Source organism: Xenopus laevis, chromosome 9_10S (genome assembly GCF_017654675.1).
Source record: "Xenopus laevis strain J_2021 chromosome 9_10S, Xenopus_laevis_v10.1, whole genome shotgun sequence".
Classification (NCBI taxonomy): domain Eukaryota; kingdom Metazoa; phylum Chordata; class Amphibia; order Anura; family Pipidae; genus Xenopus; species Xenopus laevis.
Genome location: NC_054388.1, coordinates 107,428,359 through 107,551,863, shown reverse-complemented (window position 1 = coordinate 107,551,863; position 123,505 = coordinate 107,428,359). Strand labels below are relative to the sequence as shown.

The following is a 123,505-nucleotide window of genomic DNA, read 5'->3' as shown; positions in this document are numbered from 1 at the left end:
CCGAATATCGTTCCTATCAATTGGTCAGCAGTTGACTAATAATTGGGCTGGATCTAAACTATTGGGTCTAGCGGGTCCACCTTGAAGGATATGGACTCTCCCATGAGGTTTGCATCTACCCCGAAAGCCACAGCGGCCATTTCTTCTAAACAATTGTGGTTTCCATATGAATAATTTCCCAGTGTCCCTTGATGAAAAGGCAAAGACTAGGGGCCTAACCATGTATAATGCACTTAAAGGATAAGTAAACCTTTAAAATAAGTGAATGTAAAATGGATGAGGGGCCTATTCTAAGCACTTTTGTAATTTACATTCTTTATTTTGTTTTTATTCCAAGATATTAAGGGATACATGTACTGTTAATATGAATGAATTTTGTTACAACAGCGCCACCTGCTGGTCAGTTTCCCACCAGTCTGACCACCAAGTAGTCAAGGAAGTTGTCAGGAGAAAGAAAGAGGCTGCTCTCATGTTCTTCTGCTTAGGAAAGATGTGAGAAAGGTTTCTACTTGTTTTCCTAAGCAGAAGAACATCAGAGCAGCTTCTCTCTTGAGGTGGCCATACAGATTAAAACTGCCAATATCGGTCCTTTATATCAATTCGACAGTTTATCTGCACGTGTGTCTAGGCTCCTGACGGGTCCTCCCAATCGATATCAGGGCAAAAATTGTCCAGATATCAATCTGGCAAGTTTGATTTTTTTTCTGCGACCCAGGACCGAATCGTCTAGTTGTTACGGTACTGCGACCCGCTGGCACCCATTCGCAGCATTGTACTCCGATCATTCGGCCCCGGGCCGACCGTTTGAATTCACCCGATATCGCCCAGCCGCTAGTTGGCATATCGGGTTAAGATACTTATAGAGTATGGACCACCTTAACTTTCTCCTGACAACTTCCTTGACTACTTGGTGGTCAGACTGGTGGGAAACTGACCAGCAGGTGGCGCTGTTGTAACAAAATTCATTCATATTAACAGTACATGTATCCTTTAATATCTTGGAATTAAAACAAATAAATAATAAAATGACAAAAGTGCTTAGAATAGCCCCTCATCAACTTTACATTCACTTATTTTAAAGGTTACTTATCCTTTAAGTTGCATTTTCAGGTGCCCTATTCTAGGCTATTCCAAAATTCATACAGACTCATAACAGGTGCAACAGATCTGAACAAATATATACATTTTGGATGAGCGCCATAGGAAACAAAAATATCGGTCTTGTGCATCAACAACAACCTTGTCATTCCTCTGGATCCTATGAACTCAGTAGAAAAGTGAATGGAAACTGCTGTGCCCTATTTTAGCTTATCTGCATGCACGCCCCTTGTGGGGTAGTAAAAAAAAAAACAAAAAAAAAAAAACCTTTGCATGCACAGGATAGAAGGGATTCCTTTCATTAAAAACAAAATTAAAACAAAGTAAAAAGTACAATAAAATCCAATTAAAAAATTAAATAAATACAGACATTATAAAAGATACAGAATGGTAAATAGAAAAAAAAACAGCTTAGCTGCCAAAAATAATGGGACGACAAAGGCACTGGGTTAGGGCAACTGGTGTGGGAGTCTGAAACCATAATGAGATGGGGGGGGTTAGTCTGGACTTCATGAAGTCTAAAACCCAACAATTTAGCGGCACACTAGCGATTCAAACAAAGGTGAAACATTTATTTAGCCCTCCAAAATGTCAGACTGGCAACGTTTCGGGCCCTTTCCGAGTCTATACACCAATTGGTCAATACAACATTTAAAAGATTACGTGGTGGGTGGGGTAAAGGAAGTCCAACCCCCCCACTCAGTGAAATCACAGTATCTTCCCCTTTAGTCCCAAAATAAAGTCCACAAGAGTCCTTAGTGATAATCCTACATGTGTAGTCCGATGCAAACTTGTGCAGTTCAATCCTTGGTTATGGTATCATTTTGGGAAGATACTGTGAGAGGGTTGGACTTCTTTTACCCCACCCACCACTTGATCTTTTAAAGGGATACTGTCATGGGAAAACATGTTTTTTTTCAAAATGAATCAGTTAATAGTGCTGATCCAGCAGAATTCTGCACTGAAATCCATTTCTCAAAAGAGCAAACAGATTTTTTTTATACAGTATTCAATTTTGAAATCTGACATGGGGCTAGACATATTGTCAATTTTCCAGCTACCCCAGTCATGTGACTTGTGCTTGCACTTTAGGATGGAACTGCTTTCTGGCAGGCTGTTGTTTGTCCTACTCGGTGTAACTGAATGTGTCACAGTGGGACCTGGATTTTACTATTGAGTGCTGTTCTTAGATCTACCAGGCAGCTGTTATCTTGTGTTAGGGAGCTGCTATCTGGTTACCTTCCCATTGTTCTGTTGTTTGGCTGCTGGGGGGGTGATATCACTCCAACTTGCAGTACAGCAGTAAAGAGTGACTGAAGTTTATCAGAGCACAAGTCACATGACTGGGGGCAACCGGGAAACTGATTTTGCTCTTTTGAAAAACGGATTTCAGAGTGGAATTCTGCTGGAGCAGCACAATTAACTGATGTGTTTTGAAGAAAAAAAAACATGTATCCCTGTATTGACCACTTGGTGTATAGACTCGGGAAAGGGCCCAGTGGGGTCCGAAACATTGCCTGCCTGACATTTTGGAGGGCTAAATACATTTTTCGCCTTTGTTTGAATCACTAGTGTGCCACTTAATTCTTTGGTTTGACTACAATCACGTCTCCAGCTGCAGGATAGAGACCTACAAGCGAGAACCTACCATCACAACAGGTGACTGTTATACCTGTATGGGCAAGAACACTAACTCCTTATTGAATTCAAGACATTTAGAAGGTCAACGTTATTACTGATATTTAACTGGTGACTGCTCTAGTGCAAAGGAGGGATATATTGTTTGTCTTGTGAGCAGTATGGGAGGAGGCTTAATCACTACTCTGAAATATAAAGCAGTCCTCTGATAAGCTTGGACATATCCTGGCTGCAATACCTGATGGCAAGGGAGAGCTGATCCAGATGAATGACCGACAGCATTGATGTGGCACAACCCAAAATGTAAAAGTGTCGATTAAAAGATTAGTAAACCTTTAAAATAAGTGAATGTAAAATTGATGAGGGGGCTATTCTTAGCACTTTTGTAATGTACATTCATTATTTATTTTGGTTTTAATACCAAGATATTAAGGGATACATGTGCTGTTAATATGAATGAATTTTGTTACAACAGCGCCACCTGCTGGTCAGTTTCCCACCAGTCTGACCACCAAGTAGTCAAGGAAGTTGTCAGAAGAAAGAAAAAGGCTGCTCTGATGTTCTTCTGCTTAGGAAAACAATTATAAACCTTTCTCACATCTTTCCTAAGCAGAAGAACATCAGAGCAGCCTCTTTCTTTCTCCTGACAACTTCCTTGACTACTTGGTGGTCAGACTGGTGGGAAGCTGACCAGCAGGTGTCGCTGTTGTAACAAAATTCATTCATATTAACAGTACATGTATCCTTTAATATGTTGGAAATTAAAATAAATAAACAATGAATGTACATTGCAATAGTGCTTAGAATAGCCCCCTCATCAATTTTCCATTCACTTATTTTAAAGCTTTACTTACCCTTTTTAACAAACCTGGAGTAAAGGTAGGTGAGAATCCCCAATAATCCTCAGAATATATTCTGTCATTCCACTGGGTCTATCAAGAAGGAAACCCAGAGCTTCACCAAAGGACAAAAGCTCTACATTACAATTAGGCAGGTGATCAGAAGCAGCGGCAGCATTGTGATTGGTGGGGAGGAGGATAAGGGGAAAAAAAAATAATTGATTTTGTGCTGTACCACTAAGAAAGGAATCTTGTAAGAAAGTAGTCATCCGAAGGACACACGTTCTTGTTAAAACCAGGGTTGCTGGTGTGCACAAGCCAATGTTCATATGTCCTTGAATCATGAAGAAGTTTAGAAGCCTCAAGATGAACATGCGCTGGGGACAACTTCAACTAGAAGTTCTACAGATGGTCCAAAGTTGCGGATGGCGGGTGAAAACAGAAGCTCTCTATAAAACAGTTGCATTTAATACAAAGCTGGATGGAACCCAGCACCCACGTCCTCTCTGAAAAGAAGCCGACGAGCTGAGAATTCACAAGGACTTGAGCATTGGAACACAAGGTAGGAGAACACACACACACAAAATGAAACCGGTGCAGTAGAATGAGCCAAGAGATGGGGGTCTGACTGGTGAGGTGTTTTAAAAAGCAAAGAATGAATCCATATGTGATGATAACGGGGCTTAGTGTATGTAGGCCCTGTACACGGCAGACATGTCATTATCAGATTGGTCCAACGCTTTTGCTCTCTTGTAGACCTGGAAATAAACAGAGAAGAGGAAACAACATTAATAAGGTCAATTAAACCGGCAATGGCTCCAGTGAGCAGCAGACTGACCCCTCAGCAGAGACAAAACAAAGTATATTAAATTATTTAAAGGAGAACTAAAGCCTAACTAAAGTAGTAGCTAGAAATGTTGTACATGATGTTTTGTGCTTCTGTACCAGCCCAAGGCAACCACAGCCCTTTAGCAGTAAAGATCTGTGTCTCTAAAGATGCCCCAGTAGCTCCCCATCTTCTTTTCTGCTGATTCACTGCACATGTCTGTGCTGCTGTCACTTACTGAGCTTAGGAACCCACTCACAATATACAGTACACATGGAATAGAAATGTCACAATATAAGGCTGATTAGTAATTAATACAGATAATTACTACATGCCAGCACAGAAACCAGTGCAATTAGCATCAGAATTGAATAATCAGCAAACCTGTAGCATCAGCTTATATTACAGCCAGGGAAGCTCATTTTCTGCTGGATAATTAGTGACGAGCCCTAAGCTTAGCTTCTCAACAGCCAATCAGAGCCCACTGAGCATGTGAGTGTCACAGACACTTTCCAAGATGGTGACCCCCTGTGACAAGTTTGAAGTCCTGGATCATTGCTGCTATTGACAAGCTCAAACTTTAGCCTCGTGCAATAAGTTCACTATATAAAATATGCCATTTTTAGCCTTATTTTTAGGGGTTAGTTCTCGTTTAAATGTTGCATTACAAATCTGTTGCAATTGGATAAGGGTTCTGAAAGATAGGGCTTGTCTTACTTCCTGGTATAGAAGAATATTGAAGAAAGGATAAGGCCTCTTTCTTTCAGTCTCTTTCAATCTAGATACTAAGGGGCAGAGCTGTGGAGGGGATGTCAAATAGGTGGAGCCAGGGCTGCTATTAAAAGTTATAAGGCCCCATACTTGTTACATAATTAAAGGGATACTGTCATGGGAAAAACAATTTTTTTTCAAAACACATCAATTAATAGTGCACTGCACTGAAATCCATTTCTCAAAAGAGCAAACAGATTTTTTTTTTTTATTTAATTTTCAAATCTGACATGGGGCTAGACATATTGTCAGTTTCCCGGCTGCCCCCAGTCATGTGACTTGTGCTCTGATAAACTTCAGTCACTCTTTACTGCTGTACAGCAAGTTGGAGTGATATCACCCCCTCCTTTCCCCCCCAGCAGCCTAACAAAAGAACAATGGGAAGGTAACCAGATAACAGCTCCCTAACACAAGATAACAGCTGCCTGGTAGATCTAAGAACAACACTCAATAATTCAGGTCCCACTGCGACACATTCAGTTACATTGAGAAGTAGAAACAACAGCCTGTCAGAAAGCAGTTCCATCCTAAAGTGCTGGCTCTTTCTGAAAGCACATGACCAGGCAAAATGACCTGAGATGCACCTACACACCAATATTACAACTAAATACACTTGTTGGTTCAGGAATGACATTTTATAATGTAGAGAGAATTATTTGCAGTGTAAACAGTGTCATTTAGAAATAAAAACTACACCTTAAAAACCATGACAGAATCCCTTTAAGGAAACCCTATCTGAGGGGAAAGATGCAGAAATTCACAGTCTGGCATTGAGAGCAGTAGCTTGTCCTCAAAAAGAATGAGAGGAGTAGGTCAATCATTTACCTCATTTGCTGCAGCAGCCATGGGAGTCGGGTGGTTAACAGAATCTCCAAGAGCAATGGCTAAACTCAGATCCTTCTGGATGTACTTTAGATAAAAGTCAGGCTTGAAATTCCCCTGCAGGATGTCTACAAACAAATGTCTGTGGTTAGAGATACCATTCAGCACTTAGCAGAAAGAAAAAGCAAGTATTTGTCAAGCGATTTTTTGTACCCCGAGCATTTAACGCTGGATGTCCACTGTGGGTTCCCATGACCCAAACCTCTATCCAGATTTACAATTAAAGGGGAACTATTGTCAAAATGTATATAAGCTTCAGCATGCGGAAATATGAAACTTTCTACATATATTATATACAATGATTATAATCACTATCCCTCTCTCAGTATCGGTTTCTCTTCATGCAGCAGTTGGGTGTCCGATATTCATTGACAGTTATATCCAATATATCTTATAGGGACATGATGTCTCTCTACATGCAGGATTTGTGCAAAAGGCAGTTATTTTGTTTGTACTGGAATCAGTTATTTGAGTGAGCTCTAATACATCTGCTAGGAAAGGAGCCCCCCTATAAGATATATTGGATCTAACTGTCAATGATTATCTGACACCCAACTGCTGCATGAAGACAGAATGAAGAGAAACAGATGCTGAGAGAGGGATAGTGAAGATAAACTTGATTATTTCAAAAACAATACAGAATATTTAATTGATTGTATTTAGAAAGTTTCTTATTTCAGTGTGATGATGCTTATATTACATTTTCTCGGTAGATAGATAGTTTCCCTTTAAGCAAACAGCTTTACAACCTTTGCCCGCTGATGGGGCTGGGAGTTGTACTTCAACAAGAACTGAAGAAACACTGGTTACAGTAACAGATCAGATCATTTACCCCTGTTGTCCTACTATATAATCAATCCCCCACTCTTCCAGCCTAATGCTGCTGCTTTACAAGACCCCACACTATACGCTCGACTTCTGGCAGCGATTTATATTTTCAGGTCCTCCTCTGGATGTTTTTTTTATTCCTGCTTTCTGCAATTACAAGAAATGCCAAACCTGCTCAGATCTAACCCCATGCCAATTCGGCAATGCTCCCATGCCTTGTCATTTGAAGTATTATTGCACAAGACTACAACATATACAGATTTGGCTGCAGGTATACAAGGGAATTCTGGGATAGGAATTCTAAATAGCTTCTAAAGACAAGGCAGAAACTGCAAGAAAAGGTGCAATAAGAATATACAACACTAAGGGGCAGATTTTTTTCATGGCCAAAACTTTCAAATTCGACTAGGGAATTGTTAAAATTCAATTCGAGTTTTTTTAAATTTGAATTCGATTATTGAGACTTATCATACACTGGCCCTTTAAGAACTCAAAATTGACTATTCGCCACCTAAAACCTGTCGAATTGCTGTTTTAGCCTATGGAAGACATCCTGGGATTTGGGGTTGTTTGCAGCCTTCCTGATATACACGGCAGACTCTTTTATCAACTATATGTAACCCCAGTCAAGCTTAAACACATGGGAGAAAATCCCCCACGACTGTTGGCCACGATGTAACATCCAACATGCCAACTTCTACCACATTCTATGGGAATGCCCGACCATAGCCTCCTACTGGACACAAATAATCCAAAACTTTGGCCACAGAGCTGGGATCCCCACGTATCAAGTCTCCCTCTTTCTGTTTACTAGGAATCCTAGACAACTACTATTCTACTCTTAAAAAAATGTGATACTACACTGGATGGGCCCTAATCCACCTACCAGAAACGACTGAATCCGCCTAGTTAACTCCACTATCCCCCCCGCTATTACTTGTGAGGCCAGAGGTAGTTATAAAAATTTCGATAAAATCTGGAGCCCCTGGTGGGAACTGGACTGGGAGCATCAGTCAAGTTACACTTGCTGAAGTCAGGACTGCCAATGCCCTTTGAGACCTACATAGGAATTAGTAGACCTCTATACCTAGACTCAAACCAAACTCACAATTTGCTTCCTAGACTCAATTCAATGACCAAAACCGTATGTACAATTTAACACACTGTATCTACTGCATACCTGAACTCTATATATGATTGTTTTTTTGTTTTTTTTTCCTTTTCTTTCGGATTCCTTGTATAATTTTGAATAAAAACAAATAAAAAGTTTTCCTTTAAAAAAAACCAGACAGCTGTAAGGTAAAAGTTATAATGACAGTCAGTACGATTAACAGGCAGTCGTATTGTTTCTTACTTTGGCACTTTTGGTCCAGGAAAATGTTGGCAAGCTGGCCCTGATTCAGGATGTCGAGCAGGGTCTGTTGGGACTGTCCTGTGACTTGAGCCAGAGTCATTCCTTCTGCTATCGTAGCCATAAAACTGCCCTGCACCATGTTAAGGATCAGCATCATCCTGGCAGCATTCCCCACTTCCCCTACAGAAGAGATGGGAGAAATATCATTAGTTCCCCCGAGTGCAATACTGAGGAGCGAGATGACAATTGCCTGCAGCAGACATACCAAGAAAGAAGGAGGTTTTGCCCATGGCTAGGAAACAGCTCATGCAATCTTCATAGACCCCTTGATCTCCAGCTGCAAGGATCACCAACCTTCCATCGTTGGACAGCTGCTGGTTACCAGACACGGGGGCCTCCAGGAAGCGCCCACCTCGAGAGACAATCACCTGGAGAAGGATTCGAATAACAATTAAGCAGCTAGAATGGACATTAAAGGGATTCTGTCATGATTTTTATGGTGTCGTTTTTATTTCTAAATAACACTGTTTACACTGCAAATAATTCACTCTACCATATACAATTTCATTCCTGAACCAGCAAGTGTATTTAGTTGTAATATTGGTGTGTAGGTGCATCTCAGGTCATTTTGCCTGGTCATGTGCTTTCAGAAAGAGCCAGCACTTTAGGATGGAACAGCTTTCTGGCAAGGGTGATATCACTTCAACGTGCAGTACAGCAGTAAAGAGTGCCTGAAGTTCATCAGAGCACAAGTCACATGACTGGGGGCAGCTAAGAAACTGACAATATGTCTAGCTACATGTCAGATTTCAAAATTAAATATAAAAAAACCACCCGTTTGCTCGTTTAAGAAACGGATTTCAGTGCAGAATTCAGCTTGAGCAGCACCATTAACTGATGTGTTTTGAAAAAAAAAATTTTCCCATGACAGTATCCCTTTAAACAGAAGAAGTCGGTCGGCAGCATCCAGCATTCCAGGCACTACCATTGTTTTGTGATGGCTAAATGAAGGGCACAGCAAATACTAGTGTTTTCACAAATGCCTTTTCGAACACTAAAACCGTATAACCTAAAAGGGGCCACTTGCTGCAACATCAAGGGCATATTTATAAAGGCGGGTAAAATATCTGATTTCTTACAAATACAGGACAAAGAAATACTGGAGAAAAATGTCAGTATAAAGATGGTCCCATTTGACGGCTTACCTGAGCAAGTTCAGCAACCGTTTCTGGATCCACAGTAGACATGTCCACGTAGCATTTCCCTGGACGGATTCCCTGCAGCACCCCACTAGGCCCCAACACCAGCTAAGTAAAGAAAAAAAGAGAATAAAGGAGAAACCTGTAACTATAAATATTAAAAGGTTATATAAATAGAATATTTTATCCATGTGGGGAGGGAAATCAAGTAACTTTTCGTCACAAAAAAAGGAAGTAAAATGCAAATTAGGATATGGTTAGGTATTCGGCTGAAAGGATTCAGCCGAATCCCAAATAGTGGATTTGGTGCATCCCTAATATTTAATGATTAGTATGATAACGTATGTTTATATTATTAGGCTACATGAATTCTGGCACTTTAGACTTGCATTAACTTTATACAAATAGCATTATTCTTCTTCATTTATATATTCTACAGTGCTTATGCATCATTCCCACCAGTCCCTGCCCCACAAGAGTTTACAATCTAAGGTTCTGATCATATTCACACACACCAGAATCGATTTATCAGGAGCCAATCTATTATTTCTTGTCACACCTTTTTAACCTTGTTTATCTTTACAACACACGCAGATAATGCTCTAATGTTTTAGGGTTAGCTTGCTAGTTATGTAATATTCCAGCTTTAAAGGTATAGTTCAGCATAAAAACTGGGTAAATAGATGCGGTGCTGTGCAAGATAAAAAATGTTTTCAATACAGTTAGGCAAAAATGTAATGTATAAAGGCTGGAGTGACTGGATGTGTAACATAATAGCCAGAACACTACTTCCTGCTTTTCAGCTCTCTTGGTTTCCACCGATTGGTTACCAGGCAGAGACTTGAGGGGAAGTCACATGGGTCATAACTGTTGCTTTTGAATCTGAGCTGAATGCTGAGGATCAATTACAAACTCACTGAACAGTTATGTCCCATGTGGCCCCCCTTACAGTCACTGACTAACTCAGAGTTAGAGAGCTGAAAAGCAGGAAGTAGTGTTCTGACTATTATGTTACACATCCAGTCACTCCAGCCTTTATACATTACATTTTTGCCTAACTAACTATATTTGATACATTATTTATTTTGCACATACTATTTATTTACCCGGTTTTTAGTTTTACACTGAACTCTTCCTTTGAGGTTAAGCGGACTATACACTGGCCAATAAAATCTGCCTCTCTGGCGACCTCCTTGACCGATATCGGACTGAAAATTGGGCACATATGAATCAAGGATGAGAACTGGCATTGAGAAAGTTGATGCCGTCCTTACTCTACGGCCCTCTGTAGGCCCCAATTTATGATCCCCAGGGCAGCAATCAGATCAGGCCAATGTATTTTTAAAATGGCAGTTGGCATAAATGAACCAAGAGGCTGAAGGACTTACATCTTTTGCAGCCTTAGGATCTGCCACGCAGGCAAATGTGATGTCACAGGAAGAGACCACTTCAGCAGGGGTTCTTCCCATATGAGCTCCCTCCTGGATGAATAATTCGCACTGCAAGAGAGAGAAAAAAAAAAGGATTTAGTAGCGGCTTTTAGTGGGAGCTCTAACACCATGCACATCAGTAAAGGTAAAGTCCAACTTAAGACAAATTGTCTTTACCTTTGTGCTTTCATCCTCATCCCACAATTCACTGTGAAATCCTCCAGTAGTTTTCTATTTCAAAGAAATAACGTAAACTGATATTTCTGCAGCTTTTTTTTTATTTAAATAAAAATAGTTTAAAAAAAATAAAAAATAAAAAAGACCAACTAAAAAAAAAAAATACTTGGCCATGTAATTTAGACAAGGATGCTGCAGCAATTCCAATGAGATCACATGTAAAATGTGTGGTGCATGTCCCAAGGCAAAGGTTTCTAAAGGCTGTCCTTGGGAAGTCCTAACAGTTAAAGGGTAACTAACACAAAAATGAAAATGTACTAGAAGCATCCTATCATGGAAATAAAAATCTTTTTAAGTATATTCATTTGGCAAATGTCCCATTTTTTGTTATTCAAGTTAATCTTCAGTACTTCCCTCTCAACAATCTGTCTATGTAGAAGTCAGTGTCAGGCTTTTAGGGGGTTTCTTTCCTAGCAGAAGTGTCAGAGCTTTATTATATTATAATATATATATATCGTGCTTTTATTCACATATCACCGTGCGTCCAACGTTTCGGCCCGCATTGGGGCCTTTATCAAGGATGTATATATATATATTTATTTGAAAGAGTAAACTCTAATACATCTTCTTGGTAAAGAGACCCCCCCACCCCCAATGGATGTAGAAGACCTGACCCTCATGCTCAAAATCTAACTAAACCATGAAGAGACAATGAAAAGAGATAGGCTGCCGTGAAGGGGATAGTGAAGAGAAACTTGATTTCAGAAACTGCACATCATTTTAAATCAATTACATTTAGAAAGTTTCTTCAGTTCTCAGTGATATGAATCTTGTATTAAATTTTCAAGTTCGTAATAGTTCCCCTGAATTTGCACATCAGCCAAAATAGGTGGACCGATCAGTTACATGGGAACTTCTATCTATACACATACACCTGAAAATTTGTGTTCTGCAAAAAAAAAAAAAAAAAAACTCAAACTACCTGACCCTTCGGAAAGACTTTCCCAAAGTATCTAGGACAGGGGTGCCCAGGACGTTGATCGCGGTCTACAAGTAGATCCAGGCAATGTTCCTGTAGACCGTGATCTGGGGCCCGGCGTCAGGAGTGAGGCACAGTGGATGGGCAGGGCTGAAGATGAGGGATGGCGGGGAGAAGAGCAGCACAAAGGGATCCGGGCCTGGGGGAGGAGACAAGCAGCATGGAGGGAGGGGGAAGAGGAGGAGAAGAGCAGCACAAATGGAGGGACAGAGAAGAGACGAGCAGGAGAAAGGGAGAAGAGAGAGGCACGGCCCGGTGTCAGGAGTGAGTGAGGCACGGCTGGCGGGCCGAAGAGGAGGGATGGCACGGGAGGAGACAAGCAGCACGTTGGAGGAGAAGAGCACGGAGGGAGAAGAGACAAGCAGGAGGGAGGGAGAAGAGCAGCACAAAGGGAGAGAGAGTGGAAGAACAGCATTAAGGAACAGAGGGAGGAAGAGCGGGGCTGTTGGGCTGAGCACAGAGGGCTACTCTGCAGATCTCCCCCCACCATTCCATCCTATCAAGGTAGATCTCCTGATGAGGGCCAGGTGTCGAGAGTAGATCCTAGGTAACAAAGTCTGGGCACCCCTAATCTAGAAGGACAAATAGGCATTATTCCTAAATGCCAATTTAAATGTCTAGCAGACACCCCCAGAAACCAGAGGCAGCTATTGAACAACCCTAATTAAAAAGTCAATGGCTGAATATCTTTAGTTATAGTCTTCCTTCAGACAACCGAAAGCAAGATTTTAATATCTATAGATCTTAAAGGGTCACTTCCAAAGTCAGGTTTGGAAAAATGACATTGATATCTATCAGCTCTGGGGAAGAAGCAGGAACCATCACAAGAATTAAGTCATTATGTACTGCTCCTTTAATAGTGTACAAACCTTCTCTGCAGTCCTGTTCCACACGGTCACCGAGTGTCCCATCTTGAGCAGGTTTGAGACAATGCCACTGCCCATTAACCCTAAGCCGAGAAAGCCAATTCTAATTGGAGAAATGAAGAGAACAGGTTAGAATACACCCGACTAAACAAGAGCTCCCTGATAATAGCATGCATTACTTGTGAGCACTGTGCAGGGGAAAGCTTTTTTTTGTAAAATGAAAGAAAATGAAATTTAAAATAACCTTCCCCCACGCATTCATTAAAAATAATTTAAAATAATTGCAGAGAAAGCAGTAACTGTCTGTCATAGTGTATTCTCTGCACTGATTCATTGACCTTCCTTGCATTTTTTTTTTTTTTAACAGGTCTGTTAACCCCAAAACATAGAAGGCATTGTGCCTATAAGAGTTTCAAGAGTCTGGAGAAACAGGGCAAATAGTTTAAAAAAAAAAAATAAAAAAATAAAAAAGGGATGCACAGGCACGGCTTTAAACAGCTATATTTAATGTTCCAGTGTCAGTAATTACAACTGGTGAAAGTGAAACTTTTCTCCCTTTCGTTGCACTGGCTGGGAGTGCATGCTTCAGACTCAAGGCCAGTATTATATGGTTAAAGTGATGCTACCCCTCGTCAGCATTGTCTGCATGGCTATTTCACAATTGGCTCCCCACTCTTTTAAAGGAACAGAAACACCAAAAAATTAAAGTGTATCAAAGAAATTAAGGGGCGCTATTGCGGAAATGAAAATCTAATATATACTTTTTCATCATATTGAAATAAGAAACTTTCTAAATACAATCAATTAAATATTCTGCATTGTTTCGAAATAATCAAGTTTATCTTCACTATCCCTCTCTCAGCATCTGTTTCTCTTCATTCTGTCTTCATGCAGCAGTTGGGTGTCGGATAAATGATCCAATATATCTCATAGGGGGGCTTCCTTTCCTAGCAGATGTTTTAGACCTCACTCAAATAACTGATTCCAATACAAACAAAATAACTGCCTTTTGCACAAATCCTGCATGTAGAGAGACATGATGTCTGGTGAGTTTAATAGAATGAGCTCTAATACATCTTCTAGGCAAAAGGAGCCCCCCTATAAGATATATTGGATCTAACTGTCAATGAATATCTGACACCCAACTGCTGCATGAAGACAGAATGAAGAGAAACAGATGCTGAGAGAGGAATAGTGAATTTAAACGTGATTATTTCAGAAACGATACAGAATATTTATTTGTTTGTATTTAGAAAGTTTCTTATTTCAGCATGATGAAGCTTATATTCAATTGTCATAATAGTAACTGTAATTTCTTTGATACAATTAAATGTTTTGATGTCACTGTTCCTTTAAAGTGGTAGTGATGTGGTAGTGACGTTCTAGGTTTTAAGGCTAAGGCCACACTAGGCGATAGCGCGGCGATTTGACTCGCGGCGACTTTTCGCCGCGACTTTTAAGCCGCAATCGCTGTGGAAACTTTTGCGCTGGCGTCTATGGGGAATCGCCAGCGTAAAAACACACGCGGCGATCTTTTTACGCTGGCGATTTTACGCGATTCCCCATAGACGCCAGCTCAAAAGTTTCCCCAGCGATTGCGGCGAAAAGTCGCCGCGAGTCAAATCGCCGCGCTATCGCCTAGTGTGGCCTTAGCCTAAAGAAGGAAAGCTTAAAACTAAGTAAGCTTTATCAGAAAGGTCTATATAAACACACCAGTAAACCCTCAAAGTAATGCTGCTCTGAGTCCTCTGTCAAAAGAAACACCAGATTTCTTTCCTTCTATTGTGTACTCATGGGCTTCTGTATCAGACTAACTGTTTTCATCTTAAACCTCCTTGCCCTGGGCGTGAGCATGCTCAGTTTTCTCCTCTCCCCCCCCCTTCTCTGCTGTAATCTGAGCCCAGAGCTGTAAGTGAGCAGGGAGAGACTCATGCAGAAAGTGATGTCACACCAAGCTAATACTACAGCTGCTATCCGAAACAAACAGAGAGCTTCTAGAGCTTTTTACTCAGGTATGGTAAAGCATTCTACAGAATAAATATTGCATTCTAGCTTGCACTATTGCAGCTAATCTTTTGGCAATAAAATGCCTCCGTAGCTTTCCTTCTCCTTTAACTGTAACATGTCACTACACCTCTATAGACCCAGATATCAATCTTTCCTACAGCAAGTGACCCCCTTGACTCCACCCAGTCCACCGCTTAATAAGTGTGCCAGGGAGGGGCATTTAGCAACACTAGGCAAAACTGAACCTGGGCAGTAACTCATGGCAACCAATGACATCTTTGCTTTCATTGTTCTACCTGAAGCTGGTTAGGAAATACTTATCAATGATTAGCAGATAAGTGTTACTGCTCAAGGGCAACTTTGCCAGTGATGATAAATAAGCAACGCTGCTCTGGAATTTGGTGCATTTGAATAAGGAGACAGGCTTACTTTTTGTCGGTAGGTACGATGTTGCCATTAATGGCCGTGCTGTCTGCTGCTTGAATCGACGTTGAGCCACTATCCTAAAATAAAAGGGCAAGACATACTGTATAAGTGGACAGAGCAGCACAATCCCACCTCCATACAGAAAGAGAGGCTAAGGGACAGATGCTCTTACCTCTTCAGAGATTTTTAGCCGCTTGGTTATTGCTTGGTATGTTACACTAGGCTGGCAGAGAGATAACAAAATTAAAAGGATGTTATTATATTGATCAAATACATGAATCTAAACCAAACTGATAAAGCAGAATTTGCTCTTGGTCAAGCAAAGGATAACGAGAGAACAATTTTGCCTACTAAGTGCTAATCGGTTGGCGTGGGTTATCAAGCCTGTGCAGTCTGTACCTGTTATTAACACAATTCCCAATCATTTCTATAGATATATGCAGATAAACTAAAATGTAATAACAAGGAACTGTTGGGAATCTGATAACGTACAGATGTTGAGAGGTATAGTGAAGATAAACTTGATTTTTTTCAGAAACGATACAGCATTTTTAATTGATTGTATTTAGGAAGTTTTTTTATTTCAGTAAATATTACATTTTCATAATAGTTCCCCTTTAAAAGGAGAAAGAGAGATTAAAATTAAGTAAGCTTTATCAAAAAGGTCTATATAAATACACCAGTAAACCCTCAAAGTAATGTTGCTCTGAGTCCTCTGTCCTTCTATTGTGTACTCATGGGCTTCTGTATCAGACTTCCTGTTTTCAGCTTAAACCTCCAGGGCTAGGGCTAGGGCTAGAGCATGCTCAGTTTGCTCCTCCCCCCCTCCCTCCTCCCCTCCCTGCTGTAACCTGAGCCCAGAGCTATGAGTGAGCAGAGAGAGACTCAGGCAGAAGTGACGTCACACCAAGCTAATACGGCAGCTGCTATCCTAAACAGACAGTGTCTAGAGCTGTTTACTCAGGTATGGAAAAGCACTCTAAAGAAAAAAAATGGTGGTCTAGTTTACACTATTGTGGCTAATCTATTGGCAATACACTGCCTTGGTAGCTTTCCTTCTCCTTTAATCTGAACTCATGGCAAAAAGGGGTTACATTTTCCCCAACTGGGGTAGGATATGGAAGAGCGTAACTATCCTTGTTTTTCTTTGGGAGGGGTCCTACCTTTTTTAGGATCATCTCAGTGCCAAGTGTTCTGTGACCATGAATCAGCCAGCTGTCACTTCCGAGGTTATCCTGTAAAGCAAAAAGAAATTGGTGAAAAAAATAATTAGCTCTAGCAATTCTTAAAGCAAACAAAATTGGTCATTTGCCACCATCTTCCTACCAAGAGAAACAAATACAGGGTGTATGTTCCAAACACAAGAACAGATATGCTTTATAACAAAAGAATGTGTGCCACTGCCAGATACACTACATTCCATTAACATAGATGAGAAGCAGGCACGCAGGTGCACAAGAGAAGTATGGCCCTACCATATAACATTATTAGAATGACATGAAACTGCAGACAAATTCTAAGCCATAATTTGCACGCAAAAAGTGTTATTTGTGGTCATCAAGGAATTCCTTGACCATATAAAGGCACAAGGCTGCAGGCCGAGTTATACAGGGAGCTCTGAGTATCACTCATGTATTATAAGGGATAATGTACCCCCTACTGTAAATGATAAGGATATTAGAAGTCACTGAGGGGTTGTTCTGTGACCATATAAAGACACAAGGCTGCAGGCTGAGTTATACAGGGAACTCTGAGTATCACTCATGTATTATAAGGAATAATCTACCCCCTACTGTAAATGATAAGGATATTAGAAGTCACTGAGGGGTTGTTCTGTGCCCATATAAAGGCACAAGGCTGCAGGCTGAGTTATACAGGGAACTCTGAGTATCACTCATGTATTATAAGGGATAATGTACCCCCTACTGTAAATAAGGATATTAGAAGTCACTGAGGGGTTGTTCTGTGCCCATATAAAGGCACAAGGCTGCAGGCTGAGTTATACAGGGAACTCTGAGTATCACTCATGTATTATAAGGGATAATGTACCCCCTACTGTAAATGATAAGGATATTAGAAGTCACTGAGGGGTCCTGTGACTATAATAAGACTTGAGATCACAGATCATTTATCCTAGCAATCACTTCTAATTTCCTAATCCAGGGTATTGTATCATAAACATCTTAACACCATTTAGATAGACAAAATTTACAAGTTACTAGAGTAGAAGATTTTTGTGCTTTTTAAATACCAAAAAATTAAAAGGTTATAATTTCATGGCAGCTAGAAACAAAGTGCTCCAGACACACAGGTACTACTCAAACAAAGGAGAAATAAACAACCTATATTAAGAGACCACTCGGCTGATACAGAAGGTTCAGTGGAGATCTGCACAGATTTCATACACATCACCACGTTGAGCCATTTTCATCTCCACGGCTCATCGGCTGTGCTCTACAAGGAAAACATTTCCCAGGCTTTTGAGCCTAGTTTAAATATGTTTATTTGCTTTAATTGCATGGGAAGAACCTGGTCACAACCTGAAACAAAAAGATATTGGCAAGCACTGCACTTGTTTTATCAGAGTTGACAAGTCAGAGAACCACAAGTTGGTGTCCAGAGAGAAGGTAACATTTAATCAGAGCAGAAGATTTTGTATCAGAATTTAAAGGAATTATTCAGTGTAAAAATAAAAACTGGGTAAACAGATAGGCTTTGCAAAATAAAAAATGTTTCTAATATAGTTAGTTAGCCAAAAATGTAATGTATAAAGGCTGGAGTGACTGGATGTGTAACATAATAGCCAGAACACTACTTCCTGCTTTTCAGCTCTTTCCACTGATCGGTTACCAGGCAGTAACCAATCAGTGACTTGAGAGGGGGGGCACATGGGTCATAACTGTTGCTTTTGAATTTGATCTGAATGCTGAGGATCAATTACAAACTCACTGAACAGTTATGTCCCATGTGGCCCCCCTTATAGTCACTGACTAACTCAGAGTTAGAGAGCTGAAAAGCAGGCAGTAGTGTTCTGGCTATTATGTTACACATCCAGTCACTCCAGCCTTTATACATTACATTTTTGCCTAACTTACTATATTAGAAAAAACATTTATTTTTATCTAATTACCCAGTTATTTTTTTACACTGAATGTTCCTTTAACTTTCTGTCCAAGAGCTATTTAGAGGATTCATATGATATGAGTTTATTTTATACTCAGATGGAAACGGACGGGGACGGACACACACACAAAGCCTGCAGTATCATAAGGTCGCTTCAGTCTGCATGTGTCCAAAGTCACAATTTAGCTCGCCGGGCAAGAGAAGCTTCTAAAACCAGCGACACACACAAACAAATTGTTTACACTTTGGTGGTTATGTAATAAAAGGCCAGAGTTTGCCCAGGAGCAGTAACCCATAGCAACCAATCAGCAGGAAGCATTTACTGGTCACCTGTTTAAAAGCAAGTACCCTATTGGTTGCTATGTGTTACTGCTCCTAGGCAATCTTAGTGCCTTTTATTATATATGGGGGTTTGTTTCTTCTGAAACTTTTCACCCTATTTACACTTAACAGTCCAAACCATACCAGCCAGAGAAGCTACATGGCTTGGAGAGAACTCCTATTTCAGCTACAGCAATATAATTTCACTGGCACTAAATAAAGCATTCCACACAACAGATCCCACGTCTGTAATAGGGTTGTGAGGGTCGGGTAAAACCAGCTCACACTCGATTTCAGGGTTCCTTTTATAGACCTGCGGCGCCCCACCATTGACGTCACAAAATGGGCGGAGCGAGCAGGCGTGCAGCTATAAACCCAGAAGTCGGCAGTGCAAATAGGGTGCGAGGTCGGCCCAAACGTGACTGACCCACGAGTCCCGGGTCGGCCCACACATCACTATTGAAGAGGTTCCCATAATGTGGGGCTGGCTACTAGTTTATTGGGCTCAGAGCCTTTGGTTTTGGGTCTGAAAGTCAGTTAGAGATAAGGTTGGTCAGAACACCGGTTTGCTCTCATACATACACCAGGATGCCTATAATGGATCTCAATTAGAGGGAGTTTTGGGCTGTCCTAAATATAACTGAAAGTATGACTTATACAGCAATGTTCTCTTTATCTTTGTGACCGTTTTATGAGTTTAAAGGAGAACTAAAGCTTAACTAAAGAAGTAGACTAGAAATGTTGTACATTATGTTTTGTGCTTCTGTACCAGCTCAAGGCAACCACAGCCCTTTAGCAGTAAAGATCTGTGTCTCCAAAGATGCCCCAGTAGCTCCCCATCTTCTTTTCTGCTGATTCACTGCACATGCTCTGTGCTGCTGTCACTTACTGAGCTTAGGGACCCACTCACAATATACAGTACACATAGAATAGAAATGTCACAATATAAGGCTGATTAGTAATTAATACAGATAATTACTACATGGCAGCACAGAAACCAGTGCAATTAGCATCAGAATTTAATAATCCGCAAACCTGTAGCATCAGCTTATATTACAGCCAGGGAAGCTCATTTTCTGCTGGATAATTAGTGACGAGCCCTAAGCTTAGCTTATCAACAGCCAATCAGAGCCCACTGAGCATGTGAGTGTCACAGACACTTTCCAAGATGGTGACCCCCTGTGACAAGTTTGAAGTCCTGGATCATTGCTGCTATTGACAAGCTCAAACTTTAGCCTCGTGCAATAAGTTCACTATATAAAATATGCCATTTTTAGCCCTATTCTTTTTGAGGTTTAGTTCTCCTTTAAGGGGACCTCAGCCAAATGCTAGACCCCAAACTATTGCATTATGGTAAGCAGACCATCTCATATTGAAAAGAAATACACCCAACAGAACAACAATGAACTAAATGTAACCAGGCATCTCTTAGGCCTGAGCCAATATGATCAGTAAACATTCCTCTCTAGGTTAAAAACCAGAAAAGGGCAATTTGCTAAATTTCCAGGGTCTGACACATGACCCATGAGAATTAATAGTGCTTAATGTAACATGTTGGCAGATAGGGCAGTAAAAAAAATAAAAAATAAATAATACCATCTGTTGTAACAACTTTTAGAAATGACGACATTGGCTGTATTGCTTTTGGTTGTTTGCTATACTGAGAATAGGGACAGGTACAATGTTACTCATATGTTCCCATAACAATACTGGTTTTAGTTTTCTCCACTTTTAAAGGGGTGGCTTGATCAGTATACAAAGGCCGCATGATAGCAAACCTGTATTCTACTGAAACCAGTTTTAACTTAAATAAAAAAAAAAAAAAACTAGGAGGACTCAGCACTTGTATAGAAGATGATCAATACTGAAGCACCAGTCTGCACATCAGGATAGAGTAAAGCATGCATGAGGACAAATTCCCCTTCTAACAATGACTTTAAATGGCATTCTGATTGACTATGCACTTGATGCTCATATTCCAGGGGTCTCACATCTCTGCTTACGTGCATTACAAGCATACCTTCTCTGTCTGGCTGAGCAGAAAGTGGTGGAAATGAGGATCATCCTTGGTACGCTGCAAACGAACAAAGAGAAACAGAGATGCTTCTCTCTAACACACGTTAGCTCCAGCCTCGGGCAAGTGCTCAGATAATACCATCACACTGGCATGAAACTGAGATTCTTCCCTCTAATACACGTTAGCTCCAACCTCGTGCAAGTGCTCGGATAATACCATCACACTGGCATGAAACTGAGATTCTTCCCTCTAATACACGTTAGCTCCAACCTCGTGCAAGTGCTCGGATAATACCATCACACTGGCATGAAACGGAGATTCTTCCCTCTAATACACGTTAGCTCCAACCTCGTGCAAGTGCTCGGATAATACCATCACACTGGCATGAAACGGAGATTCTTCCCTCTAATACACGTTAGCTCCAACCTCGTGCAAGTGCTCGGATAATACCATCACACTGGCATGAAACTGAGATTCTTCCCTCTAATACACGTTAGCTCCAACCTCGTGCAAGTGCTCGGATAATACCATAACACCGGCGTGAAACTGAGATTCTTCCCTCTAATACACGTTAGCTCCAACCTCGTGCAAGTGCTCGGATAATACCATAACACTGGCATGAGTGCTAACAGACAGTTACCACCAACCTCAGAGCACCATTGTGTGCAACCTTCCAAACACACACACCACAACTCAACTTCCGTAGCAGAAAGCTTTAGCACTTGACAAGGACACTTCCATCTTGCAGATGTGTTTATGAAATAGCAGCACGCAAACAACTTGATCCACTTGCATTTGCCTACTCTATGGGGTAAATGAGCATGGATTTATAAAATGAATGCATGCTAAATCTGATGCTTCCCAGGGACTCACATAAAAATGACCTTGAACTGCCATCAAAGCCCTAAGCTCCTTTGCCTATCCAGCGAACCTCTCTTCTACTCTGGAGGCAGTTGCTATGCTCATGTGATCAATGGGTGCAATGCCTTTGCTTACCTCACTGGAAGGTGGGGGCCAGCTGAACCGGGATACTGTTTTCATTGCAAGCTTCTTTAGCGAGCTTGGCTGGGGACTGAGAGAGTCCTAAGTATAGAACACAGAATACTTTAGCAACTATTATTCCTATATATATGCATACGATCGTGCCAGGGTTATTTCCTAAGGACTCAAACATGTTATCTACAATGGTTTCTTGTTTATCTGTTTTTGGCAATTCTGCTTTAGATTAACGGGGTTGTTCACCTTTGAGTAACGGTTAGTATGATGTAGAGAGTGATATTCAGAGAGAATTTTTATTATTTGTGGTTTTTAGTTATTTCGCTTTATATTCGTTAGTCCTCCGGTTTGCAATGTATAGTAGTCTGGTTGCTATAGTCCAAATTTCCCTAGTAACCATGCACTGATTTGAATAAGAGACTGGAATATGAATAGGAGAGGCCTGAATAGAAAGATGAGTAATAAAAAGGTAGAAATTACAATAAATTTGTAGCTTTGCAGAACATTTGTATTTAGATGGGGGTCAGTGACCCCCCTTTTGAAAACTGCAAAGATTCAGAAGAAGAAAAAAAACACTCTAAAAATAAATAATGAAGACCAATTGAAAAGTTGCTTCGATTGGTTCATTCTATAACATACTAAACATTATCCTAAAGGTGAACCACCCCAGGACTTTTATTTTAAATGAATAACCTATTTGGTATTACTGCTTCAACTGTGGCTGTGCTACTAAGCGCTGACTCAACTCAAATGGGAGCTCGAAGGCATGTTGGGGTAAATAAAGACTGCCACAGCAGATTAGGAATGAAACTTATTTACACAGGGCAGATCCATTTACACAGGACTTCAAATGGATTTGCACAGCTCTTGGTGGCTACTCTTAATCAGGAAACTAGAGCTAGAAAGCTAAATGCAGTTAACAGAGGCCACAGCTCCTCTCCATTTCTTGCTCTGCCCCTCTCTCTAAATATAAAGTACAGGTAAAGGCAACTCAAGGCCATCAGGAATAGGATAATGTTGGACTATAAATCTCAGCAGACCTTCAGGCTACCCTAAGACTTAAAGGGTTGTTCACCTTTGTAACAAATTGACAAATCTAACAGTTCACATGAATAGAACAAACTTTTCCATAGAAATAGTTAACAGAAAAAGTACAGTTCAAGAGATATTCACCTCAGAAGTGTCCCTGTACTAATCCTTCAGTTCCACACAGACCCTGTGCTGGGAGGGGGTCACTGACCCCCAAAAACACTACAGTGTTCACTTCCTCTTCCTTATATGACATCACACATTGTACTGGCAGCTAACTTAACTCCTATTGGCTATGTCTGCTGTCAATCTGCCACTGCTTCCTGTGCTGGGCTGTGCTGGGGAATTTGAGCAGCATTCAGGTACTGAAGAGAAACTGTTACAAGTTTGTGAGAGGGAGGGGGAGTGTGGGCTGTGTACTGCAGAGACTTCAACTGTGCAGATGGGGGGATCAAGGTGCTTGGGACCTGGAGTTTTCTGGATAACGGATCTTTCCATAATTTGGATCTTCATCCCTAAAGTCTACTAGAAAATCATGTAAACATTAAATAAACCCAATAGGCTGGTTTTGCTTCCAGTAAGGATTAATTATATCTTAGTTGGGATCAAGTACAACCGACTGTTTTATTATTACACAGAAAAAGGAAATCATTTTTAAAAATTTGAATTATTGGATTATAATGGCTACTATGGGAGATGACACTTGTACTTTCCAGAAATATATTATTTTTTTTTTGGGGGGGTCCATGTATTATTTTGTGTATTTACCTCATAAAAAAGGTAAAATATTTTTCTGGTATAGATCCCTATATCATGAAAAATATAACTTTTTCATTTTTTGGTATTTAGAGCTCTAAATCTTGTTCCAGAAGTGGAACACTTAAAAAAGGTATCGTTTTCCTAGGTAAATTACCCCCCCCCCCCCGGGAGAGCGCACAAAATGTTCAAAAAACGTACCTGCCCTCATCACTGCTCTGCCTGTCACTTAGGGCTGCCACCTCACCCTTTTAAAACCAAACACATATGAAATCCACAGCCTGCATGGCTAATTAGCAATTCATTTAGATGCATGTTACATGGCTGCACAGAAATCAGTTCAGTCTGCAGCATCTAAATGAGTTGATAATTAGCCATGCAGCCTGTGGATTTCATATGTGTTTGGTTTTAAAAGGGTGAGGTGGCAGCCCTACTGTCCCTGCTAGATGTGTAAGTTACATACGTTTCTAAGCAAGTCAGTGCTGGTTTTGTTGCAATTTTGTAAATAACTGACATTATGCTTAATGCCAAAGGTTGCCAAACAATGTTGCTCCTTTCTTTTCTGCAGTATTTGTCTGCATGACTGTGTGATTGTTTGTTGCAAGGCAGGTTTGTTTATATGCTGCGTCTGTTAACCTCTGCCATTACAATTGAGTAATCAACCAATGACCATTCAAATTATGTGACTGGTTACAGTTCACAAGCACCCAATAAATTACTAGGAGGAGGGCAGTATCAACATCCAATAGGAAACAAGTAAGGGCAAAGCCTGGGCATGATGATGTCATCATATAGGAAGTTCTTGGTGTGTCAGGTTCAAAATAGGCCACTCCCATCACTTCAGAAAACTGGTCAGAGAGACAGGAGAAGGGCTGAGTTAATAGGTATAAAAATTAGCTTTTACAATGGCATTTTTACTTTTTGTTGTGGAAAATGGTTTTGCTAACACATTGAGAGCATTGTTAGTGGTTTCATAAGATTTGTACATTGAAGGTGAACAACCCCTTTAACCAAATTAACATAGCCAGCTCTCACACAATCATATACAGTGGTGAAATAAGTATTGAACAAGTCAATGTTTTTCTCAGTAAATACATTTCTAAGGGCTCTCACACACGTGGTTTTTCCTGCACTCCCCTGCGTTGCACTTTCTTCTGTTCAGCTACAGGGGAGCGCAGAAGTAGACGCACTCCATTATTGTGAAGGGGGCTGTACTCACACAGACAAATGTAAGCGCCAAACGCAGGTGAAATGCAACATGCTGCTTCCCACCTGCGTTTGGCGCTTACATGCGTCTGTGCGAGTACAGCCCCCTTCACAATAATTGAGTGCGTCTACTCCTGCGTCTGAACGGATAAAAACGCAACACAGGGGAGCGCAGGAAAAACCGCCCGTGTGTAAGAGCCCTAATGGGGCTATAAGGTCTTGAGAGAGCTCTTTGCTTTCACCCATCATGAGACGCTTCTTGTGTGATATCTTGGTAACGAGAGACCTTTTTATAGGCCATCAATTAGGTCTGAACCAGCTGATATTAATTTGCACTGATTTCTTTCTAAATACTGACAGATTTCAGCAGATTTCGTAGCTTTCCATGCCTTTTTGCACCTCCTTTTCTCCATGTGTTCAATACTTATTCCACGTTTCATTCCACTTTACTACACATAATTTATGGACTTATTTGTTTTGACATCTTTGTAGGTGTGGATTACTTGGGTTGTTCCCGACATCTGGTGTAAATTTCCTGTCAATATCCCCATTAGAAATATATTTACGGAAAAAAATGGTGGCATGTTCAATACTAATTTTCCCTGCTGTAACACTTATGAAGTTTAAATTGTCCCTTGACAGCCGTAGTGGTAGTCTAAAGGGATGTCCAGACCAGGATAACGAGTTGCAAATACACATGGTATTACATGTACAACATATAACAATAACCTAGTAAATGAACTCTTACTGCCATACAGTACAGCCACAGAACATGTTCCTGATAAACGTTTAATGTGTCCCTATCCCTTTAATAAAGCTCTTGTGTGAAACACATACTGCTGCACCTCTGCTTCCCTGCAGACCCCTGGTAACAAAAATCCCCATAGGCTGATGACAAATATAAACAAAGCCCTAGCAGATCAGGTCAGCCCACCCTCAAAGTAAAGTATTGCCTGCTGGGATATGGAAAAATTCACAAAGCTGAATTTTGCTAAAAGCACAATCCAGTTCTGTAGGGAAAATTAGCATTAAATAAGCCTGGTATAGACGCACCTTATCGTCCTTGGGTGGTCTTCCTCGTTTGCGTGGGCTCTGGTCACGGGACCTTTTCTGAGGGGAGTGGGAAGAAGTGTCTGAGGATTTCCTCCTCTTTTCACCAGTCTGTTTCTTGGCTTTTCCCTCTGATTTTTTGCCTTTCTCATCACTGGAGTTCTGCGGGTACAAAAGATGTGCTGAAGCAAAAGTGATCAGAGAAAACAATCCGGTTTATCAATTTTAATTTGAAAGAAACAAAAAATGACCACGTGAACTGTGTGACTAACAGTTAACCCCATACTGTTCTAAATGTAAAATTCCTTCTCTCATCGTAAAGCCCTTTCAGAGTTTATATCCTGAAGCGACTGGCACATGCCACTCACATGTTCTTTTGCAAGTTCTTTTGCAAGTTCTTTTGCTTTGGCCTTCTTCAGAAACTCCTCCACCGCATCCACTGCCTGCTGGAACCTCTTGCCCTTGTTAGCCTTGATCATCTCCTCCTTGTGGGCATGGTATGGCTTCAGCTGCTCCACTTTGATCCAGGCACTGGGAGGAAAATAAACAGACGACAAGTTGGTTCCCGGAGTGCACCCAGAGGTTCTTTTATCCAGGCAGTACATACATTGCTAAGTGGGAGAGTAAATGTAATAATGCTGCCGCTAATAATGAGCTGTGTATGGAGCCTATAAACATGCATTTGTGTGTAACCAAAAACAGTCAGCAATGCAGGGGTAAAACAAATCTTAAGTGTACAGCAATGAGGGGGTTAACACAGGGTATATAAATATACCATATACAACCAACCCTTTAAAGGGATTCTGTCATGATTTTTATGATGTAGTTTTTATTTCTAAATTACACTGCAAATAATTCACTATACAATATACATTTTCATTCCTAAACCAGCAAGTGTATTATTTTAGTAATATTGGTGTGTAGGTGCATCTCAGGTCATTTTGCCTGGTCATGTGCTTTCAGAAAGAGCCAGCACTTTAGGATGGAACTGCTTTCTGGCAGGCTGTTGTTTCTCCTACTCCTACCAGGCAGTAACCAATTGGTGACTTGAGGGGGGGGGGCACATGGGTTATAACTGTTGCTTTTGAATCTGAGCTGAATGCGGAGGATCAATTACAAACTCACTGAACAGATATGTCCCATGTGGCCCCCCTTATAGTCACTGACTAACTCAGAGTTAGAGAGCTGTAAAGCAGGAAGTAGTGTTCTGGCTATTATGTTACACATCCAGTCACTCCAGCCTTTATACATTACATTTTTGGCTCACTTACTATATTTTTATTTTGCACAGCCTATTTACCCAGTTTTTACTTTTACACTGAACTCTTCCTTTAAGAATCAAGAAACTAAAATCACTGGGGGAGTGCCTAACAACTTGGTGCCTGTAATTTTAGGTTTCCTCAACCTTTAAATGTGAAACCAAATATTACAGGGCCTTTACAGAAGATACCGAAAAGAAATTAGCAGCAACAGTCTCCTAATCAGTAAATCTCCTTTCTGGTTGTTGGGATCGCACCATTTCGATATTATAAAGGCCTTGTTTTTATCACTGGTGCCTCAAGCTAACGGCCTCTATGTAGTATTCTTAATGTAATAACTTACTGATCTTCCGTGCCAAAGAATTTAACAAAGAAACTCTTTTTCCCAATCGGCTTCTTTAAATCTTTAGGAGGGTTAACAATCTACAAGAAATAAGAAGAGAAACGTATGTCATTAAAGGGATCAATGGTGGTTGAGTTGCTAATATTGCACGATCCATTGCGACTTACCTTCCCAGGCCATGGAGGGTAGCGACCAAGTTTCCCCCTGAAATGATGAAGAAAAAGTAAATGCTAAAACCAGGGGCTACAGCAAGAATGCCCAACCTGCAATTCTTTAGCTGCTGATAAACTACAACTCACTTCCGCTGACTGCAGCATATTGGGGATTATTATTGAGCAGTATGATGGCTGCAGGTTGGACATATCTGCACTATAAAATCCTGGAGGTAGATATGTGTGGCAGTTAAAATATTATGCTGAAAATTAAAATGAATGTACTGCCAGACACCGTTGTTTCATTGAGCACAAACTGCCTTTTAAATTCTCATCCACACCATCATATACATTTATTCTAGCCACCATCATTTCTCTGCTGGACCCAATAAACCAAATACATTTCCAGAGTAAGTGTCGCAATGTTTTATTTATTGCATATAAACTCAAATCCTCTTCTACCATAATACACTGGCCTTTAAAGGAGAACTAAAGAAGTAGCTAGAAATGTTGTTTTGTGCTTCTGTATCAGCCCAAGGCAACCACAGCCCTTTAGCAGTAAAGATCTGTGTCTCCAAAGATGCCCCAGTAGCTCCCCATCTTCTTTTCTGCTGATTCACTGCACATGCTCTGTGCTGCTGTCACTTACTGAGCTTAGGGACCCACTCACAATATACAGTACACATATTACAGGGGAAGCTCATTTTCTGCTGGATAATTACTGGCGAGCCCACAGAGCATGTTAGCCCCGTGCAATAAGTTCAGTATATAAAATATCGCATTTTTAGCCACATTCATTTTTAGGGTTTAGTTCTCCTTTAAGTATAAGCTTACAGGTACCAAACAGGTGTTAATGTGTAGTTCTGCCCCAAAGCTGTTTATCCCAAATTAACCACTTTTTATGTCCCTACCCAATGCAATAGAGCAGCAACTTATAACAACCAACCTGTAATTAGCAGATGATTAATCTGCCAGCAGAATAAAGAGAAAATTATATTTCTGATCGGCTGGAACTAGTGGAAATTTCCCCAGTGCTGGTAAATAAGGCCTAGCGTGTTTTCAGGGGAGCGGATCATTCGAATACCCCCCCCCAGGAATGTCTAAATATAATCATGGCCGAGCTGCGACAGTCTGTTCCAACATTCATTCTCTGCGTTACCATGGCTGCGAGGATGCAGTTAACCACCTTGGAAATGCAGCAAAAGAGACAAAAACATGCCAGATGTGACCTTGTCGCCTATATTTAAAGGGGAACCGTCGCGGAAAAGAAAAATTTATATAAACTTCATCATGCTGAAATAAGAAACTTTCTAAATACAATCAATTAAAAATTCTGCATTGTTTCTGAAATAATCAAGTTTATGTTCACTATTCCTCTCTCAGCATCTGTTTCTCTTCATTCTCTCTTCATGCAGCAGTTGGGTGTCAGATATATCTTATAGGGAGGCTCCTTTTGCCTAGAAGATGCATTAGAGCGTGCACTTGTGTGTTATAGATCCTTGACTTAAAGGAGAACTAAACCCTTGACCTGCTCCACCCCCTCCATTGCTCACTTCACTGCCAACCCCACCCTATTTATTATTTTTAGAAGTCTCCCTTCTGCTGACCTGCGGAGTTCAAAGGCACCATCTTCGGATCCTCTTTTGTCGCGGATCTTGCGGTAGTATGCACAGTTAAAATCTATGCCCTAAATCTGCTTCTACTATGCATGCTTCTGCAAGATCCCTATCTGCAACTGTCAGAAGAGGATTATAATACAGCCAGAAGATGGCCCTTTTGAACTCCACTGCAATTTTATAGCAGGTCAGTGGAAGGGAGACTCCTAAAAAGCATAAACACAGGAGATGGGGAGCTTGGAGTTGGGGCAGTGGAAAGAGGTCAAGGGTTTAGTTCTCCTTTAAAATGTGTAAGCACCCCAGACTTGAGTCAAGACAGGTATGTATAAGTGCCACCAGGAAGTCATGCATAATTTGCATCAGTTGCGTATGAAGGCAGACAACCAAGTGCCAGCCGAGACACCCAAGTGCCAGCCGAGACACCCACATAAGCTGTGAAATTTGCACACGAGCAAACAGTGTAGTGCCAATCCTTGCTACAACCATCTCATCATATAAGCTTTAACATGATGGAAACCAATAAGGCACCCATGTGACAACTGCCGTATGCAGATGTGAGCAATGACTTTATGGCAGACGTAAGGAATCCTGCTGCTCATGTATTTATCACCTCTGTAAAACAGGCTGCCATGCAAACCCAGAACAAGCAGGAGAGAGTCCTTGCCACTTATTGTTGTTACATGGAGAGGTTTTAAAAATCTTGCTAACAAAATTATAATGGATGCAAAAACAATCATTTACCAGCCTGATTTTTTTTTTGATGGATGCGACGCACAATACAGTAACACTGTATTAATGCCCTGCCTGATAAATACTAGTATATAGCCATCTAACTAGGTTTTTTCTAAATGCCCCAAACTCTTAACTTACCCCTCGGTGCAGATTCTGTCCAGTGGAGTTCAAGTGCGCCATCTTCAGCCGATTCGTAATCTCCGGGTCTTCTTCCATCGCTTCGGCAATTTCTGTGACTTTCGGCGCATGCGCAGTTGTCGTTTAGACAGAAAATTGCTTCAACTGCGCATGCGCCGATAAGCCGCTCTATTCCCGAAGAGATGAAGATGGCTGCCATGAACTCCGATGCCCTGAATCTGCACCGAGGGGTAAGTAAAGAGTTAAGGGCATTTAGCAAAGGTAACAAATAGGCTGGGTGGGAGCAGGGAGGGGGTCTATGTAGGGTAGGGGATTTTAGTAGCAAGGGTTTGGTTCTCCTTTAAAAGGGGATACCCCCACTAAAGCTGGCAATAGTACGGAACGATTGTACGGCCCTAACTCCTGACCTGCAACTAACCATTCAGATTAAATACAGTAGTAATACAGTAGTAATAGAACAAATCAGATGATGGTCTGACCCTCACAGCAATAGTATGGCCAACAAATACTAGTGACAGTCACCCATTGATATGTCACTCACCCATTGGTAGGCATGGTACAGGTATGGGATCAGTTATCCAGAAACCCATTATCCAGAAAGCTCAGAATTACTGAATGCCCGTCTCCGTTAAACTCCATTTCATCCAAATAATCCAAATTTTTAAAAAGGATTTCCTTTTTCTCTGTAGTAATAAAACAGTAGCTTGTACTTGATCCCAACTAAGATATAATTAATCCTTATTGGAAGCAAAACCAGCCTATTTGGGTTCATTTACGGTTTAAATGATTTTCTAGTATTGACTTAGAGGCACATTTATCAAAGGTCGAATTCATGCGAGTTTTTAAAAACTCCCCTCAACTCCCATAAATTCGACCAATCGAAATGTAAAATAATAAATTAAAAGAAAAAAATCGAATTTTTTAAACTCGGATGAATGGAACCGACCTGAATACTCAAATTGAATTTGATTGAATTTTAAAAACTTGATTCGAATTTTGTCTCCTAAAAAAAAAAAACCCCAAATGTCAGGAAGGCTGCAAACAACTCAAAATTGATCCCTGGATCTCTTCCATTGACTTAAACAGCAATTTGGCAGGTAATAGGTGGAGAATAGTCGAATTTGAGTTTGAAATCTCAAAAATCTGATTTTTTTTAAAAACTCAAATCTAATTTGAATACCTCCTAAGTTGAATTTGACCGTTTTGCTAATAAAATAAACCCCTTGATAAGGTATGAAGATGCAAATTACAATAAGAATCAGTTATCCAGAAAACTCCAGGTCCCGTGCATTCTAGATAACAGGTCCCATACCTGAAAAATGTCGGGACAATCCACACACGGTCCGAAAAATGTATGAAACGATTTTACGTGCGACTATCTCTGCGTCTATGGCCAGCTTAAAAAGAGTTGCCTAGTGAAACAAACTGTAATTCTAAGAAAGTTTTTAACATCTAGTAAGTCACAGAGTTCAATAGTTTCAAGTTACTTGTTAATGTAATTGTTTGTGAAAACAGTTTGTTTATCCCTTTCTGTTTTCTGATCTGTAATCATGAAACAATGTACCAGAAATCTGCTACATTGTTTCAAGAGGCAGAACAACCAATGCAGACAATAGGACTCAGAGACTGCTTTTGTTTACAAATAACTTTCCAGTTGTTGGAAATGTGCAATGAATGTATATTGGAAAGCTGCTTAGAATTACACTCGCTTTAATTAATTAGTCACCGTTTTACTTTTGCGTTCCGAAAATTAAATTAAGTTTCAGTATAATGACAGCTATATAGAGAAATTAAAGGGATACTGTCATGGGAAAACATTTTTTTTTTCAAAATGAATCAGTTAATAGTGCTGCTCCAGCAGAATTCTGCACTGAAATCCATTTCTCAAAAGAGCAAACAGATTTTTTTATATTCAATTTTGAAATCTGACATGGGGCTAGACATATTGTCAATTTCCCAGCTGCCCCATGTCATGTGACTTGTGCTCTGATAAACTTCAATCACTCTTTACTGCTGTACTGCAAGTTGGAGTGATATCACCCCCTCCGTTTTCCCCCCAGCAGCCAAACAAAAGAACAATGGGAAGGTAACCAGATAGCAGCTCCCTAACACAAGATAACAGCTGCCTGGTAGATCTAAGAACAACACTCAATAGTAAAAACCCATGTCCCACTGAGACACATTCAGTTACATTGAGAAGGAAAAACAGCAGCCTGCCAGAAAGCATTTCTCTCCTGAAGTGCAGGCACAAGTCACATGACATGGGGCAGCTGGGAAATTGACAAAATGTCTAGCCCCATGTCAGATTTCAAAATTGAATATAAAAAATTCTGTTTGCTCTTTTGAGAAATGGATTTCAGTGCAGAATTCTGCTGGAGCAGCACTATTAACTGATTCATTTTGAAAAAAAAAATTTTCCCCCATGACAGTATCCCTTTAAGTAACCGGTTTTCATTCTTTTATGGTTTTTGAAATATTTAGTTTTTAGTTCAGCAGCTCTCAAGTTTGCAACTACAGTCATATGAAAAAGTTTGGGAACCCCTCTTAATTCTTTGGAGTTTTGTTTATTAATGGCTGAGCTTTCAAAGTAGCAACTTCCTTTTAATATATAACATGCCTTATGGAAATAGTAGTATTTCAGCAGTGACATAACACATTGGAATCACAGAAAATATACAATATATATATATATAAATTTGGGCACCCAACAGGGATATACCATCAATACTTAGTTGAGCTCCTTTTGCAAATGTAACAGCCTCTAGACGCCTCCTATAGCCTTTGATGAGTGTTATGTGGCTATTTTTGACCATTGGTCCATATAAAATCTCTCCAGTTCAGTTAAATTTGATGGCTGCCGAGCATGGACAGTCTGCTTCAGATCATCCCATAGATTTTCCATGATATTCAAGTCGGGGGACTGTGACGGCCATTCCAGAATATTGTACTTGTCCCTCTGCATAAAAGTCTTTGTAGATTTCCAAGTGTGTTTAGGGTCATTGTCTTGTTGGAATATCCAACCCCTGCAGCGTAACTTCAACTTTGTGACTGATGCTTCAACATTATCCTGAAGTATTTGTTGTTATTGGATTGAATTCATGAGACCCTCGACTTTAACAAGTGCCCCAGTAGTCCCTGAACTAGTCACACAGCCCCACAGCATGATGGGACCTCCACCAAATGTGACAGTAGGAAGCAGCTGTTTTTCTTGGAATGTGGAGTTCTTCTTCCACCGTGCAAAGCGCTTTTTGTTATGTCCAAATAACTTAATTTTTGTCTCATCAGTCCAAAGCACTATATTCCAAAATGACTGTGGCTTGTCTAAATTAGCTTTTGCAGACAACAAGCGACTTTTTGCATGAGTGCAGAAAGGGCTTCTTTCTCATCACCCTGCCATACAAAATTGTGCTGAATTGTAGAACGATGTACAGATACACCTGCATCTGCAGCAAGATGTTCTTGCAGGTCTTTGGAGATGATCTTTGGGTTGTCTGTAACTATTCTCATAATCCTCCACATATGCCGCTCCTGTATTTTTCTTGGCCTGCCAGACCTGGGTTTTACAGCAACTGTGCCTGTGGCCTTCCATTTCCTGATTACATTCCTTACAGTTGAAACTGACAGTTTAAACCTCCGAGATGCTTTTTGTAGCCTTCCCCTAAACCAGGATACTGAACAATCTTTGTTTTCAGACCTTTTGAGAGTTGCTTTGAGGATCCCATGCTGTCACTCTTCAGAGGAAAGTCAAACAGAAGCACAACTTGCAATTGGTCGCCTTACATATCTTTTCTCATGATTGGACACACTTGCCTATGAAGTTCAAGGCTTAACAAGCTAATCCAACCAATTAGGTGTTGGCAGTTATCAGTATTGAGCAGTTACATGCATTCAAATTAGCAAAATTACAAGGGTACAACATACAACTGAATACTGCTTCACTAAAAATCTTTGTTCAGAAAACACCCCAGTACTCCAATGGTAGAGTTCCTGGTAGAGTCCTGCGCGGGTCCATTTTTTGGAACCGGTACACGCAACCTGCAACCCAGACAGCAACCCGCATTCTTACCCTCTTGGACCCGCTACCCGACCCACAAGTACCTTATCAGCAACCCGGACATGCTGACCATTAAGAATCAGGAAGTGCTGTCATTGTAAACCAGAACTGACATCATCAGAAGTAAGCGTGATCAGAAAAAGGGAGTAAAAATCACTATTGAGAAGACCCGCGGCCATACCCGCACCTGGAACTTCTACCCGCAACCCGCAGGGTACCACAGGTTTTTGCGGGTAACCCATCGGGTACCCAACCCGCTGCAGAACTCTTAGTTCCTGGGAAATGAAAGACATACCAATGTTATCTTTTTTGTTGCAAGTGGAGTAAATGATTATGCAGGCTGAGAGGGGTTCCCAAACTTTTTCATATGACTGTATCTATGTAGGGTCCATTATACCCTAGCAACCAGGCAGTGGTTTGAACCAGACTAGAATATTAATCAGATATGGTATTGTACAGAAATGCAAGTACAGAGTAAAGGATCAGTTATCTGGAAACCCTTTATTCAGAAACCTCTGAATTACGGAAAGGCCGTCTCCAATAGACTCAATTTTATCCAAATAATCCAAATTTATAAAAATGATTTCCTTTTTCTCTGTAATAATTAATTAGTAGCATATATCTTAGTTGGGATCAAGTACAAGCTACTGTTTTATTATTAGAGAAAAAGAAAATAATTTTTAAAAAATTTGGATAATATGCATATGGGGGAAAAGCCTTCCGTAATTCTGAACTTTCTGGATAATGGGTTTCCGGATAACAGATACCTGTACTATAAAAAAATGCGAAGAGCAATGGAAAAGTTGCCAAGACTCTATAATATACTAATGGAGAACTGATGTAAATAACTCCTTTAATGTTGCCCAGGAACATTGTGCAAAATATAGGGAAACGGTGAAATTCAATTGTTTAAACGTTTGTGCAAATAGTCCCTGTCCAGCAGGACAAATGGCCCCAATCATAAGCACTGGTGTGACTCAAGAACAAAAAATGTGAATGTCCTGCAATGGCCCAGATCTTAGTTCACAATCCGTGGCATCATCCAACTAACCTGAGCATCATGGATAGAATCTATGTGGAAGAATGGACCAAATTCTTAAACAGGGTGCAAAGCTGGTGCTCACCCTAAAGGCATAAAAAGCTGTTAGTATATGGGCACACAGGCTGAGAGAAGCAGATCTGCTCAGTGCCCCTGCTCCATTCATTTGAATCGGATCAGTGTGTGGTTATATACTGACAAGTTAAGGATTTGCTATTCAGTAAAGGGAGAGAACGGATTAAAGGAAAAGTAGAATCATCGTGGGGGGCAAGTTGCCAGGCAGCCCCTAGTCATTCCAGTCACTCAGGTTTGACACCAGATAGGGGAATTTTTCCTCTCAGTGCCATGACACCGTATTTTCCGGTTCGTAGGCAGTAGAGAAATCAACAAAGAATTATTTTCTTGCCCAATGTGGAGCAGGGGATGCTGGGACACCGGGCTGTGTCGAAAAGTAGCCCAGGGTTGAATGTAAGCTGAATTAATGAGAGAGGTGACCTCATCTGTGATTCTGTCTCTCCTTCTCCATTAAAGGAGAAACAAACCCTTAATAAAAAATAAACCCTACCCCCCTCCCTGCCAGCCTAGCTGCTCCGACCCCCAGGAAATGCCCGAACTCTTTACTTACCCCTCTGTGCAGATTCTGCCTTGCTGAGTTCACGGGTGCCATGGTCTTCTCTTCGGTAATCTTCGGAATGAGACCGGTGTATCGGCGCATGCGCAGTTGGACAAATTTCTTGTTTCACAACAACTGCGCATGTGCCGAAGCGGCGGTCTCATTCCGAAGAGGCTGAAGATGGCGCCCCTGAACTCTGCTGCACAGAATCTGCACAGAGAGGTAAGTAAAGAGTTAGGGGCATGGGGGAGGGGGGGTCTATGTAGGGTAGGGTTTTTTTTTATTAAGGGGTCTTTCTCCTTTAAGGGGTATGAAAAATTTAGAAATGCCCTGTAAACAAAAGATAAAGATAATAAATGTATAAAAGGAATATTATACAGTGGTGTGAAAAACTATTTGCCCCCTTCCTGATTTCTTATTCTTTTGCATGTTTGTCACACAAAATGTTTCTGATCATCAAACACATTTAACTATTAGTCAAAGATAACACAAGTAAACACAAAATCCAGTTTTTAAAAAAATGAGGGTTTTTATTATTTATTATTTAGGGAGAAAAGAAATCCAAACCTGTGTGAAAAAGTAATTGCCCCCTGAACCCAATAACTGGTTGGGCCACCCTTAGCAGCAATAACTGCAATCAAGCGTTTGCGATAACTTGCAACGAGTCTTTTACAGCGCTCTGGAGGAATTTTGGCCCACTCATCTTTGCAGAATTGTTGTAATTCAGCTTTATTTGAGGGTTTTCTAGCATGAACCGCCTTTTTAAGGTCATGCCACAACAACTCAATAGGATTCAGGTCAGGACTTTGACTAGGCCACTCCAAAGTCTTCATTTTGTTTTTCTTCAGCCATTCAGAGGTGGATTTGCTGGTGTGTTTTGGGTCATTGTCCTGCTGCAGCACCCAAGATCGCTTCAGCTTGAGTTGACGAACAGATGGCCGGACATTCTCCTTCAGGATTTTTTGGTAGACAGTAGAATTCATGGTTCCATCTATCACAGCAAGTCTTCCAGGTCCTGAAGCAGAAAAACAACCCCAGACCATCACACTACCACCACCATATTTTACTGTTGGTATGATGTTCTTTTTCTGAAATGCTGTGTTACTTTTACGCCAGATGTAACGGGACGCGCACCTTCCAAAAAGTTCAACTTTTGTCTCGTCGGTCCACAAGGTATTTTCCCAAAAGTCTTGGCAATCATTGAGATGTTTTTTAGCAAAATTGAGACGAGCCTTAATGTTCTTTTTGCTTAAAAGTGGTTTGCGCCTTGGAAATGTGCCATGCAGGCCGTTTTTGCCCAGTCTCTTTCTTATGGTGGAGTCGTGAACACTGACCTTAATTGAGGCAAGTGAGGCCTGCAGTTCTTTAGATGTTGTCCTGGGGTCTTTTGTGGCCTCTCGGATGAGTTGTCTCTGTGCTCTTGGGGTCATTTTGGTTGGCCGGCCACTCCTGGGAAGGTTCACCACTGTTTTTGCCATGTTTTTGCCATTTGTGGATAATGGCTCTCACTGTGGTTCGCTGGAGTCCCAAAGCTTTAGAAATGGCTTTATAACCTTTGAAATTGAACTCAGGTGTGATAAACCACAGTTAAGTTATTTTTTAACAAGGGGGGCAATCACTTTTTCACACAGGCCCATGTAGATGTGGAGTTTTTTTTTCTCCCTTAATAACGTAAACCTTCATTTAAAAACTGCATTTTGTGTTCAATTATGTTATCTTTGACTAATAGTTAACGGTTTTTGATGAGCAGAAACATTTAAGTGTGACAAACATGCAAAAGAATAAGAAATCAGGAAGGGGGCAAATAGTTTTTCACACCACTGTATGTAATAATGCAGAAGAACATATAGGGTAGGTGCAGCTTAAGTTACATCTATACCCATATCTATACTAACTATAGAGCTTAATATCACAATAGCCTTTGTATTATGTCTGTCCAAGAAATCATCCAAGTCCCTCTTATAGTCATTAACTGAATCAGCATCACAACATCACCCGGCAGTGCATTCCCCAACCTCACTGTCCTGACTGTGAAGAACCCCCTACGTTGCTTCAAATGAAAGTTCTTTTCTTCTAGTCTAAAGGGGAGGCCTCTGGTACGGTGATTCACTTTATGGGTAAAAAGGTCCCCTGCTATTTGTCTATAATGTCCTCTAATGTACTTGTAAAGTCTAATCATGTCCCCTCACAAGTGTCTTTTTCCCCCTGAGAAAACTACCTTGACAAATGGGTATTTATCATTCTATTCAGGCGCAATTGGGTTCGTCTTCCAGCCTCTCGTCAAACCACAGCACGGTTGCTAGGGTATACGGACCACAGCAACCAAACACCAACTCTAATTTCTAACTGTAATACAAGAAATGTCACACACAGAAAAACACACAGAAAGGGAAAAAAATAAAGAGTTCCAGTGGCTACATTATACTAAAAGTTTATTTTAAGGCTATAACCCCATGAAAAACATTGGTATGTGAGAAACAGGGAACCTTCAGCAGCCACAGAACTACAACTCCCAGCATCCAAACAGGGTCAAGTTGAGGGTTGTAGGTGTCTATGTGCCATAAAGCAGCTATTGTGCGTCTCTCAGCAGCGCCACAGCACAATCGCTTTCCGCTCAATATGTCAGCAACAGGCCGGGTTCTTTGTTGATGAAGCAGCAGAAGTCGCAGCCCCGTGTTGCAACAGGGAGTCGTGCGACACAGGCAGCCCTTTCTACTCTGCTCTGCTCTGTCCTTCCCCATTTTTACACAGAGCTGCGCACTCGGGGCCTCCACACATTGCCCTGCCCTCGCTATAACCATTCCCCCAGCAACACTCACCACACCAAGTCTCCTTGTCGCAGACTCACTGCCGCCATCTTACCGACTCAGCCAGCAGCGGGGATGGGGTAGGAAAGGGAAAGAAAATCGGCCGCGCGGGGGATGCCGGGAACAGGAAACACTCCCTCCCACCCAAACGCCGTGCGCGCTCCTGCACCAACTACGATAACGCACCCCCTACCCACCGTGAGCAGCGTGATTACGTCCAACCAATCGTTGGAAGAAAAGCCGACAGCCGCCACTATTAGCCACGCCTAGTGTGTGAGCAGGAGCGCGCCCGTACACCAATGCCGTCTCCTATTTGTTGTGAAAGTCACGTGAGGCAGTTAGAGCTCTGTCAACGTTTGTTGTTATTGTTGTCGGCGGCGTCGTGGGAGGTCACGTGACTTGGGAAGCCGCTGCTTTCTCCGGAACACGTGACGGCGCCGGTGTCGCTGCTTTCATCGCCTTTCAGCCCTCCCCCGGGCCCCCGGACTGGAAAGCGCCGCGGCGAGTGGGTGGGGTCCCTTAGGTGCTGAAGTTGAATTCCTCTATAGCGACGCTTACAGTGTCGTTTAGAAGCACTTCCGGGTACTTGCACACCCCTTTCTCTTGAACCGAAATGGGATCATCCCGCCCCCTTCTATGTGCAGTGGCGCATCCCAAGGGTATAAAACCAGGGACAAGAAAGGCGCACACTTAAGTGACATGCACAAGGCGCGCTAGTAGTGTGCTGTTTTACAAGCTTGTGGTGTGGTATATTGTTTGTTGCCGAGGAATCTGCATCGTGTCGGTCAAATTCCAGCACATCCCAAGTTGTTTGTACTATTGTTTACACACAATAAAGCACCTTATCAATCATACTAGTGTCAAGTGAAGCGAATTTAACCGCCAGAAGTCTCATTTTTTTTGTACTGAGGAAAAAATAAATACAGGTCTTGTGCCTTTGTTATTGGCCTAGTTCTTTCTGACAGGATTAGGTAGACCTGCGATGCATCGTATAGTTGTCTCTGCGCAATCCCATCCCTGTTTTTCACCCTTTCTGAAATACCAGTTTTTTAAAGGGATTGTTCACCTTCAAACAACTAGTTGTTTACAGATAGTTCCCCACAAATAACGACTTTTTACAATTTCTTTCTAGTTTTTATGCTCTAGCAAGGGGGTCGCTGACCCCCCCCAAAACTGTTCTTATCTTTGTCCCTGCTGAGCAGAATCTCCAGGTTTCATTACAGGCAGCTGTTAGAATTGATACAATAGTTGCTAATACTCCAGAGATACTGCTGAGAAATGGATCAGCTAAAGCAGGCATGTCCAAAGTGCGGCCCATTTTCAAATTTACAACGGCCCTCAGCCTCTGTTATGAAATCAATAATAATGTGGCCCTCCAGCACAGTGTAATCAGGAATCATGTAGCCGTAATATTTGGGCACATTAGTGAAATGATCTGCCACTATACTGCTGCCTGTGAGCTGAAGGTGTTAGTAATAGACGCTTGTATCTGACGATACCCAGATCTATCTCTCATCTCCTGATCTTAACCCAGAACGCCTAACTCGCGTCTCCTCCTGCCTGTCCGCTATCTCTACTTGGATGTCGCAACGCTACCTTAAATTAAACCTCTCTAAAACTGAAATGGTTCTCTTTCCTCCAACTAACACCAGTAACATCCCGGAAGTATCCATCATAGATAACAATTCCACTATCACCCCCTCTCCCCAGGCCCGGTGCCTTGGGATTATCCTAGATTCTGCCCTGTCATTCACTCCTCATATCCAGTCACTTATTAAATCATATCACTTCCACCTAAGGAACATATCCAAAATACGATCATTTATCACCCTCGATGCTGCCAAAATTCTTATTCACTCTCTCGTCATATCACGTCTAGACTGCTGTAACTCTCTTTTAATTGGCCTCCCCCTCCAGAGACTGTCACCTCTCCAGTCCATAATGAACACTGCTGCGAGGCTCATACACCTCAGCAACCGCTCCTCCTCTGCCTCACCATTCTGTCAATCCCTGCACTGGCTTCCGTTACCTTTCAGAATCAAATTCAAATTAAGGACCCTGACATTCAAAGCACTTCACAACTCTGCTCCACCCTACATCTCTGAACTCATCTCTATAAACTCACCCACTCGCTTACGACGCTCCTCTACTGACCTGCTACTCAACTCTTCTCTCATTACCTCCTCACATGCTCGCATTCAAGACTTTGCAAGGGCTGCACCCCTCCTCTGGAACTCTCTCCCACGGTCTGTCCGACTTTCTCCCAACCTTTCTGCTTTCAAGAAATCTCTTAAAACGCACTTCTTTTGAGAAGCCTACCCTCACTCTGCTTAACTACCAAACGCAACACCACATACAGTACCACATTTCTCACCCACTTAATTCGATCTTGCCCACTCCCACACCTTCTGTATTACTCCCTTCCCTTTAGAGTGTAAGCTCTTTCTGCATAGAGCCTTCCTCACCTTTTGTACTGGTATTGATTGTGATGTATGTAACTCCATATGTTCTATGCATATAATTCATGTGATTTAGTTGTAACATCACATTTACTTTACAGTGCTACGCAATATGTTGGCGCTATATAAATACATGTTAATAATAAAAAATAATAATAAAGTAGTAACGCGCCGCTCTCACATACTTCTTTAGGGCTGAAGGTGCAATAGATGTACTGACGTGCCAGTGAGTAAACTAAAAAAGTATGTGAGAGCGGTGCGTCACTACAGTCTTTACGTTCCAGTACGTGTCTATTACTAACACCTTCAGCACACAGGCAGCAGTATAGACCAAATGGCAGATCATTTTACTAATGTGCCCAAATATTACGGCAACACTATTCCTTGTTTAAATGAGGCGCGGAGAGTAAGTCCAATCAGACTCCACTTCCTAAACGCCGTGTACGCGTCCAACTCCAGGAGTGAATGATCTTGATCGCAAGCTAGCTACCTCAGAATGGATGTCGGGCTAAATGGTCGGCCCCCACACATTTTCACCTCACCAAATCTGGCCCTCGTTGCAAAAAGTTTGGACACCCCTGAACTAAATGTTGCAAAATGATAAGTTCAGAGTCTGCACCTGAATTACTGAGCTGCCAGACTCGAACACCAGAGATGCCAATATTCAACTTTACACTTAGATTTTGGAAAAACAGTAAAAAATAAACAAAGTAAAGTAATTGAAGAAAGTCTTTATTTCTCGGGAAACAACTGAACTGAAAAAAAGTGTTTGGAAGGTGAACAATCCCTTCAAAGGAGAATTCAACCTGTGGGGAAAAAAACCTGTAGCCCCTCCCTCCTCCCCCCAGGCTAACTACCCCCCCGGGATAAATGTCCCATACTCCAACTTAGCCCTCGCCGCAGATTCTTCCAGCGAACTTGCACGCATCCATCTTCCGGCTCCTCTGTAAGCTGACTGAGAGATCGGTATTTCTGCGCATGCAAAGTTGGAGCAGTTTGGCGGCTTGCGACAACTGCGCATACACGGAATTACATGGAAATTGCCGATCTCTTAGTCAGCTTACCTAGGAGCCGGAAGATGGATGCATGCAACTTCACTGGAAGAATCTGCGGCGAGGGGTAAGTATGGAGTATGGGGCATTTCCCCAGGGGGGGAGGGGGGGGGGGTCTACCTGGGGTGGGGGGTACGGGTTTTTTTCCCCCACAGGTTGAATTCTCCTTTAAGGTCTGAAAGGCACACATGAACATTCCAGGACAGTTGTCATCTAGGTTGGTGTTGTAGGGTACATTTATTATTATTATTAATAATAATAAAAATACTCAAAAAATTTTTCTCATGATATTAAAGGGGAAAATAACCCCCTAATGAATAGTTAAGCAACAGATAGTTTATATCAAATTAAGTGCCATATTAAAGAATCTTACCATACACATATATATATATGGCTCAACCAGGATTACTTCAGCGCACAGCCCAGTAGTATATGCAGCGGTGCTTCTTTCCTCATAGACATTACCGCAAGTCTACGACATAAATCCAAATAGAATAGTGAGGAGAGCGACCCAAGGCAGAAGATCTGCAACAATGTGATTTATTAGCTGTGTTTGTAGCAGCTAATAAATCACATTGTTGCAGATCTTCTGCCTTGGGTCGCTCTCCTCACTATTCTATTTGGACATATATATATATATATATATATATATATATATATACCTAACATGTATAGTTTGTTTGTGTGCACCGTGCATCTAGGATCCCTTATTTTTAATATATAGATATATATATAATATAAAACCAGGGACAAGAGAGGCGCACAGCGCGCTAGTAGCACAGCCCTAGTTGTTTGTACTATTGTTTACACACAATAAAGCAACTTATCAATCATACTAGTGTCAAGTGAAGCGAATTTAATTGCCACATTACATGTTAGGTCACATGAGCCAATTAACAGATAGAGTTCTGTCTTTTGGGGGATTCAAGGCAAGAGATGTAAAAGGGCAATATCTAAATATATATCAGTTTGGTAAGATTCTTTAATATTCCACTTAACAACCCCTTTAGTGGACAGTGGCATGTTATTGTAGGGTCCATGATGTTTTCATACATGTGAATGACTGCCAGCAGGTTGAGGTATGAAGCATATATATTGTGAGATTTCAGGTAGCAGGAATCTTGACCACGGCACTTTTGTAGCACAGAATCAGCACACAGAGCCTTAGTTCAGTCCAATTCAGCCTGGGCTGCTTTATTTGAAGCCATTCACACAGACAGCATAAACAGAAGGTTTCAGCAGGTTGAAATAAAGCAAATAAAATGTATCACAGTCCAGCACTTACTGATTCAGCTCAGTTTCCTCAGTGTCTGGTGTGCAAAGCAATGGCTCCAGGCTTGTAGTTTTAAACAGGCAAATCTGTAATGATCTCTCTGTGTCACTCTCAGTTTGAGTTCACAGCAGGCTCCTCAGCCCCTCACACACACTGAAATTAGACACCTGATTAATTTATGAGCAGGTAGCTAACACCACACCCAGGTCAGTCTGGAGTGGAATGGAAGGCCCGCCCAGATCCTTCCCTCCATTCCAGCCCTGGATACCCTAAAGAAGAATAACAATGCAGTTTCTTAACTGCCATATCCTTCATCCAGGGCCCTTAACCCCTGAACTAACATGCATTTTCCTTCTACCATATCACATATCCCCCCCCCTAGATCACTAGTAGAGTGATCTACAAGAGGACGAGACACTGGTGAAGTCCCATACTTTAAAGCCACCTTATGCTAATGACCAACATTTTTTCAGACAAAAACCTGGGAGAAACATATATTCCATCAAGCACTTTCCCAGATATCCTGTTTAACTCTTTACTATGTACATTACTTTCTTGTACCATCCCCACTGTTGGGATAGATGAACCAAAGAGGGAATGGATTCTGGAGAGGCCATCAACATTGCTCATCTGAACTCCTGGCCTATGTGTTACCGTAAACTTAAACTCTTGCATAGCCAGGAACCAGCGGGTAACTCTCCTATTAGTCTCCTTCTTATCACACATCCATCTCAGTGGTGCGTGATCTGTCACTAACTCAAATTCCCTTCCTAAGAGGTAATACCGTAGTGCCTCCAGTGCCCACTTTATGGCCAGACACTCTTTTTCAACTACTGCGTACTTCCTCTCGTGGTCATTTAATTTTCGGCTAATGTAGACTACCGGATGTTCCTCTCCATTATGAACCTGAGACAAAATTGCCCCTAGCCCTACATCGGATGCATCTGTTTGCACAATAAAAGTTTTAGAGAAGTCCGGTGAAAACAATACTGGCTTGGAACATAATGCATCCTTTAAAGCCTGAAAAGACTTCTCTGTCTCCGGTGTCCACTTTACCATTACAGATTCTTTCCCTTTTGTCAAATCTGTTAAAGGCGCTGCAAGGGTAGCAAAGTTTGGGATAAACCTCCTGTAGTATCCTGTAATCCCCAAAAAAGCTCGTACCTGCTTTTTATTTAGAGGGCGTGGCCAGGCTTGAATGGCCTCAGTTTTATTAACTTGGGGTTTTATAACCCCCTACCAATGATGTACCCCAGATACTTAGCCTCTTCTAACCCAATAGCACATTTTTTTGGGTTGGCCGTAAAACCTGCCATCTGGAGAGCATCTAACACAGCCTGGACCCTCGGCAAATGTGAATCCCAATCAGGGCTGTGTATGATAACATCATCTAGGTATGCAGCCGCCCACTGTCTATGGGGTTTTAAAATTTTGTCCATTGCCCTTTGAAATGTTGCAGGCGCATTTTGTAATCCAAAAGGCATCATTCTATACTGGAATGCTCCATCTGGTGTTACAAAAGCTGTTTTCTCTTTAGCCATTTGGGAAAGAGGGATCTGCCAATAACCTTTTGTAAGATCTAGGGTTGTTAGGTAACGGGCAGTACCTAACCTGTCAATAAGCTCATCCACACGTGGCATAGGGTATGTATCAAATTTGGATATTGCATTGAGCTTACGAAAATCATTGCAGAACCTCCAACTTCCATCTGGTTTTGGAACCAGTACAATAGGAGAAGACCAATCACTACATGACTCTTCAATAACACCCAGATCTAGCATTTTTTTACTTCTTCTGCTACTACCTGTCGTCTAGCTTCTGGTATTCTATAGGGTTTTAGCTTTACATGATCCCCAGGGTTAGTAACAATGTCATGTTCAACAATAGAGGTATGACCTGGAAGTTCTGAAAAAACTTCTCTATTTCTCATGAGAAATTCTTTTACCTCTTGTTTCTGAACACCCGAAAGGGTCTCTGCAATCTTCACCTCTGGAATTAAAGGTTGTTTACTGAATGTTTTTGCATATAGTATAGCAGATTCAGCAGTTAGGGACTCTCTGTCTTTCCATGGTTTCAACAAATTAACATGGTAGATTTGCACAGGCTTCCTTTTTCCTGGCTGATGAATTTTATAATTCACTTCCCCACTTTTTTCCATTACTTCAAAAGGGCCTTGCCACTTCGCAAGGAATTTGCTTTCTGCTGTGGGGACTAACACCAGGACCCTATCACCAGGGGCAAAAGTACGTACCCGAGAACCCCTGTTATATACCTGTTGCTGCATGGCCTGAGCACGCACCATGTGTTCTTTAACAATTGGCATTACTGCTGCAATTCGATCCTGCATTTGGGAGATGTGTTCAATCACACTTTTATAAGGTGTCACTTCTCCCTCCCATGTCTCTTTGGCTATATCTAAAAGCCCTCTGGGATGTCTCCCGTAAAGTAAGTGAAAAGGCGAGTATCCTGTAGATGACTGGGAACCTCCCTAATGGCAAACATCAGATAAGGCAAGAGTTGATCCCAGTTTCTCCCATCCTTATCTATTACCTTCTTTAACATGCCTTTAAGGGTTTTATTAAAGCGTTCCACAAGCCCATCTGTCTGTGGATGATATACTGAGGTCCTGAGGTGTGAGATTTGGAACAATTTACATAATTCCTTAGTCACTCTAGACATGAATGGCGTCCCCTGGTCTGTCAGGATCTCCTTGGGAATACCTACCCGGCTAAATACCTGAACTAACTCTTTTGCAATCGTTTTAGCACATGTATTGCGCAATGGAACTGCTTCAGGATAGCGGTAGCATAGTCCATAATCACTAGGATATGTTGATGTCCCCGAGCAGATTTTACTAAGGGACCCACCAGATCCATAGCAATTCTTTCAAAGGGAGTTTCAATTATGGGTAAGGGCACCAGGGGACTACGAAAGTGGGGCAGGGGTGAAGAAATTTGGCATTCAGGACAGGAAGCACAATAATCTCGAATATTCTTGTACACTCCTGGCCAAAAAAATCTCTGTAGAACCCTCTCAATAGTTTTTTCCACCCCAAGTGACCACCCATGACATGCCCATGTGCCAGGTCCATTACCATCCTCCTATAGGGTTGGGAACTACCAACTGTTCAATAACCTCCTCCCCTTTTTTGTACATCTGGTATAACAACCCGTCATTCATAGCCATATAAGGATAGGACAGCCTCATCTCAGGTTCTGTAGGCTTTCCATCCACCATTTTTACATTCTCTCTAGCCTTGGCCAGTGTGGAATCTTTTAACTGCTCAGTACCAAAATTTCCTTTATGAACCTCTAGGTTAGGTAGTCCTAGAGGACCCTCTGTGTCTGTGGGGCTCAGGTTATCCTGCATAGGAGCAGAATTGACCTCAGAGTCACTCTCCTGATCTCCCGCTAACACAGAAAAGGGAAAAACAAGGGGTCCTGGGTAGTAATGTTCTCTGAGGATTTAACCTCACTATCTACAGACTGGGTTTATTCTGAGTTTGGTTTTCCCAAAGTTCCCAGAAATAAGGAAAATCTCTCCCAATTATGAAATCATGTAAGAGTTGTGGAACTATTCCAGCTGAACAGGCCACAGACCCAAATGAGGTATCAACCTGAATAGTTGCTATGGGATACTCCCTAATGTCTCCATGTATGCAGACTACAGCAAGCTTTTTCCCTTGACAAATTACCGGAGGTATTAGACCTGACTTTATCAAAGTAACTGAACTACCAGAGTCCAGCAAGGCATGTACTTGTTTACCTCCCACAGTTACCACACACATTTGCTTTTCCTTATAAACCACAGGCTTTTCGGAACATGCAACATAAGCAAATAATGATTGGTTCTTATTCATGACAGAAAAATCACACTGCATTGGTTCCTCTATAAGAGGACAGTCTGCAACCATATGTCCCATTTTATGGCAGCGAAAGCACTTAATTGCCTCTTGACCAAGTCTTTTATTAGGAGAGGGCCCTCCTGATTTGGCCTGCCAATCTTTGACCCCAGTACCGACCTTCTCTCTTGGAATGTTCCTACCGAGTGCCATGGGAGATCTCGGTTTAATGGGTGAATGTTGCTGCGAAGATTTAGGGTCAGCCAAATCCTGAGCTGCCAGGTACCTCTCCACCATTTCCACTAGGTGGTCAGCTGACCTGGGGTCTGCATGACTTACCCACTTTTGCACTTTCACCGGGAGGGACCTCAGGAAACGATCCATGACAACCCTTTCCACGATTTGGGGACTAGTCAGGGTGTCCGGCTGCAGCCACTTTTTCGCCAGGTATATTAAGTCATGCATTTGAGACCTGGGCGACTTGTCAGCAACGTAAATCCAACTCTGTACCCGCTGAGCCCGTACAGATGTGGTAACCCCCAGCCTTGTAACAATTTCCAGCTTCAACTTCTCATAGTCCTCGGCATCCTCGGCTGGCAGATCAAAATATGCTTTTTGGGGTTCCCCTGAGAGGAATGGAGCCAACAGCCCCGCCCACTGCTCCTTGGGCCAAGCTTCTCTCGCAGCTGTACGTTCAAATGTGTGTAAGAACGCTTCCACATCATCTTGCGGTGTCAATTTTTGTAGAAAATGACTGGCTCTGATAGTACCACTCAAATTATGCTGGGATACTACCGGAACAGCTTGGGCCCTCAGTGTGAGCTGTTGCACCAACTCCTGCTGGGCCATCAGGGAATCTCTCAAGGCCGACACCTGTGTAACAGTAGACTCCCTCTCTGTTTGTAGCTGTTCAGCCAGCAACTTATTTGCACGCTTCTGATCCTCACTGATCTGCACAACAGCTTGTTGCAAATAAGAATTTGTTTCTCGCTGGGCAGCATTGGCTTGCTGCTGTGCTGCATTAGCAACAATTAGCTGCTCCAAAACTTTCTCCATGTTGTAGCGAGAAACCTTTCCAAACACAGTCCAATATTACTGGCCCTTTAAGATTCTGTGCTTAACTGTTTTTGTGCCCGCATCGTCCACCAATTGTGAGATTTCAGGTAGCAGGAATCTTGACCACGGCACTTTTGTAGCACAGAATCAGCACACAGAGCCTTAGTTCAGTCCAATTCAGCCTGGGCTGCTTTATTTGAAGCCATTCACACAGACAGCATAAACAGAAGGTTTCAGCAGGTTGAAATAAAGCAAATAAAATGTATCACAGTCCAGCACTTACTGATTCAGCTCAGTTTCCTCAGTGTCTGGTGTGCAAAGCAATGGCTCCAGGCTTGTAGTTTTAAACAGGCAAATCTGTAATGATCTCTCTCTGTGTCACTCTCAGTTTGAGTTCACAGCAGGCTCCTCAGCCCCTCACACACACTGAAATTAGACACCTGATTAATTTATAAGCGGGTAGCTAACACCACACCCAGGTCAGTCTGGAGTGGAATGGAAGGCCCGCCCAGATCCTTCCCTCATTCCAGCCCTGGATACCCTAAAGAAGAATAACAATGCAGTTTCTTAACTGCCATATACTTCATCCAGGGCCCTTAACCCCTGAACTAACATGCATTTTCCTTCTACCATATCACAATATATAATATATATATATATATTATATATATATATATATATATATATAATATATATATATATATATATATATATTATAATTTAAATATTGAATGACTTCCCCACTGCATGCTGGGAAATGTTTCTCTATCTACTATTTTCTGTTCTCACAGCAGCCCCCAAAATACAGCCCTGTCTCTGCAATCCTTACTTCAACACCATCGCTGACCGTGCTGACTCCAGCTTACAAACCAAATGGATGCAAAGCTCCCAGGTCCTACACAACCAAGTCTCTTGTCTCCCATCCCCACCTTCCCTCTCCACATCATTTCCTTTTCAACTGATCCAGCACCCAAAGCTGGAGCCTCAAAAGATGCTATTGTCACAGCACCAGCCCATGGCACATTTCATCATGGACTACCAAGGAGAAAGCCTTCTAAGCCACCAGTATATTTATACACGCTAAGCCTTATCTCAAAAAGGGTTTTTGGGGTTTTATTCTCCAAAAATGATATACATGGCATCAGTTATGTCATATCCTGGTAAATGGAGAAAGAGTTTTTATGTTGGTTTATATGTCTGTGAGTGTAATCAGAGCTGTATTTTGCTGGATGCATGACACTCCACTGAAGCTCTCTTTTAGGCAACACAAAGCAGCATTTATGGTAGTAGTTGAAATATAGCCTCTGGGAAGGGAGTGTGACTGTGGGATAGCAGGTATAGTAGGGAGAGATGGTGCCTATAGTAACAGTGGGATAATAGCCTCTGGGAAGGGAGTGTGACTGTGGGATAGCAAGTATAGTAGGGAGAGATGGTGCCTATAGTAACAGTGGGATAATAGTCTCTGGGAAGGGAGTGTGACTGTGGGATAGCAGGTATAGTAGGGAGAGATAGTGTCTATAGTAACAGTGGGATAATAGTCTCTGGGAAGGGAGTGTGACTTTGGGATAGCAGGTATAGTAGGGAGAGATGGTGCCTATAGTAACAGTGGGATAATAGTCTCTGGGAAGGGAGTGTGACTGTGGGATAGCAGGTATAGTAGGGAGAGATGGTGCCTATAGTAACAGTGGATAATAGTGTCTGGGAAGTGTGGCTGTGGGATAGCAGGTTATAGTAGGGAGAGATGGTGCCTATAGTAACAGTGGATAATAGTCTCTGGGAAGGGAGTGTGGCTGTGGGATAGCAGGTATAGTAGGAGAGATGGTGTCTATAGTAACAGTGGATAATAGTCTCTGGGAAGGAGTGTGGCTGTGGATAGCAGGTATAGTAGGGAGAGATGGTGTCTATAGTAACAGTGGGATAATAGTCTCTGGGAAGGGAGTGTGACTGTGGGATAGCAGGTATAGTAGGGAGAGATGGTGTCTATAGTAACAGTGGATAATAGTCTCTGGGATGGGAGTGTGGCTGTGGGATAGCAGGTATAGTAGGGAGAGATGGTGCCTATAGTAACAGTGGGATAATAGTCTCTGGAAGGGAGTGTGACTGTGGGATAGCAGGTATAGTAGGGAGAGATGGTGCCTATAGTAACAGTGGATAATAGTCTCTGGAAGGGAGTGTGGCTGTGGGATAGCAGGTATAGTAGGGAGAGATGGTGTCTATAGTAACAGTGGGATAATAGTCTCTGGGAAGGAGTGTGACTGTGGGATAGCAGGTATAGTAGGGAGAGATGGTGTCTATAGTAACAGTGGAATAATAGTCTCTGGAAGGAGTGTGACTGTGGGATAGTAGGAGAGATGGTGTCTATAGTAACAGTGGGATAATAGTCTTGGGAAGGAGTGTGACTGTGGGATAGCAGGTATAGTAGGGAGAGATGTTGTCTATAGTAACAGTGGATAATAGTCTCTGGGAAGGGAGTGTGACTGTGGGATAGCAGTATAGTAGGGAGAGATGGTGCCTATAGTAACAGTGGATAATAGTCTCTGGGAAGGAGTGTGACTGTGGGATAGCAGGTATAGTAGGGAGAGATGGTGTCTATAGTAACAGTGGATAATAGTCTCTGGGAAGGGAGTGTGACTGTGGGATAGCAGGTATAGTAGGGAGAGATGGTGTCTATAGTAACAGTGGGATAATAGTCTCTGGGAAGGGAGTGTGACTGTGGGATAGCAGGTATAGTAGGGAGAGATGGTGTCTATAGTAACAGTGGATAATAGTCTCTGGGAAGGGAGTGTGACTGTGGGATAGCAGGTATAGTAGGGAGAGATGGTGCCTATAGTAACAGTGGGATAAAAGTCTCTGGGAAGGGAGTGTGACTGTGGGATAGCAGGTATAATATTATTATTATTATTAACATGTATTTATATAGCGCCAACATATTGCGTAGCACTGTAAAGTAAATGTGATTATACAACTAAATCACATGGATTCTATACATAGAACATATGGAGTTACATACATCATGATCAATACCGGTACAAAAGGTGAGGAAGGCCCTATGCAGAAAGAGCTTACACTCTAAAGGGAAGGGAGTAATACACAAGGTGTGGGAGTGGGCAAGATCGAATTAAGTGGGTGAGAAATGTGGTACTGTATGTGGTGTTGCGTTTGGTAGTTAAGCAGAGTGAGGGTAGGCTTCTCAAAAGAAGTGCGTTTTCAGAGATTTCTTGAAAGCAGAAAGGTTGGGAGAGAGTCGGACAGACCGTGGGAGAGAGTTCCAGAGGAGGGGTGCAGCCCTTGCAAAGTCTTGAATGCAAGCATGTGAGGAGGTAATGAGAGAAGAGTTGAGTAGCAGGTCAGTAGAGGAGCGTAGTAAGCGGTTGGGTGAGTATATAGAGATGAGTTCAGAGATGTAGGGTGGGGCAGAGTTATTGAAGTGCTTTGAAGTCAGGGTCATTAATTTGAATTGATTTTTGAAAGGTAACGGAAGCCAGTGCAGGGATTGACAGAATGGCGAGGCAGAGGAGGAGCGGTTGCTGAGGTGTATGAGCCTCGCAGCAGTGTTCATTATGGACTGGAGAGGTGACAGTCAATAAAAGCTTTGCAATATACATTTTATAACATACACTGCTTTGAGTTTCGTTGCAGATTTCATGTTTGTCTCCTTTCCTCCAGATGGCGCCCACATTCACAGAAAAGTTCCAGCAGCCCCTCAGAGGAAGCTCTAACACAAGACCAAATATGAATTGCGTATAAAGACTTAAAGCTTATCTCTGGGAGTTTTACTGCACTAAATATTAGGGAAGTGGCTGAGTGACCTTCTCTCTGCATTCCAACGCAAGCACTTGTCTTCTACACACCCACAGCCTGCTCAGCCACAGACAATGCATTATTGGGAATTAGCTTTCATTTGCATGGGGAAAATAATTATTCCATAATATTTACCCCTTCTTGTGTTCTGTGACATTTCTCAGTTTTTGCTCTCATGGGCAGCCGTTTCCCTAACATTTCTCCCCTCTTTTTGCTTTCTTAGTGAATTTATAAATGAGTGTTTTGCTGGGGTTTTGCTGAGATCAATTCCAGCCAGAGTACTATCAGCAAGGACTTTGTATGTTCTCCTTGTGTCTATGTGAGGTTCCTCCTGGTATTTCAGTTTCCTCCCACAGGCAGGCTAATTGGCTCCTGATTAAATTCACGAGTGTTTATGTGTGTATATGATGGAGACTTAGATTGAAAGCTCTATTGAGTCTGATGTGAATTGCTTGCATTGGTTAAGGCTTTTAATTTCTCAAAGGATATTGCTGAACTACATATTCTGACCATTGTCTGGTGTCAACAGCAGAAGCCTTATATATATATAGGTATAAATGTCAAACTGTCCAGCAATGACTAAAAAAGCAGGGGAGGTCACCCTTATCATAAGCAAGTGTGTGTATGGCAGTTCCTTACAACACACAAATGCTTTCTACTGATTGGTTGAGTAGTTGATACAACTATGCAATGTGGCTGCAGGCTGATAGGCTATGGAGAGCTGTCACTCAGAGTGATGCCTGCTCCCAGGTAATACTCCTCAGTGTTCGGTGGTTGCTGGGTAAGTGACCTTATGTAGCTTCTATTGACTATTGCTTGTAATAAGAGAAGTGGACACATTGGGCAGCATGTATCCGACTCCTAGTGAGTAGTGATGGGCGAATTTGACCTGTTTCATTTAGCCAACAATTCTTCAAACAGAAAATTTGGCAAAATGCATTAAAGTCTATAGGTAAAGCACAGACTATGTATTATCTTCTGCTTAGTGCTACTTTCTTTTTGATTGGTGGTAGGAGAAGATCTGATAGAGGGCCTTCTCTAGTGACCTATCTAGAGACGTATCTTCCAGCCTTCCTGACTCATGACGCCAAGAGATAAGGCCTCACTAGTAGCTACTATGGGAGCAGCCGTCCCTTGGATGGGCAATAAGGCCGTTTTACCCGACGTGGCAAAACAATCAACCAGCCAATCTTCTAGTAATTGGTTGTTGTGGTGTACCAAAAAAACAATCCATACTCTTAACATATTGAGTCTGTGGCCGCAATGGAGATGAACTCACCTGTTTTTGGGGCAAGTTGTGTGATGGGACAGCTGTTGAGTTGCGGCAGATACTAGACACAGTTGCAGCAGATACTAGCACACATGTTATGGGGGTAATGAGTCCCTTCCAAAGTAAAGCCACCCCATGTACTTGCTACTGGATGTATATTCTAGGGGACTTTGTATAGGCGTTAGGGCTTTACATTGGGGCATCTTCCAATGAACTTGTTGGAGCAGTTTTTGAAGCATATTTGTAGCTGTCATTACCCTTCCATGACTTGCTGCGATTTTATATATTGATACGGACCTTAAGCACCAGCAAACTATTCATCAACTGTCTCTATAATGAAGTACTTCACATTTAGGGCACTTTTCTGACTGAAGAAGCTGCAGATTTTATATGTGGAACATTCGGGGGTCATTGTACAAATTGGGCCCCTTTTGTTTAGCTTTTTTAAAAATTTTATTTGGGTTTTTGTTAATTTCTTCTTTTTTTTTTGCTTAAGCTGTTTGTATTCAATGCCAATGGCTTTATGTGCATTTTAGCCTTTTAGAAAAAATTTCTTCTGACTCTTCTTTCTGACTCATGGCGTCTTGTGTTACATCTTTGCAATGATTTGCCTACATCTGGTCAATCCTTCAATGGCAGAGAGGGAGTAGGGTTTCACTCTTGAGGAAACAATAGGTTCTCCATTAATTTGTGAGCAGTAGCCAGAGCTGGGTCAAGTGCTTTGGTATCCAAGGCAACAGTGGTTATCTGAACCCTCTCCGTATGGTCCCACTTAACTATAACCCTCGTCCTGAAGATGTTGTGTTGGACACAGATCAGCCAACATGGGAAGGTGAGTAGCTGGTCCAATGATGAGCTACTAAAGTAACATACATACCACAATATGTCACAAATGTTATATACACGAGTGTCTAGTGAGGCATGGGCACATTAAACTGACCTTTTGTAATCCAACGTCTCAATGCACCTTTCATAGACATCAGCAGTAACTTCCGAAACTTCAACCAAGAAGGGTCTGGCCCAGTGTCAGACTGGGACACCAGGAGCCCACCCAAAAACCTTTGACCAGGGCCCACCAATTAATCTTAGACAAGGAGCCCACTCTTAGTAGTATTATTCTTCCTCTACTCACTCAACCGCTATTCTCCTAGTCTCTTTTCTTTACATATTATAATTTATTATTCCATCTATTTAGTCTCTTTGTTCTCATACTAATAGGGAATGACCATGAAGTAGGCCAAATGTTTAGCAGCATGAGGGCCACTGACTCCTGGGCCCACCGGGACTTTTCCTGGTATCCCAGTGGGCCAGTCCGACACTGGTCTGGCCTGTTGCTGGAGAAACGCCGAATCCCTTGTCTGCAGGGCAGTATTGAACAATACTCTTGAACTAAATTGAACAGTAACCAAGCCATTATACATGCCAACAACCCAATGAACCTTTCATGAATATCAGCAGTAGGGTTGCTCCTCCGGGCCCCATCGCAATCTTGTTCTTAAAGGAAGATCAGAAAAAATCATAACTGACAAAAAAAACATGTTTAGGCCAAATAATCCATTAAAGACCTCTCTCTCTCCAGTGTGAATTTCAAATGCTAAAGGATGCAGGGGTCACTGACCCAGATTAATCATAACCCAGATTTATTTTCTCTAAATTAAATTTCTGCAGTTTTAGTCTACTTTCTGAGCTTCCATCTTCTTAATTATTTCTTCTGCAATTTTAATGACCTCCTCTTAAAGGTGCTTTCTTTTGTAGAACTTTTCCATAAGTCTAAGTTCTAGTACCAGCTCTAAGCAACAGCCATAACCCTGATGGAAGTTCTCTCTGAGCACAAAGTGGTGTGCGTTTTTATTCAGTGGTCAAGCCTGAAAGATTTGCGGCATTTGGTCAAATTCCTGTAGTTTTTGGATTGGTTCCTACTGCAAGTTTTATTCTTGTTTTATTCTATTGATAAAAATTTATAGCAACATTTTTGGCTAAAATGTTAAAGATTTTTCCTTCTCTGGACTTCCAACCTGACAACAGCCTTAATTTTTCTATAGGTGTAAAAAGAGTTTTTTGGGCAAATAAGGATGAATGAGCAGGAACCAGTGGCGTAACTTGGCCCCTAAGGGCCCTGGCACTTTTATTTAAAACTGTGCCCCCCCCGTGAACCCGTGCATTGGTCTCCCATAGACTCCATTATAATCAAATAATTATTTTTAATAATGATTTCCTTTTTCTGTGTAATAATAAAACAGTCGCTTGTACTTGATCCCAACTAAGATATAATTAATCCTTATTGGAAGTAAAACCAGCCTATTGGCTTTATTTAATGTTTACATGATTTTCTAGTGGACTTAAGGTATGAAGATCCAAATTACAGAATGATCTGTTATCTGGAAACCCCCAGGTCCTGAGCATTCTGGATAACAGGTCCCATACCTGTACTCAAAGGATATAAGCACAGGAGTCTGAAATACATTTTTTACTGTGTGAATGTCAAGGGTCAATCAGTGCAGCAGTAACAGCACAACTTTAATATGATGGAGAGAGGGATTTTCTGAGAATCTTATTAATACTAAAAGTTAACCTGAAGGTGAACCACCCCTTTAACTACACTATGGGGGGCATGTGGAAGGCCTCTCTGCCTGTTAAATTCCATGCACAACCTAGAGCAATAGCTGAACCGGTGCCTGACTGTAGGAGACTAGTTGGAATGAAATATTTACAGATAGAACCATGGCAACTATCTTAGACTTCTTAAGTTCACTAACAACATTTACAGAGAACTGCCAGCCATTTCAGCTAAAACACAGAACAGAAATGGTTGTCCTTTAAAATGATTACTGTGCTTTACAGGGAATACCTATCTGCCATAGTTTTATGGGACTCTCTGTAAGGACATGACAAACTTAGGACTGTTCCCTAAAAATTTGCTTAGTACAGGGGAATACCTATGGCCATAGTTTTATGGGATCTCTCTGTACAGATATGAGAAAATTAGGGGGTTCCTGCTGAATTTTGCTTAGTACGGGAAAAAACCCCATGCTCCATAGTTTTATAGGTCTCTCGTACAACTATGAGCAAACTTAGGGGCTGTTCCTGCTGAATTGTGTTTAGTACAGGAACCTATGCTTTTCATATTTTTTATGGATCTCTCTGTACAGCTATGAGCAAACTTAGGGGCTGCTCCTGCGAATTGTGCTTAGTACAGGGAATACCTATGCTGCCATAGTTTTATGGATCTCTCTGACGGGATATGACCCAAACTTAGGGGCTGTTCCTGCAGAATTGTGTTTTTTTTACAGGGAAATACCTATGATGCCTAGTTTTAGGGGATCTCTCTGTAACAGACTATAGCAAATTAGGGATGTTCCGCTGAAATTTGGTTAGTACAGGGAATACCTATGCTGCCATAGTTTTAGGGGATCTCTCTTTTAAGGACAAATGAGAAACTTAGGGCTGTTCCGGGCTGAATTGTGCTTATTTACGGGGGAATACCTATGCTGCCATAGTTTTATGGGATCTCTCTGTACAGACTATAAGAAAACTTAGGGGCTGTTCCTGCAGAATTGTCCTTAGTACAGAGGAAACCTATGCTTGCCAAGTGTTTATGGATCTCTTTTTGTAAGACTATGAGCAAACTTAGGGACTTTCCTGCAGAATGGGGCTTAGTACGGGGAATACCTTTATGCTGCCATAGTTTTATGGGTCTCTCGACAGACTATGAGCAAACTTAGGGACTGTTCCTGCAGAATTGTGCTTAGGATCTGAGAATCAGCATGTGTAGCAATGAGCACTGGCTGTAATCAGTCGCAGTTGATTGTATTTTAAGAAATCTATCCAATGTTTAATTGTGAGCTTGTTCCTTGTGTTTTCATTGGATTTATCTCTGTGTCCTTTTCCTGCAAAGGAAACAACTGTTCTGTGACCTTACACTTCTCTCTGGACCGAGGGAACCAGCAGTTATACTTTCTCCTTTCTAGGGATGTAGCGAACGTCGGAAAAAAAGTTCGCGAACATATTCGCGAACTTGCGCAAAAACGCGAGCGGTTTCGCGAAGGGTTCGCGAACCCCATAGACTTCAATGGGAAGGCGAACTTTAACATCTAAAAAAATTTCTGGCCAGAAAAATGATTTTAAAGTTGTTTAAAGGGTGCAACGACCTGGACAGTGGCATGCCAGAGGGGGATCAAGGGCAAAAATGTATCTGAAAAATCTGCCTGTGTGTGCTTGAAAAGATAGTGTAGGGGAAGCTGTTAGTGATTTCAGGGAAGATGATAGTAAGTTTGCTGGCTAGTATTGTCAGGGAACCGGAGTTCCCTCTGGGGAGTAGTCCGGATTAGGAGGAAGCCCCTCAGGAGGGATCAGATCGTGGTATCCAGGGATTTAGCAGAAGGGTAATAGAGTTCAGGCAAACAGGTCAAAGGCAGGCAGAATATAAGCAGAGTCAAAGTCCAGGCAGGGTCAACAACAGAGATCAATCAAGAATATTATCAGGGATAACAGGAACAGCAACAGGGAACCCAGGAATCTATTCAGGAACAAGATCCTATTTTCGGGCGCCATCTTGGCGCCTCAGGCGTCCTTTTAAAGGGGATTTTGGCGCCCTTGCGTCGGCGTCAGCACGTCTGCGACCGACGCGCTGCGCCTGCGTCCGTCGCGTCGTTGTGACGTCTTCGCGCCTGCGCACTTTGCGCGCAGGCGTCTCTGCGCCGGCGCCGCTACCCCACGTGCGGCCATGGGCGCCGCCCATTTTGGGAAACGGGCGTCGGAAGTGATAGCTGCGCCGCCCGGAGCTCCTGGTCCTGCTCCGGGCGGCGATCGTGACAGTACCCCCCCCTCACGGGGGCCTCAGGACCACCGGGACAAGGTTTCTGGGGAAACTTGGCGTGAAAATCCCTACCAGACGGGGAGCGTGAAAATTCACGGTGTCCTTCCCAGGAGCATTCTTCAGGACCAAAGCCCCTCCACTGAATGAGGTACTGAAGGGACCCTCTGGAGATCCTGAGTCTAGGATTTTCTCCACCTCGTACGTCGAGTTGACCCTCCACAGAGATGCAGGAGGAGGAGATTGACCACCGAGAAAACCGGTTGGTGATGGCGGTTTCACCAGAGACACGTGGAACACGTTGGGGATTCTCATCTCTGGTGGAAGCTGAAGTCTGACAGCCACAGGGTTGATTATCTCCAAGATGGGAAATGGACCCACGAATTTTGGACCCAACTTGGGAGATGGTATCTTCAACCGGATATTCCTGGAAGAGAGCCAGACATTATCACCCACTTGTAGGGAGGAGAAGATCTTCGACGACGATCCGCGAAAGTCTTTTTGAACCAAAGCGCTCTTCTCTAGGTTCAACTTGGTAGCAGCCAAATAGCAGACATATGGGCTGCGGAATCGTCAGCAGCCGGGACGTCAGAAAGTACAAAGTCTTGGGGAAAAGCTTGAGGATGCTGCCCATACACCGACATGAACGGAGACCTTCCTGTAGAGGAATGACAAGCATTATTATGAGCGAATTCCGCCCAGGGGAGGAGATCAGACCAGTCATCCTGGCAGAGGGATACGTGGTTCCCTCAGGAACTGTTCCAGGGCTTGGTTGACACGTTCAGCTGCCCCATTCGTCTGTGGATGGTATGCAGAAGAAAACTGAAGAACAATTCCCAGGTTTTTGCATAGGGAACGCCAGAATTTAGCAGTAAACTGGGTGCCTCTATCAGAGACGATCTCCACCGGGAAACCATGCAGGCGGAAGATGTACTGGATAAATAGCTGGGACAGCTCCACCGCAGAGGGCAACTTCTTCAAAGGGATGAAATGGGCCATTTTGGAGAATCGATCAATGACAACCCAGATCACAGTGTTCCCACAGAGGAGGAAGTTCGACAATGAAGTCCATGGACAGGTGGGTCCAGGGACGGGAAGGAACCGGCAAAGGCTGTAGTAACCCACTGGGGCGGGAATGGCTTGACTTAGATGTGGCACAAACATTACAGGCAGCAACAAAGTCCTTCACATCTTTGCGGATATCAGGCCACCAGACCAGGCGTCGTAAGAGTTAAAGAGTCTTAGCTGGACCAGGGTGTCCGGCTTGCCGGGAGCAATGGGTCTGTTGCAGAATAGGCAGACGCAGCTCAGGAGGAACAAATGCCATTCCAATGGGAGTATCTGAAGGAGCAGAAGATTGACCAGCCAGGATTTGATCAGCAAACTGTGGATACAGGGAGGCAATAATCTTGACTGGAGGATGATTGGCTCTTGTCTCTCAGGAGAGCGGTCCACCGGAGTGAAGCTACGAGACAAGGCGTTCGGCCTTCTGATTCTTGGAACCTGGGCGAAAAGTCAAGATAAAATTAAACCGAGAGAAGAAGAGAGCCCACCTTGCTTGCCTGGGGTTTAGCCTCTTGAGGGACTGGATGAACTCGAGATTCTTATGATCGGTGTAAATCTGAACAGGAATCAGAGAACCCTCCAGGAGGTGACGCCACTCTTCAAGAGCAAGTTTAACAGCCAAGAGTTCTCGGTTCCCGACATCGTAGTTCTGCTCTGCGGACGAGAACTTCTTGGAGAAATAAGCACAGGATGCAACTTCCCATCAGCGGGGTGTCTCTGAGACAGGATGGCTCCGGCTCCGACTTCAGAAGCATCTACTTCGATGCAAAAGGGTAGTTCAGGATTGGGGTGTCGGAGAACAGAAGCGGACATGAAGGCCTCTTTCAAAGACTGAAAAGCTTCAATGGCAGATGGGGGCCACAAGCTGGGTTTACCCCCTTTCCGGATGAGAGCCAGGATAGGTGCAATGCGGGAAGAGAACCCCGGATGAACTGCCGATAGTAGTTAGCAAATCCGATAAATCTCTGGATTGCCTTGGTACTCAGCGGAATAGGCCACTCCTGGATGGCAGACACTTTCACGGGATCCATCTCAAATCCCTCAGGGGAGATAATGTATCCTAGGAAGGGGATCTTGGACACCTCGAAGACGCACTTCTCCAACTTGCGAAGAGAGAGTTCTTCCTCAAACGAGAGAGTACCTCCTTCACCTGGGAGCGATGGCTTTCTAGGTCTTTAGAAAAGATCAGATGTCGTCCAGGTATACGACTACGAACCTTCCTAGGAGATCCCGGAACACATCGTTAACAAACTCCTGGAAGACGGCAGGGGCATTGCAAAGGCGAAGGGCATAACGAGATATTCATAGTGCCCATCACGAGTGTTGAAAGCCGTCTTCCATTCATCACCCTCACGGATGCGAATGAGATTGTACGCCCCTCGGAGATCCAACTTAGAGAATATCTTCGCCCCCTTCAGCTGGTCGAAGAGCTCTAGCGATCAAGGGCAGAGGGTACCTGTTTTTTACAGTGATTTTATTCAGGCCCCGGTAGTCTATGCATGGCCGAAGGCCTCCGTCCTTCTTCTCCACGAAGAAGAAGCCAGCCCCTGCAGGAGAGGTAGAGGGGCGGATAAACCCCCGCTGGAGATTTTCTTGGATGTATTCCTTCATTGCAGTAGTCTCAGCAGGAGAGAGAGGGTAAGTGCGGCCTCTGGGGGGCATGGCTCCAGGCAGGAGTTCGACAGGACAGTCATAAGAGCGATGTGGAGGAAGGAATTCCGCAGACTTCTTACAGAACACATCGGAGAATTCCTTATAACAGGAGGGAAGAGACTTTAACTCGGTTGAGGAAATAGTTACCTTCTTGAGGGGTTTAGCAGGAAGGCAATGCTGTAGGCAGAATGGGCTCCAACGAGAGACCTGCCCTGTGGACCAGTCTATGGTGGGATTGTGCAGGCGCAGCCAGGGGAGACCCAAAACAACAGGAACATCGGGACAAGAGATGATAAGAAACGAAAGTCTCTCTTTATGCAGGGTCCCAACCTGCACAAATAGTTCACCAGTGGTCATCGTGAGTACAGACTCCAGGGGTTTATCATCTATGGCGACAATCCTCATGGGAGAAGGCAAAGGAAATAGGGGGATTCCCATGTTCTTAGCAAAGAGAGCGTCCATGAAGTTACCCCCGGCTCCGGAATCGAGGAAAGCATTCCCGAAGATGGTCTTATCGGTCAGACGAATCTGGAAGGGAAGGAGAAACCTGTGTGAGTTTTCTTGAGTCTTCCCCAGAGACCTATCTCGAGACTTTTGAGTAGTGCCCCCTACATGAGTTACCATAGACATACCTCGGGGTACAAAACTCTTAGCCTTTGCAGGACAGGCATTAGCGAAGTGGGAATGTCCGCCACAATACAGACACAGGCCTGACATCCGTCTGCGGAGTCTTTCTTGTTCAGTGAGGCGGGTTCTTCCCACTTGCATGGGTTCTTCCTGAAGAGAAATGGATGCTTGGGCAGGAGAGGTGACAGAAGCCTGCAGGAGAGGCCTCTCGAAGCGAGGTGCCAACATGGGTTGAAATTTCCTGACACGAACTCTCAGGGTTTGATGCTCTCTCAGAAGAGTGTCCACCTTGACAGCCAAGGCGATGAGGTCTTCAACTTGCGTGGGTAATTCACGAGAGACCAGGTCATCTTTGATGCGAAGGGAGAGACCATTATAAAATGCAGTATGGTATGCGTCGTTGTTCCAACGAGTCTCAGCAGCAAGTGTACGGAATTCAATAGCATACTCCGCTACACTGCGACTCCCTTGGCGGATTTGGAACAGACGGGACGCAGCGGAAGTCACCCGGCCGGGAGCATCGAAGACGATCTTAAATTCTTTGAGAAATGCTTCTGCGTCATCCATCAGTGGGGACTGCTTCTCCCAGTGTGGAGATGCCCACTCGAGAGCTTTCCCTGCCAGACGAGTAATCACGAACCCCACCTTAGCACGTTCAGAGTCAAATTCAGTGGGGTGTAGGGCAAATCGAATCTGGCACTGATTCACGAATCCTCGACAGGCTTGAGGATCGCCATCGTAGAGAGGCGGAGCAGGAATATGAGGACCAGAAGTGGAGGGCTGGGTAGCCATGGCAGCAGCCGCTTGCGGAGGAGGTGCCGCCCGGGGGTCGCTGGTGTCAACAAGGAGAGCTTTTCCAAGATCGCCTCCAGCGTGAGTCCCACGTAATTCTGCCGGGCTTCATACGCCTCCATGCGGGAATGCAGGCCCCGAAAGGCCCTGCCGAAATCTAGCTGAGCTTCTGGCTGAGCTTCCTCAGTGGAATCCATGGCCCGAAAATAATGTCAGGGAACCGGGAGTTCCCTCTGGGGAGTAGTCCGGATTTAGGAGGAAGCCCCTCAGGAGGGATCAGGATCGTGGTATCCAGGGATTTAGCAGAAGGGGTAATAGAGTTCAGGCAACAGGTCAAAAGGCAGGCAGAATATAAGCAGAGTCCAAAGTCCAGGCAGGGGGTCAACAACAAGAGATCAATCAAGAATATACTCAGGGATAACAGGAACAGCAACAGGGAACCCAGGAATCTATTCAGGAACAAGATCCTATTTTCGGGCGCCATCTTGGCGCCTCAGGCGTCCTTTTAAAGGGGATTTTTGGCGCCCTTGCGTCGGCGTCAGCACGTCTGCGACCGACGCGCTGCGCCTGCGTCCGTCGCGTCGTTGTGACGTCTTCGCGCCTGCGCACTTGCGCGCAGGCGTCTCTGCGCCGGCGCCGCTACCCACGTGGCGGCCATGGGCGCCGCCATTTTGGGAGCGGCGTCGGAAGTGATAGCTGCGCCGCCCGGAGCTCCTGGTCCTGCTCCGGGCGGCGATCGTGACAGTAATCTGCTTGATACTGCTCTGTATTGGAGGGACAGAAGTCTGCAGGGATTTGAGGGACATTTTAGCTTAGGTAGCTTTGCTGGCTAGTAATCTACTGTTCTCTTTAAACAACTGCCATACGTTGACCTTGTAGGCATTGTTTGCCCAGTTTTTTTGGACGCAGCCACTGAAGCACAGTTGCCAGAAAAAATATGCCATATAAATGCTGAAAATAGTCATTTTTCGCCATACGTTGACCTTGTAGACATTGTTTGCCCAGTTTTTTTGGTTGCAGCCACTGAAGCACAGTTGCCAGAAAAAATATGCCATATAAATGCTGAAAATAGTCATTTTTCGCCATACGTTGACCTTGTAGACATTGTTTGCCCAGTTTTTTTGGTTGCAGCCACTGAAGCACAGTTGCCAGAAAAAATATGCCATATAAATGCTGAAAATAGTCATTTTTTGCCATATACGTTGAGTCAACGTATGGCAAAAAATGACTATTTTCAGCATTTATATGGCATATTTTTTCTGGCCTCTGTGCTTCAGTGGCTGCGGCCAAAAAAACTGGGCAAACAATGCCTACAAGGTCAACGTCGTTGACCTTGTAGGCATTGTTTGCCCAGTTTTTTTGGCTGCAGCCACTGAAGCACAGAGGCCAGAAAAAATATGCCATATAAATGCTGAAAATAGTCATTTTTTTGGTCGCAGCCACTGAAGCACAGTTGCCAGAAAAATTATGCCATATAAATGCTGAAAATATGCATTTTTTTGGTTGCAGCCACTGAAGCACAGAGGCCAGAAAAATTATGCCATATAAATGCTGAAAATATGCATTTTTTTGGTTGCAGCCACTGAAGCACAGAGGCCAGAAAAATTATGCCATATAAATGCTGAAAATATAAATTTTTTTGGTTGCAGCCACTGAAGCACAGAGGCCAGAAAAATTATGCCATATAAATGCTGAAAATATGCATTTTTTTGGTTGCAGCCACTGAAGCACAGAGGCCAGAAAAATTATGCCATATAAATGCAGAAAATATGCATTTTTTTGGACGCAGCCACTGAAGCACAGTTGCCAGAAAAAATATGCCATATAAATGCTGAAAATAGTCATTTTTTGCCATACGTTGACCTTGTAGACATTGTTTGCCCAGTTTTTTTGGTTGCAGCCACTGAAGCACAGAGGCCAGAAAAAATTAAACCAGTAGGGTTTGCACCCTAGTTTGTAACGGTGGCGGAGGGAGGAGGAGGACGCTAAAGGACAGCTGTGTGTGGAGTCATGAGGCTTGAAGAGAAGGACAGCTGCATAGAAGTCAGAACAAGTCTTCCGGCGTGCAGTAACCCTCCGAGATCCACCCCTCATTCATTTTAATAAAGGTCAGGTAATCGACACTTTGTGACCTAGGCGAGTTCTCTTCTCAGTTACAATCCCTCCTGCTGCACTGAAGGTCCTTTCTGAGAGCACACTTGAGGCTGGGCAAGACAAGAGGTTCATGGCAAATTGTGACAGCTCTGGCCACAGATCAAGCCTGCGCACCCAGTAGTCCAGGGGTTCATCGCTCCTCAGAGTGTCGATATCTGCAGTTAATGCCAGGTAGTCCGCTACCTGCCGGTCGAGGCGTTCTTTGAGGGTGGATCCAGAAGGGTTGTGGCGCTGCCTTGGACAGAAAAACATTTGCATGTCTGACGTTACAGACTGGCCAAAGGGCTTTGTCCTTGCAGGTGTGCTCGTGGCAGGATTACTGGCACCTCTGCCCCTGGAATGTTGATGAGTTCCTGAAGTGACATCACCCTTAAAAGCATTGTACAACATGTTTTGCAGGCTGGTTTGTAAATGCCGCATCTTTTCGGACTTGTGGTATGTTGGTAACATTTCTGACACTTTATGCTTGTACCGAGGGTCTAGTAGCGTTGCGACCCAGTACAGGTCCTTCTCCTTAAGCCTCTTGATACGGGGGTCCTTCAACAGGCATGACAGCATGAAAGACCCCATTCTCACAAGGTTGGATGCAGAGCTATCCATCTCCGCTTCCTCATTATCAAGGACTGCATCATCCACGGTCTCCTCCCCCCAGCCACGTACAAGACCAGGGGTCCCCAAAAGGTCACCACTAGCCCCCTGGGAAGCCTGCTCCTGTTGGTCCTCCTCCTCCTCCTCCACAAAGCCACCTTCCTCCTCTGACTCCACTTCTGGCACCTCTCCCTGCGTTGCAGCAGGTGCCTGGGTTCGTTCTGGTGATTCCGACCAGAAATCGTGCGCTTCCAGCTCCTCGTCACGCTGGTCTACAGCCTCATCTGTCACTCGTCGCACGGCACGCTCCAGGAATAAAGTGAAGGGTATTAGGTCGCTGATGGTGCCTTCGGTGCGACTGACCATATTTGTCACCTCTTCAAAAGGTCGCATGAGCCTGCAGGCATCGCGCATAAGCACCCAGTAACGGGGGAAAAAAATCCCCAGCTGTGCAGATCCAGTCCTACCACCCAGTTCAAAAAGGTACTCGTTGACGGCCCTTTGTTGTTGCAGCAGACGTTCCAACATAAGGAGCGTTGAATTCCAGCGAGTCTGGCTGTCAGAAATCAAACGCCTGACTGGCATGTTGTAGCGCTGCTGAATGTCAGCAAGGCGTGCCATGGCTGTGTAGGAACGTCTGAAATGGGCCGACACCTTTCTGGACTGGGTGAGAACGTCCTGGAATCCTGGGTACTTGGAGACAAAACGTTGGACTATTAAATTTAACACATGTGCCATGCAGGGCACATGTGTTAAATTGCCTAGTCTCAACGCTGCCAACAGATTGCTTCCATTGTCACACACCACTTTTCCGATCTGCAGTTGGTGTGGGGTCAGCCACCGATCGGCCTGTGACTGCAGAGATGACAGGAGTACAGATCCGGTATGGTTTTTGCTTTCCAGGCACGTCATCCCCAAGACAGCGTGACAACGGCGTACCTGGCACGTCGAATAGCCTAGGGGGAGCTGGGGGTGCACAGGTGTGGAGGAGGAGAAGGAGGACCCAGCAGCAGAGTAAGAAGAAGAAGAAGACGAGGTAGAGAGCGATGGAGGAGTAGAGGTGGTGGCAGAACCGCGTGCAATCCGTGGCGGTGACACCAACTCCACTGTTGTTGTTGAGCTACCCATTCCCTGCTTCCCAGCCATTACCAAGTTCACCCAGTGGGCAGTGTAGGTGACATACCTGCCCTGACCATGCTTGGAGGACCATGCGTCAGTAGTCATATGGACCTTTGGCCCAACACTAAGTGACAGAGATGCGGTAACTTGGCTCTGCACATGTTGGTACAGGTGTGGTATTCCCTTTTTAGAAAAAAAATTGCGGCTGGGTACCTTCCACTGCGGTGTCCCAATTGCTACAAATTTGCGGAAGGCCTCAGAGTCCACCAGCTGGTATGGTAAAAGCTGGCGGGCTAAGAGTGCAGACAAGCCAGCTGTCAGACGCCGGGCAAGGGGGTGACAGTCAGACATTGGCTTCTTACGCTCAAACATGGCCTTCACAGAAACTTGGCTGGTGGCAGATGACTGGGAATGGGAACAGGTGGTCAAGGTGGAAGGCGGAGTGGAGGGTGGTTCAGACGGGTCAAGGAGAGCAGAGGTAGAGCAGTAAGATGCTGGACCAGAAGGAGTGTGGCTTTTAGTTTGCCTGTTGCCTTTGAGGTGTTGCTCCCAAAGTGCTTTGTGCTTGCCGCTCATGTGCCTTCGCATAGAAGTTGTACCTATGTGGCTGTTGGGCTTACCAAGGCTCAGTTTCTGACTGCACTCATTGCAAATTACAATGCTTTTGTCAGAGGCACACACATTAAAAAAATCCCACACTGCTGACTTTTTGGAAGTGTGCGATCTGGCGGTAACAGTAGAAGTTGGCGGCATTGGCGGCAATGGCGGGTGCGTTGGCCGGCTGAACACAGGTGCCGATACATGTTGTTGCCCTACTGATCCCTGCGGGCTGTCCTCCCTGCTTCTTCTAAGTCTTATTCTCCTACTGCCTCTCTGACTCTCCGTCTCTCCATCTGAACTACCCTCCTCTTGCTCTCTTCTACTAGGCACCCACAAAACATCAATCTCCTCATCATCATTCTCCTCAGATGCATCAATTTCTTCTGACACATCACAGAAGGAAGCAGCAGCGGGGACCTCCTCCTCATCACTCATTATGTCCATCTCTGTCGTGTTCTCTGCCAGAATTAAATCTGGTGTAAGGTCCTCGTCTCCTTCATCTTCTTCTGGCAATAATGGTTGCGCATTACTCAGTTCAAGAAACTCATGGGAAAATAACTCCTCTGACCCCAGTGAAGAAGGGGCACCGGTGGTGGAGGAAGTGTTACGTGGGGTGGCCATAGCAGTGGAGGATGAGGAGGATGTTGTGGTAAAGTTAGAAACGGTAGAGGATGGGGTGTGCTGTGTAAGCCAGTCAACTACCTCTTCAGCATTTTGGGAGTTCAGGGTCATTGGCTTTTTAAAACTGGGCAATTTGCTAGGGCCACAGGATTGCATAGCAGCACGGCCCCTAGCACGGCCTCTGCGTGGCGGCCTGCCTTTGCCTGGCATTATTTTTTAAAAAACAACAACAACAACAAAAACTCAGTTGGTTTTTCTGGAAACGATAATACACACAGCTAGATGGCGGGTTGAAGAAACAGTGTGCAAATAATGCCTACAAGGTCAACGTATACACTACTACAGCGGTGGATACGGATTACGTAAAATATATTATGGCTGCTTGAAAAAAGTCACTCCGGTGTTTTTTCTGGAGACGGTAATATTATGGATATTTAGACAGAATGTGAACAAGGTCACACAGCTAGATGGCAGGTTGAAGAAAACAGTGTGCAAATAATGCCTACAAGGTCAACGTATACACTACTACAGCGGTGGATACGGATTACGTAAAATATATTATGGCTGCTTGAAAAAAGTCACTCCGGTGTTTTTTCTGGAGACGGTAATATTATGGATATTTAGACAGAATGTGAACAAGGTCACACAGCTAGATGGCGGGTTGAAGAAAACACTGTGCAAATAATGCCTACAAGGTCAACGTATACACTACTACAGCGGTGGATACGGATTACGTAAAATATATTATGGCTGCTTGAAAAAAGTCACTCCGGTGTTTTTTCTGGAGACGGTAATATTATGGATATTTAGACAGAATGTGAACAAGGTCACACAGCTAGATGGCGGGTTGAAGAAAACACTGTGCAAATAATGCCTACAAGGTCAACGTATACACTACTACAGCGGTGGATACGGATTACGTAAAATATATTATGGCTGCTTGAAAAAAGTCACTCCGGTGTTTTTTCTGGAGACGGTAATATTATGGATATTTAGACAGAATGTGAACAAGGTCACACAGCTAGATGGCGGGTTGAAGAAAACAGTGTGCAAATAATGCCTACAAGGTCAACGTATACACTACTACAGCGGTGGATACGGATTACGTAAAATATATTATGGCTGCTTGAAAAAAGTCACTCCGGTGTTTTTTCTGGAGACGGTAATATTATGGATATTTAGACAGAATGTGAACAAGGTCACACAGCTAGATGGCGGGTTGAAGAAAACAGTGTGCAAATAATGCCTACAAGGTCAACGTATACACTACTACAGCGGTGGATACGGATTACGTAAAATATATGAATGCTGCTTGAAAAAAGTCACTCCGGTGTTTTTTCTGGAGACGGTAATATTATGGATATTTAGACAGAATGTGAACAAGGTCACACAGCTAGATGGCGGGTTGAAGAAAACACTGTGCAAATAATGCCTACAAGGTCAACGTATACACTACTACAGCGGTGGATACGGATTACGTAAAATATATGAATGCTGCTTGAAAAAAGTCACTCCGGTGTTTTTTCTGGAGACGGTAATATTATGGATATTTAGACAGAATGTGAACAAGGTCACACAGCTAGATGGCGGGTTGAAGAAAACAGTGTGCAAATAATGCCTACAGGGCAAATAATGCCTAAAAGGTCAACTTATACACTACTACAGCGGTAGTAAAATAAAAAAAGTAAAATAAAAAAAAATGAATATTAAAAAAAAAAATTAAAGTTGGTGCTGCTGAACTACTAGGAGCAGCAGATTAGCACACCAGTCCCACTCCCCAACACTGCTAGACTAATAGCACTGGGCTCTTATAGTAGTAGTAGTAGTAGTAGTAAAACAACAAAAAAATAAATAAAAGCAGTCCTTACAAGGACTACTGTTATTGCAGCAGTCAGCAGATGAGATCAGAAGCAGGACAGCTGCCCACTGCAGCTACATACAGAGCACTGCAGTAGAAGGTAGATTACTAGCCAGCAAAGCTACCTAAGCTTAAATGTCCCTCAAACCCCTGCAGACTTCTGTCCCTCCAATAACAGAGCAGTATCAAAACGATTACTAGCCAGCAAACTTTCAACTGTCCCTGAAATCACTAACAGGCAGCAGCTCTCTCCCTACACTATCTCTTCAGCACACACAGGCAGAGTGAAAAAACGCTGCAGGGCTTCGGTTTTTATAGGGAAGGGGAGTGGTCCAGGGGAGAGCTTCCTGATTGGCTGCCATGTACCTGCTGGTCTGGGGTGAGAGGGCAAAAAAAAGCGCCAACAATGGCGAACCCAAAATGGCGAACGTCGCGCGACGTTCGCGAACTTCCGGCGAGCGCGAACACCCGATGTTCGCGCGAACAAGTTCGCCGGCGAACAGTTCGCGACATCTCTACTCCTTTCTACATTTCTTCAAAATTCATTGTTTTTAAACTTGTCCACCTAAACATGCATTAGATAATTATAACCAATTGTTTCCTGTAAGAAAAGTGCATAGTAGTAAATACAAAAAGGCAAAACAATGAGTGTTGCCTCAACCCAAAATCTCATTTTTTTTAGCGTTTAAAAGGGTTATTCACCTTTAAATTTACTTTTAGCATGAAGTAGAGAGTGATATTCTGAGACAATTTGCAATTCATTTTCAATTTTTATTATTTGTGGTTTTTGAGTTATTTAACTTTTTATTCAGCAGTTTGCAGTTTCAGCAATCTGGTTGCTAGGGTCCAAATTCCCTAGCAACTATGAACTGGTATGAATGAGAGACTGGAATATGAATAGGAGAGGCCTGAACAGAAAGATGAGGAATAAAAAGTAGCAATAACAATAAATGTGAAGCCTTACAGAGCATTTGTTTTTAGAAGGGGTCAGTGACCCCCATTTGAATGCTGGAAAGAGTCAGAAGAAGAAGGCAAATAATTAAAGGAGACATAGAATAAATGAATAACCCCTAATTTTGTAGACAATTGTGTATAATATATGGTGTTAGTTTCACATTGGGCTTAAAATTGTTATCTTTAAAAATAGCCCCTTTATTAAAGCTCCTATAGATGTTCTCTGTTCCCTGGTCTGTGTTACAAATGAGGGGTGAGCCTTAGTGATGTGCGGGCTGGGCCAATACCCATGGGACCCCTGGGTCGGGCTAGTTCGGGGCGACCTTGCACTCCTCTTCGCGGGTTGAGCTCTTCTCCTGCTCTTCTCACCTGCCGCCTTCAAATGCCGTTTTCCGGCTTTATAGCCGTGCGCCTGCTCACCCCACCCCCTTTTTGATGTCATCGCCATGGCGGGTCTATAAAAGGAACACGAAAGTCGGATGAGGGCAGGCGCGGGTTGTGGGAGGGTCCGGGTCAAGTGCAGGGCAGGTTACCCGACCCGCACATCACTAGTGGGCGTGCCCTAACGACGGTCCCTGCCAGAAGCACAGTTGGAGAGGGACAGCCAATCACAGCCCTGCAGTCACACAAGCACAGACAAGCATCAGTAGGGTTGGACTGGGCCGACGGGGTACTGGGTAAAATCCCGGTGGGTCCGTCGACCCAGACTCTAACTCTCCTAAGGCCAACGTTGCCCCCTGATTGCACCCCCAGCCCTTATTGTGGCCGCAACTGCCACACAGGTACAAAAGGGAACTAGAGGGGGGGTTGTGGCTGGGGTGGGGAGCATCTAGGGGGGTGGCGACAGGGGCCAGAGAAGGGGACGGGGGGGGGGTCTATAACGGAAACCCCGTTGGACCTGTGGCGGAAGCCTCGGTGGACCTTCGGGCCTCCAGTCCGATGCTAGGCTTCAGTTCCCTATCAGGTCCTGCTAGCTGCTGATTGGTTCCTGTCCTACAGTGCAGTGAGTAAAAAGCGAAAAAAGACCGCTCCAGCTCACCTATGATTAAGGGATATATTCCCGAAACGCGTTAGGCGGTTAACAGCAGTTATCCCAATAAACCTATGTAGAAGTGCCGTCTGCCTGTTGCGTTATTACTACAGTGCAGTGAGCTGAGAGCCGCCGGCCCCCCTGCACAGCCTGGGAAAGGAGGCAGCAGCAAGTGGAGCAGATGGGCGGGACCAGTAGGGTTTCTGAAGCACATTCTTTCTATATCTAAAAGAGTAAAATGCACTGATACATTCTTGGTTTTTTACATAAAATGTCTGCTTTAAAAAAAACTTTAAAGAAAATAAATAATGAAATGAAATTGAAAAGTTTCCTAAAATTAGCCATTCTATAGTAAACACTAATTTAAAGGTGAACCACCCTTTATAGAGACACGGGTGGATAGAGGGGTGTTATTAGGATTAGGTGTTATTAGGATTAAGGCTGACCTGGAGCAAAACTGGAGCCGGATCTAGTTACACCTCAGCACCTCTATATCCCATGGATACAAGCACATATCCTATCATCTCAAGGATTAACTCCTACACCTCTAAATGGTACAAACTGAAAATTGTCTAGCGGAAGCCCCAAACTCCTTCCTCTACTCCGATCTATTTTATGTATCACATTAATGCTAATTCTGTTGCACACAGGACATCCATAGTCACTGGAGGAAATGGGCTTTAAACATCAGTATAGAAAGACTTTCTTTACAGTAAAGGCAGTCAGGGCGAGGAATGTCCTACCGAGGGAGATGGCAATGGGGTAATTCCTTGGTGAGGCACAAGAGCAGGTTGAATGCATTAAAAGGGCAAAAATAATAGTGATTTGTAGTCGGTAATAAATGTCATATCTTCCTTTCCATTATCACGCAGGCTTTGCTCATGTTTTCCAACTCCCTTTTCTAACAATTTCCCCTTGGATTGCTTTTATGTGTGAATCTGAAATTTATTGGCACATCTGCTTCCTCTTCACATGTCTGTAGTCTGCCTAGAAAAATAAACAGACCTCCAATGGCTTTACAAGAACTGGATTCTTTCCTATAAGTTTTCTTTGTTCCAAGGACAGATTTACAGTAGGGGGTACATTATCCCTTATAATACATGAGTGATACTCAGAGTTCCCTGTATAACTCAGCCTGTAGCCTTGTGTCTTTATATGGTCACAGAACAACCTCTCAGTGGCTTCTAATATCCTTATCATTTACAGTAGGGGGTACATTATCCCTTATAATACATGAGTGATACTCAGAGTTCCCTGTATAACTCAGCCTGCAGCCTTGTGCCTTTATATGGTCACAGAACAACCCCTCAGTGACTTCTAATATCCTTATCATTTACAGTAGGGGGTACATTATCCCTTATAATACATGAGTGATACTCAGAGTTCCCTGTATAACTCAGCCTGCAGCCTTGTGCCTTTATATGGTCACAGAACAACCCCTCAGTGACTTCTAATATCCTTATCATTTACAGTAGGGGGTACATTATCCCTTATAATACATGAGTGATACTCAGATTTCCCTGTATAACTCAGCCTGCAGCCTTGTGTCTTTATATGGTCACAGAACCCCTCAGTGACTTCTAATATCCTTATCATTTACAGTAGGGGGTACATTATCCCTTATAATACATGAGTGATACTCAGAGTTCCCTGTATAACTCAGCCTGCAGCCTTGTGCCTTTATATGGTCACAGAACAACCCCACAGTGACTTCTAACATTCTTATCATTTACAGTAGGGGGTACATTATCCCTTATAATACATGAGTGATACTCAGAGTTCCCTGTATAACTCAGCCTGCAGCCTTGTGCCTTTATATGGTCACAGAACAACCCCTCAGTGACTTCTAATATTCTTATCATTTACAGTAGGGGGTACATTATCCCTTATAATACATGAGTGATACTCAGAGTTCCCTGTATAACTCAGCCTGCAGCCTTGTGTCTTTATATGGTCACAGAACCCCTCAGTGACTTCTAATATCCTTATCATTTACAGTAGGGGGTACATTATCCCTTATAATACATGAGTGATACTCTGAGTTCCCTGTATAACTCAGCCTGCAGCCTTGTGCCTTTATATGGTCACAGAACAACCCCTCAGTGACTTCTAATATCCTTATCATTTACAGTAGGGGGTAAATTATGCCTTATAATCCATAAGTGATACTCCCTATCTACACCCTGTATAGCTCAGCTTGTAGCCTTGTACATTTTTGTTGTGTTTGTTGTGTCTCAGTGGCCCCCTAAGATGTAGGTAAAGTCAGTTCTTTATATTTATTTAGCCCATTCCATCGCATAATAATTCAGCCAGAATTCAGAACCACCACATCTTTATTAGCGTTACATAAATAAAATACTTTTCAATATTACTCCAATCCCACCATGGAATAAGATATACAGAAAGAGGGGTGCGACGGCACCACAGTATCACACAAGGACAAGATTTGGGTTAGTAAGGCACGTCATTGGCTGAGACAGGAGACAGAGCTGGGCTTACCTAAAGCTTTCACTATCCTTTCTCTATAATACATGGGGGTGATGAGCACCAATACAATCTGTGGATTTTGCATCTGGTTTTTACAGTCAACTTGTTTGTACTGTTTTGAGTATGTCCCATAAAGAGCTTTGGCTTGATCTCTACACTGGAACTGTGCCGGACCTGTGGGCTACACTTATAGTTACTTCCCCCTGGTTGTTTAAAGGGACGATGTCATGAACAGGAGGACGCCGGCAGAAGGTCATCAGGACTCAGTTCAGTGTGAAAATACAGTATATTGTTTCTATAAACTATAAAAGAAGTGAAAGTACAAGCAAAGTAAAAATGGAAGATCTGCTACTGGTGAAGGCAACAGGAAAACATGGGGCAGTTATATGTACTCAATGTCCGTAGCATACCCTTAATGGGTGTAATATGAAGCAACCGACCACCTTCTCCTACAGTTTCCCGGATACCAAGGTAGCAAACTCCTGGATGGACATTTCCTTGTTGAGGTAACTGTCATACTGGCGTCTGGTGATGCGTCGCAGTCTCAGTGCCTCTTCGATGTCGAACTTCCTGCCAGATTTTCTATCAATAATAACAGAAGTCTCCCCATTGGGCCCCTTGATGGTCGTTTCTTCCCAGTCGCACTCTTGGTTCTGAAGGTTGACCAACATATTCCAGTCGATGAGGCCCAGCCTACGGGCTTCCTCGGGTGACATCTCTCTTCCTGTGTCGGGGTCAATGACGACAATGGAACGGCGGAGGTGGTTCTCTCTCTGTTCCTTCTTGATTGCCATGCTTTCCAGGCGCTTTTGCAGTTGCTCGATCTCTGCATCTTTGTCTTTGGAGATTTTTTTGAGTTCTTTCAGCTCTTCTTCCAGAGTGAGGAGGCGGGAATCTATGTTCACGCCACTGTCAACTTGAGTCATGTTTCGGATATCTTGAGCTTCCTTCATGGTAATCTGAATTTCCGAGTGCAGGTGGCGGGTCTCCACCTGCAGATTTTGTTTTTCCATCTGTAGCTTATGTACCTCATCCCTTAGGTATTCAAGCTCTTTGTTGGCCTTAGAGTTGTTGAATTCAATTTCTGAAAGGCTGGCTTGAAGATTGCTCACCTTTGACTCCAGCTGTCTCTTGGATTTACTCTCTTCTTCCAAGCTGATCTTCAGCCTCTGTATCTCTTTCTCTGTTTCAGGATCTTTTTCGACCTCTATGTTCTCTGTAAAAACAACATTTTCCTTCAGCTCCATCTTCTCTAATGAGATGAGTTTTTTCTGCAGTGCTTCCAGTTCAGCCTCCCTCATCTGCCGTTTGTGTCTTTCTTCTTCCACTTGGAGCTTCAGGAGGTTATTCTCCTTTTCTTGTTGTGGGTCTTGTTGCAGAACAACTTTCTGTTGTAATGTGACTTTCTCTTTGGTCTCTATTTCTCTCTGTTCCAGTTCAGTCAGCTTGATTTTCAGTTTCTGTATCTCGAGCTCTGCCTCTCGCCTAGCCTGCCTCTCATTTTCTAGCTCCTCAAGCTGACGCTCCAACTCTGATTTCCGCCACTGCAACTTGCGTAGTTCCTCCTGCAGAGAGTCCTTTTGCTTAAGCTCATTCTCAATGGTTTTGGAGAAACTGTTAACTTCTGCCTTCAGAGTAGGGTTCTCTTCAAGCTTCACCACCTCTTGTTGAACCACCTTCTCCTTAACTTGTGATAGTTCAATTTCTTTCTTTCTTATTTTGTCCTCTTGAGACATTCTCTCTTTTTCTAGTTCCAAACATTTCTTCTGCTCCTCAGTCAGCTTTGCCCTCAAGGTCTCTACTTCTTTCTTGGTGGCTGGGTCTTCACGGTATTGAAGGACCTCTTGAATAACCTCCTTAATCTGAACTTGAGGCTTTGTATCTTTCCAGCTTTGAATCTCCTGATTTAGCTGTGTGATCTCTAACTCTGAACGCTCTATGATTCGTGTCTTGTCAAAGATCTCACCACGGAGTTTCTCCAGTTCTGCCAAAATCCCAGGGTCTGTTTTGTGCGTAATGACTTCCTTGATAATTTCTTTTGTCTCTACTTGTGGACCACGTTTCTGTAAGGCTGTTAGTTCGCTCTGCACACTTTTCAGTTGCTCGTCGATTGCTCTGTATTTCCTCTCTTGCTCTATCACCTCCAGGCGTAGGTTTGCCAATTCACTTTCAGCTTTAGGGTCTGGACGAACAATCTCACGTACCTTCTCCTGAATCAAAACTTTTGCATTGTCCTCATCTAAAATTTTTATCTTTTGAGTTAACTCTTTCTTTTCCCTCAGGGTAATTTGTGTCTTGGTGGTCTCTTCGTCATACTGTCTACGAAGATCAGCCACCTCCCTCTCAGTGGCCAGATCTTTCTCAACTTTTAGCACTTCTTTTACTGTGATCTTGCCCTCAGCCATAGCTCTCTCTTTCTCTAGGCGTTTTAACTTCTCCTGCAGGAGCAGGAGCTCTTCTTCCTCCTTTTGCCTTTGAGCACTTTCCTTTTGTTTACTCTCCTGAAGAAGTTTATATTCCAAAGACAGCTGTGGGTCATTCTGCATTTTGACAACCTCTTTCTCTGTAATTTTCTCCTGCTGTTTATTTTTTTCTTCTGACAAGATAACTCTGCGTTCCTCTAAGCTTGCTATCTCACTCTGTTTGGCACCTTTTTGCCTCTTCAGCTCTTCCAACTCTTCGTTGAGTCTCAAGTATTCTTCCTGCTGTTCCTTATCTTTCTCTATCCTCAGGACTTCCTTGACTCTGTATTGTTGACCACCTTCTTTTTGCTCACATTCTAGTGCACGTACCTTCAACTTCAGGGATTCAAGCTCATTTTGCAACGACTTGTTTAAGCACTGCTCTTCCGAGACTCTCTCAAGAACCTTGCGGTATTCTTCTTCTAGCTGTGGGTCTGGTACTTTCTTTAACATTTCCTTTTTCACTATGGTCTCCTGAGGTTTCTGATTCTGTAGAACAATTATCTCAGTTTGGGTGCTCTTGATCTCTGATTCCAACTGTTGCCGTCGCTGCACTTCATCATCTAACATCTTTTTGACTTTCCAGGTCTCCTCAGCTGGTTTCGCAGACCGGTTCATCTGAACTGACTCTTGACGTATTTCCGCCTCTGGTTGCTGAATATGAGAGACAACAGTGATGGTGTGAGCATTCTATAAACACTGCAATTCATTAAAATGGGTTTACTTGGGAATAATTAATAAACTTTATCTCCTTTTCACCATATTTTAAAGTCTTGTGAGTGCCTTACTTTACATGATATTCTATTTGACTTTTCTTCAGTGTGCACACAGGCTTTTTCTCCATTAAGTGAGTGCACCTTTTATTTATAAATATATATATATATATATATATATATATATATATATATATATATATATATATATATATATATATATATATATATATATATATATATATATATATAAACAAGTCCCAAAGGTGCACTCCGTTTCCTGTGTAAATGCCCGGGTGCCAACAAACATGTAATGGTATATCTGCAGGAATAGCGACACTCACGGGACTCTTCTGAAGCTTAACAAATGTGATACTTTATTGGAGACTCAACGTTTCGATCCCCCACAGGGATCTTCGTCAGGAGAATACAGGACAAATATATATATATATATATATTTTTTTATTATTATTTTTTTTTTTTCCTGCGGGTGAATAGGACGTATTAGTTCGAATTTGAATCGTTCGAAATAATATCGAATTCAATTTAAAAAACTTAGATTTTTCAGGGGCATATTTTTTTTTTGGCTGAATAGGTTCGTTTTCGAGGGAATCCGAATCATATGAATTGAAGTAATAGCGATTTCAATCGAATTCGATTAGAAGTTTTTCCAAAAAAAAACCCTTTGATTTTTCAAAGTCCGCCAATTAACTCCAAATGGGTTCTAGGAGGTCCCCTATAGGCATCGGCAGGTTTTTGATGGCGAATGGTCGAATTTTTAAAGAGACAGTACATGATACATTTCGAAATTCTAATTTTCACTTCGACCTTTGATAAATCTGCCCCATAGTGTTCTCATGTGCTTTATGTAGTACAAATCTAACGTGCTAAAATTTGGAGAAGGTAAGTGCGTGCAGACAAGGTCCTAGGGCATTACAGCTGATATTTGGGCCAAATTAGTCTGCTCAACCACAAGTACTAGGAAACAAACACCATCCTGAAAATTCTACATCATTCTGAAAATCAATACCAAGGCAATCTGTGGCATTAAGTTCTGGGCTATGGCTGAGGCTCCCACTGATGCTTTATTTGGAACCAGCTATCATTAGACATTTGCCTGTTACCTGCCGCAGAAGGCTTTGTGCAAACTCCAGTGTCTGTAACCTCTGCTTGTTCACTGCATTGGTTTCAGTGTATCTTGCTGACAAATCTGCTTCCTGTGGAGAAAGAACAAAAGAGGAGAAAGTGGTCCTTGGACATATATGACCTTGGCCAATGACTGGGTCATTCAGTATTCTAACCATAGCTTGGGTTCTTAGCCACCCTACCATGCTAACTATGGTGGGTTAGTTGCTCAGGATTAAATATCAAGCTGGCACTGTCATAACAAGAGGACCCTGGGCACTGGTTTGAACCCACCCCGCCTTGTCACCCTGAAACTTGTATCACCACCAGATTCCTAACCCCAGGCCCTAAATTCACCCTGAATCACCTGAGTTGTAAATTGACCTTCAAGGTTCCTAAACAAACCCTGCATCACCTGTAGTAACATCCCTGCAAGGTGGCCAGTGACCTGCACTGGTGCATAAGAACTACCAACGGGAATAATTCAGAAAACCATCTGCTTCCAACTTAATTAATTTAGCTCCACTTACCTGTTCCTTCACTTTGGAAGCCGGTGACTGGATTTTGAGACGTTTAGAGTAACTGTTCCTCCTGTTTTCCATGTCCAGAATCGACCTTAATTTCTCAGCTTCAAGCTCATAATCCTGAGAAATAAATGAGGGAAATAAACGAAGCACCGAGAGGGATCTGCATATTGAACAGGACATTCCCTGTTTATGGCAATAGTAATAAGACCATGTTTAGAGATATTATGTTAAAAAACATTTTTGGAAGGTTTCTTTGGATAAGACAAGCCTTAGGGTGGCCATAGACTCAAACATCCGCTCGTTTGGCGACATCGCCAAACGAGCGGATCTTTCCCCGATATGCCACTAAACTGCGTGGCTATATCGGGGGTAATTCGAGCGTTCGGCCGTATGGCCGAACGATTGAATTATGATGCGCCAAGTGGCTCTGACGGGTCGGTCGGGTAAAAATCCAACCTTCCCGATCAATATCGTGGCCATATATCGATCGGGAAGACCCGTCGGAAGCCCCCATACACGGGCAGATAAGCTGTCAAATCGGTCCAAACGACCGATATCGGCAGCTTTATCTGCCCGTGTATGACCACCTTTAGCTATGCCACTCACAAGTTCCCAAGTTGATGCAAAGGTAAGGGCAAAATGCTAGATGGGGAAGCCCTGTCCAGAAGTATATACCTGGGTAGCTTGTGACCTTGTGGACCTCCCAGTCTGGGGAGCATGTACTCTACCGACTCTGCTACTGGGGAAGGCTCTTTAAGAGACTTAGCTCAGGTTGGTATTGACCCTATTAGTCTGCGTACTAAGATAAAGGTACAGCTAAATGGAAGGCGGATGATGGACTTCTGACACCTGTCCTTCCATCACTCTCCAGCGTTAGTTAAAGCACAATCAACCAGTGCTGCTTTGGCACTGAGTTTTCAGCAGAGGAGGGAATTGAACCCACAACCTTATGGCTCTTCCAGACTTCAATATGTAGAATGTCCCATGCACCCTAGCCTATGTAAAAGAAGTACAATACCTTCACAGCTTGTTGGTACTGCTGAGCGCTGCTTGATACATGCTGCATGTCCTGCTCTTTGTCTGTGATCTCAGCCACTAGAAGCTGTGGAAAAATAATACAATCCTTAGAAATGTCACACCTATAGTGTTTTAAAAATCATCAAAGGGATGATAGTGGCTGGCGGTGGAACTGGGAGACCTTCTAGTTTGGGAAATTGGTGGAAGGTGTTATAATAGGATTATACAGTATTGATTATTTTATGTGTACCCCTTAAAGGAGAAGGAATACCATTTTACACTTGGGGGTGCCAAAAATTAGGCACCCCAAGTGACTACTTTTACTTTTTTCTGCTGATAGGAGCACCGGCCCAGGGTGTCCGGTAAGTAAACATAGTCACTTGGGGGTGCCTAACTTTTGCACCCCCAAGTGTAAAATGGTATTCCTTCTCCTTTAAGTAACTTCCCATGGCCTGTGCTGATTAAAAATGTGTTGCATTATCGCTTCCACTATTGCCATGCTTGTAGTTGCTCAACATCTGCCATGGGTAACAAAACCCCTGCATAAAAGATATGGGGCAGCTAAATCAGACGTATTCTAGTGTCACTTATCGTGCTACTCGTTTTTTTAAGAGCTTTTGGTGTTGGTGTATACATGATCTTACTTTCTGGTTTTTCAATTTGGTTTCCACTTGCTTGACACTGTCTGTGTCTTTGGGCTCGTAGTTTGGAAGATTCAGTAGCCAATGATCCATATGGTCGTAGTTGTTGCGGTAACCAGAGTAGGCAACCTTGGCTTTTTGCAGGCATTGAGACCTACAATAGGGTAAATGTTACATAGTTAAATTGGGGTGAAAAAAGACCAAAGTCCATTAAGTTCAACCCCTCCAAATGAAACACAGCTTCCATACTCACCCCTCCCTATACTCACATAAACTATATATACCAATATCTATATTAATTGTAGATTTTAGTATCACAACAATGTTAATACCAAAAATGGGTGGCTTTGGCCTAAATAAAAGTAGTTTGGATTGACTTCAGTGCAATGGAACATAAGGGGGTATGGGGACCTAGAATTTTTGAAGTCACCCAAATATATAGGTTTTTTTTTTAGATTTAGACAGATACAGAACTAAATTCCATCCCTAATTTGCCAACTCAAATCTGAGAAAAATCTAATGGAAATTAAAGGAGAAGGAAAGGCTGAAATTAATCAAGCTTTATCAGAAAGGTCTATATACAGTAAATACACCCGTTAACCCTCAAAGTAATGCTGCTCTGAGTCCTCTGTCAAAAGAAACAGCACATTTCTTTCCTTCTATTGTGTACTCATGGGCTTCTGTATCAGACTTCCTGTTTTCAGCTTAAACCTCCAGGGCTAGGGCTTGAGCATGCTCAGTTTGCTCCTCTCCCCCCTCCCTCCTCCCATCCCTGCTGTAATCTGAGCTCAGAGCTGTAAGTGAGCAGGGAGAGACTCAGGCAGGAAGTGATGTCACACCAAGTTTATATGGCAGCTTCTATCCTAAACAAACAGAGACAATGTCTAGAGCTGTTTACTCAGGTATGGTAAAGCATTCTGCAGAATAAATATAGCATTCTAGCTTCCATTATTGTGGCTAATCTGTTGGCAATAAACTGTCTTGGAGCTTTCCTTCTCCTTTAAGTTAGGGTTTGTATTTCTTTGCCATAAAAAAAGAGGATCGAGCTGAATGCAAATCCTAAAAAAAGGTGTTGAGATTCTGCCAAATCCTGGACTAAATCCTAAAATAGGGATACACCATAAGGTTCTAATATTGTCCTTTTCTTTGGGCTGGGAACACATGGCCTGGTCATTGGGCAGCAGGCAATGAATCACTCATTCAGTAGTCTTCTGAAAGAATGGATGAGGCCAGAGCGCCATGGATACAATGACTGTATATATCAGCAGCACAATGGGGTGATCGTCAGAATTAAGCCAAAGTGAACTCCCCAGTGCTCTGTTGTGTAGGATTTCTAAGGGGATATTAATCAAAAGTTGAATACTATTTTCACCCTTTGGGGAACTGGGATTTCACCTTTGGTGAACTGTTTTTAACTCAATTTGTCTCTTTGTTAAACATGTACCAAAGTCATCAGTTTTTGAGGTTCTCACCTGTTCTGAATCTGCTGGTCCAACTGGGTGTAGCGCTGGTTAAGTTTGGAAACTTCAGTCTCTTGGCGCTCGATGTCAGGGCAGTGCTCTTGAAAGCGGTTGGCCAGGTTGTTGGAACATGTACGACTGTTGTACAGGTTCTGTTCGGCCTCTCCAAAAACTGTCCTGCTCTTCTGCAGCTCGGAGCTCATTACCTGTATAATAAAGGGATAAGAAGAAAATAATATCGTGGCAATGGGTAGAAGGAGACTGAAGACTGAGATCTTGCTTCATAAGAAACATTATTATATATCTCTAAATGTTCTCGGCATCTGGATCTTACTATACAATTGGAGTGTAATTGGTATCGCGTACGTTGGCCGCACCCCACAAACTCAACTCTTGCTCACCCATAACTCCTGTAGTTTTCTGTCAATGGCTTGTGGATCTTCTGGAACTGTGTCGTCTAGGGCAAGTGTGGTTTCATAGCTGGAGAGAAGGTCTCTTCCATTCTGTAGGCTGCCTTCCAAGCGATTGGACCCTTCTATCCTATTATTGCAAAAATTGACAGTTTAGGTCAGATAATGCCTTTTTGCTAGCTCTTTAAACCTACTGACCCTAATTATGAACATCTAGAGACCTGAAGGTTTGACCACCCCTTCTACATTATAAAAGTCAAGCCCAGCCTTATGTTTCTTTACCTTGCATTACATAAGTTAAGACATAATGTTACAGTGCCTCGTAGAATACATACTTCTCCTGAGCTGACGAGAGAAGCTCATTGACCCTGTCATATTTCTTGTTGGTTTCTCCCATTTTGCTTCTCAAGATGGGCGAGCAAGAGACATCAGGGGATTTCTGCAGGAACGCCTCACACTCTTGGACCTTCTGGACCTTTTCAGGTTCAATGCGCAGTACTTGGTTTGAGATATTCTAAATGTGACAACAGGGTAGTGAAGTGTTAAAATAAACAAATTTAATATAATGTTAAGTTTTCCAGACAGCGCTCAATCGGCAATTAATCAGCCATTGCGGTATAATAGAATACTTTCCCCTTAAATTTGTTTATTGCCAATACTAGGAAATGTATATATACTTGTTTTCCTTATGCTTTCCTGGCCTAGCTCCTATGAAGGTTCCACTGGCTCAGTCTGCAGTTTAAGCCTTGCCATTATCTCTCACTGATCAGGATGGTTGGCCGTAAGTCCTTGTAACCTCCTATAGCTCTCCTATAGCCCTCCTATTGTTTTGCAATCCACTAATAAGCAGCAAGGAGGGGGTATGGTCCAGCAGTCAAGAGTCCATGGTTTGATGACACATGCCAGTGAGTCCTAAGGTTTCCTCATTGCCAGTAAGGGATAGCATAAATATATCTCTGGATAGGTAATTCTTTGAACTTCCCAACTGCACAGTTCACAGTATATCTCTTAATTGTCAATCCCATCTCTAGACCAACCCAGGGGTAGTGCCCCAATGTACATTACTATAGCCAAGCTTTGACAAATAGTGGCCTACCTTCCTACATATATTTGTGCATGGCACCTAAATAAGCTCTGATAGCAACTAGGCTTGCAATGCACACTCCCTCCATTGCACATTTCATAAATACTGAAAGGTATTTGCTTTGTACCCATGCCCAGCCACCTGTCTCACTCACTTTGAGCTCCTTCAGCCTCTCTGAGCTGTCCTGCACTGCTCTGTTTTGCTCTAGCGGTGGGCGCAGTTGGGAGCTAATGGCTTTCTCTTGCCTTTCCAAATCACTAACGACTCTGTCCAGTCCGGCAAGCAGTTGACGTCCTTGATTATCCTGGGCACCTGTAGCCACTGTGGGGATAGCAAAATTAGGCAAATGGTGATACTAATATCCAATGGTCAGAACTCACACCCTATCCTGAATATTCCCATATATAAGACCCTCACACTCTATCCTACATATTCCATTTATATCCAATGGTCAGAACTCACACCCTATCCTGAATATTCCCATATATTCTACACTATGGCCAGAATATACGCCCATGGTACATATACCCCATAAATATTACTCTATAGTGCACCCTGTCCTACACATTCTCCATATTTTGACAACCATAGTTAAAACTCACACCCTATTCTGCATACTGCTCTTTTTTTTTATTATATGGTTAAAAAATATAAAACTATTTTACTTATGCCTCTATGGTCATGTCCCATTCTCTGTCCTACATGTTTCCCATATATCCTACTCTTTGGTTAGTTCTTGCAAATTATCCTACACATTGCTGTCTGTACACATGCCATGTGGATTACTGCCCCACGTGTCCCCCACCACATACCTTGACTGGTTTCTTTCTTTTGCACATCTAAGCGCTGTAACAATGCATTCTTAGATCCAGCTGATTTTTGCTTAGTTGCTCGGTATTGGTTCATGATGCTGGTGGGGGGGGATGAAATTGCAGGAATTAAAGGATTAGATAAAAGAGCTGATAAATGAGAACTCTAAGATAATACACTCTTTAATTTATGAGAAGTGTTTACAGTTATTACAGTAAAAAAGATTAAAAGAACATTTATATATTGGGAAGCAGTAATATACTGTAAATACATAGAAGCGTGAGTATATATTTCAAGAACAATTCTAACATCTTTTGAGGAAACTGCCAAAAGAAGTCTTTCTGGTTGAGAACTTATAATTGAATGAATAAAAAGCTGGCTATACCATTGAGTAGGTATAGGAGAAGATTAGGGTGGAGTTATAGAGCTGGATATCGCATTGAGTAGTTATAGGAGAAGCTTGGGATGGAGTTATAGAGCTGGCTATAGCATTGAGTAGGTATAGGAGAAGCTTAGGGTGGAGTTATAGAGCTGGCTATAGCATTGAGTAGTTATAGGAGAAGGTTGGGATGGAGTTATAGAGCTGGCTATAGCATTGAGTAGGTATAGGAGAAGCTTAGGGTGGAGTTATAGAGCTGGCTATCGCATTGAGTAGTTATAGGAGAAGCTTGGGATGGAGTTATAGAGCTGGCTATAGCATTGAGTAGTTATAGGAGAAGCTTGGGATGGAGTTATAGAGCTGGCTATAGCATTGAGTAGTTATAGGAGAAGCTTAGGATGGAGTTATAGAGCTGGCTATAGCATTGAGTAGGTATAGGAGAAGCTTAGGGTGGAGTTATAGAGCTGGCTATCGCATTGAGTAGTTATAGGAGAAGCTTGGGATGGAGTTATAGAGCTGGCTATAGCATTGAGTAGTTATAGGAGAAGCTTGGGATGGAGTTATAGAGCTGGCTATAGCATTGAGTAGTTATAGGAGAAGCTTGGGATGGAGTTATTGAGCTGGCTATAGCATTGAGTAGTTATAGGAGAAGCTTGGGATGGAGTTATAGAGTGTCGTTATAGGAGGAAATAGGGGAAAAGTAAAGAAACTGATGATAAAGGCACTTGGGGAGAAGTCACAAAGAGCAGTTACAGAGACAGAATTACAAAGAGGAACTAGGGGATGAGTCCAAGATTGTGACTATAAGAGAATATAGTAAAAGAAACATCATGTGTAAATACAGTTTTAACCACCTTTCTCCAAGAGCTGCAGCCTCAGGGTTAGTTGGTGGGATCATGAAGCATACTGCGGGGGCAACCAACTTCTTTCCATTGCTGTCAGTCAACTCCCATTTCTCTCCTCTGTTGGCCTTGAGAGTATAACTCGCTCCACGGCTAATCTCACCCTGCCAGAACACAAAATCAGTTCCAGCTCTATCAAGGGCAGTCTAATATAAATGAGAGTGTTCTCCTTGAGGGTTATGGAACAAAACTGAAAACAGCAGCCAAACAGTTGTCAACAATGGCGAGAGCAGAATTCTAGAGAGACAGACTCTTTTTTTTATAGAGAAGCCCTGCAACCTGAATAGTATTGCCACCATTACACAGTGCAGCCTAAACTTTGTGCATTCAATTGCTCCCATGTGTTTCAGGAGAGTCAACTTGATGTTGAAAGCAAATATCTAGCCCAGTTTAACCAGCTAACCCTGTCTTTGCTCTTTGCCATATTAATTAAATATTAAGCTGTAGTGCACCATACCTCTTCAGTGTAGAAGTCACACAAAGATTCCACTGGGATTGGCTTCAAGGGGGTCTCCCTGCGGAATTTTAGTGGCACCACCTGCTGGCTGCGCTTTTGTAGAGATTTCATGACTTCCTCGTACTTATCTAAAGCCTTGTCCTGATCCTGTGACGAAAATTTACCAATTACACCAAGATCCTAGAGATGGTCTCAGTTGAAGGATTCATTTACCAAACCATGCTTAATTTAGACCATTGATACAAGAAGTTTTTTGACTTATTAGAAATATTGAAAAACATTTAAACACTGGGCTGTATATGAGGTCAGTCAAAGGGCCATAGTCTCTGAGATATAGCCCCCAGTTGTAAGGGCACAATATTCAAAATTCAAAAAATATCCCATAAACTGAGTATTACCATAAAAATCAAATTTTTATTCAAAAATCATTTTAAAAGAATAAACATACAGACCCCATGGTAATCCGCCTTACGCGTTTCATACCCTCTTGGCATAAATTATTAAGTACCAGAGGGTATGAAACGCGTAAGGCAGATTACCATGGGGTCTTTATGTTTATTATTTTAAAATGATTTTTGAATAAAAATTTGTCTTTTATGGTAATACTCAGTTTATGGGATATTTTTTGAATTTTGAATAGGGATGCACCGAATCCAGGATTCGTCTTGGGATTCATCCAGGATTCGGCCTTTTTCAGCAGGATTCGGGTTCGGCCGAATCCTACTACCCGGGCCGAACCGAATCCTAATTTGCACATGCAAATTAGGGGCGGGGAGTGAAATCGTGTGACTTTTTGTCACAAAACAAGGAAGTAAAAAATGTTTTCCCCTTCCTACCCCTAATTTGCATATGCAAATTAGTATTCCGATTCGGTTCTTTATTTGGCCGTATATTTCGCAAAGGATTCGGGGGTTTGGCCGAATCCAAAATAGCATATTCGGTGTATCCCTAATTTTGATTATTAGAAATATTATTAGAACTGTAAACGATTTTGATCAGGATGTTTAGACCTCACCAACCTTGTGTAGAACCCGATGTCTCTTACCTCCAGGTCACGTAGCTGAGCCTCGATCTGGTAACGATCCTTGTAGTCTGGGTTATACTTATGGTCTATATCACTGTCAATTTTCTTTAGCAAATCCTGAGCATCTTTTGCATCTCTGTGGAACTAAAAAAAATGGAGAGGAAAGGTGAAGATCATGGGCTGATTTTAATGATGAAGTGGAATGGCTAAACCTCCACAAACCAACAAGGACGGCTTATACTCGAGAATATACGGTAATTGTCACTTGAAGTTCTTAAGCCTGACTGTTTTGTCAACCTGACTGTCCCTTCTCAACATGTCAGTTAGAGTTTCTAATGCTAACAGATTGCTGAAGCTGAAATATGGCAGCTTGCTCATAGAGGAACATGGGGGATCAGCTGGGTTATGTAAAAGAATCTGCAAATACGTTTATGGCAAAATTAAAGATAACATGCAAAGACAATATTATGATAGATGTAAAAAAAAAGGTTTCTGGTGTCAGTATCTCTTTAAGTTGCTTCTGTTTTTATACAGTCATGTATTCTGGGGTATTATACTTGGAATTGGCTTTGAGATACTATAAATGATTTTGGGCAATATATTACAATATATTAAAGTTTTTGGGCAGGGGAACATTTCTGTAGCTAAACACTGATTTACTGTTTCAAATTTCAACCTTCATGCCTGTATCATGCTCACCTGATGGTAATCCTCCATGTACTTCAGATGACTCTCCTCACAGATAAGAAGGTTCAGATACTCCTTCCAGTCTGCATGAACTGCTTCTGTGTGGGCCTGAAGAGGAGCAAATTTAGTAGAGAGAAAAAGATTAGAAAATGTAAACAGAGAAAGGACATTTAGGACTTCAATCACAGTTGTGGAAACGTAAAAATCGAGACGAGACACTTGTGCATTTGTTTAAGGTAGTTGCACCCAAAGATGGTTCTAGCAATTCACTATAGTCATAGGGAAACCTGTAGCTACTGCCACCTTCAAACTGGCAGTAATTCTAAGGTTCCCACTGTGTGCTGCATCAACATGAATTACACTCAAGTGTTGTTTTGTTTACCTCAATTGGAATTTTTCCAGGGTGTCCCGATTCAATGAGCTTGTCCCCTTCTTCCTGAAGCTTATTGATTTCATGCTCCTTTGTCTCCAGGCTATGTTGGATGAAGTTCTATTTCAAGAAGAAGAATTGAGATACTTTCCTTAGAACAAGTTAAGCATGTGAAAAGCTTTCGCTGAGCCTGACACTAGGTTGATACCTCACTAGAAGACAATGAACACATTTATCTATTCAAGACTTTGGGCACCACTGGCGAAATCAATGTAACAAGTGAAGAACTGAAACCAAAGCCCAAAGACAGAAGACAACAAACTAAAATTAGATATTGCCAAACCTTCTCTATAGTGTTAATACAGTAGGTCAAAACAGTTTTGCTGTTGTAATAACACAATTCCCAAAAGCCCTAATAACCATTACCAGGGATCAGGAACTTTGGCTCTCCAGCTGTTAAGGAACTACAAGTCCCACAATGCAATGAAGGAGCCTTTTGAAGGAGTCTAAAGGCAAATGCATTGTGGGACTTGTAGTTCCTTAACAGCTGGAGAGCCAAGGTTCCTGATCCCTGCATTAGACTGAACCATGAAAATGACAATGTTTTAGTGTAAACCTCGCACCTCGTATTGCCTCCGACGGCTCATGTAGTCCTTATTGCGATCGCTCCAGTCATACTCCATGCGTTCCTTCTGCTGCTGATCCAGCCAGTACAGTTCATTGGTGCAACGCTGCATGTAATCCTGCAGGGTACTGAGATCTCTCTGGCGCTTCTGGGATGCAGACTGTCAAAGATAGCAAGATTCACATTGAGGGCAGAGTCACAAAACTTGGCACAGACTCTGTTCTTTATTCAATGGCACATGAACAATTTTGTTTTCACTTATTCATTTTATTAAAAGAGAATGAAAGCTTAACTAAAGTAGTATATTGGGTTTAGTGCTTCTGTACCAGCCCAAGGCAACCACAGCTCTTCAGCAGTAAAGATCTGTGTCTCCAGAGATGCCCCCGTAGCTCCCATCTTCTTTTCTGCTGATTTAGTGCCCATGCTCTGGCAGCACAGAAACCAGTGCAATTAGCATCAGACCTTAATAATCAGCCTTGTAGCATCAGCTTATATTACAGCCAGGGAAGCTCATTTTCTGCTGGATAATTAGTGACAAGCCCTAAGCTTAGCTTCTCAACAGCCAATCAGAGCCCACTGAGCATGTGAGTGTCACAGACACTTTCCAAGATGGTGACCCCCTGTGACAAGTTTGAAGTCCTGGATCATTGCTGCTATTGACAAGCTGAAACTTTAGCCTCGTGCAATAAGTTCACTATATAAAATATGCCATTTTTAGCCACATTCATTTTTAGGGTTTATTTCTCCTTTAATGGTGTTACTTGTACTTTCTATATACTTTAACTCAAACTCAGCTTAAAAAAAAGACATTAACACACCCTGCATTCTGCCTCTAGTTGGAGAAAGCAGCAGAAAAAAACTCTACTAAAATCCTTGGAAAATCACATTGCTGCAAAAGCTCCAGACACCTCGAAAAACAGCTTTCTCCGCCTTCTTATCATTCTCCCCAAGATAAACTGCATTACCCTGGGATCTTCATTTTTCAGCTGGCTGAAAAATGGCTGAAATTTACTGCCTTCTAACTGTGTTTTTTTTTTTTTTTTTGCTGGCCGAATTCTGTTTGCACTGCTGGTGACTGGCAGTTTCCATGGACTAAATTGAGGGAATACGAAATACATACATTTTAAATCACAATAAGAGGATAATATAGGTATTTCTTACCAAAAGTTTCTGGTATTTCACCTGCAGACCACTGATGTATTCCTGAAATGAAAATAAACCACAAATGAGCAACTGAGTCACAGCACAGCACATTAGAAACACATTTAGAACATATTTTACTAATAAAAAAAAAACAATGTAATGAAAGACATGCAGAGCATGCACATATTGGTAATATTAGAAGAGAGGACCATTAAAAATGCAATAAATAAATAATAGGCAATCAACCTTTAAACAGTAACACTAGAAGGAGATAAAAAGGGAAATGCCTAAATATCCTTCAGGAAAAACCTATTAAAGTTTAGTATGACCCCCTTCTCCTCACTCAACCACCAAAAATCTTGCTTGACCACTAACAAATATAATATCTAAAGTTACTCTACTGCTCAAGGATGATATAACAGGTTCACCAGGTGGCATCCAGCCATGGGCTCCCAAGCCATTATTTTTAATCTTTAAGGGCCCAGTTACAAGATGAAACAATTTTACAGATAACTATTGAACTCATATGGATAAGTACAAGATCTATATCACTTAGGTTAATATTCACCTTGTCATTGTTCTTGTTGACTTGATCCCCAATGGCTTTGACCTCATTGTGGAAGATGTTGTGCTCCTCAATCTGTTTCTCAAGGTTGGGCAAATCCGTTGCAAACCCCTGGTTGTTCAGCTGATCCTGAGGGAAGAAAAACACTGTATTCTTCCCTGACATCTGTATCAGCCCCCCGGGTACCTCTTTCAATAAGAGACAACCTACCATCTTAGTATCAATCAGTTTGCCCCAGTCAACTCTTGGAACTTCTCCCACAGGTATCTTCTGGTTATAAATCTGGTCATGCTTTTTCTTCTGGGCCTGAATGCGTTCCTTTAGTTGGTGAATGCTGTCAAGCATTTAGGTATAATAAATATTCCTTATGTCAAAATGCTATAGAATGGTACAGTGGTGCCAATATCTCAGTACAGACTCGACAAGTGTAGACCCTGATGCATTTGAAGGATCAAGGTTCTCCAGAACACTACTAATACAGATAACTGAAGCTACCTAATATCATATATATATATATCCAGCAATGAAAAAAACGCACTAAACAGGACTTGGTCAAAAAGTGAAAAGAGTATGTTTATTGAATAAACATTTCTGCTCGTCTACTTGAGCCATCATCAGGACTAGTCATGATGACGGCTCAAGTAGATGAGCCGAAACGTTGATCCAATTAATATACTCTTTTCACTTTTTTGACCAAGTCCTGTTTAGTGCGTTTTTTTCATTGCATGATTTGATGATCAGGGAATCACCCAACCTCTTTCATTATGGGTGGACTTCCCCTTTAACTATCTGTTTACAGGGAAATAACCTTTTAAAGGGGTGGGTAACCTTTGAGTTAACTTTTAGTATGTTCTAAAATGACTCATTCTAAGCAACTTTCAAATGGGGGTCACTGACCCCATCTAAAACAGAAATACTCTGTAAGGCTACAAATGCATTGCTACTTCTACTTTTTATTGCTCGTCTTTATATTCAGACCCGTTTCTATTCATATTCTAGTCTCCTATTCAAGCAACCAGATGGCTGAAACTGCAAACTGGAGAGCTGCTGAATAAAAAGATAAATAACTCAAAAAACACAAATAATAAAAAATTAAAACCAATTGCAAGTTGTCTCAGAATATCACTCTCCACATCATACTAAAAGTAAATTTAAGCGCCATTTATGGAACCCAAGTTGGTGGCACCAGAGTATCTATGTTTCCCGTTGGTTTTTTAATCCATGAAATGCATGGCAACATATGACTTCGATGAAAGAAGCCGATGCAGGGCGGAAAGGGGGGTTAATGGAAGTTCTTCTACACATGACAGAATATGACAGCATGTCAGTTCAGAATGAGCACCTGTCACAGGCCAGGCTATGTTTACAGATACTATTTTTGTATTGGGAATTTTGTAGGTCTCCTCTCCGATCTCTAATCTATATTATTAGCTCATGGAGATAAACACAGCAGCATAAATCCATTGGAGATACCTTGGATTTCTGTTGGGGGTGGGGGTCAGTGGTGGAACTACCGGTGGAGCAGGGGGTGCGATTGCACCAGGGTCCGGCTAGTTATGTTACTGGGGGGCCATACTGCTGCCCCTGGATGTCCCTTATGGGGAAGTTCACAAGCAGCAATAATGGAGTTAAAAAGGTTTCTGGGTACTCACTCCTCACTAATCATTTCGGCCTGGGGGTGTTTGAGCTGGCGTGCCTGCACAGCGTCCGTCTCCAATACCACAACGATTTTCTCTGATTCCTTGATGGTGTCGGCGGTGTAATCCTTGTAGATTAGTGGTCTGGAGGCAAGAAGCTTATCCACGTCCTGAGGGAAAGCCAAACAGATTTCAGGTGTCAGTTAATCGTGTGTGTGTGTATATGTCTGCATTCATACATGGAAACACACATTTACACAATTTGTTATGTTCTGCAGACACAGGGTCTATTATCCAAAAACCCAAGATACGGCAATGCCATTTCCTATAGGGTCTATTTTAGGCCAATTTTTCCTCTAGACTTAAGGTGGCCATACACGTAGAGATCCGCTTGTTTGACAATTTTGCCAAACGAGTGGATCTCTCCCCGATATGCCCACATTGAGGTGGGCTATATCAGGCTGTTCCGATCGTGGGCCCTGTCTGATCGACATCTGTTCAACTTTCGGCCAGATATCAATCGGGGAAGACCGTCAAAGGGCCCCATACACGGGCCAATAAGCTGCCAACTTGGTCTGTCGGCAGCTTTTATCACCTTAACAAGGCAGCCCTTGTCCAAAACAGAGCCTAGAGACCTGCGCTCGTCCTATGAGTACAGCACTGGTGCATTCAGGGTCAGACTGCTCCCAACTCCCCTAGTGCGCCGCCATGCCACCGAGCGTGTACTCACTGCCCCCGCCGGGTGTGCGCTTGTGCGCAGGCGTGCACTTCATTCTCCGTGCAGTCACAGCAGGAAGCTGCCTGAAGATGTGGATCTGGGTCGGTGGGGCCCACTGGGTTTTTTTCCCGGTGTCCCGCCGGCCCAGTCCGACCCTGTGTGTATTCATGAGGGTGGGTGCAAGTATGCAATGTAGGTAGGGTTGCCACCTTTTCTGAAAAAAAATACCGGCATTCCTATATATTTATATTTTTTCCCTATTAATAACATTGAAATCAACCATCATTTTTACCGGCCAGGCCAGTAAAATACCGGCCAGGTGGCAACCCTAAATGTAGGAAGCACCAATGGGTGTCGGCAGCAGTGGAGCCCTGTATTTACATCTGCAGCCAGGCTCCCGACACAAGTGAGTGCACTTTTTCTCCACTTTTGCTCTTTCTAATTTTTTGGGGGTTATTGAGGAGACCGCCAGGTTCCGTGTAAATAGGGTTGCCACCTTTTCTTGAAAAAAATACCGGCCTTCCTATATTCTTGCCATTTTTTCCTACTAATAACATTGGCACTAACATTATTTTTTATAATAATAAAAATAAAACACTGGCCAGGTGGCAACGTTACGTGTAAATACTCCTTTTCAGCGCTGTGTCTGATTCCAGTGTGAAACTTCTATGTTAGATAAGGGCAAGATGGGGCATCTGTAATTATGTTTGGAATGCTGAGGGGTGCAGGGGAGAGTTTTAGGCAATGTTTACTTCATGTTCAGTCTTTAATTAAAATGGCTGGTAGCACAGATGCATGCTGGGAGAAGTGATACTCTCTGACAGGAGACAGGCCAGTTGTTGCTGGGAAGGTCACAAGGGGTGATGTGGTGGAACAGGTGCATCTTGGGACATATCATGTTGCACTCTGGGAAAAGCTATAGATTCCAGGGAAGTAACATGCAAGGGCCGGGCTATAAGAGGTCAGGGTCTCAGGGACGTGACAGTTTATAGTCGAGGGGGCACTAACATCCGACTATAGGCACAGAGGTTGCTTTGCTACCATATAATTCAGTGTATTGACCCAAAAAAAAGGGGCATTGCAACAATAGCCATTCACTGCCCTCAGGGGTACGTAACCCACAGCAACGGGAGTTTGTGCTCAAACAGCCGACCTGTCAATGCAACCTGGTCTTGCTTTGTAATAGGGATGCACAGAATCCAGGATTCGGTTCGGGATTTGGCCAGGATTCCTTCTACCAGGCCGAACCGAATCTGAATCCTAATTTACATATGCAAATTAGGGGCGGGAGGGAAATCGCATGACTTTTTGTCACAAAACAAGGAAGTAAAAAATGTTTTCCCTTTCCTACCCCTAATTTGCATATGCAAATTCGGATTCGGTTCGGTATTCGGCCAAATCTTTCACAAAGGATTCGGGGGTTCAGCCGAATCCAAAATAGTGGATTCGGTGCATCCCTACTTTGTAAATACAGGAGAAGGCAACACTGTGTCCAAGCTCCCTGGCTGTTATATTTATATATATTTACTGTATAGATCTCCCAGTGTGATACTTCTCTATGTCAGCACTAGAACTGTGCATTAGTCTGAAAGCATTAGTCTGAGGCATTCTAACCCACAAACAAAGCCAGCCAAGTGCCCATATCCATAAGCCGGACATCTGATGAATAAGCCTCCCAGGAAACTGCCCATGGCAGCGCATTAGTGATAATGAGCCACATTGGGCACAGGGGAATCACTAGCTGTAACACATATCCTCCTAAAGGGGTTGTTCACCTTTCAATTAACTTTTAGTATGACGTAGAGAGTGATATTCCGAGACGATTTGCAATTTGTTTTAATTTTCTATTATTTGTGGTTTTTGAGTTATTTAACTTTTTATTCAGCAGCTCTCCAGTTTGCAGTTTCAGCCATCTGGTTGCTAGGGTCAAAATTAGCTTAGTAACCCTGCATTGATTTGAGAGACCTGAATAGAAAGATAAGTAATAAAAAGTAGCAATAACAATACATTTGTAGCCTTACAGAGAATTTGTTTTTTAGATGGGGTCAGTGACCAACATTTGAAAGCTGGAAAGAGCCAGAAGAAGAAGGAAAATCATTGAAAAACTATAAAAAAAATATATATTGAAGACCAATTTAAAAATTGCTTAGAATTAGCCATTCAATAACATACTAAAAGTTGACTTAAAGGTGAACCACCTCTTTTAGTTAACTTTTAGTATGTTATAGAAAGGCTAATTCTAAGCGACTTTTTAATTGGCCTTTGTTTTTTTCTTTTTTGTTGTTTTTTTCTTATTTGCCTTCTTCTTCTGACTCATTCCAGCTTTCTAATGGGGGTCGCTGACCCCATCTAAAACACAAATGCTCTGTAAAGCAGGCCAAACATGCAGAGTTTCCTGCAAAATTTGCAAAACGGCGCTGGCGTCTCGTTTTTGACCCCGGCGTCGTTTTTTTTTACGCTGGCGTACATTCAAATTTTTGCAGACGAATTTTTGCGCCGGTTTTGCAAATTTTTGCGCCAGCGCGAATCGTAGGAATTTGCCGTGAATTCGCGACTGGCAAATAAATTTGCCCATCACTAGCCAGCAGCTTATATTGGGCCTGTGTATGGCCAGCTTTAGCATTCATGTATTTTTAATGCTACTTTATATTACTCATTATTGTATTCAGACCCTCTTCTATTCATATTCCTCTTATTCAAATGAATGTCTGGTTGTAGGGTAATTTGGACCCTAGCAACCATATTGCTGAAATTTCAAACTGGAGAGCTGCTGAATAAAAAGCTAAACGGCTCAAAAACCACAAATAATAAAAAACATTTGCAAATTGTCTAGGAAAATCCCTCTCTTCATCATACTGAAAGTTAATTTAAAGGTGAACAACCCCTGTAAAGTCAGGGCAAGTGTTGCAGAAGGCTGCAGTTCAGTGAGGGTAAAGTCCTGTGTGTTTAATAGTAGCCATACAACAGGAGGCCAGGAGCAAGTTAATGTTCTGCAGAAGAGGAGGTAGCACAGAGTTTAAAAACTCTCCAAAAGTGTTTGCCTGTTTGTGTGCAGTGTGTGTGTGAGTATGTATATGTGTGTGAGTGTGTGTGTGAGTATGTCTATGTGTGAGTGTGTATGTGAGTATGTCTATGTGTGTGAGTGTGTATGTGAGTATGTCTATGTGTGTGAGTGTGTATGTGAGTATGTCTATGTGTGAGTGTGTGTGTGAGTATGTCTATGTGTGCAGTGTGTATGTGAGTATGTCTATGTGTGTGAGTGTGTATGTGAGTATGTCTATGTGTGTGAGTGTGTATGTGAGTATGTCTATGTGTGAGTGTGTGTGTGAGTATGTCTATGTGTGCAGTGTGTATGTGAGTATGTCTATGTGTGCAGTGTGTATGTGAGTATGTCTATGTGTGCAGTGTGTATGTGAGTATGTGCCTATGCTTGTGTGAGTGTGTATGTGAGTATGTCTATGTGTGTGAGTGTGTATGTGAGTATGTCTATGTGTGTGAGTGTGTATGTGAGTATATCTATGTGTGTGAGTGTGTATGTGAGTATATCTATGTGTGTGAGTGTGTATGTGAGTATGTCTATGTGTGTGAGTGTGTATGTGAGTATGTCTATGTGTGTGAGTGTGTATGTGCTCTTACACCTGCAGTTTCCCTATGGGACAGATCCTGCCAGAAGAAATACAACCCCACCAACAACAACCTTCCCCTCCAGAATTAAGGGGTGCACGTACCTCCTGCAGTTTGCTGTCTGTGTCCACAACGTTCCGTTCCACTTCATCTGCATTTTTCTGAAGTCTGTCGATCAGCTCTGACAGCTCCTTGTTGGAGACACTGGGGGAGAGCACAGGAGGAGAGTGAATGTCAGACAGGCACAACATATTGCTCTCTTCGCTTGCAGCGCTCTCTTGCCTTTTTCTCCCACCCCTCTGCTTCCCACCCCTGACCTGGCAGCCTTCCAGCAGTGAGCCCAGTGCCAGAGCAGAGCATGGAAGGGCAAGCAGCCAGCTCATTAGCCGGTGACTCACCGCAGGCTTTTGTGTTCCTCTCCCAATGATGTGTGTGTATAATCCAGGGGATCATTCAAGACAGAGGGAAATGCACACAGGGGTCTTTTCATAGCACCCTCACTATCCCTACCCCCTACATATCTGCTTCCCACTGTGCTTATCCTTGCACCCACTGATGGGCCACGTACCTTTCTACTGGCATATCTACTGGGTTACACATTTCATACATAATCCAGTGGTATACCTTCTGCTTGCCCTAGAGACATTTCCATTGCACCCAGAAATAGGTTATACAGGTATGGGACCTGTTATCCAGAATGCTTGGGACCTGGGGTTTTCCGAAAAACAGATCTTTCCATGATCTGGATCTTCATACCTTAATTCAACTAGAAAATCATGAAAACATTAAATGAACCCAATAAACTGGTTTTGCTTCCAAGAAGGATTAATTATATCTTTGTTGGAATCTAGAACAAGCTACTGTTTTATTATTACAGAGAAAAAATAAATTATGTATAAACATTTGGATTATTTGATAATGGGGTCTATGGGTAGAGCCTTTCTGTAATTTTCTGGATTACGGGTTTCCGGATCCCATACCTGTAGTCATTTTTGCACTTGCAGACAGAAGTCTATTTAACTGGTCAATTCCTCCACCTATCTGATCCCCATTGTAAGCAGCAGTCCTGCTCTCCTTTATGGCAGCTGAGATTCTAGCTATCTGTATAACAGAGCATTCTGTCCCAGTGACTGCAAAGATCCAATCTGATTCCCATTGTAAGCAGCAGTCCTGCCCTGCTTTATGGCTGGGATTCTAGCTATCTGTATAACAGAGCATTCTGTCCCAGTGATTGCACAGATCCTATATGTTTATAGCAGTCCTGTCCTGCTATATTCGTCATTTACCAACCTATGGCCCTCCAGCTGTTATAAATACTAATAGGTGGACCTTGTAATTAAAAGTAAATGGGCTGGAGCATATTTTGTCACAATAAGTAATGTGTCACAAGAGATAAGCCGCTCTCATTAATCAGAAATAATATAGATATTGTATATTTTGTGCCAGCTAACCCATATGCTGTGGCACATTCCATTGTGGATATACAGTAAGTAGCTTTGATTCCTTCCTAAGGTTCACCTTGTGCTCCCCAGTGGCCATGGGAGGAAATCTTTTGGCCTCGGGACAGGTCAGAATTGCAGAGCGGATGGGGCAGGCTTGATAGAAAATAGGTGGTATCTTAGTAAGACTGGCGTGTCTACTTAAGACCAGGAAGAGGCTGTTACTGTGGAATAGCTGATCACCATAAGAACATAAGAACATTTCTTACACTATAGCTGAACTACAATTCCCATCATCCCCTGACAGCTGTTGTAAAGCATCCTTGGAACACAGCTATGTATCTAAGGTCTAGTGATGTTGTATTAGCGACAGAAACAACTTGCCAACTACATAATCCCATCTCACACATATTCATTCTTCCAGACTTTCCCTCCTGGGATGTTTTTGGGTGGCATTTACCTCTCGTTATATTTTTTCATGTCCATTAAAATGCTATTGAGGCCCCAACTCCACTGCTCATTAAAGGTGCCCCTAGAGCTGCCAACCTTCCTTATTATCCAGTGCAAATGGCTTTGTTCTGAATATCCACATCTGCTCTGTTTATTTGGGGCCCTCAGGCATTAACTATGTAGCTTCCACTCGGCAAATATTTCTCTAGAAGTCTCCCCACTCGGAGCACTTCTGGTGAAGAAACAAGAAATACGATCTCCTTTGCTCTTACTCATGGCGCAAAAATGTTCTTGGGAGAAAAAAAACCCCAAGAGTTACTGGACCCCTGAGAATCCAATACGTGAGCCAATCAAGATAGAGCAATAACACAGCATTCCTATTGGCCTGATAAGAAACAAGATGGGTGCCAGCAGCTGCTCGGGGCCAACTGGGGCACAGTCAGGAGGCACCAGGCCTGGACTGGGAGTCAAAATAGGCCCTGCCATTCCAAGTACGCAGAGGCCCAAACAGCCCCCTACCAGCCCAAACAGCCCCCAACCAGCCCACTCTGTGGTTACTTTCTATGGAACCATACAGCAGCCCCTCTGGCATTTGCCAGAACCCACAGATTGCCAGTCCGGGCCTGGGAGGCACATTCCAGATAATTCCACATTTCTAATACTAGAGGTGCCTTTCTTCCATTTTCACCACAGTTCTTTAATTCTTACCCTAGCAACCAATCAGATTTCTGCTTTGAGCAGTTTCCTGCCGATAGACTGTTGAAAACAAACATTTAATTGGTTGCCTGTGTTACTACCTGCCCTTCCTGTACAGAGGTATGGGGCGAGTATGATGCACCTGCCAGTCCCATTCCTGCACCTGTAAAGACCTGTAATGGAACCGTCCTGTATATTAAAGGGGTGGTTCGTGTTTACAATATCTATCAGTATGTTATAGAATGGCTAATTCTAAGCAACTTTTCAATTGGCCTCCTTTTTCATAGTTTTTAAGTTATTTGCCTTCTTCTTCTGACTCTTTACAGCTTTCGAATGGGGGTCACTGACCCCTTCTAAAAACAGATGCTTTGTAAGGCTACAAATGTATTGTTATTGCTACTTTTTATTACTCATATTTCTATTCAGGCCTCTCCTATTCATATTCCAGTCTCTTATTCAAATCAATGCATGGTTGCTAGGGGAATTTGGACCCTGGCAACCAGATTGCCAACATTGTAAGCTGGAGAGCTGCTGAATAAAAAGCAAAATAACTCATAAACTGCAAATAATAAAAAATCTTTGAATATCACTCTCTACGCCATACTACAAGTTAATAAAAAGGTGAACATCCCCTTTAAATATTATCTCCTTTGTAAGAGATGTGATTTAATGTACATTTTGTTTCTTGTCTCTCCGATGAGCTGAAGAATTCCCACAATTCCCCAGGCTGTTACAGCTGTAAGGCATCAGGACAGGCCGAGCAGGTTTATTTTGTTACCCACCCGTCACATGGAATCCTGGGAAATACCAATGCTGCACAAATATATTTATATTTAACAAAAATGGGCATTTTATTCAAAATAAAGGATTTTCTTAGGCTGCTGAGAAGCCCTGGTGCCCAGGTGGGAGGCAGAATCTTTAAAGGCACAGTGTATAGGGATGTCTGTGCAATGGTATTTAGTTCAGGGCAGTTCCATTCCAAAACAGGAGTCACTCCCAGCTGTATGATTTGTATTCCAGCCCATAATAACGCCAGCACTTGTACAAGTGAATATCATAACAAGAGGCGTGAGTCAGCTAACAAAACATTCTCATATGAGTCAGTGGACAAAATTGTAACCTTTGCAAGTCCTCCCCACCTTTCCCTGATGCACACAATAGAAAGTCAGTCACATTCAAAGTCTATCAACTGATCCAAGAGCGATGGGCTAGTCTGCCAAACTGTATATCAACGCCCACCAGGGTAGCGCACTATATATTTATTAGGGTGGGGAGGGGTGTAATAAAGAGCTACATTAGGGTAACGTCTTTTAAATCCTTTATCCTAGATCAGAAATCAATCAGCTTGTTTATATAAACTATAGTAGTACTTATCTGTTATCCACTGTGTATACTGTGCTTGAATGGCTGCCCCCATGGCTACACAGCAGTTTGTTTATATAAACTATAGTAGTACTTATCTGTTATCTACTGTGTACCCTGTGCTTGAATGGCTGCCCCCCATGGCTACACAGCAACTTGTTTATATAAACTATAGTAGTACTTATCTGTTATCTACTGTGTATCCTGTGCTTGAATGGCTGCCCCCATGGCTACACAGGAGCTTGTTTATATAAACTATAGTAGTACTTATCTGTTATCTACTGTGTATCCTGTGCTTGAATGGCTGCCCCCATGGCTACACAGCAGCTTGTTTATATAAACTATAGTAGTACTTATCTGTTATCTACTGTGTATGCTGTGCTTGAATGGCTGCCCCCATGGCTACACAGCAGCTTGTTTATATAAACTATAGTAGTACTTATCTGTTATCTACTGTGTATCCTGTGCTTGAATGGCTGCCCCCATGGCTACACAGCAGCTTGTTTATATAAACTATAGTAGTACTTATCTGTTATCTACTGTGTATCCTGTGTTTGAATGGCTGCCCCCATGGCTACACAGCAGCTTGTTTATATAAATGATAGTAGTGTTTCTGAAGCAAACAAAAGCAAAAGTTGGGAGAGACTTACTGTTACTTGAAACAGAGGAGCCCAGATGATGTATAAAAAGTTGAAAATCTTTATTTAGGACATAATTACGCCTGATGCGTTTCATGCCAAGGGTGGGCACTTGCTTATAGCAAACACAGCAATTTTACCAGTGTCGGGCAACACTGCCTTATATTTGTATCACTTTAAAACACTTTCATTTATTGATGTTACTGTTCCTTTAATCCAGTGCAGGTTGCAGCCCGCTTGCAGTGAAGAGAAATAATTTCAAATATTTGTGCTGCACCATAACGTCACCTCTCAGCAATTACTAGATCATAAATAAATCATTCTCCCCCTGACCCCCACACACACCTCTAGAATCCTGCCCCCATCATCATCATCATCAGTATTTATAATTTGGATTGCAGTGAATCCCCAATACAAACTGCACTTATTATAGTGCCGCACCCTTATTCCCAGCAGAAGGAACAGTCTGCACTTGGCGAGAGAGAGAGAGAGAGAGAGAGAGAGAGAGAGAGAGAGAGAGAGAGAGAGAGAGAGATAAAGGGATAAAGGGAGGAACCTGTGCACATTCTCTTTAGATAAACCACAGTGTATGGAAAGCCCAAGAGACCTTTTACAATAAATGTGTTTCAATCATTTAACTGTACTGCATTGAGTGTCAGAGCCTACTGAGTAAGTGATTACTTTCCACCTACTTTGTACATATAGCGGAGCCCAGTTCATTGACAAGCCTAAGCTGATACAACACCTACACTATTTATCATCATCTATTCTTCACTATTGTAAGAATGGGCCCCACAGGTTCCCTGGTGAGCCACAGTGTCTGACAAGCTGTTCAGCCAATGGGAAGTATGATGATAAACACTCAATCAGAATCTCCAATCAGGTGGCATGTTGCTTAACTGCAGCCAATCATGGATGAATGATTGAAATTTCCCCAGTCAGATTACATGGTGTTATCCCTTATAATACATGAGTGATACTCAGAGTTCCCTGTATAACTCAGCCTGCAGCCTTGTGCCTTTATATGGTCACAGAACGACCCCTCAGTGACTTCTAATATCCTTATCATTTACAGTAGGGGGTACATTATCCCTTATAATACATGAGTGATACTCAGAGTTCCCTGTGTAACTCAGCCTGCAGCCTTGTGTCTTTATATGGTCACAGAACAACCCCTCAGTGACTTCTAATATCCTTATAATACACAAAAGCCATGAATATCCTGTAAATTATATCCTTATAAACGGTGAGTTCTGATGTCATCAGTTATAAACGGTGAGTTCTGATGTCATTTCTGTCACATGACTCATTAAAATTTGTGTATTATAATAAATAAAGTACCCCCAGTTGCAAAATATGAGGATATTAGAAGTTACCTCGGAGTTCCATGACCTGTATAAAAACACTCGGCCTCCGGCCTCGTGTTTTTATATGGTCATGAAACTCCTCGTTAACTTATAATATCCTTATATTTTACAAGAGGGGGTACTTTATTCACTATATCATTTACAGTAGGGGGTACATTATCCCTTATAATACATGAGTGATACTCAGAGTTCCCTGTATAACTCAGCCTGCAGCCTTGTGCCTTTATATGGTCACAGAACAACCCCTCAGTGACTTCTAATATCCTTATCATTTACAGTAGGGGGTACATTATCCCTTATAATACATAAGTGATACTCAGAGTTCCCTGTATAACTCAGCCTGCAGCCTTGTGCCTTTATATGGTCACAGAACAACCCCTCAGTGACTTCTAATATCCTTATCATTTACAGTAGGGGGTACATTATCCCTTATAATACATCATTCATACTCAGAGTTCCCTGTATAACTCATCCTAGGTCACTGAGCTTTTTTAGATTAGATAATTCCCTATAAAATGTGACTTTTACATTTGCCCTCCCTTCTTTTTTAGACACTGACAATGGCTGATATGTCATTATACATCTAAATTAGACTAACTAATGTATCATCAGCAAACCTTGGGTTGGCCCTCTGTAGTTTTAAACTTGTCAGACTGGTTTTCAGACACTAATAAACAAGCAGATAGCAAGGAACTCACTCTTCTCAAGAGAAGCCAATTGCCCCTAATGCTTAGTAACCTGCATCCAAACTGAAATGGTCACTGTACCTTTTACATTTTACAATGATCAAACGTAGGGGACTGCTCCTGCAGAATTGTGCTTAGTACAGGGGAATACCTATGCTGCCATAGTTTTATGGGATCTCTTTGTACAGACTATGAGCAAAATTAGGGGGTTGTTCCTGCAGAATTGAGCTTAGTACAGGGGAATACCTATGCTGTCATAGTTTTATGGGATCTCTCTGTACAGACTATGCGCAAACGCAGGGGGCTGTTCCTGCTGAATTGTGCTTAGTACATGGGAATACCTATGCTGCCATAGTTTTATGGGATCTCTCTGTACAGACTATGCGCAAACGCAGGGGGCTGTTCCTGCTGAATTGTGCTTAGTACAGGGGAATACCTATGCTGCCATAGTTTTATGGGATCTCTCTGTACAGACTATGAGCAAATTTAGGGGACTGTTCCTGCTGAATTGTGCTTAGTACAGAGGAATACCTATGCTGCCATAGGTTTGACTATGAGCAAACTTAGGGGGCTGTTCCTGCAGAATTGAGCTTTAGTACAGGACAATACCAGGAATAAAGGAGTAATGGCCTTTCATACATACTCTTGTACATGAACACAGCAGCAAAGCACATTTTATTGTGCAGGGCAATTATGCTTTTCCACATCCATACTACAGAGCCTGCATGCCGGATTGGCTTGTTCTTTAAGTAGTCGGCAATGGAATGGTCATGCAAGAATTAATGAAATTAATTTTTTCCCAAACCCTGTGCAAACTCCCACGCAGTCTTTTATTTAACACCCAAACAACTACTCCCTGCTCTTCCCTCCAGTCATTATCTGTGTATGAATACCTGCAGGTGGAAATAGCTTTCCCATTATGTTGCAGTTGGGCTTGATTTTTAGTTTATCTTATAGGGTTTTTAAAATCAACTTCTTTTTCCTGCAGTTTCCTGCCTAGAATTTAAACAGCTATCAAAATAGCGAAAATGAAAATTTAATATAAGCTTCATAATACTGAAATGAGAGACTTTGTAAATATAATCAATAAAAACTTCTGCATTGTTTCTGAAATAATCAAGTTTATCTTCACTATTCCTCTCTCAGCATCTGTTTCTCTTCATTCTCTCTTCATGCAGCAGTTGGGTGTCAGATATTCATTGACAGTTAGATCCAATATATCTTATAGCAGATGTATTCCTACAGCAGCATTGTATGGTGCCACGAGGGACAGGATAACCATACAAAGCTTCTCTAAACACGTTATCACATCAAGGAAACTGAGATCCATTGTTACTCACAGGTAACAATGGGCAGTATAAATACGTTTGGAGTATGTTTGGCACGGGGCTGGGAAGCAGTCACAGCAGGGAGTGTAGGTCAGATCATGCACAAGCTAAGCTCCCTATCACATTCATATAAAGTAAAAGCAGTTTCTATAAGGACCCAAAGAAAGGAAGGAAACCAAATAAACCAACAAAAAGAACATTGGAACTCTGAGCCGTGGCTGGAATTGAACCTAATACCCAAGTACTGCAGAAATTGTTCCTGTTATGTTTGAGGGAAGGGCTTTTCAGAGAATACAGAGCTACTGCTGCTTGCAAACACATACGGATATGAGCAAAGAGCATGGATCCACGGAGCTAACATTCATTGCCTGATATAATCATAAATTGTTACATGCACATAGTAGCTTCACTAATGCAACATGCACAATCCCTGCCAGATATAACCATAGGTTGTTATACGCATGTGCTAATTGCACTAACACAACATAGTCCCTGAGAATATCATATGGTATCTTCACTGAACACAGCATTTATAGTCGGTGGAAAATAGTCACAGATTGTTAAATGCACATTGTATTGTTATAAATGGAATATACATGGTTCCTATCTGACATAATCATAGATTGTTACATGCACATGGTAGTTTCACTATTGCAACATACATGGTCCTTGTAGATTTAATCACAGATTGTTACATGCACATGGCAGTTCACTATTGCAACATACATGGTCCTTGTCAGATATATAGACTGGTACATGCACATGGTAGTTTCACTATTGCAACGTACAGGGTCCTTGTCAGATATAATTACAGATTGTTACATGCACATGGTAGTTTCACTATTGCAACATACATTATATAATCATAGAGTGTTACATGCACATGGTAGTTTCACTATTGCAACATACATTATATAATCATAGAGTGTTACATGCACATGGTAGTTTCACTATTGCAACGTACAGGGTCCTTGTCAGATATAATTACAGATTGTTACATGCACATGGTAGTTTCACTATTGCAACATACATTATATAATCATAGAGTGTTACATGCACATGGTAGTTTCACTATTGCAACATACATTATATAATCATAGAGTGTTACATGCACATGGTAGTTTCACTATTGCAACATACATTATATAATCATAGAGTGTTACATGCACATGGTAGTTTCATTATTGCAACATATAAGATATAATCATAGAGTGTTACATGCACATGATAGTTTCACTATTGCAATGTACATGGTCCTTGTCAGATAAAATAACAGATTGTTACATGCACATGGTTGTTTCACTATTGCAACATACATGGTGCCTGTCAGCTATAATCATAGATTATATACACATGGTAGTTTCACTATTGCAACGTTCATGGTCCTTGTCAGATATAATTACAGATTGTTACATGCACATGGTAGTTTAAACTATTGCAACATACATGGTGCCTGTCAGATATAATCATAGATTGTTACATATACATGGTAGTGTCGCTATTGCAACATACATGATCCTTGTCAGATATAAGTACAGATTGTTACATGAACATGGTAGTTTCACTATTGCAACATACGTGGTGCCTGTCAGATATTATCATAGATTGTCACATATACATGGTAGAGTCGCTATTGCAACGTACATGATCCTTGTCAGATATAATCATAGATTGGTCCTTGTCAGATATAAATATATATTGTTACATGCACATGGTAGTTTCACTATTGCAACGTTCATGGTTCAGCTCAATGTATGAATAAGGCCCCATCAGATACAGATCTGGAAGGTGCTAATACTTCATGGTGCATGCTGAGGCAAGAACCCTCATATCTATTCTGTGTAATCTGGAGGGGGGAGTGACGGATAGAGAGGAACACGTTGTCCCCTTAGGGTAGCAGCTTCCAAAGCAATGTCAGGAAATATTTCTTACATGAAATAACTCATGATAAAACTACTCAAAGACAAACCAGGGAGGGCAATAGTAGCTCTCCTTTTTGGGTCAGCAATGCAGTGTCGCATTATTGTAGTGACCAGAGCCGGACCTGCCCCTGGGGCTCCCAAGCACAAGCAACAGAGACGTTGGGTATATTGATGATAACACCCTACTGTTTCATTTGGCTTTTTGAGGATATTAATGTAGAATTCTGCAGGTAAAATAATCTCTTCCACCTAAAAAAGACCATCCACGTGTCACTATTTTTATCATGGCACTCCCTGTGTTATTGTGAGCCCCACCCAAGGTGCGGGTGCTGCAACTTTGAAAAGAACAAAAATTGTCTCCAGGTCTAGTAACCCATGGCAACCAATACATTTGTTTCCTTTCAAACGGCAAACTCGTTTATAGGATGCCTGCTGGTTGGCAGAAAATGTTACAGCTGATATTACATTCGCCCCCTTGGGATATTATGGAACCGAAGAATGTCTTTGATACGATATTAATTGCTCTGGAGGCCGCTCAACTCACACTGGATCACATCCAGTTGGGTTACTGGAATGATCACCTTCTCTTCATCAAGAGAGAACATAGTAATGATAAATATAACTTGGAATGCAACGGTTGAGAGTCTCCTGAGAACGTTACTGCTCTCAATCTCTACATTCCAAGTTATTTTTATACTTGCTGGGTCTCTATCACCTCATTTCTGTGCCTATAGACCTGATAAAGAGAAGAAGGAGATCACTCCTCTATGTTGTATTTAAAGGGGTGGTTCGCCTTTAAATTAACTTTTAGTATGGTGTAGAGACTGATATTCTGAGATAATTTGGAATTGGTTTTCATTTTGTATTATTTGTGGTTTTGCAATTTCAGCAATCTGGTTGCCATGGTACAAATTACCCTAGCAACCATGCTTTGATTTGAATGAGAGGCTGAAATATGAATAGGAGGGGCCTCAACAGAAAGATGAGTAATAAAAAGAAGCAATAACAATACATTTGTAGCCTTACAGAGCATTTGTTTTTTAGATAGAGTCATTGACCCCCCCATTTGAATGCTGGAAAGAGTCAGAAGGAGAAGGCAAATAATTCAAAACTAAAGAAGATAAATAATGAAGACCAACTGAAAAGTTGAATTGGAAGAATTAGCCATTCTCTAACATACTAAAAGTTAAGTGAAAGACCGTCTGTTAAAGGATAAGTAAACCTATAAAATAAGTGAATGTAAAATTGATGAGGGGGTTTTTCTCAGCACGTTTGTAATTTACATTCATTATTTATTTTTCTTTAATTCCAAGATATTAAAGGATAAGTAAACCTTTAAAATAAGTGAATGTAAAATTGATGAGGGGGCTATTCTTAGCACTTTTGTCATTTATATTCATTATTTATTTCCTTTTTATTCCACAATATTAAAGGATACATGTACTGTTAATATGAATGAATTTTGTTACAACAGCGCCACCTGCTGGTCAGTTTCCCACCAGTCTGACCACCAAGTAGTCAAGGAAGTTGTCAGGAGAAAGAAAGAGGCTGCTCTGATGTTCTTCTGCTTAGGAATAAAATTAGAAACCTTTCTCAAATCTTTCCTAAGCAGAAGAACATCAGAGCAGCCTCTTTCTTTCTCCTGACAATTTCCTTGACTACTTGGTGGTCAGACTGGTGGGAAACTGACCAGCAGGTGGAGCTGTTGTCACTAAATTCATTCATATTAACAGCACATGTATCCCTTAATATCATGGAATAAAAACAAAATAAATAATGAATGTACATTACAAAAGTGCTTAGAATAGCCCCCTCATCAATTTTACATTCACTTATTTTAAAGGTTTAATTATCCTTTAAGGGATACGTGTACTGTTAATATGAATGAATTGTGTTACAACAGCACCACCTGCTGGTCAGTTTCCCACCAGTCTGACCACCAAGTAGTCAAGGAAGTTGTCAGGAGAAAGAAAGAGGCTGCTCTGATGTTCTTCTGCTTAGGAAATGTTTGAGAAAGGTTTCTAATTGTTTTCCTAAGCAGAAGAACATCAGAGCACATGCACATGTTTTAAAGGTTTTTAAAGGTTTACTTTATCCTTTAAATACTAGGGACTAGATCCACTATATGGAATTCGGAGGAATCCGAATCCTAATTTGCATATGCAAATTAGGGTCAGGAAAGGGAAAAAGTGGAAAAAATGTACTTCCTTGTTTTGTGACGAAAAGTCACATGATTTCCCTCCCCGCCCCTAATTTGCATATGCAGATTAGGATTCGGATTCAGTTCAGCAAGGCACAATCCTGCATTCGATGCATCTCTAGTCAATACATACCATGGTAATGGCACCGTGGGCAACCTCTTTCCAGATCCTTTATCTGAACAGGTCATTGTCCAAGGTCACCTTGACTAGATCAGCCTGATTTGGCCTATGACTTATGCCAAATGATCGGATCTTTCCACATATGGCATTGGTTCAGGTCCAGACTGCGATTCAACAACATAGATCTGGAATTTCAGGTACAAAAAGGCCCAAGCAGCCCAAACAAAGGAACATTAAACAGTCACTGTCTATTACAGGGATTCCCAACCTTTTTTACCCATGAGCCATGAGATGTAAAAAGAGTTGGGGAGCAACACAAGCATGAAGACGTTCCCGGAGGTGCCCCTATTGTCGCGCATCAAAATGATTGGAATGCCCATTGACTTTATTGAATTTGGACAAAATAGTTGCGCATCAAAATTAATTTGACGCCCATTGACTTCGCAATTTTTTTGGCAAATCAAAACAGCACAGATTCGCCCATCACTAATGAACAACATGTTGCTCACAAGCTACTGGTTGGCTACCACTGGCCTATGGCATTTTACAGCAGCCCCTTTGGCATTTGCCAGAATCTATAGATTGCCAGTCCAGGCCAGGTTAAGTGTTGCCATCTATCGGCTTAGTCTATGGTTATACACAGACCAACCCTCGGTGGCTGGGAAACAGAAAGCCTGTTGTGTCTCATCTGTAGTGATGGGCAAATCTGCAAAAATTCGATAAAATTCGAAAAACAGCGAAAAATTCAAGAAATGCATCGAAGACGAAATGGGCTTCAAAATTATTCTGACGCACGACAATTTTGTCACGAGCAACAATCTTTATACGCGCGACATGCGTTACAGTCACTGGGCGTCCAAATAATTGACGCGCGATAATTTTTATGCGCGTGACAATTTTTGCACCCACGACTATTTTTCATATATAAATTCATTCAGTCAGTGGGAGTCCGAATAATTTTGACGAGTGACAATTTTTTTATCTAGCAAATTCTACATGAATCCATGCCTGGTGAATACATTTTCCCATCACTTTTCATCTGACACTCTTTGTCTAGTTGTAGCCATAAAGGAATACTGCCAAACAGTTTTAATGCATCTGGGCATAGATTTACAGGGTATGGCTACTTTGCTATCCAATGTGTGGTGGCGCAATTATACTGTATATTGGGGAAAAAGCTATTCCCTTAAAGGAGAAGGAAAGCTACGGAGGCATTTTATTGCCAATAGATTAGCTGCAATAGTACAAGCTATAACACTATATTTATTCTGTAGAATGCTTTACCATACCTGAGTAAACAGCTATAGAAGCTCGCTGTTTGTTTAGGATAGCAGCTGCCATGTTAGCTTGGTGTGACATCACTTCCTGCCTGAGTCTCTCCCTGCTCACATATAGCTCTGGGCTCAGATTACAGCAGAGAAGAGAGGAGCAAACTGAGCATGCTCAAGCCCTAGCCCTGGAGGTTTATGCTGAAAACAGGAAGTCTGATACAGAAGCCCATGAGTACACAATAGAAGGAAAGAAATGCGGTGTTTCTTTTGACAGAGGACTCAGAGCAGCATTACTTTGAGGGTTTACTCGTATATTTAGGTGGACCTTTCTGATAAAGCTTAGTTTTAACCTTTCCTTTAATGCTACCTTATGCTCATAGATCAATACATTTGGGTAACCATGTATAAACTACATGTATAAACCACACAAACGGGATTTTCTTGAGTAAAACAAGTTCGCCTTGGGGAGGGCCTCGGTGTGACTCTTGGGTCATATGATCAACGGTAATAGATATTATCAGTGGTCTGACCTCTTCCCAACCCCACTCTTAGATACAGTAAGGGAAAGGGCACACCTGGCGATTCGGGGAGATTTAGTCGCCTGGCGACTATTCGGCTCTTCTTTGGAGCGACTAATCTCTGAGAACGGCTTCCCCGTGTCTTCTGTCGGCTATAAAGAATAAACGCCTGCGGCATGGCACACGCGGTGCTTCATTTTCCGAAGTTGCCTCAAGAGGAAACTTCGGCGACTTCGGAATACAAAGCGCCGCTGAAGACACGGGGGGGGGGGGGAAGACACCGTGAAGCCGTTCTGGTAGATTAGTCACCCCAAAGAAGAGGCAATTAGCCGCCAGGCGACTAAATCTCTCCGAATCGCAAGGTGTGCCCTTACCCTAAGGATCAACCAGGTAGCCAGGCAAGAGGGGACCTTAGCATTTCTTCTCTTGTCTATTGTATCTGTGCACTGATTATATCTTCGTATCTGTTCCCTTTTATGCAGGAAAGACAAAGTAGTGAGAGTAATGAACATTGTATATAATGGCAAAGTTTGTGCCAATGCCACATAGAAAAGTATATACGGTACTACTCAAAAATAACTAATAAGTAAAAAATTCTAAATCTGATATTAAATTAATCTGAGAGGATTTACTCACAGTTCACCCCAGTCCCAGGGTGCAAGTCCAGAACAGCATTTCAAAAAAGATGTGAGGACCTCCAATAGTAAAGAAGCAATTAGTTAAAAAATTAATTTTTTAACTAATTTAACTAACATTTTTATTAGGACATAAAAACCTAACGCGTTTCGTGCCTGTTGGGGCATTAACTCATAGAAGGGGCTATGGCTGTCATTTTTGTTTTGCCTAAAACAGAGAGTAAAGTATTAACCTACTTCTTTAGAATGTTTGCAAAAGGCTATTGCCTCTAAAAGGTTCATATAGAGACAAACTAGCTCACCTGTAGGCACAGTTAGTGTCCCCCACCTGCACTGTTGCAACATCTTTTTTCATGCAAATCTCACCTTGTCAAAATTAGATTAAAATATATTTTATTATTTCACCGGACAATGCAAAGAATTCTCCAAGAAAGATTTGGCTAAATACAGGATAGTGGTTCTGTTAGACACATGGTTCCACTGTGGGGGCTGAACAGATGCAATGGTCTTACAGCCTTGTGTCTTTATATGGTCACAGAACCCCTCAGTGACTTCTAATATCCTTATCATTTACAGTAGGGGGTACATTATCCCTTATAATACATGAGTGATACTCAGAGTTCCCTGTATAACTCAGCCTGCAGCCTTGTGCCTTTATATGGTCACAGAACCCCTCAGTGACTTCTAATATCCTTATCATATACAGTAGGGGGCACATTATCCCTTATAATACACAAGTAATACTCAGAGTTCCCTGTATAACTCAGCATGCAGCCTTGTACCTTTATATGGTCACAGAACCCCTCAGTGACTTCTAATATCCTTATCATTTACAGTAGGGGGTACATTATCCCTTATAATACATGAGTGATACTCAGAGTTCCCTGTATAACTCAGCCTGCAGCCTTGTGCCTTTATATGGTCACAGAACCCCTCAGTGACTTCTAATATCCTTATCATATACAGTAGGGGGCACATTATCCCTTATAATACACAAGTAATACTCAGAGTTCCCTGTATAACTCAGCATGCAGCCTTGTACCTTTATATGGTCACAGAACCCCTCAGTGACTTCTAATATCCTTATCATTTACAGTAGGGGGTACATTATCCCATATAATACATGAGTGATACTCAGAGTTTCCTGTATAACTCAGCCTGCAGCCTTGTGCCTTTATATGGTCACAGAACAACCCCTCAGTGACTTCTAATATCCTTATCATTTACAGTAGGGGGTACATTATCCCTTATAATACATGAGTGATACTCAGAGTTTCCTGTATAACTCAGCCTGTAGCCTTGTGCCTTTATATGGTCACAGAACAACCCCTCAGTGACTTCTTATATCCTTATCATTTACAGTAGGGGGTACATTATCCCTTATAATACATGAGTGATACTCAGAGTTCCCTGTATAACTCAGCCTGCAGCCTTGTGCCTTTATATGGTCACAGAACCCCTCAGTGACTTCTAATATCCTTATCATATACAGTAGGGGGCACATTATCCCTTATAATACACAAGTAATACTCAGAGTTCCCTGTATAACTCAGCATGCAGCCTTGTACCTTTATATGGTCACAGAACCCCTCAGTGACTTCTAATATCCTTATCATTTACAGTAGGGGGTACATTATCCCTTATAATACATGAGTGATACTCAGAGTTCCCTGTATAACTCAGCCTGCAGCCTTGTGCCTTTATATGGTCACAGAACAACCCCTCAGTGACTTCTAATATCCTTATCATTTACAGTAGGGGGATGTTACTCCATATATATTCATAATCAACACTCCAGACAACACTCTCCATATGAAGCCATTCCCATTACTCAGGACTGTACCACATCTATTAGCTGCATGGTTACAAACAAACAAACATAATTATTGTATGAGGTGAGTAATCAATCGAAATGGAATTTAAAATGAAAAGACACGAATAGCCCAGTCATAGTTGTCACCACAATGTGGTTAGGAATAGGTGTGTCTCCCATTGTGCGAGACAAAAGGAAGACACTTATGTGGTTCAATGGTTAAAATATTATGCAAACCTCTCTGCAAAGATCTGATCCGAAACTGTAGCACTTATGCAAAACTGAATATTTATATTCATTCCTGATCGGGCCTTGCCCAATTATTGTTGTGGAACAACAAGAAACAGACAGAATGTCCACTACTTTAAATAGACTTTTAATTCATATTTGTAGTATTTTATCTGGTGTCCAACTGCCAGGGTCTCATTAAAGGATAAGTAAACCTTTGAAATAAATAAAATGGATGAGGGGGCTATTCTTAGCACTTTTGCAATTTACATTCATTTTTTTTTAATTTCAAGATATTAAGGGATACATGTACTGTTAATATGAATGAATTTTGTTCCAACAGCGCCACCTGCTGGTCAGTTTCCCACCAGTCTGACCACCAAGTAGTCAAGGAAGTTGTCAGGAGAAAGAAAGAGGCTGCTCTCATGTTCTTAAGCTTAGGAAAAAAATAGGAACATGGAAGTGCACAGGAATGACTGATGATCCTACACAAACAATACAGCAAGATTGATCCTATATTACCAGTGATGTTGGCCAACCTAAGCCATGCCCAAGAGCTTATTCCAGCATCTGAAACATGCACCAGTTGCCATTCAGCTTATAATCATCCCCTCAATATATGACTTGACCATGAACTGCAAAACAGAAGCGGGGACCTTTAGTGGGCAATATTTTCCAAGTTCATTGTCCTTTTAATCTTGTCTAGCTAGGGTATCATTTACCTAACTTGATGGAAGTCCCTTGAGAACTTTAAAAAGACATTAGACAATTAACTTGAAAAATGTTCTCAATCATTAAACCAGTTTTAACCATTCACGGATGTCCTATATCATGCAGAAGGGGCTGCCCAAATTTAGAACATGATCTATCACAACACCTAAAGCTGGTGGCCAGCAGATCAAAGCTAGCAAGCACTATTCCCAAACAATGATTGGACCACTCTTCTGAGTATGTCCCACTACTCTGCATTATTTATCTTTTTGTTTTCAGTAATGCAATGAAGTTACATGGTAACAGTCTAATTCTGGCCTCAGATTGACAGATATGATCCCTTGGTGAGGTCACCAACTGGGTGACTACCTTTGTCTAATTAAGTTACCTAACTGGTGGTCCAAATCGAGCTGATCCAAAAGGCTTGGTCTTAAGGTTCATGGTTGGATCTATGCTTAGCCATTATGAGAGGACTGTATCAATGGCCCAATGAGATCCTCACCCAGTGGAATTTTTTCAAACCAATGGCCCAATGGGATCCTCACCCAGTGGAATTTTTTCAAACCAATGGCCCAATGGGATCCTCACCCAGTGGAATTTTTTCAAACCAATGGCCCAATGGGATCCTCACCCAATCGGATTTTCAATAAGCAGGCTATCGTCCCATACACTTTGGAGTAGACAAGTTAATGGCCAATGATGGAACATTTATAGCTACATTAATGCTTTGAAGTGACACAACAACACTAAAGTCGGTGTTCCCCTCTCAATAGCCATGTATTGCACAATCACAAACCTACAGAAGCTAGGTTAAGTTCAAATTCAATCCAAAGAACAAGAATAAGAGCAAGGCTATTATTTTGGAATATATATTTTGATGCACAGCAGGCTACAATAACCCAACGTGATAGGCTTTAACAGACCGTGCCATGCAATTAATCTCAGACCAACACTAAAACCAACACAAAAAAAGAAAGTTATAAGCAGTTTCCTTAAGGCAAAGAGAGGCAGACTAACCAGAACACCAATCTTGTTCTTCCTCTTCATCCGAAATCTGTTCCCTTCATAACAACTGTCACATCCTCGCCCTACCAAATCGTTATTCTGCAATCCCGTTCTAGTTGTAAAAACAAACTTGTGGCTCGCTCTGGCACACTGGCCATTGTTTCCCAGACAAAAGATCATTTTTCTAGGACAGGGAAGGGAGGCGTTCTCATTGGGAACTGAGCCACTAGGAGGAATGTGGCCAACAATGCTTTAGATAAATAATCAACATGTCTCAGGACTGGGCATAAAGCTGGGGCATAGGTCTGGCAAAACTCAAGTGATAAAGTACAGTGATTTGGAGAAGTGTGAAGACTCACATACATACGTACAATCCATCATGTGAACAATTAAAGGGTGAGTTTGGAGATCTGAGATTCAGAATAGGCCCTGGCATGTCAGGTTCACTGAGGCCCAAACAACCCCAGTGCGGTCCAAATAGTGGCTGTCTATAACATCTTGCAGCAGGCATTTACAGATTACCAGTCCTGGAATGGACCTCATGGTCCTGTTGATGGCATTCTGGATTCTCAACTAGATAACACAATATATGAGACTCGTTGCCATGTTTAATGCTTTTAAAGATAAAAGGCAAGTCTCTAAATTAGACTTCGTATATTCCCAATGTGGACTGGCCCATCAAGATTCCAAGAAAACTCCAGGAGGACCTAGTTCCTCCTTCCTATACAACCCTTGAACGTGTAAACCGATACCATGACCATTTTTATATGAGAACAAAGAGGAGATTTGGAGAATTTGAAGGATACGAGAGTATGTAAAGAGAAGAGGCTAGGAGAATAAAGAAGGAGGCAAAATACTTTAGAGGGGGGTCTGGGGTCCATGTTTTTTGCTGGGCCTCAGTCGAGCTCTGTATGTTCTTACCTGGGTCGGACTGGAGCCTTGGGGGCCCACTTGGGTTGCAAAATAAAGGGCTCTCCTGGCAGTCCCCAGGCCCCCATGACCTCTAAACTCCCAGCACGCACATGTGTGAAAAACTACACCATGCTCAAAAAAACACTGCATGTGCGGGGAAAAAAGCTGCACCGCAGTGCAAACAGCTGGCCAGCCACAGGTATACCGGGGCCCACCAGGTTTTTTCCCGGTATCCCGTCTGCCCAGTCCGACCCTGTTTCTTACTTCAATATGCCCAGACTAAATTATCCATTGTCCAGCCAATTTTATGCAGTAGCTGTAGTGCTACGTGTAAGTTTGGGCAGCTGTCAATGAGAACTTCAGGGCAATGCCACTAAGTGCAGACCATAATGGATGTAAGAAACTGTGTTAGCTTCCCAATCCCAGCAAGTTAGGGGTAGTGATGGGCGAATTTATTCGCCAGGCGTGAATTTGCGGCGAATTTGCTCGATTCGCCGCCAGTATATAAATTCGCGAAAATTCGCGGCAAAAATTCGCTGGCGTATAAAAAAAAATTGGTTTCGGGAAAACGGGCGCCGGCGTCAAAAACGAGACGCCGGCGCCGTTTCGCGAATTTTTTTTTCGAATCGAAGCGGCGCAAATTCGCCCATCACTAGTTAGGGGTGTAACTATAAAGGAAGCAGACCCTGCTAGGGGTCTGAAAAATGATTTGCTGTGGGGCCCAGCAGGCCTGGACTGGGAGTCAAAATAGGCCCTGCCATTCCAAGTACACAGAGGCCCAAACAGCCCCCTACCAGCCCACACAGCCTCCTACCAGCCCACTATATGGTAACTTTCTATGGAACCATACAGCAGCCCCTCTGGCATTTGCCAGAACCCACAGATTGCCAGTCCGGGCCTGGGGCCCAGTAATATATAGTTACACCCCTGCAGCAAGTGAATAAATTATTCTCCAATCTTGTTTCAGGGTAATTAGTGAAACATGATAAAATCCTGAAAAAGTGACAGCCCTGTAGTTTAGGAACTATTCAGATACACAAATATTTCCCTAGAATTGACTTGCTAAGGTTTGTATGGGGGGAAATAGGCCTCAGATCTGATTTTACGGAGTTCTGCAGGTTTATAAAGATTTATATTAATCCCTTTCCATACCACCCGAGTATAAATGCATCCATCACCGTGCAGATTATAGGCGGAAAAGTAGTTTGGGACATCAGTAAACAGCCCCTCACGTGAGCCTCTGATCTGATGCCCGTGGGGCAGGGACACAGGGGGATTTGTTCACAGTCAGGGGAAAGTCTGCAATCAACGCAGAGCCTCCACTTACAAGAATGTTCTTGCCACCCACATAGATAGAGCCAGGCTAGAGCCTATAAATACAGAAATATGATTCCAAAGCCATGTTCCTGCCATGTCCCTAAACAAAGCCCAGAAGAACACAGCAAATTATGATTTATAATGATGTTAAAGGGTGGTCCCCTTTCAATGTAACATTTAGGGGGTTATTTATTAAACTCCAAATGCCCAACTCAAAAAATTCTAGTTTTCATTACTATAAAAAACCTTAAATTATTAAGCCCAATGCTGCAAAAAATTAGAATACCGAAACTCCGGCATCTCGGAGCTGCCGAGGTTGCATATAAGTCAATGGGAGAGGTCCTTATCCTGTTATACCGAAAATCTGACTATAAAAAATATAGCAATTGGGGAAATAAATCCAAAAAATCATACGATTTCGATTTTCGCTCGATTTTATCTAGTTTTTCCCCGATCTGATTAAATAGTGCTTTTTTTAATAATAAATAAAGTCAAATCGTGGATTCTAGTTTGGTCAGACTTTTTTAAATAAAATACTCGGATTTTGACAAATAAGGTCCCCCATGTGCTATAGAATGGCATATTTTAAGCAACTGGTCTTCATTTTTTTTATTATTTGCCTTCTTATTTAGCCTTCTTTCTTAGCCTGGTTGCTGGGGGGGTCACTGACCCCCAAGCCAAAACACTATTATCATTTTAGTACCAAAGACCCTTCCAAACAAAGATGCTGAGTACAATAGAATGAGCCAGGCTACGAAATAGCAATGAAACTCTAATCTCTTAGGAAACTTGAGACAAAGATTCCTTGGAATTTGGAATGTGCAAATAAATAAGGATCTATGTGCCAGATACAGTTGGTTCTGACCCCCCCCCCAACCTCCAAATTTACAGTTTGGCCCTATTATATAAATATTAGACTACACAAAATGAGAAAACAAATGAGCTTCATTTTAGGCAGCTGCTCAGCTTTAAATCACAGGTACACACCCAGCTGTCTAGTGTCCCTTTCCCACATCACAGTGCGTGTGCAACACACCCAAGTGTCAGTTCTGCAGGATCAAACTCTCTTCACATTGGGGGCGGGAGAAACGAGATGTGCAGCAGTGCAGCGAAATGTTTCTGCAATGAGGTTGATTTAAAAAGGGGGGCCCAGGGTAACTGGAAAACTAGTAACTTGTATATTGTGCGGCAGAGCTGTTCGGCCCATGGTATAGGTCAGCAGCTGACCAACAGAGCTTACAATCAATGTTTTGGGACAGAGACATCATCTATTTATAACCAGCAGATGGTGCTGTTCCAATGGCTGTCTATCTAGAGCACCAAGATAAATATTAAAGCTGCTTCTGTCCATGTATAATTTCATTTATAAAGATAAGGAATGTTCTGTGCAAACAATTAGCTATAACCTCATATTGTATGGCCGCTTCAATATCCTGCCGCACTTTATATTTAGCTTTTGTCCCCCATACAGCTGTGTTTAAAGAGAACTAAAATAACATAACCCACCTGTATGCGGAAAATAAAAATGGCTCTCAATAATCTACAACCTCATAACTTTACTGTATAAGCAGCTCAGATCCATGGGCATAAGAACAAGATAGGACCCGCTAGGCAGATTTTTTGAGATATCACAACATTAACACAGATGTTAGAATTAAATGCCCAAGTGCACAGGGTTACATTTAGCATTTAGCAGCCAATGGGATCAGCCTTTCACACACTCCCTATAGATCATAATAGGATAATTGTCCTTATGGATTCCCAGTCTCATGAGTATGTACAGGGCAAAAGGCTGAGTGTGGGAGAACAACCCCCTATATACACAAGAGAGAGAGAGTACAGTCACCCTCTACAAAAGGTATTTATAATGTCTCCTACGCTGGAGTCAGAACCAGCAGTGCAGAGAACAGGAACAGACATACAGATACTGCATTTACAGCTGTAAATGTGTTCCATTGTATGTGCACCCTTGTGTATACAGCCGGGCTGAGCTCTGGGGTGTATGAATGTGAATTAGTGTCGGTGCAGTAGAAGGGCAGAAGTGTATTTAGAGAAGGCGTGTAGCTGGGAATCCAATAAATGACTCCATAAAATGTACATACAAACAATTCCCATATTTACATATAGCCCAGTAGCCTTTCTGCCATAAGTTGGCATGGTCTGATTGCCGGCTGTATGCCGCCCATGCACCCTACTTAGGGTTGCCACCTTTTCTGGAAAAAAATACCGGCCTTCCCTATATATTTATCTTTTTTCCCTATTAATAACATTGGGATCAACCATCATTTTTACTGGCCAACCCAGTAAAATACCGGCCAGGTGGCAACCCTAACCCTACTCTGTGTATTAAAGGCTTAGATGCCAAGTAAAAGCCAGTTACTGCACACCACTGCAGCTTTCTGGGTTTTAGGTTAAAACTAGCTTCCAATAAGAGTTCATAAACACATTGCTCCTTCTTTGGGCATTTAACGAGTGGTCCAAGAGCTTGCAATCTACTGTATACGTATATGAAGCTATGTCAGAATGAAAGGGCATTGCCAGTAAGATGCCCCAGAGTGAGATACTCACGCTTTGGGTGGTGGTTGAGAATTGGGACTGTATTTGTTCCGTTTCTTAAACAAGGAACTCATGGTTCTGCCGCTGCTACTGGGTTAATGCTGTCTGGGTGGGTAGTGTTGGTTCTTCTGGGTTTTGGGTAGTTTTCTTGGAATCTGATGTTCTGGAGAGTCTGCAGGTATCAGGTCCTATAGAGTGCTGTACAGGTGCTGTAGGGTGACACCAGCCACTATAAGGTGCCACCAGGTCCTGCGCTGTCGTGGGACACCTGTAGGTGCTGAAACAGAGTTTGGGAGTAGAAGCTACTCAATGTTGTCTGAAAATCTTGCTGTACAGGTAGGAGAGGGGCAGGGCCTGGAGGGGCTGGGACGTGGGAGGAGCACATGACAGGTGGGCAGGTACACACAGACTGTACCTATGGCAGATTTAAAGGGACAGACATAACTGCACTGCCAGTCTCTGTACGTGAGCAGAGAAGGAGCAATGTTTCCAGTGCTGTGCAGAAAACAAGGACGACAATGACACTTTAGGTTTGGCTGAAGCTGGATATGCCTGATAATGGATTTATATCTCACACCCCTATCCTGTGTTAGCTCAAAGCCAGCTGTGCAGCAGGGAAGGGGTTAACTCCTAGTGGAGTGCAATAGCAGGTGTGGCACCCAGTGACAGCTCCAGGCTGGCTAGTGAGGGGTGGGAGGGGTGCATACCACAAGCACAGGAGGGGCTGCATCTGACATCCTAAAAATGCCTAAACTTCTCACACCAGCCTGGCTTGTTGTGCAGCTTGATTTGTAAATAGGGATCATTTCTCCAGTACGGTGTCTGCATGGGTTGGGGGTTGCTGCCCAGACTGCCACATATATATCATAACATGTAGATAATATATAGAAGCATACCCTGTCAGACCAGATTTATGTTTAATAATGGGTGGTCATACTACTGTCCTGCAGCTGCATGCTGGGAATTGTAGTACAACAATACTACTTGTCCTGGCACCCTGCTGGAATATCCCCAGCCCACTGTTGCACCTAATCCCCCACCTGCACACTCGCTCTGTTGGTGGAAATGTATCAATTAAGGTATAATTTTTCAAGTGAGAATTGCTCCAGAATTGCTCAGCAGGTCGCAATTACTGCACAGGAAAAAGCCAAGCCATTGATTGGTTACTGGTGGAGTGGTTGACAAGTAGCCAGTCTCTTGTGTGACAGTCCTCCAGCCTCTGCTCTGGCAAGTCACATAGGGCCAGTGTTGGGCTGGGATGCCAGGGGCCCACCAGCAAACCTTAGGCCGTGGGGCTACCAGAAAACCTTAGACCGTGGGGCTACCAGGAAACCTTAGACCGTGGGTCTACCAGGAAACCTTAGATTGTGGGCCCACCAGAAAACCTTAGACCGTGACCCTACCAGTAAACCTAAGCCCGTGACCCCACCAGAAAACCTTAGACCATGACCCTAACAGAAAACATTAGACCGTGACACTACCAGAAAACCTTGGACTGTGGGGCTACCAGAAAACTTTAGACCATGACCCCACCAGAAAACCTTAGACCATGACCCCATCAGAAAACCTTAGTCTGTGACCCCCACAGAAAACTTTAGACCATGGGCCCACTTTCCAAACTATTATTCCTCTACTCCTCAATCAACCTTTTTATTCTCCTAGTCTTTTATAGTCTTTTATAACTATTTACTATATTCTTTCATTATTAAGCATTTCTCGAATAAAGAAATAGGGAATGACCATGAAATAGGCTAAATGGTAAGAAGCAAGTGTCTCACTGACACCTGGGCCCAGCGGGAGTTTTTCTGGTATCCCAGTGGCCCAGTCCGACACTGCATAGGGCCGCTTGTTTCTAACCGGCTACTTTCAGAAGCCCCCGAAGCAGCCCATTTGTCAGCATCTGCCTCAGCATTGTCTGTCCTCTGGGACTAAATGTGCAATAAATGTGGGTTAATGAGACATCTGAGAAGCCAGTGCCATTGCCAGTGTGGGCAGGGCGTGGCACCAAATGCAGAAATAAAAATCTCATTATGCAGATAGGCTCATCAAACCATCTATTAATGATTAGAAAAGCTTGTTAATATACAGTAAATTGTGCTAATTGAATGGTCCCACTCCCATGATTAGGGATAGGAAGCTGCTAGACCACTTCCATTCCAGAAATTCAGATTCATAGGATTTTGTAAACAGGTTTATCAGCTTACGGATATTTGTCCCTATTTATAGGTAAGTCCCCACTTCTACCACCAACCCACCCCCTAACAGGCATATCATTCATACGTGCAAATTAGGGGACACCTATCTTACACCCATTACTGCTACATGCAGTGCAAGACCCATGACACAAGCACTTCTTAAATGCAAACTAATGGGGGTGCTTTTGTATAATGAATGACCCCTATGGTCCTTTGTGCTCAGTTTGTGCCCATTTCGTGCCCAGTGAGCTTCTTGCTTTGTAGATAAGGTCCCCAGACCAGTTATTACCTGCAAAGATCAAACAGGCCCCAGAAAAAACAGTATCAGTTCATAACTGTTCTAACCTGAAGTAATAACGGGTCATCCAATCTCAAATTAATATAATCATTAATCATCCAGGGTCAATGTATGTCCTGTGTGTAGATTATTTCATAAACAGATAAAAAAGTAAGATTTGGTAATGTCCTTAAAATATAAAACAAGAATAACAGCGCGCCATGTCACAATTTCTCTTATTTAAGGCCCAGACTAGGGGTAGGCAGACTAGCGCCCCCCACTGTTGCACCCTAGGTGCTACCCCTAGTTCTGGCCCTGAGTATAACTCACCTGCACACCTTCCAACCTGCCCTCAAATTCAGTAAATTTTGTCTAAATCTGCCAAAAACGACTGTAATTCAGACTCTGGATTTGGTTCATCCATAATGTAAACTGGAGGGCTGCAGGATTATGATCCAGAAAATGAAAAATATGTTGAAGTGGTGTCTGGGATCCATCACCTAAAGATAAGACAGATATGAAATGTAATAACGGCAATGGGCCTATGCAGAGAATCTCATCAATTGAGATCTGTCAGAAATGTACATTGTATTATTGTCACTGTCAGACTGGGACACCAGGGGCCCATCCAAAAACCTTAGATCAGGGGCCCACTCTCAATACTAATATTCTTCATCTCCTCATTCAGCCTTTATTCTCCTAGTCTGTTTTCTTTATACTATAATTAAATATTCCATCTATTTAGCCTTATTGTTCTCATAGAAATAGGGAATGACCATGAAATTAGGGATGCACTGAATCCAGGATTCGGTTCGGGATTCGGCCAGGATTCGGCCTTTTTCAGCAGGATTCAGATTTGTCTGAATCCTTGTGCCTGGCCGAACCGAATCCGAATTTGCATACGCAAATTAGGGGTGGGGAGGGAAAGCACCTGACTTTTTGTCACAAAACAAGGAAGTAAAAAATGTTTTCCCCTTCCCACCCCTAATTTGCATATGCATATTCGGATTTGGTTCGGTAAGCGGCCGAATCTTTCTCAAAGGATTCGGGAGTTCGGCCGAATCCAAAATAGTGGATTTGGTGCATCCCTACATGAAATAGGACAAAAGTTTAGCAGCATGAGGGCCCACTGACACATGGACCCACTGGGAGTTTTCCTGGTATCCCTGTGGGCCAGTCCAACACTGATCATTGTTCTGCACTTTGGATTCTAGAATGTTCTGGGTAAGCATGCTCCTCATGGAACAGATGTTGGCCCAAATGCCTCATCCCACTGTAGCCTCCATGTTGTAGACAGCTTGACAAAATTCAATCCCTATGATTCATACAACTGCTCCCATCAGTACCTGACACACATTTACTCAGATCCCTTACTCCTACATTCAATAGCGGCCCCCAGTTCGGTTAGAAATATGGCATGACTGGCATGACTGACTTGTAAATCACAGTACATCTGCTTTTACTCCAAATCTTATTTAAGGTCACTTTAAATATTTTGGTTAGTCTCTGTACCACTACTACTTCAACTTGGCCCTGAACATGTGGCTCCAAAATATCAACTCCTCCTCCAAATGTGGCTCCAAAATATCAACTTCTGCAAATGTGTCTCCAAAATATTAACTCTCCCTGTACAAGACACTTCAAAGTATCAACTCCTTCTGCAAATGTGGCTCCAAAATATCATCTTCTCCTGTATATGTTGCTCCAAAATATCATCTTCTCCTGTATATGTTG

The 123,505-nt window shown here is 42.5% G+C and overlaps 2 protein-coding genes across 6 annotated transcripts; both read right to left on the bottom strand.

Moving 5' to 3' along the window:
- Positions 1-3,489: 3,489 nt before the first annotated feature.
- Positions 3,490-39,041, bottom strand: glyr1.S (glyoxylate reductase 1 homolog S homeolog). 5 transcript variants are annotated; one of them, XM_018239344.2, is made up of 17 exons: positions 38,829-39,041; positions 27,648-27,684; positions 27,481-27,560; positions 26,247-26,409; positions 25,882-26,040; positions 21,838-21,924; positions 16,544-16,615; positions 15,553-15,603; positions 15,384-15,457; positions 12,951-13,050; positions 11,043-11,096; positions 10,824-10,934; positions 9,442-9,543; positions 8,502-8,664; positions 8,237-8,416; positions 5,998-6,122; positions 3,490-4,333 (listed from the first exon to the last, which is right to left on the bottom strand). In XM_018239344.2, exons 4-17 carry the CDS (start codon positions 26,355-26,357, stop codon positions 4,259-4,261), a joined length of 1,464 nt encoding a protein of 487 aa, XP_018094833.1. In that variant the 5' UTR covers positions 26,358-26,409; positions 27,481-27,560; positions 27,648-27,684; positions 38,829-39,041; the 3' UTR covers positions 3,490-4,258. The 5 variants fall into 5 exon arrangements, with proteins under 5 accessions (XP_018094833.1, XP_041433977.1, XP_018094832.1 ...); XM_041578043.1 differs by lacking the exon at positions 38,829-39,041 and adding an exon at positions 38,043-38,148; XM_018239340.2 differs by lacking the exon at positions 38,829-39,041 and adding an exon at positions 38,644-38,815 and having other exon boundaries at positions 3,491-4,333.
- A 34,531-nt stretch (positions 39,042-73,572) lies between these two features.
- Positions 73,573-119,614, bottom strand: ppl.S (periplakin S homeolog). The gene is made up of 22 exons (XM_018239339.2): positions 119,312-119,614; positions 96,229-96,328; positions 91,798-91,952; positions 90,356-90,479; positions 90,149-90,274; positions 89,599-89,640; positions 88,436-88,597; positions 87,825-87,932; positions 87,455-87,550; positions 86,777-86,899; positions 85,732-85,878; positions 85,227-85,378; positions 83,996-84,093; positions 83,338-83,504; positions 82,435-82,613; positions 82,091-82,229; positions 81,702-81,895; positions 80,233-80,383; positions 79,590-79,673; positions 78,575-78,688; positions 78,044-78,136; positions 73,573-76,860 (listed from the first exon to the last, which is right to left on the bottom strand). Exons 1-22 carry the CDS (start codon positions 119,371-119,373, stop codon positions 74,194-74,196), a joined length of 5,283 nt encoding a protein of 1,760 aa, XP_018094828.1. The 5' UTR covers positions 119,374-119,614; the 3' UTR covers positions 73,573-74,193.
- Positions 119,615-123,505: the final 3,891 nt, after the last annotated feature.

What these genes read in the sequence shown, in the direction of transcription:
- glyr1.S (XM_018239340.2), bottom strand. Translation starts at nt 38,681, where the DNA reads ATGGCGGCAGTGAGTCTGCGACAAGGAGACTTGGTGTG. An exon ending in CGACAAGGAGACTTGGTGTG is followed by an intron (nt 27,685 to 38,643) that starts GTGAGTGTTGCT and finishes TCATCATTTCAG; the next exon opens with GGGGAAACTTGGTCGCTACC. An exon ending in CGGTTGCTGAACTTGCTCAG is followed by an intron (nt 8,665 to 9,441) that starts GTAAGCCGTCAA and finishes ATCCTTCTCCAG; the next exon opens with GTGATTGTCTCTCGAGGTGG.
- ppl.S (XM_018239339.2), bottom strand. Translation starts at nt 119,373, where the DNA reads ATGAGTTCCTTGTTTAAGAAACGGAACAAATACAGTCCCAATTCTCAA. An exon ending in TCTCAACCACCACCCAAAGC is followed by an intron (nt 96,329 to 119,311) that starts GTGAGTATCTCA and finishes GCTCTCCCCCAG; the next exon opens with TGTCTCCAACAAGGAGCTGT. An exon ending in CTTCCAAAGTGAAGGAACAG is followed by an intron (nt 78,137 to 78,574) that starts GTAAGTGGAGCT and finishes CTTTCTCCACAG; the next exon opens with GAAGCAGATTTGTCAGCAAG.